This window comes from Leiobunum rupestre, chromosome 2 (genome assembly GCF_980474605.1).
Source record: "Leiobunum rupestre chromosome 2, qqLeiRupe1.1.hap1, whole genome shotgun sequence".
Taxonomy (NCBI): domain Eukaryota; kingdom Metazoa; phylum Arthropoda; class Arachnida; order Opiliones; family Sclerosomatidae; genus Leiobunum; species Leiobunum rupestre.
Genome location: NC_143385.1, coordinates 86,353,091 through 86,497,269, shown reverse-complemented (window position 1 = coordinate 86,497,269; position 144,179 = coordinate 86,353,091). Strand labels below are relative to the sequence as shown.

Genomic DNA, 144,179 nt, shown 5'->3' with positions numbered 1-144,179 from the left:
TTTAAATAATTACAAAATATTTAACATACATAACAACAGATTTTAAATAATTACAAAATATTAAACAAACATAACCGATTTTAAATAATTACAAAATATTAAACAAACATAACAGATTTTAAATAATTACAAAATATTTAACATACATAACCGATTTTATATAATTACAAAATATTTAACATACATAACAGATTTTAAATAATTACAAAATATTAAACAAACATAACAACAGATTTTAAATAATTACACAATATTAAACAAACATAGCAACAGATTTTAAATAATTACAAAATATTAAACAAACATAACAACAGATTTTAAATAATTACACAATTTTAAACAAACATAGCAACAGATTTTAAATAATTACAAAATATTTCACAAAACTTCAAACAAATCAAGTGGTGCGAACTCAAAATTCGTAATTGGTGACGTTTCTCGGATGAATTTTAATTGACTCTATAAAAGCGCTGCCACACAATGTTAACACAAAAGGAGAGCAGAACACTATTTGAATTAAGATGTACCATTGACCCCTTACTTCTTCAAACTACAAACATCTTCAATTGTCTATCTGATCCCTATTTCCAATAACTTAACATTATACTTGTTCTGGGCACCAGTAGTTTGCTCCATAATCTCATTATTTTCTTCTAAAGGTTGGTTTACACGGGCAGTTTTTTTCCGATTTTCTCGTTTTACTGCCGTCCCCCTTTGTTCTTATGCACGGGAAAACGACTGTACACACGGACCAAATTTGCTGGATTTTACCGCCGCCAGCGCTGCCGGTAAACGAGATAACGGAGTAAAAAATGATGAAATGTCTCTTCTTAATTTTCCCGATTTTTTAAGCTCTTTCAGCTTGACCAATCAGCGAGCGATTTTGACTACGCTTACGAATTTTGGCATCTATCACGCGACATAATAACGCTCGCTGAGTGGTCGTCTGTTTTACTCGTTTACCAGCCGCGCTCGCGGCGGTAAAACCCGACTAATTATGTCCGTGTGTACAGTCGCTTTCCTGTGCGCCAGGGCAACGGGAAAAAGCGGTGAAACTAAAAATTAGAGAAAACTGGGAAAGCACTGCCCGTGTGAACCAGCCTTTAGAAATAGGAAATGTAAATTTTAATAACCTCTCCTACGTTTTAAGTTAAATGATTGAGCCTATAGAAGTGCTTTAAGAAATCGTGAATTAATATTTAGTAAAATGAAAAATATGGTATAGTAGCTGTTTTGATCTCCAGCCATTGATGCCCGACACGCCGTTTTTATAACACCTAACCAGCATTCTGATAGAATTTCAAATATTTTGGAAGATATTGATTCGGACGAACCTCGTTCGTGGTAAAAAAATGTGGTACCCTGTTTGCAATATTTTGGGGACTATGTGTAATCTTGAATGGCATTCTACCATTTCATGCCATGACGATAACGAATTCAGGATATTATATTCATTTGGAACATATTTTACACTGACTTAATTTGTAATTAGCTATCGTTTGGTAGATAAAATACGCGAAAAAGTAGATAAGTCCATAATTAAAAGGGATAATATAGCTAAATCCTAAACAAATTTGAAGAAAATTAAAAACTTACTAATAACTCGTACCGATAGGTCTTCGAGCAACGCGAAACTCGGATCAAATAGATCTTCGAGTAATAAACTAAATTAAAAATAAATAAAATAGCCAGAAATTCCAACGGTAGACCGGTTTCGTTCTATTTGGAACTCATCAGTACCGTGCGGGAAATCTGGCTGGCGACTGTTATATCGAAAAGAGAAACTAAGCCTAAACATTAAAAATTTCAAAACGCGTTGCGTATAGCAACGGAAAGCCGAAAAGGGGGGAGTGTGGTGGAGAATAGTATATACGATAAGTTAAGTTAGAAGAAACCACCTATGGACTGTTAGAAGGATGATCGTTTGGTAGGAAGTTATTGATCATTTTATTTATGGTCATTAAATTAACAACTTAAAATTAAAATATTAAAGATTTTATGGAAAACCTTTTTAAAAATGATAATAGTAGGGCGGATAAGTCAAATTTTTCAGCAGAATACTTGACTTTGTGATAAAAGCATAAAACATTCCACATATGTACTATAAATATATATATATATATATACGCGACAGTTGGGCATACAGGCTAAAAATTATCTCCTATATTTATAGTAAGTTTCTTGCTTTTATCACGAAGTGAAGTATTCTGGAAATATCCGCCTTACTATCAAAACTATACCCCACTGTTAGTCTATGACCCTACCCAAAAAGCTCTTATAGCCATAAAGGTCTGAAACTTTATTAATTTCTTCAACGATAATTAGGCTTAACATATCGATAAGATCTTCATCGATAATAAAATCAGATCTTGTTACTCGATAATATCTTACACCATGATGAAACAGAAAGATGATTGCAAACTGAAGGGTTTGTTATTATTGACACGCGTTAAAAACGGATATTTAAGCTAAACATTTTCTCGAAAACACTGGAGAAAATGACTGTATGAAACGATATAACCATTCCTATTCAACATGGAAAACTTTAGATTAAAATGACTGGAAAGTTTGCAGAATGTCTGGGTTATTACGCGTATACGACTCTAATGGTTATTACAATCTACCGACAGAAAAGAATTATTTACGTTGGCAAATTTGAACGGCATCTGTTATGACAGTCACCTTCAAAAGCGAACAAAGATAAACGTAGGCAATTAATTGAACAGTAGGGGTAATTTCCTTATATATGGTGTGATAGGATAAAACTAGGTCGTTGCCTATAGCAACACATACATTAGGTATTTAAACATAAGGATATCTTTAGAGTTTTGGATTTTACATTTTCCGATCTATAATCGCGTACGTGTCACTTAGGAACTCGTGTACAAAGATATATACTTAATGATTTACTTTTCTAAGATAATTAGAGACAAAATCCATTTGCAAAGCTATTATACTAATGCACTCAATGGGAAAAAATATTGAAGTTCCGTATTATTTTAAGTGTATTAAGTTATATTCCATAAGTTTGGCAATTTATACGCTTCACTCGCAAACATTTTCATTTCTTTGTTCTTTCGCTCTAGTGTCTCATACGTTTTAGAGTGTTGTGATAAACGAAAACTTTGTATTCACGATGACCTCATTTCGCAATTACCTTTTAGTAAAACTTTCCTGAAAAACATGTACTTAAATATAACGTCAATAATAGATTTCGAGTTAAATAAATTCAGCTTACTGAAAATAGGAAAAGGAACTTAATGTGTAACCAAGTTCATGAGTCGGAAATTTAATTTGACAAAAAATATTTCTTGTTAACATATTATTATTTTAATTAACTATCCAAGAGAATATTCGATAACAGTTACTTTAGGATCCATCTTTTGATAAACTTTATTAAATGCAAAGGCAAAAAATACCCCAGGAAGTTAAAGAAACCATACAGGGTGGAAGCCTCAACCGTGGTCCAGCCTCGATACTTCTCCTAGTACACCAGTAAAACAAGTTTCGGGTACAACGTTCAAAATGCGATTGCGCATAAAAATGGCTCGAAACGCAATATTCCATTAAACCATTTTTGTAGAAAATAGTTGGCCCTAAATTTCGAACCATACAAACGGAGATTTTAGCCCTATTTCCCGCCATTAAAAATTGTGCTCACAACCAAATGATGGGGACTTTTGACTTTTAAATATTAAGCCTGCCAAAATTCAGCACGGTAGAAATTTTTCTGAAGTTTCTGGACTATTAAGAATAAACATGATTCTATTAAACCCATGAATATTAAACTCTATCATTAGCCTCGGTATACTCCGAGATAATGTGGGCGGAGCCTATTTTGGCGCCATACTAGAAATTTACTTTTTAGTAAATAAGAACGAATTCAGAAATGATGTCATTTCAGCGCACGATGGTTCACGAGAGCAGAATAACCGCGAAATGACTTGTCACGGACGGTTCGCGTTATTTTGTTAAAAATAAGGTTTAAATTTACAAATATTTATAGAAAACAATACAAAATGAATGAATGTAACTTCAACCACTAATGTTAAATATTCAGTAAGACTACTAATTTTAAATATTCAGTAAGACCACTAATTTTAAATATTCAGTAAGACCACTAATTTTAAATATTCAGTAAGACCACTAATTTTAAATATTCAGTAAGACCACTTATTTTAAATATTCAGTAAGACCACTAATTTTAAATATTCAGTAAGACCACTAATTTTAAATATTCAGTAAGACCGCTAAAGTGAGATTTTCAGAAATAACACTAATGTGAGATATTCAGTTAGAGCACTAATATTATCTATTCAGAAAGACCACTAATGTGAGATATTCAGTAAGATCACTAATGTGATATTTGGAGTAAGACCACTATTGTGAGATATTCAAAAGGTCGTAAAATTTTTAAAGAATATTACTCGTAACTCTTTCATATCTTTGTCCAAAGACAAAATGCGCTCAATATTCGTGACCGAAACGAGTCTAGGTTGCGTAACTTCGCTAGCTTCTCCGAAGTAACGCCTATGAACTAGCATCTGCTAAATTAAAATTAAAATGTCATAACAATGTTTTTTAAATAAACTTACCAAAATGTAAGTAAACGATGTAAAAAATTATCGTTATTTATAAAGAAAAATTAACGAATAACGACGAGGAAAACTATTAGCGTCTGCTTTAGCAAATACTTATCTAGGATTCAATGACGAACCAAAGGTGGCGTAGCGATAGTTTTCGGTCTCGAATAGTTTACGAAAACCAATTGAAGTTAAGCCTCGGTTATTAGACGGCCAAGGTGTGAAATGCGAGAAACTGGCACTCGAAAAACTATATAAAGTGACTCTGCAAAACCTGCTTTAAATACAAGCCAATTATTTTGTCCTCATATAAACGTTTTGTAAATCTCAACCAATGGTATCTAATACGCCAGCTGTTTGACTTTGCTGTGGAATACGACATCTATCGTGCCATACAGGTACTACACTAGATCCTCCATGTTATTTAAGTTACATGTACAGGCTTTGATGTTAAGAAATTAAAGTTAATGGTAACTGACATAATATAAGAAATACCAATACCGGTTAACAAGAATAACAAAAATAAATATTTAAACTAGAAGAATATCAGGAGTTAAACAGTGATATGTTTTCTCTACCCTGCTAATAATTTAAATTACAAAATTTCTAAAGGCATCACTATTCAGAAAGATGTACAAATTTCCTAAAAGCAGAAATATTAATCTTTAAATCCAGAAAATAACTAGTGGTGATAATTTAGAACAAGTTGCCAAATTAGCTAGTTAAAACCATCCACATCGCAAATAGGAAAACCTTTTGTAAATATTTCAAGTAGTACTGCACCGTACATTTGTAAATCAAACAAGTTGGTAAGCCAAAATATACCTCTCCTCGGAAGAATTGTCCCTAGTGGTTTTAATTTCGAGATAACCCTTAAAGATATATCTCCGCAATTTAGAGTTTTGTTAAAAAATGTTATCCCAGTTCTATCCCGCCCGGTATAAAATTTTAATTATAATTAAAAAAATTGAGACGAAACGACCAATTTTAATTTATTCAGAATATCATAAGTTAAGTAGTTACAACAGTGAGTTAGACGTACTATAACAATGCACAATTGAATTAAACACTTTTTACAGTACAAGTTTTTCAGTTGAATATAATACGAAACAAATTTTAAAGAAAGAAATATTTACAGAGGGTATTATAACGACCGTTCGCTTTTTGGTTTATAATTTTAACGGAATCAGGCCGATTTAATAAAACGATAGTTTATTTAAATTTTGTTAAAAGAATATTCCCTAAGGCCGCGCGATAAATTTACGAGAATAATTTCCCGTCGCCGTTATATGGAAAATTTATTTGATTCGGGATTGCCAGAACTGTAATGTTGTGGGCGAGTGATTAGAAAATAAAATGGCAACCAGAATTATGCAAAATTATAAATGTTTATTTTTATTCAGAACAGTCTATGGAACGTTCTAGATTTAACTTTCATCAATGACACAACAATATATATCACTTCTACGTAATTGTACAGAACTGGTACTCAAGTGTCTAAGACTAGATTTGTCTTAGTTCATCGTGATTGAAACATAAACCAAAACACACTTACACTTAAGTAAATATCATAAATAATACTGAGTAATTTTAACTAAATTCAAACTACCTACTATAAACTCTGTCTAAATTAACAGCTGAGAGCTGTTCTCTACTAATTACTTCCAATCTACTTAATTACCCTCACAGGTTGAGTTGATAATTTCCAGGGTATAATTAGGTTATTCCAATTCAAAAAATAATAACAATCAATTTTATCTTACAGCTGACTTGAGTAAGTTCACAATTACTTTAACACTTTGAGTCTTAAACACGCACTGTTCATACACTTAAGTCAATTCACTCACGTTCCAAACTCGAAACACAATTTAACTCTTTTCTTGACCGAAGACCGAACATACTAATTAAAACCGCAAAGTTACCTCATAACTTTTGACCGACACCAGGACCCCGTTCTGTAGTAGTTCGTCTGACAGCCCAGAACTAAGAAAGACGATTTCTTCTATATTGACGGCAACGGCTTTATATACCTTTATTTTGTGGTTTTGTTTGACCCGTCAAGATTTGACTAAAGTTCGAAAAATTTAAGAGATTATATTTTTTACCCGGTTTAATTGATAGTTCCCCACACGGTGGCGCTATATTATTACTTTGATATAGTTTCCGCATGAGTTTTGAATAATTATCCTTTTTCTAAGCGTTATTAAAAGGTAACAATGAACTACTTTTTGTGTTTTAACGAAATTTTGTTAAGAATTTAACAAAAATTTAAAACAAAACTAAAACCGTACCAAATAATAAACAAACAAAGTTCAATAAACCATATATACAGATATTGTACTAATTCGTTTAGTAAAAAAACCCGCCTTATCATAATTGTTCCTTTAATTTAATATGAACGCTAAGGAAGTCAATGGCTCGGCGGTGAACTATCCGCATTGTTGCAATGCAACCCGAGTTCAATTCCTGATCATGATCAACTTTTACATTAAAATACTAAAATATTTAATTAAATATAAGATTAATATAATTTATAAATATTTAAAATGATGTAGAATAAATTATAGTACCTAACGTTATAACTTTGTAAAGGACATTCACCAAAGCTGTTTTTTAGAAAACATCGTAAATTTAACCAGCGTTGGTGGCTGAGTGGTTAGAGTACATCTCTTGCACGAGGCAGACCCGGGTTCGATTCCCAAAAAATCGCAATTTCATACTAAGACGAATACCGTGTACAACCTTGGAGAAGGGAAGTATTCTGGAGTGGAAAATCCCATAGCGGTAATAAGAACGTCCTTTACCGCCTATTGCTGTTAGAATTACCCAGACTACCCCGGTTTTTGGTCGGACGTCAGGTTTATCTGCCATCAGTCTGGCTTGATGACGTCCGATCAAAAAGAGCATGATGGGAATTTTACAAAGCCGCAGGTGGCGCCCGACTTTTCCACTCCAGAATACTTCTCTCCTCCAAGGTACAACTGGTGGAAATCCTGCCATTGGACGTTGAGAGGTTGCATAACACCCAGCACTCGGTCCTTCCCAAAGTCATTAAGAAGAAGTTGGAGAGAAAACGCCCATACAAACATAGCAGACTCAACATCCACAACCATCATAACACAAACTCAACACCCACAATCGTCATAACACGAACTCAACATCCACAACAATCATAACACAAACTCAACACCCACAACATTCACAACAAGAACTCAAAATTCACGACCTACACATTAACATAACAATAACAAAATATCCGGTGCGCGTTGACGAAAAAAGACCAACCAAACCAAACCCAACCGCAAATCTATCCGTTAACGCTCACCATCACACGGTGGTTTTGCCAACCCTTCGAGAAACTGCGTACGCAATGATTACCCTTTGCCCCGAAAATGCGAACGCGTTCGTAGGCCTGTCAGACAGACAGACCCACCCACAGAGAGACAGACAGACAGACACGGTGATTGTATAACCCCTCCTAGGGGAGGTAAAAATGTGTTTACTTTAGAACAAGATTTAAATATTTGAAGTAAACTATAATAAGTTAATTTTAATTAGTTTCAATATATTACTAATGAATATTAATTAAACTCCCAAATTTAAAAGAATACGCGAGTAAAATATCTTAAGATGCTACAAATTATTTACGTTAAACAAGTTTGTTCAGGTTCTGAGCCTCTGTCAATCGATTTTCCAACAGATAAAATCCTATTTACGGTAAGAAGCTTTTCCATTTTGAAAGCTTTTCTCACTTCAATAATTATCAAAGCCCATCCCCATCTTTTTAAATGTTGTAATCCATTCGAATAAATGTATAAGAAGTGTGTAACATAATCAATGAAACGGAAGAGCTGCCAATGTTTGTGACGACAAACATTTTTTTTTACATTCTTTACGAATTCAATTTAAAATATGTTCAGGAATGCTTTTAAATATTTAGAACAGAAAATAAGCTGTTGCATAATCGTACATTTAGTTTCGGAAAAACATCCCAAATAAGGATTATAAAAGACCTGGTACTTAGGCCAATTCCCCAGCACCCATTCTTTCATTTTATGTTTTTATTTTAACACCTTTACTCGCAGAGTTGCCTACGTTATTAATTAACTGATTGCATTAAACGTCGCTTGATGACTTAGGGAATTAGCCTAGCTAACTTTTTATCAATTAATTTCTGGCAATTAATTTTGACTATTTTGACCACTAGTTTCTCACGTAACTGAAACTTGGGGTTTCCAGGGTTGCGTAACTGATTAGGAAATGTAGGAAATGGAAAGAATATGAAGGGCCCGGGTTCTAATGGAAGGAAAAATAAATTGTGTTCCATTGGGGCCGGGTTCCAAAGCAAGGAAAAAGAAAGTATGTTCCATTGGGGCCGGGTTCCAAAGGAAGGAAATAGAAAGTATGTTCCATTGGGGCCGGGTTCCAAAGGAAGGAAAAATAAAGTGTGTTCCATTGGGGCCGGGTTCCAAAGGAAGGAAAAATAAAGTGTGTTCCATTGGGGCCGGGTTCCAAAGGAAGGAAAAATAAAGTGTGTTCCATTGGGGCCAGGTTCCAAAGGAAGGAAATAGAAAGTATGTTCCATTGGGGCCGGGTTCCAAAGGAAGGAAAAATAAAGTGTGTTCCATTGGGGCCGGGTTCCAAAGGAAGGAAAAATAAAGTGTGTTCCATTGGGGCCGGGTTCCAAAGGAAGGAAAAATAAAGTGTGTTCCATTGGGGCCGGGTTCCAAAGGAAGGAAAAATAAAGTGTGTTCCATTGGGGCCGGGTTCCAAAGGAAGGAAAAATAAAGTGTGTTCCATTGGGGCCGGGTTCCAAAGGAAGGAAAAATAAAGTGTGTTCCATTGGGGCCGGGTTCCAAAGGAAGGAAAAATAAAGTGTGTTCCATTGGGGCCGGGTTCCAAAGGAATGAAAAATAAAGTATGTTCCATTGGGGCCGGGTTCCAAAGGAAGGAAATAGAAAGTATGTTCCATTGGAGCCGGGTTCCAAAGGAAGGAAAAATAAAGTGTGTTCCATTGGGGCCGGGTTCCAAAGGAAGGAAAAATAAAGTGCGTTCCATTGGGGCCGGGTTCCAAAGGAATGAAAAATAAAGTATGTTCCATTGGGGCCGGGTTCCAAAGGAAGGAAATAGAAAGTATGTTCCATTGGGGCCGGGTTCCAAAGGAAGGAAAAATAAAGTGTGTTACATTGAGGCCGGGTTCCAAAGGAAGGAAAAATAAAGTGTGTTCCATTGGGGCCGGGTTCCAAAGGAAGGAAAATAAAATGTGTTCCATTGGGGATGGGTTCCAAAGGAAGCAAAAATAAAGTATGTGCCATTGGGGATGGGTTCCAAAGGAAGGAAAAATAAAGTAAGTTCCATTGGGGCCGGGTTCCAAAGCAAGGAAAAGGAAAGTATGTTCCATTGGGGCCGGGTTCCAAAGGAAGGAAATAGAAAGTGTGTTACATTGAGGCCGGGTTCCAAAGGAAGGAAAAATAAAGGGTGTCCCATTGGGGTCGGGTTCCAAAGGAAGGAAAAATAAAGTGTGTTCCATTGGGGATGGGTTCCAAAGGAAGGAAAAATAAAGTGTGTTACATTGAGGCCGGGTTCCAAAGGAAGGAAAAATAAAGTGCGTTCCATTGGGGCCGGGTTCCAAAGCAAGGAAAAGGAAAGTATGTTCCATTGGGGCCGGGTTCCAAAGGAAGGAAAAATAAAGTGTGTTACATTGAGGCCGGGTTCCAAAGGAAGGAAAAATAAAGTGTGTTCCATTGGGGCCGGGTTCCAAAGGAAGGAAAATAAAATGTGTTCCATTGGGGATGGGTTCCAAAGGAAGGAAAAATAAAGTAAGTTCCATTGGGGCCGGGTTCCAAAGCAAGGAAAAGGAAAGTATGTTCAATTGGGGCCGGGTTCCAAAGGAAGGAAATAGAAAGTATGTTCCATTGGGGCCGGGTTCCAAGGAAGGAAAAATAAAGTGTGTTACATTGAGGCCGGGTTCCAAAGGAAGGAAAAATAAAGTGTGTCCCATTGGGGTCGGGTTCCAAAGGAAGGAAAAATAAAGTGTGTTCCATTGGGGATGGGTTCCAAAGGAAGGAAAAATAAAGTGTGTTACATTGAGGCCGGGTTCCAAAGGAAGGAAAAATAAAGTGTGTTCCATTGAGGCCGGGTTCCAAAGGAAGGAAAAATAAAGTGTGTTCCATTGGGGCGGGTTCCAAAGGAAGGAAATAGAAAGTATGTTCCATTGGGGCCAGGTTCCAAAGGAAGGAAAAATAAAGTGTGTTGCATTGGGGCCGGGTTCCAAAGGAAGGAAAAATAAAGTGTGTTCCATTGGGGCCGGGTTCCAAAGCAAGGAAAAAGAAAGTATGTTCCATTGGGGCCGGGTTCCAAAGGAATGAAATAGAAAGTATGTTCCATTGGGGCCGGTATACAAAGGAAGGAAAAATAAAGTGTGTCCCATTGTGGCCGGGTTCCAAAGGAAGGAAAAATAAAGTGCGTTCCATTGGGGATGGGTTCCAAAGGAAGGAAAAATAAAGTGTGTTCCATTGGGGCCGGGTTCCAAAGCAAGGAAAAGGAAAGTATGTTCCATTGGGGCCGGGTTCCAAAGGAAGGAAATAGAAAGTATGTCCCATTGGGGTCGGGTTCCAAAGGAAGGAAAAATAAAGTGTGTTCCATTGGGGATGGGTTCCAAAGGAAGGAAAAATAAAGTGTGTTACATTGAGGCCGGGTTCCAAAGGAAGGAAAAATAAAGTGTGTTCCATTGAGGCCGGGTTCCAAAGGAAGGAAAAATAAAGTGTGTTCCATTGGGGCGGGTTCCAAAGGAAGGAAATAGAAAGTATGTTCCATTGGGGCCAGGTTCCAAAGGAAGGAAAAATTAAGTGTGTTCCATTGGGGCCGGGTTCCAAAGGAAGGAAAAATAAAGTGTGTTCCATTGGGGCCGGGTTCCAAAGCAAGGAAAAAGAAAGTATGTTCCATTGGGGCCGGGTTCCAAAGGAAGGAAATAGAAAGTATGTTCCATTGGGGCCGGTATACAAAGGAAGGGAAAATAAAGTGTGTTCCACTGGGGCCGGGTTCCAAAGGAAGGAAAAATAAAATGTGTTCCATTGGGGATGGGTTCCAAACGAAGGAAAAAAAAAGTATGTTCCATTGGGGCCGGGTTCCAAAGGAAGGAAAAATAAAGTGTGTCCCATTGTGGCCGGGTTCCAAAGGAAGGAAAAATAAAGTGTGTTCCATTGGGGATGGGTTCCAAAGGAAGTAAAAATAAAGTGTGTTCCATTGGGGCCTGGTTCCAAAGGAAGGAAAAATAAAGTATGTTCCTTTGGGGCCGGGTTCCAAAGGAAGGAAAAATAAAGTGTGTTCCATTGGGGCCGGGTTCCAAAGGAAGGAAAAATAAAGTGTGTTCCATTGGGGCCGGGTTCCAAAGGAAGGAAAAATAAAATGTGTTCCATTGGGGATGGGTTCCAAACGAAGGAAAAATAAAGTATGTTCCATTGGGGCCGGGTTCCAAAGGAAGGAAAAAAAGTGTGTTCCATTGAGGCCGGGTTCCAAAGGAAGGAAAAATAAAGTATGTTCCATTGGGGATGGGTTCCAAACGAAGGAAAAATAAAGTATGTGCCATTGGGGATGGGTTCCAAAGGAAGGAAAAATAAAGTGTGTTCCATTGGGGCCGGGTTCCAAAGCAAGGAAAAGGAAAGTATGTTCCATTGGGGCCGGGTTCCAAAGGAAGGAAATAGAAAGTATGTCCCATTGGGGTCGGGTTCCAAAGGAAGGAAAAATAAAGTGTGTTCCATTGGGGATGGGTTCCAAAGGAAGGAAAAATAAAGTGTGTTACATTGAGGCCGGGTTCCAAAGGAAGGAAAAATAAAGTGTGTTCCATTGAGGCCGGGTTCCAAAGGAAGGAAAAATAAAGTGTGTTCCATTGGGGCGGGTTCCAAAGGAAGGAAATAGAAAGTATGTTCCATTGGGGCCAGGTTCCAAAGGAAGGAAAAATTAAGTGTGTTCCATTGGGGCCGGGTTCCAAAGGAAGGAAAAATAAAGTGTGTTCCATTGGGGCCGGGTTCCAAAGCAAGGAAAAAGAAAGTATGTTCCATTGGGGCCGGGTTCCAAAGGAAGGAAATAGAAAGTATGTTCCATTGGGGCCGGTATACAAAGGAAGGGAAAATAAAGTGTGTTCCACTGGGGCCGGGTTCCAAAGGAAGGAAAAATAAAATGTGTTCCATTGGGGATGGGTTCCAAACGAAGGAAAAATAAAGTATGTTCCATTGGGGCCGGGTTCCAAAGGAAGGAAAAATAAAGTGTGTCCCATTGTGGCCGGGTTCCAAAGGAAGGAAAAATAAAGTGTGTTCCATTGGGGATGGGTTCCAAAGGAAGTAAAAATAAAGTGTGTTCCATTGGGGCCTGGTTCCAAAGGAAGGAAAAATAAAGTATGTTCCTTTGGGGCCGGGTTCCAAAGGAAGGAAAAATAAAGTGTGTTCCATTGGGGCCGGGTTCCAAAGGAAGGAAAAATAAAGTGTGTTCCATTGGGGCCGGGTTCCAAAGGAAGGAAAAATAAAATGTGTTCCATTGGGGATGGGTTCCAAACGAAGGAAAAATAAAGTATGTTCCATTGGGGCCGGGTTCCAAAGGAAGGAAAAAAAGTGTGTTCCATTGAGGCCGGGTTCCAAAGGAAAGAAAAATAAAGTATGTTCCATTGAGGCCGGGTTCCAAAGGAAGGAAAAATAAAGTGTGTTACATTGAGGCCGGATTCCAAAGGAAGGAAAAAAGTGTTAAATTGGGGCCCGGTTATAAAGGTAGGAAAATAACGTGTTTTCATTGGGGTCTTGGTTCTAAAAATAATAAAAATACTGTTACATTAGGGCCTGTTAGAAGTCTTACCTAAGGCCAGGAAAACTGCTAACGCGAGCATGAAGGTTTCCATTTTCAACAGCCAAGACCCACAAATAATATGGCGTCACTCATTGCAATCTGTTGCATAATAAAAAATTGATGATGTAGTTTCCTTTTTTCTTCTTCAAAAATGTAGGAAGAGAAAGCTCCTTTCCCCGAAGAAAATAAATCAGTTCAGTTTCTGATTGGTTCCTAAACAGACGTCTTGATGCACACAACGTTGACTTTGTGCTTCACCTCTTTTTCGTGCCATGATGCCGGTGTATCGTCTCAACTGAGCCATTCTCCCTAGGAATAAATATATGTATTATTGGCTTCCTCGAGAAGTTTATTTCCAAGAATTTCAGAAAATTCATGAATTTTAATGGTTTTAATATAAATTGTTGTTGGCTTTCATTTTAAAAGCTTAAGTCTAACATTTTTATTAGGTCCAAATCAGAGGGCCATTTTTCGTAAATCAGAAGCAAAGAAACAAGCCTCTGTGTCCTTAAAATTCAATCCTCTTACCGGGAGTTGTGCACGGGCCTTTATAATAAAGAAGTCAACACTCTCAGCCATCCATAGCGAACACATTTGCTAGTAAAATATCTGTTTCCATTATCCAATAATAATTAGCATCATCAGCTAGGCTAATAATACCCAACGCACCACCTTAGGCTTTTAAAGTCATTAATTCAGGTGGCCGGGTCACAATGCGTAGGAGGGTTGTGGCAAGCCCTGCAAGCTACGCGATCCAACAGCTCCCTACACGAACTATTACCGTTAACCTCATTCTCATTTTTCCGTGGTTCAACTGCACAAAGTCTACGCCTTAACGTGGGTGTACTGAGAAGTGGCTGTCCAATAAGTTTAAAGAGTAGCTCAAAGACATCAGCTAAGAATGAAGTTACTTATCGTTTCAATCGCATCAAAAACATAACTAAGCCCATTATTGTTACAACGGAAAAAATATATTAATTTATAATATTGACTCCTTGTCTTTCGCAAGTTTTGGCAGTTTCATTATTTTTGATGGCTTAGCTCTTTTGGTTTGTCTTTTGTCTTTGTAGTTTTCGTGTGTGGTCATCCAGACTTCGTGTTTTTCCCAGCCACGTTCGACATGGCTCAATTTTCTCTTTCGAATGGAGGTGGGTTTTTTGGATGGTAAGGGGCGGCCGGGTTTTTGCCTGATGTCTCTTTCGCTTCCTTTTCCTATTTTTACCTTTCACTCCTCATCAAATTTATTGCGAGCTTCCTCTTCCTATGACACTCTTTTTTAGTGGTTTCGTTCATTTTTGCCCCAACGTTTTCGCGTTTCTGATGTCGAGTTTTCGACGTCTCGCGTCGTTATTAAAATTTTCAATTTATTTTTTTTCTTTAGTCTGAAATATTGTTTTCGTTATTTCCCTACTAAGGCTTGAAAAAGTTGGAATTGCTTACTTAATTACGTTTTATATTGGCTTACGAAAAGGCAACCTTCTGTCATAAAGTTTATATGATTATCATTGAAATTCAAATAGAAAGTATTTTTATTATTATAATTGAATTAGTTAATCGAGCACAATTATTAATCCAAAAAGAGTACGAGCTTTAAATGGGACAAAACTACGCTTGAAAATTATTTAAACATTTCAATAGTTTAAATACAAGAACTCAAAAACTGTAACTTAAATCTATATTGGTAATTTAAATGTAGTTTAATTTACGAGTAGTTTTATATCAGATAGTTGCTTTCTTAAATAGTTGGGCGATATACAATGCCATCGTGAGGTTTCTATTTAACCTGATCAAGCTTAAACCGAAAGTATACTTGGCAAGTGGCTCGCTGAGTTAGTACTGGAGTGTACTATTTTCTTGAATCATTCTGAATGGCTATAACTAGAAGCTAACAGCTAGGAGCAGCAAACACAAGGAGAACACAGCTAGCCTTTAAACACGCTTACACAGTGTTGTGTACAAATTTCATTGGACGAACCTTTAAACTGAAGGTTTTAAGGAAAGGGGGGTAATTTCCGAATTTTCCCCTTCCGACGGCAGCAGGGGCTAAAGCGTCTAGCCAATGAAAAATGTATACAAGAAAATGCATCACTTTTGACGGGTTGCGTTCTCCTTGTGTGGGGTGCTGTGTTTGTCCTAGCACTTCGGGAGCATAACTATGTTGAGGGGATTTTGAGCATTGGTCCCAATCCCACTCACGCTCTAACAGTAAGCTCCTTCACCCCAAAAAAAAATCAGCCCAGTATCTTATTGGTTCCCTAAAAATGACGTCTTCGAATGCGATTGAAGAGCAGGCTGGTGACGTATTTCTATCCACCTCCGGAGTAAAATTCGATCACGATGCCCGCGGATCATCTCAAGTTTTGAAATGCTTTGTTGTATTTGAGAAACATTTGCTGTACAAATGAAAACATTTTCTGTATTTGGTGTATTTTCGAACACATTTGGTATATTTTCGAACACATTTGGTGTATTTTCCAAAACATTTGCTGTATTTGTGAAAACATTTGCTGTAAAACTGAAAACATTTGACGTATTTATGAAAACATTGGCTGTATTTTCAAAACATATGATGTATTTGTTAAAACATTGGCTGTATTTTCGAAAACATTTTCTATATTCGTGAAAACATTTGCTGTAAAAGTGCAAACAGTTGTTGTAAAAGTGAAAACATTTGTTGTAAAAGTGAATTTTTTTCTGCATTTGTGAAAAACATTTGCTGTAAAAGTGATTTTTTTTTGTATTTGTGAAAAACATTTGCTGTAAAAGTGAAAATATTTAACGTAAAAATGAAAACATTTTCTGTATTTGTTTAAACATTTTCTGTATTTGTTTAAACATTTTTTGTATTTGTTTAAACATTTTCTGTATTTGTTTAAACATTTTTTGTATTTGTTTAAACATTTTCTGTATTTGTTTAAACATTTTTTGTATTTGTTTAAACATTTTCTGTATTTGTTTAAACATTTTTTGTATTTGTTTAAACATTTTCTGTATTTGTTTAAACATTTTTTGTATTTGTTTAAACATTTTCTGTATTTGTTTAAACATTTTTTGTATTTGTTTAAACATTTTCTGTAAAATTGAAAACATTTTCTGTATTCGTGAAAACATTTTCTGTAAAATTGAAAACATTTTCTGTATTTGTGAAAACAGTTGCTGTATTTGTGAAAACATTTGCTGTAAAGTGAAAACATTTGCTGTAAAGTGAAAACATTTGCTGTAATTTCGAAAGAATTTGCTGTATTTGTGAAGGCATTTACTACATTTTCGAAAACATTTCTGTAAATGAGAAAACACTTGCTGTAAAAGTGAAAATATTTGTGTTATTTTTTAAAACATTGGCTATATTTTCGAAAACATTAGCTGTAAAAGCATTAATATTTTCTGTATTTTCGAAAACATTAGCTGTAAGAGCGAAAACATTTGCTGTAAAAGTTAAAACATTTGCTGTAAAATTTAAAACAATTTCTGATACCAAATATTATGTGTCATTTTCAAAATAAAATGCTAATCGCCTTCTATTTCATATGTGATATCTGGTGTTTTATGAAAGGATATTACAATTACACTCCTAATTCAGCAAATATAGGTAAGATAAGATAGTTTTCAAAGACTTTAGTTTAATTCAAAATATGCTTTATGGGATTGGAAATTCTGGCTATTTTATTTACCTTTTAATTCATTTTTGACTCGAAGATCTATATGTTCCTAGTTTCGCATCTTTATTTTACGCTCGAAAATCTATTGTTACGAGAAACCCGTTAGATATGCTTCATTGTTTGGTATGTTCTTGATCGCTTGGGAATGTGACCTACGTGAAGATTTCGTATTTTAAAATAAAGCAATATTTCAAATTGAATTTTTAAGCATTCAAATAGACCGAAAAATGAGTAATGTTTCGCATTCATTTCGATAAGTTCGTATATTCTTACTCACTCTTAAGAATCATTTGGAAAGCTTGGACTTATTTGACGATAAAATAAATTGCAACAGCTTCCCAGCCTTGGAAGTTTTTTTTTTAAATTTCGTAACAGCATGGCTGCCAGGTTCAACGCTTCGCGACTTCAACCATCATTGAGGTAATTTTTTTCTTTTTTCAAGTCAATGATGATTCATTGAACTCATAATTTGTTATTAAATTTAACGAGTTTAAAATAAGAGATAAATGTATAACTAAACGTGGATTTTGTCAAGCCACTATTCCCAAAATAAAACGCTCAGCGTATAAAGATGGCACCACGTGCTCCATGGATGTATCTTTATTTTTTTTTCTACAAATAACAATCTAATTCAAAATCGGCTTTATTACATGTGTTTATAGCGACTAGCAGCTGAGCGAGGAAAGCGAGCGAGACAACTAGTCTATATAATAAGCGACGTCATTCTGAAACGACGTTTTCTACGATTTTAAATTCTTCACGTCCACCGTTTAATTGAGTCGTTATGAGTTTCTGTCTTAACGTACGGTATTATTTACCAAAGTCAGTGCTGTCTGTTTACAGATTAACCCATTAGTTATTTTATTGAAAAAATTAATTTGACGAAATCACTTGGGTTGCCATACCATCAAATTTTACACAGTCAATGCTTTTCATACCATCAAACTCTGCAGAGTCAATGGTTGCCATACCATCAAGTTCTACACGGTAAATGGTTGCCATATCATCAAATTCTATAGAGTCAACGGTTGCCTTACCATCAAATTCTATAGAGTCAACGGTTGCCATACCATCAAATTCTTTAGAGTCAACGGTTGCCTTACCTTCAAATTCTATAGAGTCCACGGTTGCCATACCATCAAATTCTATAGAGTCAACGGTTGCCATACCATCAAATTCAATAGAGTCAGCTGTTGCCATACCATCAAGTTCTACAGAGTCAATGGTTGCCATACCATCAAGTCAGGGTAAATGGTTGCCACACCATCAAGTCAGGGTAAATGGTTGCCATACCATCAAATTTTACAGAGTCAATGCTTGCCATACCATTAAGTTCTGCAGTGTCAATGGTTGCCATAACAAAAACGTTCTGCCATACCATTCTGCAGTCAACAGTTGCCATACCATTAAGTTCTACAGGGTAAATGGTTACCATACCATTAAGTTCTGCAGGGTAAATGGTTGCCATACCATCAAGTTCTACAGAGTCAACGGTTACCATCATAGCAACGACTTCTACCATGTAACCAAACACTGAAAGTGAGGAGTGTTGTCCCTTTTTTAAAGGCCCGGAATCTGGAGAAATTATTTACTGCGAAGCTGTAAACTAACAATTAATTGGTTTCACAAAGAAGGTTTGAAATTAAAAAAAAATGAAAGGCATGCTCTATTCGGGTGAAAAAGGCTTTTAAAATAATAACCATTATTGCCTAATTATTAATTGTGATAAGACTTTAAATCGTTCAAACATGTTTTTGTGATACTTTTTGTCTAAATGTCTGTTTAATTACCTAATATTACATAAATAAAACTTTAAATTACAATTTTAATTTTAATCCTATTATTAGCTTTTTCTAGTTGAGAGCCCGGATTTCGATTAATTCTCTAAACACTTTTAAATCTTTGTCAATCGCTGCTAGCTCAAATTTATCACAAACTCTTACATTTTTTCGTGAGTATAATCTCTAATATATGTTTGCATAAAAATTTCTGAGAAATCAGTGAATGCCAGTTCAGTCTGACCTCTTAAGTCTATTAATTCAAAGTCCGTTTTTACAGAAACATAAAACATTTTTAAATTGGTTTGAGTCTTTACGGAAACACCGTTAAAATTTGGATCAGTTTGGGTACACGCGTTAGGTGAGTGTTCATCTAAGGATTGTTTAGTTTTTGTCATAAAATTTCGTTCGAGATATGATGTGAGATCTACTGGTGTATCCTTGAAAAGATGCGCCTTTCACCGAATCATTATCATATCTTTGTTCTATCGGTCCTTAATGGTAGCTAGAGGGCTGTGTACTTCTATGCGCATATGTTTTTTTATGAACTCGTAAGGGGATAAATTTGCGCCCCCTAGCCAGTCCGGATTTTGATTTCGATTACCGCCACTAGATGGCGAACGTCGCGCTAAACGAATGTACGATGACCGCGTAGTATTCCTCCGCGAGTTCACCAGTCGGTTTTAAAATTTCCTGGTTTTAAGAATGTCGAGCAATGAAATTAATGGTAATAATAAATTACATGATAAACGAAAAGAAAATCAATCACTAAGACAATTCTTTGAACAAGAACCACCTTCCATATTAATTCTAATTAAATTCCAATAAAAGCAAACTAGGCCAAGGTGACAAAAACTCCGTCCGTTGCGAACGATATCGAAATCCGAATTTCCGCGAAATAACCACGTGTTTGGTAAAGTTTCGTCTTACCAAAAATTTGTCTCCTTCCGCTTTAAAAAATGGTGCTATTTCAAGCCCCACTCTCATCCCCTTACGAGGCTGATGGAACCCTTTAAGTATCCTTTCGTACCGCTTAACAGCCCAACTATCATTGCAAGCAGATTCATCTAAATTTAAATTAAGTAACCAAACTGGGTTGGTTGAATAAAAAACAATTAATAATTTTCATAATTTGAGCAATTTTCTACATATCTGAGTAAAATGATTTGAACAGACTATTAAATTATCAGGCATATCTTCGCTAAGCATTAGCTTTAAAATCCTTTGATGCCGCCTAAAGATCGATAATTATCTCGTTGATTTTTTATCACGTTTTGAACCCGATAAAACTAATTCTTCATTGGTTTTTTACTAGCTCCGTTACCGATACAACCGTTAATGAAACCATATCGATGTTTGCGACTCATTTTTATCCAAAATTTTCCCCAGAATGACCGTCACTCGGCAATCAAAGATGGTTGCTTCCCTTCCGTTTTTCAACCCCCCTCAATGTGTCGTTTCACTTTTCTCACCCCAAATTACTTTATTCCTTCCCTAGCTAGGGTTCAGTTTTAAAGTAGCAGCAGCACCACCATATAATGCAACGAATATTTTCGTTAACTTTTAAAAAATCTATTTTTATTAGAAAATTATGAATTGTTGTAGTCTTGCTTCTTTCTCACGAAGCGTTATAGTGCGAAAGTTTCTTCATAAGAATTGTATATGATTTGAGTGATGAAAGATATACCTAAAAGGTCTAAAAATGGAATCACTAAAAAATCGTATTCTTATTTTATTCCCTTTTAGTTTTTTGTAACACCTTAATACTTAAGTGATAAATAGGGTATCAAAAAAGAAATATATCGTTTTTACCTCTCCGAGGGGAAATAGTCCCCTAGGAGGGGTATTATAATCTTCGTGCCTGTCGGTGTGTGGGTCTGTGGGTGTGAGGGTCTGTCTGTCTGGGCTGCGAACGCGTTCGCATTTTCGGAGCAAAGTGTAATCGCAGTTTCTTAGAATTAGGGAAAAGGTTTTTCCAAAAGCGCCCTCCTTTCGTCATTGGGTGTATTATAATTTTCTTTTGCGAGTTATGATTGTACGTGAAGAATATTCGACGGACCGAGTGCTGAGGGTTAAGGTAAACGTCTCAGCGTCTATATGCCAGGGTTTCCACCAAATGTTGACGGTATACGTCATAGCATCATTTTGCGATCGCATCGGACGGGTTTCGTACCAGAGCCCTCCTGCATGACAGGCGAGTGTTCTACCACAGAACCACCGCTACATGTTACAGTTTATTGCAAATTATAAGCTTAGCTTAAGCGGAAGAGTATATTAATAGTTTTTAAAGTCTTACATTTTTTTACGTATGAAATTTTAAAGGTCAAATCTTGTTTTAGCGCAGTCAGCAAAGATAAGAGGGTTAAATGGTAGAACCCGTGGGTGGTCCACTTAGTTATTTTTTTGTCTATCGGTACTTTTGAACCGTTAAGGGTCATTTATGAATACAATTTCAAGTGGTATACAACACGCTTTTTTCGTTTTGCTTACTTTACTGGTAGCTTCGTAATATATTTTACGTGCTTTCTTATCGGCTTTAAATGTGTGATACATTTTCATTAATGTGGTTACGTTGGTTTCATATTTTAAGATATGCACTGTTGTTTAGCCTTGACTATTCAGTTAAGGTTTTTTTGTGTGCGTTATAAGCCGGGAATTGTTAATGGTAAGGTGGTTTTGTTTTTTTCTATTACAATTCTCATTACCGTGGGTATATGGATTTTTGGTTTTTCTCTATAAAATAGTTTCTTGCACGTATATTTTACGTTTCGTGAGCGTTCTAATAATTTTAAAATTTTTATTTTCTATTTGGTTCTATTGATATTGGAAATTTGTTTAATGCAATAACATTTGTAATATTTATAATTAAAATCAAAAATAATTTACTGGTTGGGATCGCACCGGGATAACATTTGTTGGAGGCCGCTTTTGATGGCGGAATTTCATTAAGTTCCGTGTTCAGTACTTAATCCACCCTAGGCCAAATTCTTCCAAGGAGAGGTATATTTTGGCCAGCTTGCCAACTTGTTAAACCTTAATTTTCCTTGTGGAAAATCTCATGCCTTTTTGAGCTTTTAAAATTTACAGTTTTAAAGGGTTAAAAATGGCATAACGTTTTGGAAAAATGCGAAGAATTGATTATTTTTGGTAATTAATAAACTAAATTCAGTTTTGTTTTAAAAATTAAGCGAATAATATCGTGATTACTATATATGATTGAGCGAAAATCAATTACGAACAAATAAAAATTACACGAAAATCGGTTTTCAATTAATTTTTTTTTAAATGTTTGATGTTACAAAGGATTTTTTTTCTTTAGTTATATTTTAAGTATAATTTGCGGATAAATTTAAATAGTTTTCTACATCTCTTTAATTTTATGTTGTATTTAGATTATAATTTAATAATTTTATAACTAAAAGATTCTACGGTCACTAACGAGGAGACTACCCGAGATGATAATCACCGTTTTTGGTTGAAACAAGGTGGGTATGTAGACCGTATGGTAACATGAAATTTCACAAATTGAAAAATTGCAATGGGCATTAGTTTTGCCATGGCAACCGAAAATGTTTTTGACAACACAGTATGTAAATTTTCTCATTGAAAATAACATGGGAATCTGAGCACTTCTAAGGATACCCCCTGTGAAAATTTTTAAAAAAATTTCAAACTTCAAAACAAAAAAAAATATAGATCAAAATTGACAAATGAAATTAATTTTATAATATTTTGATGAATTTTGGTCAATTTTATCAAAATATGTAAAAATTGATCAATTGTTATTTTCAATGGGACAATATACATACTGTTTTGTCAAAAACATTTTCGGTTGCCATGGCAACACTAATGCCCATTGCAACTTTTCCCTTGGTGAAATTTGATGTTACCATAAGGTCTACATACCCACCTAGTTTCAACAAAATCGGTTATTATCACCTCGGGAAGTCTCCTCGTAAGTGAAACTTTTAATTTCGTGATTTTCCTACAATTAATTTTTCATTATTATTTATTTTGAGTTTTTGAACAATAGTTGATATATTGGCCAATCCATTTTAAAAATTTGGTTTATAATTGAATCAATATTTGTAGCGATTATACTTTAAAACTATAGAAAAAAAATTGTAACGTAAAAGTGAAAACACATAACAATGGGACCATGTTATCAATGTAGATATTATAATTAATATAACAAAACTTGAAAGATATTTATTAATTTGGTCGTGTTTCGGTATAAGATTGTATTTTTTTTTACTTTTTCATTCAAGCCACGACAATTTCAGTTAGGTGTAAGCCTTTTACCGAGTGCCAACAAAACATCTCTAGTTCTCCTTGGAATCCTGCCCCGAAATTTCACCAGAAAGACGGGTTCCGTACCAAAAAGCGATCATTTCCCCTCTCTTTCTAGTTAGATGCGTTATCAGACGTCTATAATAGAAGTATAAAAGGTTAGCCAAATCGCGAAACAAAGAATTAATTATAACAGTAAAAAATAAACCTATGTATTCGTTCTCATCATTATATATATATATAGAATAATTAGCTGCGTTTTATTTGTAGATTCAATTTTGAAAACGTTACGTCTAACTTGACTATAGACTATATTCCTAGCTAGCTTGAAAGAAAACGATTGATTTTACAAAGAGTATAGATTTTTGTTTTCTCTGATTTTACAGTTTGTGGTAAATTTCGTCGTTCGCACTGTTATGTCGGATATTTGATTGTTTGTACTTCCCAAAAGGGCGGTTATTAAACGCATGACGTTGCCTATACGTACAAAATATAGTTAGATAACCTGACCAAACATGGTATAGGTAGTCACAGAATGAGCGAGATAACTTGGCTAAACTTTGGTTAACGATCTAGAAATATTAATAATTTTGCGATTTAGTTCAAGAAAATTGTAAACATTTCCCTTTATTAGAAATATAAACCTTTATTAAAAAATTATTTCATTGAAATTTAATAGGAAAGTATATTTAAGATTCCCAAACTGCAGAACGCATTGTTATATAATGCTTACCATTTGCAATATACGAATCATGTTTCACAAAATTAATCCCAGATTCGGCATTTACAAAAATCCAGTCAGCTGCTGTCGGTGTTGAAATTTCGTAACAATGCAGTTTTCACAAAATCGCAATGAATCGAAACGTTGGCCAATGGTCACATAAAAAAATTTCTCCATTAGTAGAAAAAATTCCAAATATTTTTAAAAATTGCTGAACATACATGATTTTTATAAACTTAATAAACAAAATAACAATCCACAGCATAATGGACATAGTTATAAAATGCAGATTTTACGTTAAAAATTTGATTCGGAAAATTTTCCGGCAACTTGTCCTGCAAACCAATTGATAATTTTGATTTTTCTATAAACTTTCCTCCCGTGATATTATATAGCTCTGAAAATTGATGAACACGTGCCTTGAGCTATACTCTCGATTACCTTTTTTTATTTTTCATAACAATCTACTGGAGAAAAGGTTATAAGCATAATACCCGCTTGTTGTCGAGAACGCGCACATTTTCGGTTGTATGTGTTTTTAAAATAAATTATTCTACGTTGCACTGCATCTCCACAACTATACAAACGAAAAATGGTAAATCACGTGTAACTCTAGTGGTAAAGGTGGTAAAGTTATGAATTTTTGTATGATGATACGTGTCATAGTACTACCTAAAACCTGATATGATTGTGCTTCCATATCAGGTTTTAAGTTATACTAGGACACGTAACACCATATACAAATTCATAACCTTACCACCTTTACCACCACGCAATTTAACATTTTTCCCTATAGAGAAAAAGGTAAAATCATGAAAACCATCCAGTAAAAAATATATATCGATGTGGTGCCAAAAACAGGTTTTAAGAAGTACTATGACGCGTATCACCATAAAAAATTATAACTCAACAGCCTTTACCACCCGAACTACACGCAATTTACCATTTTTCCCTATAGAGAAAAAGTTTAAATCGTAAAGAAACGTCAATTAAAAAAATATATCGATGGGGTTCCAAAAACAGGTTTTAAGAAGTAGTATGACGCGTATCACCATAAAAACAAATTAACTTTACCAACTTTACCACCCGAGCAACACATGATCAGAGAGTGTAAAGATTATGAGAGGCGTCTCTTCCTATTCCCGTAACGTTAAAATTTCGTACAAGATTTTGAGAGCGCGCGCCCATAGGAGAGGTTACGATACTATCCGACACACGATGTCGCTACTGGAAAATTTTTAAATTTTGTAAACATCCGGAAAGTTTTTCATCAGTCATGGCTGTTAAACATAGTTGAATTATGCTAATTTAAAATTAATAAAATTCAATTCCGTGAAAAATAAAGAAACGTAAGTACAAGAAAGCGGACTATTTATAATATTTTGATACTAAAAGAATTATTTGTTTGATTAACCAAGGAAATTCATTGGAAATTTTATGAAATGGCCGAGGCTTAACGAGAACAGAGCGTTATAAATTAAAAAATACGAGGAAACATTGAAGTTGGTAAAATGAGATTAATGTTGTATTTTTAACAGTTTCCTATCTAATCTTTTCTGGGTTTTCGTGTATTCATGGTTGAGATCTTGTTTTTTAAGGGAACTATGTATGCAGAATTCTATGAAAAAAGATATCATGTTTTGGTATGCAGTTGCACATGGAGAATCTTCATTAGCTTTAAAATATTTCTTGTCAATTCTTTGAATGATGAATCTCTCCAAACGTCCTTTAATATTTGTCATGTGCGATAAAAGCTTAAAACTGGTGTCAAATACTTAATTCATTTGTCTCCGTTACAAATTTGAAGAAACTATCAGTTGGTACGATGAGGCTGCTGAGCAGCTGATAGAAGAATTCTTTGCTGTTTTGAAAGCTTTAAAGTAAAAGAGCAGATTTGTTGGGTCAACAATTGGATTGTCTTTTTTGAGTTGACTTATGCAAGAAGAGCATTGAAGGTTTGAGTAGCAGCGGTGAATTAGATATCCTGAAATGTAACTAAGAACATTTTGTTTTAGCAGGTTTGGACTTCCAATAGAATTACAAAATTCTAAGTCTTCATCGGAACATTGCCCCTGGCTTTGCGAGACTACAAGATTTTCAAAATTAGAATCCGGTGGTTTCAAGAGATTATTCACAGAGGCCGCCCTGTATGCAGCTCGAAATTGTTGTGGATTGGGATGATCACGGACTCGCGGTTGCCTCCTTTCTGTCTTATAGATCCAAGAAAATTATCTACAAAATCTTGGCTAATCCTGTCCGTTAATAAAAACTTAATTTTGGTTTTATCCTTTAGATCTTCCCAGAGGAGTAGCAAGGCTTGAATTGAAATTACCATTTTCTGAAATTTCCAATGGTGTAGAGTCATTAAGACTGAAAATTGTTGGCACAGCGGATGGTGTGAGCCTATTTTTAGTTCTAATATTCATGAAACTGGCATCAATGAAATTATTCGCGCAAATTATATGGTTAAATTGTAAATATTCCGTAGTTTTATTTGTAAGCTCATCATTATTTACATTTTTCAGCCACAAAATAGAACTAAACTTTATATTAAGTTAATATGCCAATAAGCCTATCTAATGAAAATGCGAATTTACCAGTCTTTTTCCTTTGGAAACTTAAAAAAAGATGAACAAGGATTTCTGGTTTTCAATATTTTACAATTTAAAACAAAAGAATATACCCCAGACCCACTAAATTATTTAAAAACCTTGTAAAACTAGCATTAAAAATCTGGAAAGTTTTTGCGTCTCTTTTAAACCTAACATCGAAACGCACGCGCTGTGAGAACGGCGCCACTGGTGGCGCCATCGCTCTTACGGTAGTAGTGGACATTTTTGGAAAAAAAAAGTTAGTACGCTTTTTTGAAAGAGAGACGCCTCTCATAATCTTTACACTCTCTGACATGATTTACCATTTTTTCTTCGTAAAGTTGCGGCGATGTGGTGCAACGTAGATAATTATTTTTTAAAATACGGAATACCACAAGGAACTGTGTTATATTAATGAATTGTGTAATATTGAAATTGATGGGAATCTAATATCTTTCGCTGATGATACCACTATTATATTCGAAGATACTACTTAGCCTGAAGTATTTCATAAAGCACAATTGGCTTTAAATAAAATCTATGATCTCCTAAATTCACATTTTCTTACTCTAAACATAAAAAACTAAATATATCTGCTTTTCATGTAGAACGCCTACTGATTTACTAAATAAAATAATAATCCATAGAAATAGATGTACACAATGTAATAATAATTGTTTAGAAGTGGAACGTGTTTATAATATAAAATATTTGGGCATCATCATCGATGATAATATTAAATGGAAAAATTACATTCATTCTATAGTTAAACGATTACGGTGTTCTATGTACAAATTTTGCATACTCCGTAGATTTCTATCTTTTCGTTGGCTTAGAGTCGTTTATTTTTCTCTAATACAATCAATCTTAACATATGGCATTTTGGGTTGGGGTGGAACGTTTGATACAATTTTACAACCTTTATAAATTATGCAAAGAAAAATAATAAGAATTTGCTTAAGAGCAGACCGGTTAGAATTCCGATATATTTTATACAAACGATTTAAAGTCTTCTCTCTCAAACAATTATACGCGAAAGAAATTCTGCTGTATACTTTTAAAATCAGAGAAACATTAGTTCCACCCAATGTAAATAAGACACGTTATATTAGTAGTGGAAATGTAGAAATTGAAAAAATGTCTAAAGAAATTGGCCAAAAACATGCAACATATTTAGGCCCTAAATTATACAATAAGTTAAATCGAACTATAAAATAATGTGAAATTTTATCTTTATTTAAAACTAAGATTATAGCTTGGTTAATTGATACCGATTTATATAAATTGTATGATATGCTATATAGGTAAAAAAAATATTTTCTGTTTGTAATTCTCTCCCTTCAAAGTTATTTGTTTATTTTGGTTGTTTAGCCGAATTAAATCTATATGTTCTATTATGTAACCCTCGCCACGCTCAAGCAATCTTTGCTTCTGTGGCATTTTTTGGGTGATGTATTTATTACAAAAAATTTCTTGTATTTGAATAAGGCATCAATAAATTATTTATTATTATTATTATATTATTATTAAAACAACCCCAACGAAGATGCACTCGTCCTCGGCAACAAGCAGGGTTTTTTTTATGCTTATAACCTTTTTTCCAGTAGCATTTTTTGAAAAATAAAAATTAAGTAGTCGAGAGTATAGTTCAAGGCACGTGTATATTAATTTTCAAAGCTGCATATTAATTCCGAACAATTCGGGTGTTTTAAGTAACCATGCGCCCTCACTATTATAGGCCTAAAGGATTATAGTCCTATCTGACGATCCCTTCCGTTGTGCCAAGAGGTCCCATCTTCGGTTCGGCGTTTTAAATAGTTTTTCAAATTTAACCATATCTTTCTCTATATCCAAAAATACCTGCCAACTTTCCAAGGGTCGTAAATCTTTAAATTGAGCTTTTGTCGTTTTCCGTTGAACTGTGTTTCGGGGAAAGGGTTTCTTTTTTTCTTGATGGTCAAATTATATTTGTTGTCGCAACTTCCCGACCCCAACCACTTTGATTAGAAGGTGAGGAGAGATGCGGTTTTAAGGAAGATGCCGACCATAGGGATCCTACATTCCATTTACTGTGTGAACTATCTGGGTCACGTCATAGAAACTACCACCGGAAAGTCTTTGTACGTGCTGTACTAAGATGACACGGGCAAAAGGTTATCCCTTCATTTCCGGTTATCTCTGGCCCAATCAAAAAAAAGCTTTGGAAATGACGGCCAATTAGATTCAAGCGGAAATGAACGGAGAACCTTTTGCCCGTACGGGCCGTACCGAGCCCGTAACACTTTTCATAGACTCTTTCTACTCCTCTTGTAGTTTCTATGGTCACGTAGACTACTTCGTTTCTCAACTGCCGATAGTAACCTGGAACATTCTTGAAAATGTCAGTTGCTGTATGTGATATTTGATTGGCCGACACCCATTATAAACAGCCAATACTTTTAAAAAGGGGCAGTGACCAAGATTTTGGGGTCACGTGGTCGTCGTGGTAAAAATCCGGTGTCAGGATGGAGGAAGGGGAGAGAACGATAGAAGACTCGAGAACGCAAGAACTTAACGGAAAGTTCCTAACAACTTCTGGTTCGGTTTCCGCTATGTCGTGTGATATGGAATCTCGTAGTCTCATGTGGTTCTTCTTGTGCGCGCTGAGGACCCAACTAACATGGAGATTGTGCACTTTGTATTTAGTCATGGCGTGGACACTTAATGCGAAAAACCATTTATAGTAGTTGGCATCTGCTCTCATTTAAAATGTAAGGTTGTAGTGTAATGTAGTGGGGGGGGGGGGTTATTGTATTTGTAATTGTTTTGTTTTTGTTCGGTGTTAATTTATTATTATTGGTCGGAGTTAATTGATTTGTTTTATGGGGTTAGTAGGGTTGGTTGATTATTTGCAGTGTCGGAGAATGTTTAGTGTTATTGTTGTTTTTGAATTCACTGCGTAATTATGATTAGTTAATTAATTTGTGGTTGTTATTTTTAGTGTCCGGATATTTGATTGTTGTTTGAATTGATTTTCATTGATACTAATTTAATAGCCCAATATTGACGTTCTACTAAATATGAACCTTGGCCTGGTAGCTCCAAGTGTTTGTTTCTATCCCTTTAACCCTAATTTAAAAAGCAGCGCTTGGCACAGCGAATCCGTTATTTTCAACCTAATAACATTAGTTAACTTTAATTATCCATTAACAGCCTTTCATAACATCTGGTAGAAGTGGTAGGAAAATGTCAACGGTAACTACCTTAGGTTGCCCGAGGCATTAGCTCGTAGAAAAATCGTTACGTTATTTATAAATGCAATGCGAAATACTTTTGACAACAGTAACAAGTTAGGTAAGATTATCAATTTTATAAACACGCCTATTGTTGTAATAAACATTGACTAATTACAGTAAAACAGCGCGCACGTTTAGGTTGCAAATAAGAAAAATTTTGTTCCATCAAGATCCGTAAAGCCATTGCAATTTTTTTACTATTTAAGTTCCATTCCTTTTAAAATGATGAACTACTATTGATGGCATAGAAAAATTTATCAATCTTTTGCAACTGGACCAAGAAATATGATACATATTCTTTGACTACACAAAGTTTTGCGACATGAATAACGTTGCTCACCATTTTAATTATGTTCACAATATCAACGCTATCTCTATCGACGTCCTTTTTTTACTTCATTTGCGTGATATACGAAGCGACAGCGACACAAATCACGTTGCATGCCATTATAATTATGTTCACACTATCAACAATTTCTCCATCGGCGTCCTTAATTTACTTCATTTGCATGATATACGAAGCGACTGCGATAAGAATCATGTTGCTCGCCATTTTAATTATGTTCACACTATCAACGCAATCTCAAAGGCGTCCTTAATTTACTTCATTTGAATGATATACGAAGCGACCGTGAAAAGAATCACGTTGCTCGCCATTATAATTATATTCACTATATAAACGCTTTCTCCATCGGCGTCCTTAATTTACTCCATTTGCATGATATACGAAGCGACCGCAATAAGAATCATGTTGCTCGCCATTTTAATTATGTTAACACTATCAACGCTATCTTCATCGGCGTCCTTAATTTACTTCATTTGAATGATATACGAAGCGACCGTGAAAAGAATCACGTTGCTAGCCATTATAATTCTATTCAAAATATACACGCTTTCTCCATCGGCGTCCTTAATTTACTTCGTTTGCATGATATACGAAGCGACCGCAATAAGAATAACGTTGCTCACCATTTTAATTATGTTCACAATATCAACGCTATCTCTATCGACGTCCTTTTTTTACTTCATTTGCGTGATATACGAAGCGACAGCGACACAAATCACGTTGCTTGCCATTATAATTATGTTCACACTTTCAACGCTTTCTCCATCGGTGTCCTTAATTTACTTCATTTGCATGATATACGAAGCGACTGCGATAAGAATCATGTTGCTCGCCATTTTAATTATGTTCACACTATCAACGCAATCTCAAAGGCGTCTTTAATTTACTTCATTTGCTAGATAAACGAAGCGAAACACGACAAGAATCACTGAATCATCTTGCTCACCATTTTAATTATATTCACACTATCAAGGCTATCTCCATCGGCGTCCTTAATTTACTTCATTTGAATGATATACGAAGCGACCGTGAAAAGAATCACGTTGCTCCCCATTATAATTATATTCACTATATAAACGCTTTCTCCATTGGCGTCCTTAATTTACTCCATTTGCATGATATACGAAGCGACCGCAATAAGAATCATGTTGCTCGCCATTTTAATTATGTTAACACTATCAACGCTATCTTGATCGGTGTACTTAATTTACTTCATTTGAATGATATACGAAGCGACCGCAATAAGAATAACGTTGCTCACCATTTTAATTATGTTCACAATATCAACGCTATCTCTATCGACGTCCTTGTTTTACTTCATTTGCGTGATATACGAAGCGACAGCGACACAAATCACGTTGCGTGCCATTATAAATATGTTCACATTATCAACGCTTTCTCCATCGGTGTCCTTAATTTACTTCATTTGCATGATATACGAAGCGACTGCGATAAGAATCATGTTGCTCACCATTTAAATTATGTTCACACTATCAACGCTATATCCATCGGCGTCCTTAATTTACTTAATTGGCATGATATACGAAGCGATCGTGACAAGAATCATGTTGTTTGCCTTTTAAATTATATTCACACTATCAACGCTATCACCATCGGCGTCCTTAATTTACTTCATTTGCATGATATACGAAGTGACTGCGATAAGAATCATTTTGCTCGCCATTTAAATTATGTTCACACCATCAACGCTTTCTCCATCGGCATCCTTAATTTACTTCATTTGCATGATATACGAAGCGACAGCGACACAAATTACGTTGCTCTTCATTTTAATTATGTTCACACTATCTACGCTATCTTGATCAGCGTCCTTAGTTTACTTCATTTGCATGATATACGAAGTGACTGCGATAAGAATCATTTTGCTCACCATTTCAATTATGTTCACACTATCAGCACTATCTCCATCGGCGACCTTAATTTACTTCATTTGAATGATATACGAAGCGACCGCGAAAAGAATCACGTTGCTAGCCATTATAATTATATTCACATTATTAACGCTTTCTCCATCGGCGTCCTTAATTTACTACATTTGAATGATATAAGAAGCGACCGTGACATTAATCATGTTGCTCGCCATTTTAATTATGTTCACACTATCAACGCTATCTCCATCGGCGTCCTTAATTTACTTCATTTGCATGATATACGAAGCGACAGCGACACAAATTTCGTTGCTCTTCATTTTAATTTTGTTCACACTATCTACGCTATCTCGATCGACTTCCTTAGTTTACTTCATTTGCATGATATACGAAGCGACTGCGATATGAATCATGTTGATCGCCATTATAAATTATGTTCACACTATATATGCTATCTCCATCGGCGTCCTTAATTTACTTCATTTGCATGATATACGAAGCGACTGCGATAAGAATCATGTTCCTCGCCATTTAAATTATGTTCACACTATATATGCTATCTCCATCGGCGTCCTTAATTTACTTCATTTGCATGATATACGAAGCGACTGCGATAAGAATCATATTGCTCACCATTTAAATTATGTTCACACTATCAACGCTATCTCCATCGGCGTCCTTAATTTACTTCATTTACATGATATACGAAGCGACTGCGATAAGAATCATGTTCCTCGCCATTTAAATTATATTCACACTATCAACGCTATCTCCAACGGCGTCCTTAATTTACTTCATTTGCATGATATACAAAGCGACTGCGATAAGAATCATGTTGTTCGCTATATTAGTTATTTTCACATTATTAACGCTATCTCCATCATTGTCGTTAATTAACTGCATTTGCGTGATATACGAAGCGACCGCGACAAAAATCACGTTGCTCTTCTTTTTAATTATGTTCACACTATCTACGCTATCTCGATCGGCGTCCATAATTTACTTCATTTGCATGATATAGGAAGCGACCTTGACAAGAATCATGTTGCTCGCCATTTCAATTATGTTCACACTATCAACGCTTTCTCCATCGGCGTCCTTAATTTACTTCATTTGCGTGATATACGAAGCGACTGCGACAAGAATCACGTTGCTCTTCATTTTAATTATGCTCACACTATCAACGCTATCTCCATCGGCGTCCTTAATTTACTTCATTTGCATGATATACGAAGTAACTGCGATAAGAATCATGTTGCTCGCCATTTAAATTATGTTCACACTATCAACGCAATCTCAAAGGCTTCTTTAATTTACTTCATTTGCTAGATAAACGAAGCGAAACACGACAAGAATCACTGAATCATCTTGCTCACCATTTTAATTATGTTCACACTATCAAGGCTATCTCCATCGGCGTCCTTAATTTACTTCATTTGAATGATATACGAAGCGACCGTGAAAAGAATCACGTTGCTCCCCATTATAATTATATTCACTATATAAACGCTTTCTCCATTGGCGTCCTTAATTTACTCCATTTGCATGATATACGAAGCGACCGCAATAAGAATCATGTTGCTCGCCATTTTAATTATGTTAACACTATCAACGCTATCTTGATCGGTGTACTTAATTTACTTCATTTGAATGATATACGAAGCGACCGCAATAAGAATAACGTTGCTCACCATTTTAATTATGTTCACAATATCAACGCTATCTCTATCGACGTCCTTTTTTTACTTCATTTGCGTGATATACGAAGCGACAGCGACACAAATCACGTTGCGTGCCATTATAATTATGTTCACATTATCAACGCTTTCTCCATCGGCGTCCTTAATTTACTTCATTTGCATGATATACGAAGTGACTGCGATAAGAATCATGTTGCTCACCATTTAAATTATGTTCACACTATCAACGCTATATCCATCGGCGTCCTTAATTTACTTAATTGGCATGATATACGAAGCGATCGTGACAAGAATCATGTTGTTTGCCTTTTAAATTATATTCACACTATCAACGCTATCACCATCGGCGTCCTTAATTTACTTCATTTGCATGATATACGAAGTGACTGCGATAAGAATCATTTTGCTCGCCATTTAAATTATGTTCACACCATCAACGCTTTCTCCATCGGCATCCTTAATTTACTTCATTTGCATGATATACGAAGCGACTGCGACAGGAATCACGTTGCTCGCCATTTAAATTATGTTCACACTATCAACGCTATCTCCAACGGCGTCCTTAATTTACTTCATTTACATGATATACGAAGCGACTGCGATAAGAATCATGTTCCTCGCCATTTAAATTATGTTCACACTATCAACGCTATCTCCAACGGCGTCCTTAATTTACTTCATTTGCATGATATACGAAGCGACTGCGATAAGAATCATATTGCTCACCATTTAAATTATGTTCACACTATCAACGCTATCTCCATCGGCGTCCTTAATTTACTTCATTTACATGATATACGAAGCGACTGCGATAAGAATCATGTTCCTCGCCATTTAAATTATGTTCACACTATATACGCTATCTCCATCGGCGTCCTAAATTTACTTCATTTGCATGATATACGAAGCGACTGCGATAAGAATCATATTGCTCACCATTTAAATTATGTTCACACTATCAACGCTATCTCCATCGGCGTCCTTAATTTACTTCATTTACATGATATACGAAGCGACTGCGATAAGAATCATGTTCCTCGCCATTTAAATTATGTTCACACTATCAACGCTATCTCCAACGGCGTCCTTAATTTACTTCATTTGCATGATATACGAAGCGACTGCGATAAGAATCATATTGCTCACCATTTAAATTATGTTCACACTATCAACGCTATCTCCATCGGCGTCCTTAATTTACTTCATTTACATGATATACGAAGCGACTGCGATAAGAATCATGTTCCTCGCCATTTAAATTATGTTCACACTATCAACGCTATCTCCAACGGCGTCCTTAATTTACTTCATTTGCATGATATACGAAGCGACTGCGATAAGAATCATATTGCTCACCATTTAAATTATGTTCACACTATCAACGCTATCTCCATCGGCGTCCTTAATTTACTTCATTTACATGATATACGAAGCGACTGCGATAAGAATCATGTTCCTCGCCATTTAAATTATGTTCACACTATATATGCTATCTCCATCGGCGTCCTAAATTTACTTCATTTGCATGATATACGAAGCGACTGCGATAAGAATCATATTGCTCACCATTTAAATTATGTTCACACTATCAACGCTATCTCCATCGGCGTCCTTAATTTACTTCATTTACATGATATACGAAGCGACTGCGATAAGAATCATGTTCCTCGCCATTTAAATTATGTTCACACTATCAACGCTATCTCCAACGGCGTCCTTAATTTACTTCATTTGCATGATATACAAAGCGACTGCGATAAGAATCATGTTGTTCGCTATATTAGTTATTTTCACATTATTAACGCTATCTCCATCATTGTCGTTAATTAACTGCATTTGCGTGATATACGAAGCGACCGCGACAAAAATCACGTTGCTCTTCTTTTTAATTATGTTCACACTATCTACGCTATCTCGATCGGCGTCCATAATTTACTTCATTTGCATGATATAGGAAGCGACCTTGACAAGAATCATGTTGCTCGCCATTTCAATTATGTTCACACTATCAACGCTTTCTCCATCGGCGTCCTTAATTTACTTCATTTGCGTGATATACGAAGCGACTGCGACAAGAATCACGTTGCTCTTCATTTTAATTATGCTCACACTATCAACGCTATCTCCATCGGCGTCCTTAATTTACTTCATTTGCATGATATACGAAGTAACTGCGATAAGAATCATGTTGCTCGCCATTTAAATTATGTTCAGACTAGCAACGCTATCTCTATCGGCGTCCTTAATAGACTTCATTTGAATGATATACGTAGTGACCACGAAAAGAATCACGTTGCTCGCCATTATAATTATATACACATTATTAACGCTATCTCCATCAACGTCCTTAATTTACTTCATTTGCATGATATACGAAGCGACTGCGATAAGAATCATGTTGCTCGCCATTTAAATTATGTTCACACTATATACGCTATCTCCATCGGCGTCCTAAATTTACTTCATTTGCATGATATACGAAGCGACAGCGACACAAATTACGTTGCTCTTCATTTTAATTATGTTCACACTATCTACGCTATCTTGATCAGCGTCCTTAGTTTACTTCATTTGCATGATATACGAAGTGACTGCGATAAGAATCATTTTGCTCACCATTTCAATTATGTTCACACTATCAGCACTATCTCCATCGGCGTGCTTAATTTACTTCATTTGAATGATATACGAAGCGACCGCGAAAAGAATCACGTTGCTAGCCATTATAATTATATTCACATTATTAACGCTTTCTCCATCGGCGTCCTTAATTTACTACATTTGAATGATATAAGAAGCGACCGTGACATTAATCATGTTGCTCGCCATTTTAATTATGTTCACAATATCAACGCTATCTCCATCGGCGTCCTTAATTTACTTCATTTGCATGATATACGAAGCGACAGCGACACAAATTTCGTTGCTCTTCATTTTAATTTTGTTCACACTATCTACGCTATCTCGATCGACTTCCTTAGTTTACTTCATTTCCATGATATACGAGCGACCACGACAAGAATCATGTTGCTCGCCATTTTAATAATGTTCACACTATCTCCGCTATCTCGATCTGCGTCCTTAATTTACTTCATTTGCATGATGTACGAGCGACCGCGACAAGAATCATGTTGCTCGCCATATTAAATATGTCACATTTTTAACGCTATATCCATCGTAGTCCTTAATTTACTTCATTTGCATGATATACGAAGCGACAGCGACACAAATTTCGTTGCTCTTCATTTTAATTTTGTTCACACTATCTACGCTATCTCGATCGACTTCCTTAGTTTACTTCATTTCCATGATATACGAGCGACCACGACAAGAATCATGTTGCTCGCCATTTCAATTATGTTCACACTATCAGCGCTATCTCCATCGGCGTCCTTAATTAACTTCATTTGAATGATATACGTAGCGGCCACGAAAAGAATCACGTTGCTCGCCAATATAATTATAGTCATTTTATTAACGCTATCTCCATCATAGTCCTTAATTTACTTCATTTGCATGATATAGGAAGCGACCGTGACAAGAATCACGTTGCTCGCCATTTCAATTATGTACACATTATTAACGTTATCTCCCTCAGCGTCGTTAATTTATTTCATTTGCATAATATAGGAAGCGACCACGTCAAGAATCACGTTGCTCGTTATATTGATTATGTTCACACTTTCAACGCTCTCTCCAACGACGTCCTTAATTTACTGCATTTGCGTGATATACGAAGCGACCGCGACAAAACTCACGTTGCTCTTCATTTTAATTATGTTCACACTATCTACGCTATCTCGATCGGCGTCCTTAATTTACTTCATTTGCATGATATACGAAGCGACTGCGATATGAATCATGTTGATCGCCATTATAAATTATGTTCACACTATCAACGCTATCTCCATCGGCGTCCTTAATTTACTTCATTTACATGATATACGAAGCGACTGCGATAAGAATAATGTTACTCACCATTTAAAGGAAAAGTCCAGGTTGGGTAAAACTTGGGTCTATTTGAAAGATCATGTTTAAATATACTCAAAAAGATCAGTCGGGAAATTGTACCTTTTTTTAATGACGAGAAATTAATTTTTAAACGAGCGAAATTTACCGCCAAGCGAGCTGCCATTTTCTCTCGCCTTCCCTCTGCAGACCGCACGCCGAGCAAGCGCGCGTGGGAAACAGAGCGCTGTTAAAGCCTGTTATAGCGCGAATAGCGCGTGATTTAAGTCCTAAAACGTCACCCCGAACAAAAAATGGCAGATCGCTTGGCGGTAAATTTCGCTCGTTTAAAAATTAATTTCTCGTCATTAAAAAAAGATACAATTTTACGACTGATATTTTTGAGTTTATTTAAACATGATCTTTCAAATAGACCCAAGTTTTACCAAACCTGGACTTTTCCTTTAAATTATGTTCATACTATTAACGCTATCTCCATCGGCGTCCTTAATTTATTTCATTTGCATGATATACGAAGCGACCTTGACAAGAATCATGTTGCTAGCCATTTTAATTATGTTCACACTATCAACGCTATGTACATCGGCGTCCTTAATTTACTTCATTTGCATGATATACGAAGCGACCTTGACAAGAATCATGTTGCTAGCCATTTTAATTATGTTCACATTATCCACGCTATCTCCATCGGCGTCCTTAATTTACTTCATTTGCATGATATACGAAGCGACCTTGACAAGAATCATGTTGCTCGCCATTATAATAATATTCACATTATTAACGCTATCTCCATCGGCGACCTTAATTTACTTCATTTGCATGATATACGAAGTGACTGCGATAAGCATCATGTTGCTCGCCATTATAATAATATTCACATTATTAACGCTATCTCCATCGGAGTCCTTAATTTACTTCATTTGCGTTATATACGATGCGACCGCTACAAGAATGACTTTGCTCGCCATTTAAATTATGTTAACACTATCATTTGTTTTAAATTTCAGGACTAAACACCCTTTGGGAATGAAAACTTCTGTACTTTAATTTTGTAAATATAAATTTTTTTAAGTGTTTTTTGATTAGTATTCCTCTTTTGGCCATTTATTTTGTTTGTTATTTTCTAAGCTCTCTTAATTTTCCCTGTTCAAACTTTTTAAATTCTTCAATTTATTCATCTTTATTTTGTAACCGCCTCGAAGGAATAATTTACCGAAGAACTGCGTTTTTTCTTATCAAAATTAGCAGTCTTATTATCATTGTTTTACTTTTTTCCAAATTCAATGGCCGTTGTTGGCTTGTTCTCATAGAAAAACTACATACTACTCGTAAATTATTTTAGATGGAGATAAATTCCTCTGAAAAGCTAAAAACGGGTTATCCCCCTTTCACAGTTTACTTTAGAGGAACTAATCAATTTAAATTAAATCATTTTTATAAGATGTTTTATGTGATACATAATTGGTTGTTGGATTAAGTTAACCGAGTTACTTATAAGCCCTTAGGCGGAGCCAAGAAAGCTCTTCCCAGTTACAAAATGTAAAGAATATATATAATAGAAAAAGCTTAACAGGAAATACAACACAATTCAAAAATAAATGTTTCATATAAATCGCTTAACGGGAAATCCAAGCAAATAAAAATTAAAGGGTCGGTTAAATTTGAAGGAAATGATGAAAAAGAAAATTAATATAAGTAGTAACAAAATGTCGTGTAGCAAAATGTAACATGGAATGTTTAATCTTATTATTGAAATCGAGCCCATCTGAAAGATTTGTATTTCTTAACGGGGAATACAACACAATGTTGCGACGATTCTTTACGTTGCTCCGAATACCCCAGCCTCATGCATGAAAGGTACGGTCTTTCCCAATAAAATAAATATCTGATTGGTCCCTTTAAACTGATGCGATTGATGTTTTAATCCCCCCCCCCCCCACACACACTTCGTGACAGGGAAAATTTCACCTTAACATAGTAATTTTCCCTAGGCAGAAATAAATACATTTATTCAAAATGAAAAGAAGTAAATAATAGAAATCCCTTCAACCAAGAATTTAATAATAATATGAATAATTATTATAATAATCAGCTAGGCTTATATCTTAGGAATGTAACGTTATCTACTTATTCGCTAATTTTTTCATCCGTTGCAATGCAGTCCATAGCAGGTTCCTTTTAACGTTATATTTCGTATATACTATTCTCCACCACCCTCCCCCTTTTCGGCTTTCCGTTGCTACGCAACTCGTTTTGAATTTTTTTAATTTAAGGCTTAGTTTATCTTTTCGGTTTAATAGTCGCGAGTAAGATTTTCCGCACGGTACTGACGAGTCCCAAATAGAACGAAACCGGTCTACCGTTGGAATTTCTAGCTAATTTATTTAATTTAATTTAGTTTTGCACTCGAAGATCTATTTGGTCCGAGTTTCGCGTCTTTTAGTTTGCTTGAAGACCTATCGGCACGAGCTAATAGTAAGTTTTTAAATTTCTTCAAATTTGTTTAGGGTTTAGCTTTTTATCCCTTTTCTTAATGGTCTTATCTACTTATTCGCTAATTTTTTTTATACCCAAGGAACCACCTTACGCCCAAGTCATCTAGCGACTTATAAAGGGTCAGTATAATTTGAAAGAAATAATGAAATAGAAAATTGAGGTCCGTGTTACAATACACAGTATGGCAGTTTTTAATCTCCTTATGGTAATCGAAACCATCTTAAAGATCTGTTCGGGAAAATAACAAAGTACGGCGGGGCTTTAATCGCTTTATCGATTTGTAATTTAGTTTATGTAGCGTCGAAATAGAGTGCATTAGTACAATTTCCTCTATCGCGCATATCCCACTATTTAGGAAAGCTCGGTAGATGATGAGAGCTTCCATGTTCCAGGTCACTTCGCCCCGGAGGTCCGATCGATTTCTCTCGCTTTTGCTTCAACGAACTCTTCTTAAGACTTAACTCAATTTCTGCTTCTTCCACCGCTGCTCGAGGAATTCAATGCCACGAAAGGTTAACATATTGTCGAGTCAGCCCCGCAGTCGGCTTCCTAATTTCATTCAAATGATATACGGAAGCTACTAAACTCCAAAGATATTGTTTCGTTAAAACGAGATAAAATTTTCAAGAATAAAAATCCAGTATGGTTTATCTCTAACTCTAATTGTATAAAGTGAACGAAAACCTTTCGCTCCGGCTCACACAATCCCGCCACTATTTACCATAACAAATCCTAGTAGTAAATATGAATTCTTTGTCGAACTAATAGATATATTTATTCCAAAGAAAAATAATGCGTTCTTTTCATGCAAACAGATGCCTCCAGGGCTGCAGTAAGGAAATTTAGTCATTTGGCTACACAAATCTCCATGTATTAATATATTGGACAAATGCCTTACACTAGGGTTCGCGAATGCCCAAATTAATATCGCCACAGCGAAAGAGTATCTGTAAAAATAAGTAATGCTATTAGATATTTTGTATGTCACTTGAAGAAGAAACGGATGAAGTGTTTGATTAATGATCTTAATTTAATGTAACAATTTTCTCATTTTCCTTAACATCAGACGTTTTCAATAATTATGAAAAAAAATTGGATTTAATATATTTATTTGGCACTTGTTATTTGCGATATAGACAAATCTTAAGTTCTTAAGACTTAAAATGTTGGCTAAATGTTTCCTCTAAGACCAGTAAAACCAAATTACTGATTTAAATGCTAAATAAATAATAATCAGCTAGGCTAATACCCAAGGCACCACCTTACGCCCAAGTCATCGAGCGACGTTTATAGCCATTAATACAGGTCGGCGGCTAACAACGCGTAGGAGGGTGGTGGCAAGCCAACAGCTCCATGCATTAACTATAAAAGGGGGAGGAGATTACTCTTAGAAACATTAGTAGCAACGCTTAAAGTCATTTCAACATAGTAATTCTCCACTTTCCATTAAAATTTGTTAAGGTTAACGGTATAGTAAGTGTAAGGAGCTGTTGACTCACGTGTGCAGTATAACTAAGCCACCTGAATGAAAGAAAATAATAGTCGCTTGTTGATTGGGCCTAAGGTGATGTCTTGGGGATTAGCCTATTTTATTATTATTATCTCGAGCTTTGTTGGAGAAAGATCGCTTCGCTAAGCAAGTATTACTTTAGCATCAGAATGAAACAAAATTTCCAGTGTCTTGAGGTTATCACTTGCAAAACTGTTGTAGGTCATATTTCCATAATGGAAAATCAGCTTTATTACGGAATCAAAAATGTCTTGAGCCTAGCAAAATCTACATAACATTGTAGGAGTTTTATCAAAGCAGCAACTTCTACCATGTGACAGTTCCATTATAAGTTATCATCGAAGAAAATCCCAGGGCACGCGATCGATTTTTGAGTCGTAAAGCAGATAATAGTGTCAACAAGAGAATTTTCGGTACGAGATGGGATTAAGATTAATTATACATTTTGCCTTCACAAGGTCTAACAATTTTTTTTTCTGGGGAGCGTCGTATTTTAAAAATTCATTATCATTTTCGACCGTAGCAAACAACACTTCTAGACTTTCATTTTCCGAAAGTAGCGTAATCATTCGCAGTGAAATGGTTCCGTGAGTTGTGGATGTTAGTGTTGTCAATAAAAACTTCAGGGTAGGACTCCATGCTTTACGATCAATCGATCCAAGTGTCCCATAATGTACATCGCTTCCTGTGGGTCTGGTATCGAACTTCGGTAATCTCACGAGTCTGGGAGGCGGACAGTTAGCTTTTCACCAACGGGTATTTGTCACACTTCCGCCACGGGTACCCTGTGCTAATGCCTTCGTATCCTCCCGTTGAAAAGGCCCTTAAGCGTGATAAGTAGTGACATGTGGGCAGAATTGTCCAAGCAGCTCTGTATGAAGGGGTGAATGTTACAACTGATTAGACCTGCTACTTGTCACACTTCAAAGTGTTAGAGAGCTGTTCCTTGTCTACGGACCTAAGCCGGTCCTGAGTACTCTTGGACGTTAGTAACAATATTCATGATGTGAACAGTGAAGATAATAATAAATAAATTAGACCTTAATATGTAAATAAACCAAATAAATGATAAGGGAGGCTTAGCTCAAATCTATATACCACTTCTTTGGCCTAATTCAGTAATTCTTATAAATATCACTGTTATCTAGGTTTACTATTATAAAGATAGAACCATTAACGCCATCTAGTGTGGTTTTTTACGAGTATAATTTATGGCGTAGGGAATCTATGACCGTTACACTTGTATACTTTTATTTCCCAAAGTAAAAAAGTAGTAATGATGTGAAACAATGTCAATTTCCTTCCATAAGTTCACAAACACAATTATGATATAGTGACTAAGATTGACTGTTATCAATGATATTTTTATTGTAGAATAGACAGACCCGAATCCCGATAGATATTTTTAGAAACAGTCATTTGAATTTAAAATTTTTTTTTTATATCTCTTTTTACAAGTGGTTGATAAAACTGCAAAAAACTCTTTCCAATCATCAGACCTAATGGCAGAAATAAGTTTTGGCGCATTTACAATCATTGCTGAAAGATCCTTATTGATTTATAATTCTAGTATAAGAAGTAAAATGCCATGTTATAAATAGGGGTATTTAATCAATACCATAAACTTTATAAGGGTTAACTAATTTAAGATTGGTAAACATTTATCTTTCAGATACGGAGAAAACTGATTATTATGTCTTTGAATAAACTATTTGGGTGAAAAAGCTTTTGAATTGTCCCAGTGGGCGCTTTGTTTGTCTTTAACTTCTTAGAATTATTAACAAAATTTTCTTTAAATAAAGTAGCTATTTTATGTATAAAAACTGGTTATCCTTACCCACTAATATAGTGATGGTCTTTTCATTATTTTTTTACAATCACCGTGTCTGTCTGTGGGTCTGTTTGTCTGGGCTGTGAACGCTTACGCATTTTCGGGGCAAAGTTCGCAGTTTATTGGAATTCGGGAAAAGCTTTTTGCAAAAGCGCCCCCGTTTTTTCATTGGGTGTAACAAAGTTTTATCAATTAGTATCGGTTGGGATTCGAACCTGAGCCTACCTGCATGACGGGTGAGCGTTCGACCACAGAACCACGGATACATGTTTAGCTTCTCTGATAATTAGAAACTCTTCCGAGGAGAGGTATTTTTTGACTTGCCAACTTGTTTAAATACAGTTTTATCGTTTTCAAAACCTTTTCTCGAGATTCTTTCCAGAAGTATATATTTTTTAATGAATATAAAACTTCTTTTCAATTCAAATCATTGCGAAGGTTTCTCGAATTGTTTTTTAGGTCTCTGATAGTATTGGTCATTAAAAGTAGACTAATTTTTTTTTGAAGAACCTAACGAACACGCACCTGTTTAATCACAAATGTGAACCTTTTTTAATTTTTTGCTGCGTTTGTTCTGGTGAAGGTAATGTTTATGAATCGTTGTGATACTAGTATCTATGAAGAAAACCAGACCTACAGAACTTTAGCAGTTCAGCAGTGTTCATTGTTATATCTGTAAGTGGTGTTACATTTGCACTAGCCACAAGATGGAAAAATAACGCCCAAACATTGATTGATAGACAAGAACATAACTTTTTATGTCTGTTTTTTATTGAATATATATACTACAGCTTTTAGATATGCAATCATGAAAGTTCCATACTTAAGTTGTTAATGGATTTTTTTCAGATATTGGATATCAATCTCTTCTTGGCCTGCAATTTCGGTAAGATTAATGTTTAGGGTTGGCTTGATCCCAGATTTCTATTAATTTATCCGTGCTGGCCCGATTCATTATTTCTGGTAAGTTTGTTCTTAATAGTGCGATGTGCAGTCACTTGAGTAATCAGGTGTACACGAGAAGTCCTTGTAATAACTAGAAGTCCCTTGTAATCACAAGAAATCCCTTGTAATCACAAGAAATCATTTGTAATTACAAGAAATCCCATGTCATCGCAAGAGCCAAGAAATCCCATGTCATCGCAAGAGCCAAGAAATCCCTTGTAATCGCAAGAAATCACTTGTTATCGCAAGAAATCACTGGTAATCGCAAGAAATTCCTTGTAACCGCAAGAAATTCCTTGTAATCGAAAGAGATTCCTTGTAATCACAAGAAATCCCTTGTAATCGCAAGAAATCCCTAGTAATCACAAGAAATCCCTTGTAATCAAAAGAGATCCCTCGTCATTACAAGAAATCCCTTGTCATCGCAAGAAATGACTTGTTATTGCAAGAAATCACTGGTAATCGCAAGAAATTCCTGGTAATCGAAAGATATCTCTTGTAATTACAAGAAATCACAAGCAATTACAAGAAATCACAAGCAATTACAAGAAATCCCTTGTAATAAATGGAAATTTTAAATAATGACAAGAAATCACTTGATATCTTGAGGAAATCAGAAATGCTCACATGTTATTAATTGGAACTAACTGGTAATCACACATGCCTTAAAATAACCATAGAAAATAATCGGTAATTAGAAAAAAATCGCTACCCGAGAAGTAATCTATAGAATAGAAATAATAACCTTCGAAATTTTAAAATAGTTATTGTATTCACTAAAATAAAAATATTTAATAACAACCTACAAAATTTTTAAATAATAATTGTGTTCACGGAAATAAAACTATTTAATAATAACCTCCAAAATTAGAAAAATTGTGGTATTCACGAAGAAATAACAAAATTTTACTGGCAATCAAGAAAAGCCCTACCCATCAATATTCCGTTTCACGGATAACCTTTAATTAGAAATTCGACGCTTTTGGAAGTAGCGTATCTTCGATATTCCTTTTGTCCAAACGATTTGACTTCGGAATGGTTCCCCTTGAAAATTTGTGCCAAATTCAGTAGCTTGGAGATATGTTCCATCAGGGCCTGTTTTAGAAATTACCATTTTACCTAGAAAAAAATAGTAAAAAGTTAATTCCAACTGATGTTGTACGAACTGGTGGTGCTAATTGTGGGATAAATTTTTTTCTGACTTTCGGTGGGAGCAACATCCCCAAAAATGCCCACCATCTTGATTTTTTTTTCAATTTACGCTTGAACGGTAGTTCGCACTTAAATATCGTCCAAGTCCGAAACAAAGGCCGTACAATTATCTATCTAATGGTATTTGAATCATCTCTGTGCATTGTACCGTTCAAAAAAATACGTGCATTTCTTTTATTAGATGTTTAAAATATTAAAAAGGTCCAATATTTTTAATTTGGCATTTAAGTCATCAAAAGAATCTTCCAAAACATCTGTATAGTTTTTTAAACAAGAAATATCGTAACGTTATCCGCACAAAACGAGGGTAAGTCACTCTCGGATGACCTGTACACCGAGTTCGCGTACTTCGTACGGATTTTTAAGAGTTCACGAACTGTTATTAGCACAGTCAGTGGTACGACAGTGTACACCGAGTTCGCGGAGTGACCAACCCCTTGGCACAAAGCGTACACTTCATTCCATATTTCCGGCACGAGCATGCCTTACCGCAGTTACTCGCCTTATACCCACAAAAAATCAGTTTTAAAATATTTTTGGGAGTGGGTCGAACCCTATTCTTCAGGGATTAATTCGTTACCCAACCATTCTTGGGTTGGTAACTACGGACGTAGTATATGCTGTTGCGTGGCTGATATTGTCGGTGGTAAAGCTGCTAAATCAAACTCGTTTGTTAAAACTTGGTTTGGCACTATTTTATTGTATTGCAAAAACCTTTGTTTGTTTAAAGTTTTATACGGCGCTTCTTGCTTTGTACATTTTTAGAAAAAGTTCCTCGCCAGCTTTAAAGTGCTAGCGTTTTTGAGGATGAACGCCCAGCACTTTTTAACTGTAATATATAATCAGAACCACCTTAGGCCCAAGTTATAAAGCGACTTATAATGCCTTTAAACAGGTCCCTTAAAGGTTTCAGGACTGCAAGTTATCCTTTTTTTATAAATGAATGAAGTCGTATCGCAACCTATTTTCCTAGTGGAATTGTTAGTTTTTATATGTCCGTAACGTTTTAGGATTTAGATGGCTTCTATGAGAAATACCATTACATCGGTATCATCTGCCAATACCATGACACAGTTGCTCTCAGTCTTGCAGTCCAGGGTGTTTGATATAATCACCGTGTCCGCGTCAGCCTTGGCCTGAACTATACTGAAATCTTGGCAAGTTTAAGTTTCTCTGATAACCTCCGAAAAAATTATCTTTTGTTGGCAACATTAGTAAAAAAATCAGCTTGGTTGATTGAGCTCACGATGTCATCGTGAAGAATTTTCTCTGGTACATATTTTGAAACTTTAACACTTCTTCTAGTTTGCTCTTGGTACTTAGTCAAAAGCGCGTTTTCATCGTAGCCGACAAAAACTACAACGTAATTTTCCCCCAGTAGCCCCGCCAGGGATTTTATGCACGTAGGCCCAGCCTGAATTAGAGGCCCCATCTATAATGTTTATTTTAAAAATTCCCGAGTTTCAAGGATTTTTTTTATTTAAATGTTTTAAATTTTGACATGATTTCTATTTTCCCATTGAATTTTTTAAAGGCATTTTAATCAAGGAATGACACTCTTCGATTAGTTTTTTTTCCAAATTCGTCGACTACTAACTTTGGGTTTTCTTTTAAACAATTCGACAAATCACGATTTATCGACAGTGTAGCCAGATTTGAAAGCCTAAATTATCCCATAGTTGTCCGTAGACGTGTTTCAATTCTTTTGAGTGAACTGAAACTTCTTTCTGAGATTGTATTTGCCACAGGAGTGCAAGAAACAATTTTGTAGTATTTCACTAGGTCGGGGAACCCATCTGCCATTTTAATTAAATAGTGGAAGCAGTCGATTACGCTGGTAAATTTCTTGGGGATAATTAAATTTCTGGCTATTTTAATTTGGCTTTTTAACGAATTCAGGTCGAATTGAAACCGATTATAAGTGTTACAATGGGTTACGATATCGTTTTCGTTAAGAAAGTTTTCCGAGTTAGGGTCAGACGCCATTATACCTTTGAATAAGCCAGAGTTTTCCAATAGTCGAATTTTCATTTCTGAAATAAATTTATCAACTAATTCGAAATAGGTGGACCTCAACTGGTCAATCAGGGTTTTTGCTTCCGTTTCCCTGCTACCCGTTGTACTCGTTACCACACTATGTTTTAATGTCTTGTTAGGGATTATTTTACGTTTCCGTAAAGCTATCGGTTCGCTGTTACGATCAGGTATTGCAATAAAAGCAGATTCTACGATTTTAGTAGCTTCTACCCAAATTAAATCAAAACGTTCAGAGTTCCTACATTCTTCTAAGGTCTTAACGGTAGCTTGGCAAATGGCAACGGCTTCCGTTAAAATAACTTTCGAACTTTGCAAGTATTCCGACAGGGAATTCGTTACGTCTAATACTTCGTCTAGTGCGACAATTAATATTAAGTTGTTAAAGTTATGTAATTGAGATATATACCCACAACACTCAGCAGCTTCCTCTGGTTTTCCGTTTTCAATTAGATTCTCTAACGTTAAAACTACGGAATCGAGTCTATTTCTAAAATAACTAACACCTTTTTTTTTACTCCACCACCGAGTGTCGCAGCTTTGTGGCATTTTAAGTATCTCATAGCCCAGATCTTTTTGGGAGTTTTCAAAATATTCGCTTCTAATAACCGAATTGCTTTGAAAATTGTATATGGCCTGAACCAAACCAAGTAGTTCCTTAACTGCCAATATTTTGGAGCAACAGTCAACTAAAACTAAATTTAAGCGGTGCGCGTACCAATGCACGTACGGACAATGTCCGCCTACTGCCTCTTCTACTTTCACCCTCACTCCTTTTACGTGTCCGCTCATTACACTTGCCCCGTCATATGTCTGTCCAACGCAATTCTCCAGTTTTAAACCACCCTCTGTCAAAAGATTTATAATTGCCAAGCTGATATTCTCAGAATCGAACTTATGTAAATCAGTGAAACCTAGAAATCTTTCTACGACAACTATTTCTATTCTAGTATATCGAATACAAACGCTTAGCTACTCCACACCTGCATTGTCTCGGGTTTCATCGGCAATTACAGAGTAAAACCCACCGGATTCGATGACCTCTTCGACAATCATTTTCCTTACTAAACTTGCACAAATGTCAATTATTTCATTTTGTACAGTGCTGTGAATATATTTTGCATTATTGGGCATACTCTCGCATTTGGCTTTCAAATCAGGACATTTTCTTTTCAGAAGTTCTAAAATTTCAATAAAATTTCCTCTGTTTCCAATTTTATCGGCAGATGCATTCCCCTGAAGTGCTAAATCTTGTTGAGAACATAAAATTATGACTTCCACGTGTGCAGATAATACCTCTCTATTTCTAATTACGTCAAGTCTATGGTGCATTTTTTGCAACTGAATACTCAAGCATTCGATATTTGTCGTACCAAGAAGAAATGAAACCACGATTTTTACCACCCATTAAAGTTTTAGGAAAAGGATTAAGTTTAGGCTGAACTGGAAGGCAATCTTTATCTAAACTAATATCCAATTCGTGTAAGCGCACTTCTGTTAAATTAGTTAAATCTTGCACATCGGCAGATATAGTAGGGTTTCTAATAATTTCGGCTTCATTACTTAGTGCAATGTCTAAAGCAGAACTGACGTTTGGAAGAACCTCAGATATATTACCACCTTCGAATTCTAAACCCTCTTTATTTCCCAAGCTTTCCCCGGGACTATCATTATGACTCTTGCCTGACGATTTCAAAAAACGTTCCATTGCGCTTTTCTGACTACTAACAACACCATCTTCTCTTGCGCTTCTGGCGTTTTTGGGCCCCAGATAAAAACTTTCGGGTGCTCATATTTTAAAACTTAATTTAAAACCTATTCTAAACGAAGCTTGTAATAGCTTAGTAGTCTCGAAAAGACTGTTTGGATAAAGCAGAGCTATAGTATATGTAAATATAATATCTAATTAGGTTTCAAAAAGGCAGTGGGAAAATCAGCTATAAATAGCAAATTAGCCTTGAAAAAGGCTGTTTGGAAAATTAAGCTACAATAGCTTATTAGCCTTGAAAAAGGCTGTTTGGAAAATTAAGCTACAATAGCTTATTAGCCTTGAAAAAGGCTGTTTGGAAAATTAAGCTACAATAGCTTATTAGCCTTGAAAAAGGCTGTTTGGAAAATTAAGCTACAATAGCTTATTAGCCTTGAAAAAGGCTGTTTGGAAAATTAAGCTACAATAGCTTATTAGCCTTGAAAAGGGCTGTTTGGAAAATTAAGCTACAAATAGCTTATTAGCCTTAAAAAATGCTGTTGAAAAATCAACTATTAAATCTAGTTAAATTCTGGCCAAAAGAGACTCGAAATTGAGAACTATCTTGCTCAGGAGACGAAAACGAAATGACGATTGACGAAACGCGAGGCCCTAATCACTGACGGACCCCGTTCGATGGTCACTGAAATCACGTGACCTCGCAAAAGAGGGAAAAAGGGGAAACCCAAATTCCTCAATATTTGAAAGAATAACCCCTTCCTATCAAAGCAATAGGCTTGGGCTTTACCTCTGCTGGGACGAGAAAGAGAGAAATCCAGTTTTGGCAATCCCCCCCTCCGGTCCTCTACACTGACGTCGTCAAATTCCAAGAAACTAAATGTCTTTGTTGTGTGTATTGTAGCTTCTCACTGACACCGAGGCAAAAAGACAGGTGCCCCTGCACTTTGCGGCCTAGCATGACGTATTTCCCCCTCCCGGCGTCACCATCTCTTATCAGTCAATTCAAAGAAAAAGTTTTTTCAAGGGGAAAATCTATAATCACGGACAACGTTGCCAACAGTACTCTAATTATAGTACATTTCGATAAAATTAAATTTCGATTTTCTTCGTTTCCAATCTCTTATATTACTCTCAATAGGCTAAAAATGGAAATATCAAATCTTATTTTACAAACTAGTAAATAAAAATATTGAGGGTTATAATAGGCACCGTTTCAAAAATTTAGAGGCCCCCAAAGTAGGCCTACACTTTTTCAACGTAGGCACGTGCCTACTTGTGCCTATTGCTGGCGGGGAGCCTGTTTTCCCCGTACTGAAACTTGACATAGTTAACGTATTGCTTGTAGATTTCATCGTTCACGGAAGTTAGCTACCTTACTACTCTGTGTAATTCGATGACGAATACTTCTACCCCTTCTGGTAGTGCACTTCTTTTCCGGTCTATTTTGTCAAGCTCTGCTAAGAGATTGGCTTTTACGCCTTTCCGTAACGAACCATCCACGAATAGAAATGTTGAATACGATGATAGTTCGAACTGAAAGCAGTTTTCGGGAGACTCTGGCTATTTATTAGTGCAAACTATTCTGTTGAAGAGTTGTACAAGGTTTATTGAAACAATGTCGTTCTTGATCTTTATGGATTTGTTGTTCGTTAAGTTCAGGATTTTAACGCGATCCAGCCAACCAATTTTATGTCCTTATTTTTATCCCTGTACATTTTTCCATCAAAACGTCACCTACTTATTTTGCTTTATCACAATCTATTGCTACTACAGCTACTCTCCCACTTGATAGTGACACCCGATTTGCATCAAGATCATGGCTGAAGAGGGATCGGGTTTCAAACCAGTTTACGAACACGTCCAGAACTTGTTGGTCAAGAAAGTAGGGATCGTACGGGGACCCCGACCCCGACCCTGACAGTCGGGGATCCCCGGGTTTTCATCCCCGTCCCCGATCGGGTCGGGGTGGGAAATCTTTGAGTCGGGGTTTTTAAAAAAAAGTCGGGGTTTATTTTTTCGAAAAAACAAATATTATCGTTTTCTAAACGTCTAGACTAATAAAAAAAACTGACGCAGACAGCCAGTGTTCGTTGCACCTGCTCGAAAATGAGTCTGTATCTATATAACAAATAACAATAACTGTTGTATAAATTGATCATTTCCGATTTTCAGTGTATGTAGTATGTACTACTATCTTCATTCTAATAAACGTTTTTTGTATTAAAATACGTACATATTCAATTATTTACAATTTTACATTATTACATATTAATATTTACATTCAAAATTTAATTATTGTTAATACTTACAAATGCAAACTATCCCCGACCCCAACCCCGTCCCCGACCCCGTCCCCGACTAAAATCTCTCCCCGTACGATCCCTACAAGAAAGACGGAGCTAGTGTCTAAAATGTGCTGTTCGGATGTAGATACCAAAACGCCTGTGAATTTTTCTAATGCATGGCAAACATCGGAACAGTGAGGCATGGTAGATGCCCATTTTGCAAGTGAACTGTTACTTAAAAATCTTCCTTGGATCAGCCTTCCTAGGGTTAGCCCTCCACAAGAATGTATTTATTTATACTCAGGGAGAATGAATATGTCGAGACTATCGACGGACACGTTGAGCCCCTAACCCCGTCACGCTAAGGGGGGGGGAGGAAAAAGGAGGCGGTCTTATTTTTTGCGTCCTCGCAGCAGCGTTAATCGCGTCGAAAAACGTAATTTTTAAGAACCAATGAGATTGCAGTATTATTTGATTTTATTAAAGCGGAGGAGCATACCGGGGGGCACAACGGGTGGAATTAGAGAAACGCTAAAAATAATCTCGACATAATCATTCTCCCTGAGTGTAAATAAATACATTCTTGCCCTCCATTGGCTTTCATTGCAAGCATGAGCTTTTGCTCAATTATCATATCTGTCCAGATTCCGGACCAGAAGGATTCTGTTCGACGTTTACAGCTCGGGCCATTGTTATTGTTTTTTACAATCTTCGACCCTAAGTCAGTACTGTCTTTTCAGCTTGTTGAAAGGGTGCCCCTAAATTTCGAAAAAGTTTATACTCCCTTTAATTGCCGAACTTTCATTTATTACGTATTATAGTGAGAAGAAATAAAAAATAATCTAATTGTTAACCGGAAACGGGCTTTAGAGATGTACTTGATTTAACTTAGAAATCTGATAAAATCTCATTATACCGAGTACTTTTAAACGATACATCATACAGAGATTTTTCAAATTCCCTTAGATAGATAATTGTACGGCCTTTATTTCAGACACGGACAATATTTAAAAGCAACCTACCATTCGATCGTAAATTAAAAACCAATTTTAAGATGGCGGCCATTTTTGGGAGTGTTGCCTCCACCGGAAGTTAGGACAAACTATTTCCCATAATAAGCACCACCAATACTTTCAATAATTTCCCTGTCAATAATTAGATCTAGATTTGGTCGACTAATTTCCCACGAATAGGTTAGAAAATTGATAGTTCCATTTGGTGTTTGATACTCTAGTTGCCCATGGTATTTCCCTGTTAGATGCGACTTCGAAGCCTTAAAATATCTCATTAGGTTCAGGAGCTATTCACAAATTACGTAACGCAAAATTTTGGGTGTTACGACCCCCGTCGTTACAAAGAGTAACCAACTAAAAAAACCCCACCCCTTAAATAACATCACAATTCCTTCACCCCCCTCCCCCGCATTATTATACTAGGGCCATAAAATGTATCAATTATTATAAAAAAAGTGTAATAAATAATATTTTTTAAGCAAAATAAAAAACAATAATTACATATTATTGTTTTTTAAATTTTACATAGCCAAACTTTTTCCTAAGAAATACTTTCTTCCCATCAGTTTGTTATGTGAGTAACAAAAGCTACAACGGGAGAAAATATCCGAAATTGTACGTGAAGGTAAAATGAAATTCTCTAAAACGTGTGAAAGTCAACGAAATTACGTTTTGTTCTTATATTTGCGACTGCTTAAGTAATCCAGATATTTTTTTCTGACTTTAAAAAATATTTTTTACGTTTCATTTTATTTAGCACGTTTGCCTCGCAGCGAGAGGAGACGGGTTTATATCAAAGCTTGTGACACCGCAAGGAGGTATCCCGATGTGTTTATCCCCAATTGGATTCAAACTCGTGAATTAAGTAGACCTTCAAGTACATTGAAAGCTCCTAAAGGGAAAAGTTTCAATGGCCATTCGTTTTGCCATAGCAACCAAAAGTGTTCTTCACAACTCAAGTTTAAACTTTATCTACATAATAGCATGGCAAAATCACGGATTGTAAACCCTGACTATTTGACCAATATTTTATTGATTTTACCCTTTTTTAATGATTTTACCCAATATGTTTTTGCCATGGCAAAACGAATGGCCAATGAAACTTTTCCTATTAGGAGCTTTCAAGGTACATGAAGGTCTACTTAATTCCCGAGTTTGAACGAAATCGGGGAGAAACACCTCGGGATGCCTCCTTGTGAGTTAAAAACTTTGAGCTACTCCTTCTGCTCTTAGTTTGCAAGTTCTCTCCTTACTACTTAGACGGGTTTCCCGTTTCCATAAAAACTTGTTGAGGTTAAAGGTAATAGTTAGAGTATGGAGCTGTTGGCTCTCGAGGCACGAAGGGCTTGCCACCACCCTCCTACGCATTGTAACCCGGCCGCCTGACATTTAAAGGTATTATAAGTCGCTAGTTGACTTGGGTATTATTAAAAATAAAAACATTTGCAAAGCACATTCTCTCCCAGCCGCATTTCATAATTTGTGAACAGCCTCCTAGCACCCGAATCATTATGTATTAGACGAAAGCGGATTGAGTTATGAATAATAGGTTTCAGGTTATCACGCAAATGCGTTTGAACTTCGTGAACAAGCGTGTACTTTGTGAAAGCTATGATCACTATTAGGATTTTCCTTCTCGCACGTGATTTTCGCTAATTTTTTAATTTATTGAATGATCACGCGTTAAATTGCTGAATACTTCTTAACTGCATGATTACGCGTGATATTTGTCAGTACTAGTTAATCGCGTTATCACAAGTAAGCTTCGTAATTATTCATTAATTACGCAATAGCGTTTTAAATTCTCGAACACTTGATAATTGTGTGACCACTTGGGAGCTTCTAAGTACTTTTGATTTCCATTTTATTACGGGACTTCGTGAATACTACTTACTTGCGTGATGAGCGTGAAAGGTGATAATACAATTTAGATCCGTGATCACGCAGGAATTTCGTTACAGTGTTGCTAACGTAACTTTTGTTAATTTGCAATTTTATCATTATGTTAGAAGATTTAATATGTAAGTTATAAGTAATTTTCGTGGTCTAGTTTCATAAGATTATGTTTAAACCCTGGTCGGACCCAGATGCTGATGCCACCTAAGAGGGTACCAAGAATTGTGATCGCTCATGGTGTCTAGTGACCTTCTGGTGCGTGGTACGAAGCTGGATTTTAACAGCATTGGGTTGTTCAGCTGTACAACGTGCAATCTCGTCTACGATTTTAGTTGTAAAGTCTGATCTATGCTCTACATTGGCGAGACTCAGAGGCGGCTCGCGGACAGATTCACGGAGCATCTTAACCCTTACGAAAATGACTTGATCCAATTTTGGACATTGGATCCAATTTGTATCAAGCTATATCCTGAAGGGATCAAATAAGGATCAACTATTTCTTGATCAAACAATCTTTATCAAATTTGGATCAAAACAAACCTTTTAACTAAGAACTTGATCCAAGTTTGATCAAAATTGGTTTGATCCAATAGCATTGGATCCAAATTTAGATCCAAATTAATTTGATCAAATAAAATTGTATCAATTTTAGATCCAAAAAATATTAACTAAGAATTTGATCCAAATAGGATCCAAGTTAATTTGATGAAATAAAATTGTATAAAATTTGGATCCAAAAAATCTTTTAACTAAAAATTTAATCCACGTTTGATCCAAATTAATTTGATCAAATAAAATTGTATCAAATTTGGATCCAAAAATCTTTTAACTAAGAATTGAATCCACGTTTCATCCAAATTAATTTGATCAAATAAAATTGTATCAAATTTGGATCCAAAAAATCTTTTAACTAAGAATTGTATCCAAGTTTTATACAAATAGGTTTGATCAAATAAAGTTGTGTCAAATTTAGATCCAAAAAATCTTTACCCAAGAATTGGATCCAAGTTTCATACAAATTATTTTGATCAAATAAAATTGTATCAAATTTAGATCCAAAAAAATCTTTAACTAAGAATTGGATCCAAGTTTCATAGAAATTAATTTGATCAAATAAAATTGTATCAAATTTGGAACCAATTGATATTTCGCCGGGACACTTTCTTGGAATCGTATATGGAATCTTGTACGGTGTCGTCATCTATCGCCAGCGGTTAGTAACACTGAGAATATCTTAAGCCGGTGGCTTAAATATATGTAAGTGTTTCTAGAAAGTGGTCCCAGCCGAGACACCATAGCTGATTTCAATTGAGTGTTCAAGAATCTAGAGTATATATTCCTAACTCAATGGTATAAACATAATTATAGAAGACGATAGGAGATTAGATGACTACTTTTTATGTCTGGCGAGACCGCCAGAACAATATCGATCTCAGTAAATATATTTTTATTTCAATGGTTAAATTTATCGAACTGGCAACATTTTGATAAAACTCTACAGCATAGAAATCAGAATGTAACAAGAACGATTTTTGCAATGGACCACGCGCCGATTTGAAACTGCCGGATTAGTCAGTAACGCCCAAGGTTAGTAATAATGCTATTAAGGTAGCCTCGTTTGGGTGGTTTTGGTTTACGCGTCGTCTTATTTTAAGTCTGTTCCCTGCCTTCTACACTCTAGTCGGTTCTCTAATAGTTAGCCTTCACAAAGTTACAGTGACGTCACACGTTCTGGCCAATTACATTTGTTTGTTTTATTTAATCTACCATCTAAGCGGAACCAGGGGTAAAAACAAGGGATTTGGGTGGGGATATAATTCATTGTTTTTGTGAATTTTTGTTATATTTACCACAATTATTTTCGTTTACCGCGTTCTGAGCATTTGGAGCACGTAATGCACGTGCCGTTTTTGATCAATTTCTTTATTTTAGGCCAAAGTAGACTACTTTTGGCAGATATCGTAGGTTTCCTAGGTTTTTGGCCTAAAAATTAGCTTTTCATTATAGTACCTTATCGTTTCTTTGCATGATTTGTTATGTATGTCTCTTTGGATCCCAACTGGATTCAATTCTCATTGGATTATAAGCTGATCCAATTCTAATTGGATCTAGAGTGGATCCAAATATAATTGGATCCCGGCCGGATAAAAGTATATTTGGATCAAAAGCTGTTCCAAAACTAGTTGTATCCAGACCGGATACAAATCTCTTTGAATGCCAACTGGATCCAAATCTCATTGGATCAAGACCGGATCCAAATCTCATTGGATCCCAACAGGATCCAATTCTCATTGGATTAAGAGCTGATCCAAATCTCATTGAATGGCGACTGGATCCAATTGTCATTGGATCCCGAATGGATACAAATCTCATTGGATGGCGACTGGATCCCAATCTCATGGGATCAAGAACGGATCCAATTCTCATTGGATCAAGACCCTTGGATCCCAAATAGATAACAGTTGGATCCAAAATTTAATCCAGAGAAGTGTGTAATTGGATCCCCGTTTGATCTGTCCAATTTTTGATGAAATTTGGTTAAAATTTGATCCACCATTTTCGTAAGGGAATGACATCAGAAAGACTCCAACTTAAAACCACTCACGTTCACACCATCAATTAGTCTAGACCAAGGTTATTCTGCAGGAAATGGAAGACATGAATTCTTGGTAATTATTAATTTATTAAATTTTTTTACAAACCAAATTACATTATATAAAAACTTATTTTTATATATTTAGTTGTTATTATTCATAAAATGGAAGACTAGTTGAGTTTAATAACCACTTAATTATTTATTTTTAAATTAATTAATTAGTTCAAAACCAAATTTCATTAAAATTAATACTATATGTTTATATGTAACTGACAACTGTTTTAGGCAGAAAATTGAAAGATTATAGAATTTAATAAACTAACTTGGTTATTTTTAATTTATGTATTTAAATCAAAACCGAATTACATTAATTATAAAACATTATAACATGATTTCTTACAACATCTTGAGAAGACCTATAGTCCTTCAAATATTTGTCTACATTAAAATACATGAGAGTGGTATATGAATATTACAAAACCAAATTTTAGGATAATAAAATAATCACAAAAATCTTGTAGCAAAATCAATATTCAAATATATATTTTCGTAAGCATATTTCTAACTAATAAAATCACCCTATTTAATTTAACAACTTCTAATTGAACACTTTTTATTAAATTTCTTTGGTAATAACTTTGGTCATCTGATTTAAAATAAATTGTTTTTACTAAATGAAACATTTTACTTGAGTAGATTCTAATTACAATCATTTTTTTCTTGTTTATTATAGAAATCCTTGCGTAATCTTCTTTAATAATTTTTAAAATGGTATTTACATTTTTTTAATCCTTATTCTTATTTCTAATTGTAGAAATGTTTAGAAAATTAGCTATTTATCGATATTATTCATAATGTATTAAGCAAATGTACTTTAATACCACATTTAAAATCATAATTATCATTTTATACATTTCAAAACTAACACTATGGTTCTAGAATATGAAATCTGCTTTGTTTAAAATATATTTCAGAAGAAATTATATATTTACAAAGAAAAGGTCCGCAAACATTTAGTTAATTCCTTACTAAAAGTTCATGGACCTTTTTTCAAAATACGTAAACTTCTTCGATTTAATTTTACAAATTCTTTAATTAAATCTTTTGGACGTAAAGTTTTAACAAAGCAAAAATTAAAATTTTTGTGAGCAAAGTACTCTTAATGAATTCATTAAACAAATCGTTTAATTTCTCGCGTTTATTTGAATGTGAAAACAACTGTTCTAAATAAATCGTAGAAAAACAGAACAAAGTAGAACAGTTAACCAACTCTAAAAGGTCAATTTATCTTTATAATGAAAACCAACATCATCTAATTACCATAAAACTTATGGTGACCCTAAAAACTTAAGAACCACCTAAATTATCACAAAAAGTAAAATTATATTGAAAACAATATTAGATTTTCCTTTCCTAATTGTATTATCAATCTAAAATATCGGTCCTGAGTCATTGACTCAGGAACACTAGCACATAATGAAAAATCATTCAGAAAAATGTGCCAGTAGAACATGGGTTGTAACAGATTTTGTGATTTTTTCAAAACATATATGGGTCTGATAGATCAACGCATAGCACTAACAGGCCGTAGTGTCTTTAATAGGGCGATAAAAGTCTTGTCTATAACCGTTACCGACCGAACTGGTAAACCTACAATATCGAAAGAGTAAATACAAGACTATTTTCAAAAAGATAAGTCTTAACTTGGCCGTTAATTTAAAATATGACGTGAGAGGGTGAACTAATTGCATTGACGAATAGTTCGTAAAAAATTACTTGGTCCATTGTTATTAAGTCAAATATAACACTTTGGATTGATTTGAATGAACCCAAATTAGGAATCAAATTTGATCGACCATTTTCGTAAAGGTAAATGAAAAAATCTTACAGATTATAAAGAGGGATACAATTTGAAATATTGTGGTAAGTCTGAAAATGACCGAAGCCTTTTTTCCGAAAAAAAAAAACAGTTTTCATTCCATGATTAGTCTAATATAATTGTTTGCAAATTTAAATAAAGCCGCATTTTTTCGAATCTAAAAATTAAACTAAACCTCAAGCCTAGTTTTAACTAATTTTGTATCGATAAAAAGTTAAAAACATTAAAATCCCTCAAAAAGTAATTTATGTTTCACATTTTCGGCAATACGGAAAATTTTCTAGAAATGTTTCCGCATTTTAATTTTCCGGAAAATTACCAACACTAATTTGAAACAAGTATAAGCGTTTCTTACATTCATTGCTCCTATTTTAATACAGGAGCAAAAACTGTAAGACCGAGTAACTCTATACAACGATTTCTACCAATATTTAACGGTGTAGTAAAGCAGTAAAACCTGTAATAATTTGAAAATCGTAAACCGGAGTGATATTAAATTGGTAATCTGTTACAACCCGACTCGAACGTTCGTTTCACTAGTACACTTTTGTGTAGTGTTCTAATTAAGTGAATGACGTAATCTAAGTAGAAACGCGACAATGGAAAAGAATACATCGAAGTATTGTAATAAACGCGTCAGTTTGAGTCGTTCGAATTAAAACATCGTCCGCGTCAACGGTGGGCTATTGAAAAGATATGGCCAACGGGAGGCGCAGACGAAACCTTGTAAGTGAACGAAACTAACAACGCGTCGAAAGAAACGACGGACTTCAAAACGAGTTTAGGACAAACGTCACGACAAAATGGTGAGAAAAAAAACAAAGCGCGGTTGCTCGTCGCAACTGCCTCGTTACGTGTTCAATGGCGCCGCCTGGTGTGTAAACGCACCGGCGCCCACTGCGCCTTCTATGGGCGCTTCTTCGTACTCCCGAGTCCTTTTATCACAGCCGGCTATATTCTTTCGCTTCAGCTCCACGCGGACGCCAATCAACACCTTCAAATGCGACAGTTAAACACGTCGATTTTAACTTTAACTAGTTAGAGATTCAGCTATAATGTACTGCACAATCAGTTTCCAGCCGGAATTCATACCTCTACTAGGAATGCTTATCCTGCCGTATCGCGTATGGTAAGATCACTCTGACGGCTTTGGCCCCGCCTACGATAAAAAATACACTATCACGTTGTTGTTTGTTAAGTTAACATAGCGACGTCAATAAAACCGTCAGCGACATCGAGACGAAAATCTGCCGCGATAAGCATTCCAAGTAGACGCATGGATTTCTGGTTTCCAGAAATATCTTTGTAAGGATATTATGTCGCTTACTGGAAACTGTTCAATTTGAAATGTTTTAATCTTTAAACTGAATTTTATTTTTATTTGTGATAAAAAGTGTTGATATCTTTCCTCTAAAATTATCTAAAACTTTATCATTAAATTTCAAATAAAATAATTGTGGATTTTGATGATAAAAATTTATCATTTAATTTCTAAACTTTTCTATAAAAAATTTGTATTTAAAATACCTGAAATGTGACTAAAGTATAGCATTTGTTTTAAATTCTAGCGCCAGTATTTCAATATTTAAGAAAAACCAATGTTTAAAGTGTTTGCGTGATTTTAATTACGAAATAAGAAATTTTAAATTTTAAAACCTGCTGATGGGAAATTAGGTAATACGATTGATTTAAAATTTACCTAACGTTTCGTGTAATAATTTGAGTTTATCCAACTCAAATTTCTCGAAAGAATATGAACCGAAAATAATTCGAACTCTTGAGCATTTCTCGCAGTGAATGATGGGGAAGGCCTATATCCTCGTCAAGGGCGAATTGACGCCAATGAACACGAACAATAACATATATAACATTAATATATAGTGTATAAGTAAATTAAATATACTTGTATGCAATCATCGCCTTCTCACAATATATATCTTAAGTGTAAACATTATTTGCTGCTCGGACGCGCGTTTGTAGATAACGCGTATAAACCATCCGTTTCCTTGATAAATCCTACACTGCTCATCTCTGGTTCATATAAAATAAAAACATTTTTTAAACGTAAAAGTAATATTTCCTCTTCTTTTTCACGAATGTCCCACTCGTCAACTATTTCGATCAACTGCGCGGCGAACTAGACGAAGATTCCCACTTCTACTAGTATGGAGGTGATCAGGAAGACCAGGTACAAGGCGATCAAGTAGAGCCCCAGCGGCCTCTTGGCGTGGAAACTGGTGATCAACATCGTCACCAAAGTCGACAGAAGACTGATGGCCAAGGTGACGAATAGAACCAAAACAATTGGAGCAAAAGTCAGCTGCAAAAAGAAAATTATTGGACGTTAACAATGGTGTGGTTATAAATAAGATTTATTTCTTGTTTAAAGTTTAGCTTATTTTGCCTCTTTTCAACGCATAAATTAAAAAGAATGTAAACATAATATTATTTTAATTAAAGTTTTTCGTACTTAAAATTAGAGCTCGGGGAAACGGATAAATTTAACCGCTTTAATTTCAATTAATCATAAAAAAACGATTAAATGTTTATTTATGGATATTATTCACGACTATTATAAGATTTAATATGCAATAAATAAGTTTTTATTCGGATAATTTTAGGATATGGATATACAAGAAATGAACGGAAAATTTCCTATCCGAACGCCGAGCCCTATTCATTTTGGACTTTTCTACATTTCCCTGTGTTTTATCATTTTATCGAGGGCAGACCACATTGTTTAGGGTAATTAAAAATTTAATCATGATTTTATCATTTTTAATCTTTGTACATCCAAAGCTACAGATTTTAATTTTAATCTAATCTAATCATGATTTGATTACACGAGGGTGTCCTAATAAATAAATAAATAAATAAATAATAATCAGCTAGGCTAATACCCAAGGCACCACCTTAGGCCTAAGTCATCATGCGACTTTTGAAGCCCTTAATTCAGGTGGCCGGGTTACAATGCGTAGGAGGGTGGTGGCAAGCCCTGCATGCCACGAGATCGAGCCAACAGCTCCCTACACTAACTATTATTGGGGTGATCTGTCCCTCGCATTTTATTCATTGCAGTCCATAACCAGTTCTAAATAAACTTACGTTTTTGTATATTTTATTCTACACCACTATCCCCCGCGACGAGTTTTGACATTTTTCAATATTAGGCTTAGTTTATCTTTTCGGTTAAGTTAGTCGAATGGCAGATTCCCTAAGCGTACGGTACTAATGAGCACGAATAGGGCGAAACCGGTCTACCGTGACAAAGTCTTTTTAATTAGTTTTTGACTCGAAGATCTATTAGGTCCGAGATTAGCGTCTTTATTGATTTCTCTAAGACCTTTTGACAAGAGTAACTTTTAAGTTATGTAATTACTTCAAATTTGTTTAGGGTTTAGCTTTTTTGGCTCCTTATCTAACGTTTCGCGTGTGTTGTCATTCTTTCAATTGCGCGCTTGCCCCTAGCGTCGTAAACATACGTCATAAAGAAGCCCCGCCTTGAAACGGCCACCATGACATTAGTTTCACGTCACAGATCACGAGACAAAACGACACACGATTCTGCGAAATAATCACGTGACCACCATGGGCGTCTTAATGTCATGGTCGACGCATACGCGTTACCATGGCAACGAACACAAGCCAAACCCACGAGCAAGCTACGAATAGGCTAATTGGTTGGTTAATATAAATGGCGAATAAAGAGTTTTTTTAATTTGGGAAGTAAATTGTGGCGCAATAAGTTATTTTCAAATCCCAATTTCAGGCATCCAAATCTATGATCTGAGTTTTCCCCACGATTAGTAGAATCAAAATATTATTTATTTCAACTTAGGGAAAATGACACAGTGTTGAGACAATCAGGCGAAATCGTGGAATCCCCCCCGCAAGAAAGGGGGGAGGGAGAAAAAGGTCACCGGCGGGCCATTCAATAGGGTAAAAGACTTAAGTTTTCGGGGACCAATGAGAAACCAGGCTGATTGGAGCCAAATAATCTCCGAAGTCTAAATAGATACATTCCTGGAATACTATTTCAATAAGTTCTTAAAAATGTCGTTCGATACGGCCAAGATTTTGTTATTTAAGAGGATTTGAATAAATTTCATTTCGGACGCATTTTTGTTTGGCCGAAATAGTTTAGTTGCCATGGAGACCACCATTGAATCCAGACACTAGCGGATTTCGAAAGATTGAAACGCGATTCCCCCTTCCATAAACAGGTAATGTCGGCATATCGAGGGTTTCGGGCTCTCAAATTCCCCCCAAATAAGGCCGCTTAATACTGGCTTTCATTAAAATACTCGTAAAGAGAGAAAACTTTCAGCTTTTATCGTGACAAAGTTGAGTTCTGAGAACGCGACACGAGACGAAAATCGACCTCCGTCCAGGGGAGCGGCGCCCACGCTTGTCCAATTTCTAAGAAAGTATTTTGTAAACATGGATTCTATTAATCAGCGCCAATCCGGGTTAAAAAGTTTAACTTTCACTTCACGGAAAATACGCAACCAAGAAATTGAGGGGAAAAACACTGCAATCATGATTACTACTCCATCAAATGATCAACTCGTTTAAAATAAAATACTTTAGTGATTAAAATATGACTGAATTTGATTAAATGTTTAATCATTATTAAAAGTCATTAAATGTTTAATCATGATTAAAAGGGATTAAAAGTGGTTAAATGTTTAATCATGATTAAATGCGATTAAAAGTTGTTAAATGTTTAATCATAATTAAAAGGGATTAAAAGTGGTTAAATGTTTAATCATGATTAAAAGGGATTAAAGTGGTTAAATGTGTAATCATAATTAAAAGGGATTAAAAGTGGTTAAATGTTTAATCATAATTAAAAGGGATTAAAAGTGGTTTAATCATGATTAAAAGAGATAAAAAGTGGTTTAATCATGATTAAAAGTCATTAAATGTTTAATCAAGATGAAATGGGATAAAAAGTGGTTAAATCATGATTAAAAGGAATAAAAAGTGATTTAATCACGATGGATAGGGATAAAGAGTGGATTAATCATGATTAAAGGGGATAAAACGTGGTGTAATTATGATGGATAGATATAAAAAGTGATTAAATCTGATTAAATGGGATTAAAAGCGGTTTAATCATGATTAAATGTGATTATATAATACTTATAAGCATTCCTCGAAGGTACATAAGTTCCCGGTTAAATTTAATTTAGAAAGTGGCTTACCACACACTGTACCGACACGACTTTCATCCATAATAAATAATAAATAAATAAAATTTAGAAACTTTTAATGTACGGTTTTAAGTATTTGACTAAGTACCACTCTAGGGTAAATATTAAAGCCGCTTTCACCGCGAGATTAGTCAAAAAGGTAAGCAAGAATTTGTAGTTTCCATTAAAAACAGAATCCTATTAAGTACCCTCGAGTTATTCCGTTATAAAGTGGTTGGCGCATGTCTGATTAGAATTTTGTCGGCTGCAACACAAAGGCGATGCATCGAGGCGCACCCAGCCTCGATTGTGGATAAAAATAAATGTCAAGGAAATAAAGAGGCACTTACGGGAACTGCTGGCAGGCTCAGGTCTCCGAGAAGCTTGATCACACAAGGTACTCCCACTCCGATCAATAAAGCTGATTTCGTTCGTTAAGGAATTATATTATTATAGCTTAGCCCTTCATCTCTCGCGAGACTCCCTTCAGCTTCGAAGTTTTGGGTTTCAAGACTTGACTTATGTTTTTAAGAACAAGTTTCACTTAACGAAATAGATAGGCCATTTACTCTAAGACTAAATTCCAGGAAAGAGATCGAAAAGCATCAAATGTTGCGTAGCAAATTAGTTTTGGAAAAATATACAGGCTCAGAAAAATCGATTACAAAAATCATCAAAAACAGAGATTAGTTTCGATTTGTAATGTTTGCTCTATTCTACAAGCTTTATCATTATCAATGTGGATTGACGGTTTACTCTGGAAGGGCGTGGTGTTCTTCCCGGGAATCACTAAGCAGCCTAAATAATATCTGTTCACCTGAATACTAAACCAATGGATAACCTAGCATCAGCACTGTGCATATTCAATGGTAGTGCTGCCTTTATAGCTTCACTGAACAAAATGGGGATCCAAAAGCTGTTCGCTAAAGGACCCCGCACATTTCCCATGGAAATTGTCTTTCGGCTGAATTTTCTGACATTCGGGTATGTTATACTTTCGGACATGCTGATCAAGTGTCAATAGGCCCGAATTTCTATAACAAATATTCTGGCAGCTAGAGACGTCCAAAAATCGAACAATCCATGCCAATTATCTATTGTTTTCCAAAGCACATTTTTAATTAAGAAGTGTTTGAACTGAAGTACGTGGGCTAACCACTACACCACCCCACCATGAACAAGACAAAACCGAATGGCAACCAAATGAACAAGAGAAACGCGAATGGCAGCCTAAGGAACAAGGGGACCGCCAATTGCAACATCAACATAAGATATACAAAGAAGATCGTAATATACGAACAGGTGATAAAGAATTCTGCACTCTAAAATATTAAATAAGCCCACGTACTTCAGTTCATACACTTCTTAATCAAAAATGTGCGTTGGAAAACAATAGATAATTAGCATGTATTTTTCGATTTTTGGACGTCTCTAACTGCCAGAATATTTCTTATAGAAATTCGGGCCTATGACACTTTTGATCAGCATGTCCGAAAGTATAACATACCCGAATGTCAGAAAATTTATCCGAAAGACAATTTCCGTAGGAAATGTGCGGGGTCCTTTCGCCCAACGAACAAAACAGGGACCACCAAAAACTGTTTGGCGATGTTTTGACCAACGAACAAAATGGGGAAGAATTTAGACCCTGGCGTTAAACACACTCAGTACACTGTTTGGTCCTTTTAGATTCTTGGTATAAATACAAATTCACTAGAGCATACACCGCTTGAATCGATAAATTAAATATTTCTTGGCCATCTTAGGCTGCGTTCAACAACCTTGTGATTCATTCCCGATTATGCATCAGAAAAATCGTAACAGTTGTTGAACGATTTTTACTTTTTCTGCTTGTGACGTCAAGATAGGTATCAGAAGCGTATCAAATTATCCTGTTCCACGAGCAGGTTTCCACGAGCAGGTTTTATCCGATACCTTTGATAAACGTGTAATTGATGAACGCGCATGTAGAAGATTTCTACTCGCCGCCATTTTGATCGAATCATTTTAAATGGGTTTTGAGCGTTTTGGCGTTCAACAACCATTTACATCATGATAAATAATCGGACCAAACGTTAACGCAATCAGAAGTATCGCCTTATTTTACGATTCTAGTTGTTGAGCGCAACCTTAATCTCCGCCTTGGGAAATTAACATTCAACAATTCATCGCGAAATTATAATTATTAAAAAGCGTAAATGGCGTTTGGAATATTGAAATTTTTTAGTTTATTTCGGAATAGTATTAAAGGGGAACGGTCAAGCTTTAACCAGTTAGATAGCCCTATAACCCATTAAAAACTAAAATTTATGGCGAAAACCGCATCAAAAAATATTGAGTGGTTAGTTTTTAATAAAATAAAGAAATTTCGGGAAATCGAAAAGCGCGCGTCCGCCGCGACACCTGGTGAGAAGTCGGTGAGACAGAAAAACAACGTAAAAGCGCGCGTTGCTGAAGACGCGAAAAATTTGTTTTGCACGCGCGGCGCGTTCCAGTTATAAGAGACCTAAGCCTAAATTGCGCGATTTTAAAATATTAGGATAGTTCGCAAATCGCTCGTACGGGGTTAGGGGCGTTGGCGACAGCCCCTAAGATGGCGGCGAAAATTCAAACCCAAATACCAGCCGTTAATTTTCGTTTCAACGTTTTGGGCCAAAAGCTATTTTTTCAAGACAAAAAAAGGTAAGTATTAGTATATTGAACGTCTTGTTAATCTTTTGATACGGAAATAAGGCCATATTTGGAAAAGCTTGGCCGTTCCCCTTTAAGGCCATCCAAGAATGATTTTGTCAAAAGGTGTTCGGGGATCGTCGCAAAAAGCCACGCCTAGATTTCAAAAGGTGAATAATCTCTCCGAATACGTCTCGAGAAGATTAGATAAAATATGGACGACGAGTAGCGTGAATGAAATGCGAGAGTGGCCAGTCTGGCCTTTGTGAAAAGCGGGACCAGTTCGTCCGAGTGTTTTGAGGTACCGTGCGAGAGCAGCTGCTGCGCCTATGTCTCGAGTGCCGCCGCGGAGAAACGGTATTGATTTTTGAAAGAATGAAAACGCTCGTTTCGATGTCGAGGGCAATTACCCGCGGATGGACGGGTTTTTGTTCAGCCATAAAAGTCATGTTCCTGACACGTAACAAACCGGGATCATTTCCGTTTTAAATTTAATCATTCGCTCGAAACAAAACCAAAGTCAAATTTCGGTGAAAATTGATAGAGGGAGTTGTAGAGACAATGTGCTCTTGGAACGTTTTCGTATCTCGTCCTAACAGATTTCCTATAACCTTTCGCCGTGTCTAACCAGGGGAGTACCCGAGGTGTTTATTGCTGATTTTGTTCAAAGTCGGCCGTAATGAGATATGAAATTTCCCAAAAGGAGACGTTGTACTATCCATTCGATTTGCCATGGCAACTGAAAATGTTTTTGATCACTTAAAACAAAAATATCTTCATTTAAAAAAGCATGGGATTTTCTCGGTTTCACAAGGTACTTCCTACGAAATTTTTTTATTAAACTTGAAAATAACGAAATGGGTAGTTTTGGCAACATTTAGGTAAATTTCATCAAGTTTGGGTAAATTGGAACATTTTGGGCATGAAATTGTAACACTTGCTGGGTAAAATAAGGAAAAATCGTTTTAAGTGGTCAAAAACAATTTCGGTTGCCTTGACAAATCGAATGGATAGTGCAGCGTCTCCTTTTGGGAAATTTCATATCTCATATAGGTCTACATTATGGCCGACATTGAACAAAATCGGCCATGAACACCTCGGGTACTCTCCTTATAAGGGGGAAACCGTTCGGTCGAACAGTATTGAGGGCGTTTTCTCTACTTACTAATTAAACTATTGGCATTACCATCACTACTTAAGTGACTATAAATCAGTACTAGTATTTAAAAGGATACTCAAAAATGGTGATCCGAAACAAGCGGCCACTCCCATTCTCGGAAATCCTTTGCGAGCGACGCTCACATTCGACATGAAATCTGAATAAATGTTTCAAAATATTTTAGTAGAAAATTGAATTTGCTAAGTTAACACTTTTAGAATTTTTTAAATTAAATTTCACCTAGGAGCAACAAACACAAGGAGAACGCCGTGCTATGCACAAATTTCACTGGACGAGCCTATACGCTGAACGTTTTACGGGCGGGGGGGAAGACAATTTCCATAATTTTCCCCTTCCAATGAAAAATGTACACAAGAAAATGCACGACTTTTGTCGGGTTGCGTTCTCCTTGGTTAGGGTGCTGTGTTTGTAGCTCCTAGATTTCACCAACTCTTAAGTAATATAACCATTTTTGAAGTGCTTATGTACATAAGCACGCTTAGTGCACATAAATGCGCGTATCAGTAACCTTATACTAACTAAAGATATCCCTCAGCAACTGCTAAGCCGATTTCTAAGAAATGATATGAACGACTAGCCGTCTATGGCATATGCGTCTCACGAAGCTCAAATTTTAAAGAGAATATATGAAGTAATCAAAGAATTGGTTTGCTAACACGTGCTTCTACGTGTTTGAAACGCAACTGACACCAATCATCCATAGCTTCTGTTAAACCTAGTGGTAAAAATGTGAAATTCGTTGATCCAACATAAACACGGAAGTGTATACTCCCTTAAAGATGCTTCCTCTGACGTAAGCATTTCAGGTGACGACTAAATCAATGTTAAGTCAATGGGAAAATCTTTAACAATCCGAATAATATTTCGTATACATAATACTAATCGAGTAGGTTAAATTATAATTTTGGTATTTGAGGTCACAGGCAGTAGCGGGGTTTCATATTTTCGTGGTGGGTACAACATTATGTGTTTGTACCCCCACATATATTCCATCCCCAAAATGTCATAAATCAGCTTACCAAACACATTCGAATTATAGATAAAAATTGGGAAAAGTTGGAAATGCGAAATACACGTCAAAGAATAAATGTTTGAACAAAGTTATTTAATCGATTTTAGTTTGTATGTGGTAACGCAGGAAATAATTTCCTTACACCCCCACTAAACTATCGAACTTATCGTTGGCGCGTTTTTTTTCTGATAATGATAATAAAAACAGTAATAATAATAATCAGCTAAGCTAATACCCAAGAAACCACACAGGCCTAAGTCAACTAGAGAAGCCAATTGCGTAGGTTGGTGATGACCTGCAGCCCTTCAAGCCACGCGAGCCAGCAGTTTCCTACACTTACTATTACCGTTATGATTTGCGCGATTTCCGTTATACGCTAGGAAACACTATTTCAACACGTGGCGCTAGATGGCACTCGGTTTTCGTAGGAAATGTCAAACGAATTGAAATATTTACCTAATAAGCAATTTCCCCACGCCAGGATGGTGAGACCAATTAGAGTGTCACTGAGATTAAAGACAACGCCAATAGCCTAAAGTGGAAAAAAACCCCTCAAGATGCGTCCTTTAAATGAATTATTAGTTTCTAAAGAATCATACCTGAAGAAGAACAACAATTTCGATCGATATCAGGTAAATCCAAACGACAGAAGAAACAAATCCTAAATAGGCGAAGACGCTGTGGTACACGGGACATTTCGTCGTCTCCGTGGTGTAAAAGACGATGGCGGCGAAAACTATCGAGACGATCAAAACGACGACAGCCAAAGGAACGACTCCTCCCAGCATAATGAACGCGTCTACAATGTCAGAATATAATTAGTTATTGGTTTTACAAAATACTCATTGTTAAAAAATTCCACACGCTCCTTAATGTTTCAGCGTTGAGGCTCGTGCATTTTTTTTATTTTAGGGAGCTCGCGCGCAATTACTCGAGCCCGTTTAGACTAAAATATCACGACACGCGTGGATTTTTTTTCAAGTTGACTAATAGCGTTTTCCATTTAGTTGATGGAGATTGGCTTCGAATCTGACTCTGACGTCATAGATCTCGCCCCAATCGACTAGAGTAAAACCGCAAATGGAACATTGCATTAACATATTCCCGCGCTTTGTTGTTTTTCGTCTACTAGTAATTTGAATTTTCGCGTCTTAGTCTGCCATTTTGCCAAAAATATCTAAAAGGAACACGCAAAAATTTTCTCCGATCTCGACCTCGATCCGTTAATCTGTCGAAATCGGTAGATCGGATTTGGGCTATCTCGGAGCACCCGAGAGCGCGAAATGGACCACGCGAAACCTGGTCGGAGCAGATCTGAGCACCAAATGGAACATAAAATGTTGATCAGAGCGATCTAGAGCGCTCCAGAGCAGTCAAATGGAAAACGCTATTTGAATCTATCGAATTTCTTACTTCCGGTTCCAAGAAGAACAAAAAATGGTCCGGTGATAATGTGAGCGATGTTGAGAGATTTACACCAGTGGTTCAGTTTGGAGCGGTAGTCGACAACTGGAACTGTCAGTGTGATCATAAATAGAACTGGCGACTGAAATGAATTGTTTCAATCAGCATATTTTTACATTATTATATGTATATAAATAAAATTTTATCAATAATCAGTTTAATCTGTGTTTTAACATTTTAAAATGTATTCGCAACCGAAAACTATCGCAACGCCACCTTTGGTTCGCCATTAAAACCAAGATAGGTAGTGGCTAAAGCAGACGCTATTAGTTTTTCCTCGTCGTCATTCGTAAATTTGACTTTATAAATAATGATACTTTCATATTAATATAATTTTTACATCGTTTGCTTATATTTTGATAAGATTATTTAGGAAAAAACGTTCTTATGACTTTTTAATTTGTCTATAGCAGACGTCATATCTTACGCGCAACCTCAGAGATGCTAGCACTGTTACGCCCCCTAGACTCGTTTCGGTCACATATAAATGAAAAATTTTAATCGGCTCTTAATTCTATGTTTATATGTACGTATTTAAAGTGGAACGGTCAAGCTTTAACCAGTTAGATAGCCCTATAGCCAGTTAAAAACTAAAATTTATGGCGAAATCCGCATAAAAAATATTAGGTGGTTAATTTTTAATAAAATAAAGAAATTTCGGGAAATTGAAAAGCGCGCGTCTGCCGCGACACCTGGTGAGAAATCGGTGAGACAGAAAAACAACACAAAACGCGCGCTGCTGAAGACGCGAAAGATTTGTTTTGCACGCGCGGCGCGTTCCAGTTATAAGAGGCGTAAGCCTAAATTACGCTAGCGCTGGCGATACACCATAAGATGGCGCCGAAAATACAAACCCAAATACTTGGCGTTATTTTGCGTTTCAACCTTTTAGTCCAAAAACTATTTTTTCAAGACAAAATAAGGTACGTGTAAGTATTTTTAGCGCTTTTGTTGATCTTTTGATCCTAAACTAATACATACATAATTAAGAGATTAAAATAATTAAAAACCACTGTTGTACAATTAAAAGGTTTTATTACAAAAACACAGCTAATGTAACCTTTTAATTGTACAACAGTGATTTTTAATTATTTTAATCTCTGATCTTTTGATATGCAAATGAGGCGATATTTGGAAAAGCTTGGCCGTTCCCCTTTAAAGAAAGGTGTGGTTCAAGTCTAGTGCCCGAATTGTACAATAAATATCGTTTTCGACAGTTCGTTTAACCTAGTGTATTAAGTCCGATTGGTTGAGATTTAAGTATTTCTAAAGAGTTATGAGTAGTTTTATTCGGTGGCAAATCTGAAAAATCGCAGCAGCTTCTCATCGGTGACAACATTGAAATATTTAGTTCTGAAGCTACGATAGGGGCCAATATTTTAAGGGGTCTTTTGAGTGTAATAAGGAAAAAAAATCCAACGGTTTTTCTGTAGAGCTGCAACTGGCTCCAAATTAATTTATTATCTATAAACAATTTAACTTGTTTTTGAACATGGGTGAAAGGATGGAGGTCTATCATTCGTGGAAAATCGTGGCTCCAAGCGCTCGTTCGATAAAAGATTGATAATAGAATTTGAATTATAAATTGAAACTGAAATGTCATCCGAGATTTCTTGGAGAGTCATAAATATTTCATAAAAGACTATAGGAAAACATCCTAACGAAATAAAACTCATTGTAAACGTTCCATTTCACGTCCTTAAAGGGAGTAGAACCCTCCTAGTTTGGGAGGGTGCGCCATAGCTTCACTCTTTTCTCGCTCATGGCGCTAGTCTAGAACGAGAGTAGAAACACCCAATTCTTATATCAGATGCCCGCCCCGGAGGTTTTCTCACTTGAAGCCTTTATTGTTTCAAATTTAGTGTCTATTTTTTAAATACACCCTTAATTAACATATCAACAACAATACCCGAGCTATAAATTAATTATTTTCATTATAGTTTGGATATTTATTCAAATATAATTTCTTAATAATGAGGTACGTGGTTTTAGATTCACGAAAGCCGTTCCAGTAGATATGACAAATTAAAGCACTACCAAAGCGGGGATACTTTTAGTGGGATAATTCCTCAAAAACCACTATATTTCACACTACGTATAACACGTGGTTAGAAAAATGAGGGGAGGGAATTATGTATTGCCCTACATTCCTGAAAAGGTTATACTCCCTTTAATAAAACAAAAATAATACTGCGGAGATGGTAGCTCTAGAGTAAATAGAAATAACTTACTTTGACAATTTCGACGACTCGACTAAAGACTGACTTTTCGTTCCAAGCCTCCAAATCGATGGGACAAACTTTTTCCAGAAATCTCCTAAATTCGGTGCAATCTTCTTCATCTTCCAGTTGGCCTTTTTCACTCGAAACGGAAGTTTTCCTCGCGATGTCCATACTCCCGATTGAGGAGCTCTTGCTGCATATTGAAGCTTTTTTCTCGTTACCTTCGGAAAGTAACAAAACGGAGGATTAATCATTGACCAACACTAGTAATAATTACTCTTCAAAATTAACAACGCCAATTGACCTATCAATTCACCGTTCAAATATGGCTGCTGGAATAAATAACATAATAAAAATAAGGATGACACTTCCTATTGCTTTTATGCTAATTTTCTTACTGAACCTTTTTTCGGCACTGATACTCTCTTTAAGCTGTGACTTGGACTCGCGACTTACCGTTTTGGATGCCTACTTTTTGATAAAAATTTAAGCTTAATATCGGAGAGCACGTTCTGGAGTCGCGAGGCTCTTTGGCTTTGTTTTGAAGCCCGCGTGATAAAAAAAAAACATGAGCTCGTCGCGCCGAGATAATATATTTTAATTTTTATCATTTTAGCCTAATATTCCGCCTATTTATCGGAAACCAGATATTTCGGCTTAGCGGAAGTCTCGAATATTTTAGACACTAGAGGGCTCTGTGCTGAGAAAACATCTTGTTTACGAAATAACTATGGAAATCAGTTTGGTTGTAAATCTCATTAATTGTCATACTTGTTATTATGTTACTTATGCTATTATTCTAGTTATTATAGTGTCTTACGCTGTACTAAAAGGAAGGTAATTTTCCAAACAACAACTAGATTTCTTAAACAAATTTCCCTCTTTGTCCAAAGCTAACTTTTTTTCAAAGTCTAAATCTTTGGTGAAAATTCAAGTGGACAAGTGTGTTAAAAATCAAGCGACAAACCGTATCAGCAAATTATGAGTTCTCAATCCAGCAAACAAATGAAATAAAATTATGTGAGCTTACCGACTGGCTCTCCATCGGGGTAGGTTACAACGAAAATGCCACTCGGAGGTTCGAACTGGTTCACATTTTGCGTGTTCGGTTGATCATCATCCCAAAGAAAACCGTTGTTGTAAAAATAGAAACCTGAAAATGAAATAAACTTCTAATTATCATTTTTCGATACTAGGCTGTCTCTAGCGTAACAAGATGTTAAGTAACCTGTCTTTCATCTTATCAGAAATTATTAATTTTCTTTTTATAATATTTATATATGTTTACAATAATTCATTTGTATATTTTTTATAATAATTCATTTGTATATATTTTATAATAATTCATTTGTATATATTTTATAATAATTCATTTGTATATATTTTATAATAATTCATTTGTATATATTTTATAATAATTCATTTGTATATATTTTATAATAATTCATTTGTATATATTTTATAATAATTCATTTGTATATTTTTTATAATAATTCATTTGTATATTTTTTATAATAATTCATTTGTATATTTTTAAATAATTCATTTGTTTAATTTTTATTATAACTCATTCGTATATCGTTCATTATTTATTCGTATATTTTTCATTATTTATTCGTATATCTTTCATTATTTATTCGTATATCTTTCATTATTTATTCGTATATCTTTCATTATTTATTCGTATATCTTTCATTATTTATTCGTATATCTTTCATTATTTATTCGTATATCTTTCATTATTTATTCGTATATCTTTCATTATTTATTCGTATATCTTTCATTATTTATTCGTATATCTTTCATTATTTATTCGTATATCTTTCATTATTTATTCGTATATCTTTCATTATTTATTCGTATATCTTTCATTATTTATTCGTATATCTTTCATTATTTATTCGTATATCTTTCATTATTTATTCGTATATCTTTCATTATTTATTCGTATATCTTTCATTATTTATTCGTATATCTCATTATTTATTCGTATATCTTTCATTATTTATTCGTATATCTTTCATTATTTATTCGTATATCTTTCATTATTTATTCGTATATCTTTCATTATTTATTCGTATATCTTTCATTATTTATTCGTATATCTTTCATTATTTATTCGTATATCTTTCATTATTTATTCGTATATCTTTCATTATTTATTCGTATATCTTTCATTATTTATTCGTATATCTTTCATTATTTATTCGTATATCTTTCATTATTTATTCGTATATCTTTCATTATTTATTCGTATATCTTTCATTATTTATTCGTATATCTTTCATTATTTATTCGTATATCTTTCATTATTTATTCGTATATCTTTCATTATTTATTCGTATATCTTTCATTATTTATTCGTATATCTTTTATTATTTATTCGTATATCTTTCATTATTTATTCGTATATCTTTCATTATTTATTCGTATATCTTTCATTATTTATTCGTATATCTTTCATTATTTATTCGTATATCTTTCATTATTTATTCGTATATCTTTCATTATTTATTCGTATATCTTTCATTATTTATTCGTATATCTTTCATTATTTATTCGTATATCTTTCATTATTTATTCGTATATCTTTCATTATTTATTCGTATATCTTTCATTATTTATTCGTATATCTTTCATTATTTATTCGTATATCTTTCATTATTTATTCGTATATCTTTCATTATTTATTCGTATATCTTTCATTATTTATTCGTATATCTTTCATTATTTATTCGTATATCTTTCATTATTTATTCGTATATCTTTCATTATTTATTCGTATATCTTTCATTATTTATTCGTATATTTTTTACTCGTATATTTTTCATTATTTACTCGTATATTTTTCATTATTTATTCGTATATCTTTCATTATTTATTCGTATATCTTTCATTATTTATTCGTATATCTTTCATTATTTATTCGTATATCTTTCATTATTTATTCGTATATCTTTCATTATTTATTCGTATATCTTTCATTATTTATTCGTATATCTTTCATTATTTATTCGTATATCTTTCATTATTTATTCGTATATCTTTCATTATTTATTCGTATATCTTTCATTATTTATTCGTATATCTTTCATTATTTATTCGTATATCTTTCATTATTTATTCGTATATCTTTCATTATTTATTCGTATATCTTTCATTATTTATTCGTATATCTTTCATTATTTATTCGTATATTTTTTACTCGTATATTTTTCATTATTTACTCGTATATTTTTCATTATTTATTCGTATATGTTTTACTTTATATATTTTTATAATTTATTAATTATTATTAACGATATTTAATTTAGTTATAAAATAATAATTTTAATTTTCCTAAGCCTACGCGAACAACGAACATTTCGTCATTGAAGTCGATATCAAGAAAGCATTGCTTCAACAATTGGAAATTACTTTTGAGAACAATTCCTACTGCTTCGGGGTTGTCTTCGGGTTGCGATCCTTTGAAACTGAGGCTCCTGGCAACGGGCTTCGCTGTTTCACCCTTTTCCATTTTCTCCGCATTGGCTTCTAATTAGAAATCGTCATTTTATTCCCTATTACTTCACATTTTCTCACAATAAGCGCTTAAATAACCCCCCGCCCCCTACGAAGCGGACAGGGAATCCCAGAATGAGATATATAGGAAGAAGCCAACTACAATTCAAACTCAAGTCAAACTAAAGCGACTTAGTTTGGATAATTCATTTTATAAACGCATTTTGCCCTAAATGCTGGTTTAATTTTTAAAACGGAAAAAATCTGTCAGGCCTAACACGCTTTTTTCAAATCGACACAAAAGATCTCCGTTAGACCCAACACCATTTTTTCGGATGGTCACAAAAAAACCGTTAGGCCTAACACAATTTTTTTCACGGCGACACAAAAATTTGTTAGACCCAACACCAAATCTGTTAGACCCAACATAATTTTTTCGAATCGACACCAAAAATCTCCGTTAGGCCTAACCAACATTTTTCGCGTCGACACAAAATCTTCGTTAGGCCTAACACAATTGACGGCTTTTATAATTCATTTTGCGCGTGTAAATACCTCTATATGTTATGGTCAAAAAAGCATGCAAAGAAGGCTGTGTGCCCAAGACACCTGTACTGTCGCGCGCGAAAACGTCATTTCAAAACCCGTCAAAAAAAATCTGTTAGGCCTAACACAATTTTTTTATGTCAACACAAAAATCTCCGTTGGGCCTAACACAATTTTTTCGCGTCGACAGAAAAAAAAATCCGTTAGTCCCAACACAATTTTTTCACGTCAACACAAAATCTCCGTTAGGCCTTTTTGCCCTTTTGATGACCAGCATTTTACAAGGACCATAAAAAGAGTTGCTTGCGCGTCCAGCCTCCACGTATTAATCTCGAATGGGTTTTATTGCAGGGAATTTGCAGCATCTATAGCCTAAAATTGTACCTGCACATTTCGCTTGAGCCGCCACATCAGGATTTCCTTTCATCCGTTGATGGATAATTCCACTGAGAACCACAACGACGATGTACAATAAATACAATCCGATGAATCCTGAGAATGAAATTAAAACATTGTAAAACGCTAAATTTATTCGTAACAACAATGCTTATTTAATTAATGAAGATGGGAAAATTTTAGTTAAGAAAAGTCTTGTTATCTATAGTCTGTAGACTTTCTTCGGCTATGGTGAGCTTAAAACGAAAATATGTTGACCAGTTGGTTGGTTCTATTTCTAAAATTTTTGTTGTCTTCAAGATTAACCGTCAAAATCTATCTTCCAAACTTTTCAATATGTGTAATTTTACAAAAATAATAAATAATTAATTTTTCTTAATATATGAAAACTTAACCATTAATATACATTCCCGCATACTTTGACCTTCATTTCTTGGCAGTTAATAATATTCAGATATATTAACTACCACTTTTAAATACTAGGCAGTTGACTATATTTAATAATCATATTAAGGTTAAGCTTGCTGGCACTTTTAAATTTCCAACGCAAACAGACAAATTAGGAATTATAATAATCAGCTAGGCTAATACCCAAGGCACCACCTTAGGCCTAAGTCATCGAGCGACTTTTGAAGCCATTAATTCAGGTGGCCAGGTTACAATGCGTAAAGGATAGTGGAAAGCCCTTCATGCCACGAGAGCCAACAGCACCCTACACCTAGGCAACAAACACAAGGAGAACGCAGCTAGCCTTTAAACACGCTAACGTAGGGTTGTGTACGAATTTCATTGGACGAGCATAACGAGCCTTTACGCTGAACGTTTTACGGGGGGGAAGACAATTTCCGAATTTTCCCTTTCCGACGGCAGCAGGCGCTAAAGCGTCTAGCCAATGAAAAACGTACACAAGAAAATCCACGACTTTTGAATGGGTTGCGTTCTCCTTGTGTGGGGTGTTGTGTTTGTTGATCCTAGCTATTACCATAAGCCTATCATAAGATCCCCATAAGTTAAGGTCTACCATAGCGGCCCATGGTAATGGCGTTGCCCTGGAGAGAAGAAAATTAACGTACGACGATAGGGCAGTACTTAGCGACATCTTCTTTTTCAAATTTCTGTTACTTGGTAGAGCAGCCACGCTCGGGTTGATAAATGCCGCACAAAACGCGTCTAAATCTCAAATTTGAAAAATAAATACCTTCAGGAACACAACTCTTATTTCTAACAGCAAATTTTAGGTTCTGATGAATCATTTTGCAAAGATAAGTGTTAGTTTTAAGTTTTTAAGCGATAAAATTGTGAATTAGCCTTAGCTACGGTGCTCAGGGCTCGCGGCGGAGATTTCTCCCGCGTATAGGTTAATATTCTTCTTCCATTGTGTGTCATTTTTATACTCGGATATTTAATATCATAGTAAATAAACTATAGTTTAAAACAAACGCAACTCAATATCGTTCTATGAAAGTACGACAAGTTAACTATTGTATTTGATGCGGCATAAAATAATAAAGTTTTATAAACATCATGAATAGAAATTAAAAAGACAATAGGAATGGTTCAAAACTGAATCTGCATAATTTAAAGTTTCGAATTATTTATGTAAAATATGATTGTAGACTTTCCTAATCCGTATACGCCGTCAAGAATGCTTTATTATGGATTACTTCGGACGACTCGTGGTTGGTCTAATATTGCCTGTCACGAGAGGCAGATAGCGTCCCCCTCGGGTGTTTCAAAACATTGGCAATGCGATATGAAGGAAATAGCCTAATGGCTAGTGGCCAACATTGAGGTGGATTAAGAGAAACGCTTAAAACCGTCTCAACATATAAATCTTCATAAATATTTGGGTAAAAATAGAATATATGAGCAGCACTTTGTACGTCTCGTGATTTCCTGAAGAAAAACCACACCCCTTTCCTTCAACAGCGCATTATTCGCGACCGAAAACTATCGCTACGCCCCCTTTGGTTCGCCATTGGAACCTAGATAGGCCTTAGCTCAAGCCGACACTATTAGTTTTTCCTCATCGTTATTCGTAAATTTGACTTTATATTGTTGTCAGTTTATTATTGTTGCATCGTTTGCTTATAATTTGATAAGTTTATTTTAGAAAAAAGTTCTTATGATTTTTTAATTTGTGTGTAGCAGACGCTAGATCTTTAGCTTGGTTTCCACTAGGGTGCGTCATAATGTATTTTTCTTTACGCGCGTGAAATCAATGGTGCATCCCCAAGTTCAATGACGCGCTGTTAGGCACGCTATAGTGGAAACCAAGGCTTAGGCCTACCTCGGAGAAGCTAGCCACCTTGACACGTTTCGGTGGAGAATTACCTCGTATCTACTGGTAAGGGGGATTGGTCTCTCACCGTGTAGGCGGGAAAAAATTCCGGGAATTAGAGTCACCACTAGATATTCTCTGTTAATGTGAATGCATTCTTCGCATAAATAAAGTATTTGGTGACGCATTAAGACGAAATGAATGTCCACCTTTTGGTTCAGTTACTTACCGAAAGCGTGAAAGAGCTGAATGGAGCCGGTGAAGAAGAGGTAGAAGACCCAGGCCGCGGCGATCAGATAGAAAGAAACGTCGCGCAGAAAGGGCCTCTTGACCATCCGGAATGGCTGCACCAAGAAGATGGACCCCGCCACCACCGTCGTCACGAATATTCCAGCGCCTGAAAATTCACAAATTCATATTAACTCAGCTGGAATGGATCATGTTTGGCACACTGACGGATAAAATCACGAATTAAGTTCTGGAATTGAAGGCGTTACGTTATGACGTCACTCTTTACACAAATTTAATTACCATAGAGTTATTAAAGTACGGATGAGGAACTATTTTTATTGAAAAAATTAACTGAATATGTACATAACACGGGTTGTTTTAGAACACAATGTACCATTTAGTGGGAAAAGTAACACAACCTAGAGCACATCAAATTTATCGATTTTAAATTTAACTTGATATTTAGTTTATTAAAGAGCCACTAGAGCTCGGGGAAACGGATAAATTAACCGCCAAAATAGAAATGAATCATAAAAAATTCTATGAACTGTTTATTTATGGATATTATTCACGGCTATTATACGATTTAATAGGCAACAAATAAGTTTTTATTCGGATAATTTTTGGATGTGGATATAAAGGAAATGAACGGAAAATGACTTATCCCAACGCCGAGCCCTAAGGGCCACATAATTTCAATTATGTGGGTGGGGCTATAGAATCACGTATTTCGCGACGCGGGAAGGTATGATAGTCTCATGCGTCCACTTCATCCCTTTTATTTCATTCGATCATTTCACTAATTGACTGTAGAGTTTCAAAATAAAATAGGCAATATCTATTAATTGTTTAGACCCTGAAAACGTGAATACCGAGCTTAAAAAGAGATCACATTAATTTTATTGTTTTAACTGAATCAGGGTGGAGTTCTACAAACATTTGTTTGTGGCGAAGACGAAATTTTTTCACTTTCGTTGTTATTATCATTAGTTTATGTACAGTCGAAGACCTTGTCATCGTTAAATTATTCTTACACAGGCTGAGGTTTCAAATTTGCAAGCGTGACATAAAATATGCCTTCCTTTACTTTCGAATCGTAAACCTAATTAAGCGAGCTTCTAAGGCGTAGCAGTACCCGTATCATCAGCGGAAAATTAATCGATAAAGTTGATAAAGCAGATTTGCAAATAAAAACCGCACGTGTCACGTCCGAAAATGGATAAACAAAAAACGGTGAACGAAAAGACGCGGGTGGTCCACCTACAGACTGATCACCGAAGCTTAAATGAAATTTGTAAGCCTCGAAAAATAAGGCATTCTTAAGCGCTTTTCATTGTCTCAAAACGCGTCGTTTGGAGGAGGAGGAGGAGAGACGTCAAAAAAACACGACAGTCATTGTTTCCTCTGTTTATTTCGCATTAGTCGCACACAACAATAATTTCGCGCCAAGTAATTAGATACTTGGATGTCATTAACAAGGATTGTGGCCTTTACCGAGAGATGCTAATGAAACAAACTTTGGCCGATTTCCCCCAAGACAAGAATGAAGACCCCCATTCACGTCGGGGTTTGGTCCGCCTCGTTTATTTAAGTAAGTGTCGCTGCCAGGAATAATGAGTCGCCGAAAGGGAAGGGGTCTTATAGACTGCTAGAAGCTTGACACTCCAGCACACGCCACCGACAGAACCAACAGCAATATGTTGATTCGAACGCCTAAGTACACTCCGACCACTTAAGAAGGAAACGTTTCGAGGTTGCGGCGGTAGGCTAGCCTAACAAATGACTGGACTGAATATTGATCAACGTTAGAGTGTGTGCGCGTTTCCATAAGCCAGAGAGTAAAGCTGCCCGGCGCGTCTCAAATTTGAGACCAAACACGAGTTTGAGACAGAGTCCTTAAAAAATTTTGCTAATCGAGACGAGACCATGGTTTTGCAATTTACGAACTTAAGCTGAATTGACGCAAATATATTATCACTTTTTGGGACGAAATCAAATCGTATATTTGGCCTATTTGAAAACCAGAGTAAGAATTTCTCGAGGCGAGACTGAGTTGAGGTGGGCACTATTGCCAAAAAAATTATTATTTTTATGTTTTGTGTTGCTCATACTTGGAAAACTACTTTTTGTATATTTTCCGTAAGGGAAATGGCCTAACGTCAAATTCTCTAATTTCAGATAGGTCGAAAACGAGGTCTTCTATATCATTTTGAATACAGTTAGAACATTTCTTAGCTATGAGCTCTCTTAAAAATAGGACACGATTTTAATTTCACTTTCTGAACGGAGTATGATTCCAGCCCTCAAAATTTTGTTTGATACCAAGAATGTTGAGACTATGGGACGAAAGGGGGGGAGGGGAAAACGTCACCGACATGCACTTCAATGGCGTCGGACCACGTCAGTTTTAGGAAACCAATGAGGTGCCTTCCAATTTTGATGGACGTAACGGGAACAGCATACTGGTAGACCTTGGGGTGGATCGGGAGCAAAGCTAAGTCGCTAAGTATAAACAAATACGATTCAAGGCAAAACCTTTTTCAGGGGCGCGCAGTCGACGGGTGTTCCCGGCTTCTCTCCAAGATAGAGTGCGCCTCCAGAGTATCAGCCGCGACGACAGTAAGGCATTTAAACCCTGTTTTTCTTCAATCGCGGTTTGGCAGTGACAAAGCGCTTCTCTCATTATTTCGCTTCGTTTTCAGATTGGGCTGTCTCGCGCACGTCATCTCCGAGAAAACGCGCTTCGACAACGGCTTTGGACCCTTTCCGCGACTGGCGTGCGCTTTCGCCTTCCACTGTTTACCATTAATCATATGGAAATTTATCTTATTATTATGGAAATGTTCATCGACTGATGACCGTAACGGGGCGAGCCGCTGCAACGAGAATGGAGAGGTCAACGAAATAAACTTTATAACTAGAAGCAAACTACTCGATCTATCGCGGACAATTGATTCTCGAAATATTTGGTCAACACGCGACGTAAATGTCTTGATGGTATTAATTTTGTAAGTGCGTCTTTCGTTCATTGATTTTTCCATTTTAATACGCGTAGAAAATAAATAAATGCCGCTGTAATATTGTTTCGACGAATGAACCCGAAGAAGAGATCAATAGATTTACGTGCGCTGGCCACATTTACGAATATAATGAAACATTTAACTGTTTGAACAAAAATACGTCTTTTTCCGCCATTTACAGTATTGACGCGAGCGAAGCACGTACTGGTCGAATCACTGTAGGTGCTTATTGGGCAATATGAAAACTCATTTTGGACTATAAATATATTTCGCTAATTGGATAAATTGAATAAAATCAAGGTCTTCTATATCGAAGTTAAAGGGCAAGGGTTAAGGTTATTTCAAATTAAAAACGGTCTATCTTAACCATTGTCCATTTACATGTAAAATTTTGACCGTTATGTGTTAAATTAGTGTTTCAGATAGTTTTTTTTTTCTGAAATGGGAAGAAGCGTACATTCACAACACTTTCTACAGGGTGTTTCAAAAGGTTTTGCAAAAATTTTAAGGAGTTGTAGGGGTGAGTTGAGAAGTATGCCTGTTTATTTCCCATTTTCCTACGATGAGTTAGAAGAGCGCCAGAGAGCTTCAAAGTGTGGCCTACCAGCCCCTGGAAGTAGGCTGCAACAAGCGCAAAACCAAGCAGCAAGGAAATGCGAACATTAAGGTTTGGGTTCGCGTGATAGGTAATAAAGGACTTTGCGAACTAATCGAGGTAACCAGCGTAAAAAAAAGTAATCTAAAACGGTATTTAAAGTCCCTGCTGCTGGTTTTGCGCTTTTGGAAGCCTACTTCCAGGGGCTAGTAGGCCACACTTTGAAGCTCTCTGGCGCTCTTTTAACTCATCGTAGGAAAATGAGGAAAAAACAGGCATACTTCTCAACTCACCCCCTACAACAGTACTCCTTAAAATGTTTGCTTTACCTTTTGAAACACCATGTATATAAAATGTTTAGAATTAATTGATTTACAATTGTTAGAAAGACCAAAGATAATATAGAACTCCGTACCCTGGATTCTAATTCAAGATCTTTCAGATTGACGGTTTTGTAACGAAAGCGATTACCCACTTCCGTCACGTGACCTTCGAAAAATCGGCCTCCGTCGGTTTTTGTAGGGCGCTATCTATAGTTGGTTACCGTGGTAACTACTGACCTAATTTTTTCGGAGTTCTGTCAGGAAGTGAGTAAATGTTATTGACTACGTGCGAAGCAGTCATTTAGCGTGTAGGGTACGAGATTTATATTAGCTTTGGAAAGACTATTTTGAAAAGATTTTCAGCCTCTTTAATTTAATGAAATCAAATTGGCGCGATATCTCACTGGTTCCTAGGCAAGTTAAGTTTTTCCACGCCTCTTAGGCCATAATGCCACTGGATTGTCTAAACAGCCCTTTCCCCAAGTATAAATAAATATGTTCTTGATAGGATCATTACTTTTACAGTTCCACTTCGGGGAATATTTATAAAAGATATAAATTTATAAAAGACTTCAACTTCATGGAGATTTAAAAAATTCTTTTTCTACTAGTAAATAAATGATTTAAATCTCCACGAAGTTTCAAGCTTTAATAAATGTATACCATTTACAATATTAATATTAATATAAATATATGGCTCTTGGAACCGGCGAAATAACATGTTTCAAGCGAACAACACTATCAGAGGATATGGAGACTAACACAATTATCGTAAAAAATTACTTCTGATAATATATATTAATATATATATGAAAAGCAGTAGCCATAAACCACCTTCTAGCATGAGACATATGGTTGAATCAATTCCCAGTAGTAAGTACGAATTCCCGAAATCAATGATATATTTACCAACTAGTCCACCAATGACGAGATCCGTTTTTCCTTGCTGGATACCCGCTAGTGCGGCGAAAATATCAGGAGCACCATTTCCAAACGCCAGTAACGTTACACCCTTTTTTTAGGAAAAATATCGTTAAGGAAAAGGTTTCGAATTCAGACATTCGATCATAAATATTAAAATATAATTTGAGATGGAAAACGTGATTGAAATACCTTTCACAGAATAAATCACAGTAAACAATTAACGCGTAATTCGTTTGTGCTAATATAATTAACAACTTTACCTAATATTATGATTACGCAGTTTATTAGCGATAATGTACCAAAGCTCTTAATTTAACTTACAAGGAGACGACCCGAGGTGTAACGCACCGATTTTGTTCAAACTCGGGGGTTTGGTAGACCTTCATGTTACTTGAAACACCCTAAAGGGAAATGTCTCCATACAGGCAACCGTTTTGCCATGGCAACCAAAAATGTTTTTGACAACACAAATAGGAAATTTTCCCATTGAATATAACATGGGAATTTGACCAATTTTGAGGGTACCCTCTGTAAAAATTTTAATCAAATTCGAACTTTTTCATTATTTTTTTATTTATATTTTCTATTTTTAGCATTTTAAAAAATTTAAATTTGGTCAGATTTCCATGTTATTTTCAATGGGAAAATTTCCATTTTGTGAACGTTGTCAAAAATATTTTTGGTTACCATGGCAAAACGGTTGCCTATGGAGACATTTCCCTTTAGGGATTTTCAAGTTACATGAAGGTCTACCAAACCCCCGAGTTTGAACCAAATCGGTGTGTTACACCTCCGGTTGCCTCCTTGTTAGTAACATTTTCAGCAAATCATTTTCACTGTACTAATTAACAACTTTACCTAATATTTCAACGTGCAATTAAATTAGCTTAATAGCCGATTCTACGGAAATTGCATTCCTTAACCATAAATATTTTGGCAATCCGCAAATTAATAGAAAAGAAATCTAATAATAAGATAATTTGTTCTGTGGAACCCGGAAATAACGTGGAAAAGAGGTTTGGCAGGGGCCAAGGAGGATGGAGAAGAACGCCACAAGAGCGCGCTCCGATCGATTCGGGATAAAATGCGAGTCAAATAAAGGATACGGCAACATTCTGGGAAAGCTTCAAATTCTTGGAGATAACAAACAGAGCCGGGCACAAGCTGCGAAAGAGAGAGAAACGAATTTATATTTTTCAGATAGGAACGCTGATATCAGCTAATTTCAGTCGTGTGCTCAGAAGGGGAGACCGAAGCGGGAATGATTTATCGCTTTAAAACTTACAATTCATTTGCCGTCACGCCCAGACCCACGAAGAGAACTAACAGCCAGGCGATCTGAAATTCACGAAAAAAATCGTCAATAAAACGAAGCTTGTTCGCTACTAGTTAAGCGGCTTGATTGGACCTACAATTTGTACCTCTGCTGCTCTTATTAATATTATTGATTGGATCTAATAAACGAAATTAAACCTTTTTGGAAAGGTGGTCTGCGATGGACGTTTCAAACGGAGGGTATCCGAAAACAATTTGATATAATTTCCAATTGAACAAGATTATAATTTGGTCATAAGTTTTAATAAAACAACGCTACGTAACCAATAAGTAACTAAACTTTCGAATTAAGAGTTCTCAGCTTTTCATTGGGTTTGCAGTTCTATTTTTATTTATAAATCAGGGGGTTTAAATCGATTTGCAATAGGTTTTCTAGGTTGTTGTTAATACTAACACTAGGTTTCTAGGTTGTGGTTAATACTAACACTAGTTTTTCTAGGTTGTCGTTAATACTAGCACTATATTTCCTAGGTTGTCGTTAATACTAACACTAGATTTCTTAGGTTGTGGTTAATACTAACACTAAATATCCTAGGTTGTTGTTAATACTAACACTAGATTTCCTAGGTTGTGGTTAATACTAACACTAAATATCCTAGGTTGTGGTTAATACTAACACTAGATTTCCTAGGTTGTGGTTAATACTAACACTAAATATCCTAGGTTGTGGTTAATACTAACACTAGATTTCCTAGGTTGTGGTTAATACTAACACTAAATATCCTAGGTTGTTGTTAATACTAACACTAAATATCCTAGGTTGTTGTTAATACTAACACTAAATATCCTAGGTTGTTGTTAATACTAACACTAAATATCCTAGGTTGTTGTTAATACTAACACTAAATATCCTAGGTTGTTGTTAATACTAACACTAAATATCCTAGGTTGTTGTTAATACTAACACTAAATATCCTAGGTTGTTGTTAATACTAACACTAAATATCCTAGGTTGTTGTTAATACTAACACTATATTTCCTAGGTTGTTGTTAATACTAACACTAGATTTCCTAGGTTGTTGTTAATACTAACACTAGATTTCCTAGGTTGTTGTTAATACTAACACTAAATATCCTAGGTTGTTGTTAATACTAACACTAGATTTCCTAGGTTGTTGTTAATTCTAACACGGTTTCTAGGTTGTGGTTAATACTAACACTAGGTTTCCAGGTTGTGGTTAATACTAACACTAGGTTTCCTAGGTTGTTGTTAATACTAACACTAGATTTCCTAGGTTGTTGTTAATACTAACACTAGATTTCCTAGGTTGTTGTTAATACTAACACTAGATTTCCTAGGATGTTGTTAATACTAACACTAGATTTCCTAGGATGTTGTTAATACTAACACTAGATTTCCTAGGATGTTGTTAATACTAACACTAGATTTCCTAGGATGTTGTTAATACTAACACTAGATTTCCTAGGATGTTGTTAATACTAACACTAGATTTCCTAGGATGTTGTTAATACTAACACTAGATTTCCTAGGTTGTTGTTAATACTAACACTAGATTTCCTAGGTTGTTGTTAATACGACCACTAGGTTTTATAGGTTGTTGTTAATACTACCACTAGGTTTTATAGGTTGTTAATACTACCACTAGGTTTCTAGATTGTTGTTAATACTAAAACTAGATTTCCTAGGTTATTGTTAATACTAATACTAGGTTTCTAGGTTGTTGTTAATACTAACACCAGGTTTCTAGATTGTTGTTAATACTAACACTAGATTTCCTAGGTTGTTGTTACTACGACCACTAGGTTTTATAGGTTGTTGTTAATACTACCACTAGGTTTTATAGGTTGTTGTTAATACTACCACTAGGTTTCTAGATTGTTGTTAATACTAACACTAGATTTCCTAGGTTGTTGTTAATACTACCACTAGGTTTTCTAGGCTGTTGTTGATACTAACACTAGATTTTCTAGGTTGTCGTTAGTAATAATAATAATCAATAATCAGCTAGGCTAATACCCAAGACACCACCCTAGGCCCAAGTCATCTAGCGACTTTTAATGCCATTAGTTCCGGTGACCGAGTTAGCACTATGTTAAAGAAAGCTATATATGCTGAAATGAAAATTTAGTCGAAACCATAGTCGACTTACTCCAAGGCCTACTGCTTTCATACTTCCTCCTGGTCCAAAAGAGCAGTACATATAGCCGACATAGTCCACGTAGCCGATATCACTTTGGCAGTCAGCCTGAGTGCGAATAAATTCGCATTGATCGGAATAGTTGACAGAGTTGACATCTCGACACTACGGAAAATGAGAAAGAAAATGACTTTAAAAACAATCGTAATGAAATACATCAATAATATTTAAAAGGTTATTGAAATTTCCCAATATCGAGCTTCGGACAAAGGCTTTTAACCTAAATTTAAAGGAAATCAAAGTTATTTAACGGGTTGAGGCAGCAACAGAAAAAGGCAAGAAAACGTGAACGAGGAACTTGTACACACAAAGGTACATCTACATGTTTTGTTTAAATTTCTCTAATTTTTAAAATCAATGTTAGTGTTTTAAGCGCTGAAAATTAACGATTTTCGACCATTATATATTTAAAAACTGCAAGTTGAGCTAATAATATAATCGTCCGAAAAAAGTATTTTGAACTTCTCACTGATATTAAGCAGCTAAAGAAACGGGGTTTTTACAAAATAATTCATTAATTATAAAATAACCACCAACCAATATTATTTTCGGAATACTAATGTTCATTTACAAGATTTCGTTCGAGGAAAACATTATAGGAAGTATTTCAAAGACGTCTCCATTTAGCCGAATTAAATGACTGTTCGTTAAATCTCACTGATTCAAGATTCAAAGGAGCTTCAACGGGTCGAAGTACCGATCTGATCAGCGTTTCATTCGCTTCATTTCAAATGAAGAATGTACAAATTAAATGACGCCTTTTAATCGGCATTCAAATGAAACTTCGATACGAAATGACAAAAAAGTGTCGAGTTTCTGTTATTACATTTACTTTTTTAAATAAAGTACAGTTTTAACATTGTAGGAAGCTATTTAATCAAATTCCAATAGTTCCAGTTAATTTCCTTTCGAGTAGACTAGCGACTAACATTGACTGTCTGAGTGAACTCCAATTTAACACGGTGTAGTAGCTTCCACTACGGTTGACAAGCTTTAATCTTTGTTTCGCCTCAAACCACATAACTTTTTATCGCTCACCTACAAGTAACTGAAGTGGCGTTTTTGGATAATTCATCCTATGTTCCTCTAGACACAATATCAGAATGTTCTATTAGTATTCCATTTATAATAAGTCGTACATTTTGAAAAATATTATATTTATGTTGTTCACCTTAGCTTTATACTAAAATGATAGTACCCGAATTTAATCGCTTGTTCAAAATGGTGACCTTCACATCTTGGCTCGAAATTAAGTCTATTAATTGAGCTTTAGATGAAGTGACCCAAGGAGGGACTTTTTAAAAGCGGTCACCGATTAGATGGCGGCACTAAGTACTAGGGCGGTTAAGTTATTTCCACCAATGGGAAAACAAGTCCAGTGAAAAACGTAACCTTTCACCCGATTTCTCATTGGTGAAAAAAGGTTAAATCCCCTAGTACTTGGTGGCACCTAGGAGCAACAAACACAAGGAGAACGCAGCTAGCCTATAAACACGCTAAAGCCGGGTTGTGTACGAATATCATTGGACGAGCGTCACGAGCCTTTACGATGAACGTTTTACGGGCGGGGGGAAGACAATTTCCGAATTTTCCCCTTTCGACGGCAGCAGGCGCTAAAGCGTCTAACCAATGAAAAATGTACACAAGAAAATCCACGACTTTTGACGGGTTGCGTTCTCCTTGTGTGGGGTGTTGTGTTTGTTGCTCCTAGGTGGCACCATCTAATTGGTGGCTGCTATTGAAAATGTGCCTAATTGCCGCCCACTATATCTTACGTAGAGGCTTCTTGGAAATAATTTCCAACCTACTGCCAAATAAGTAATTACTGCACTTTTATTAAAATTAAACATTGTAGAATGTAATTTGGTAAACACCAACGAGATTAGCTTACGCAAAGATGAAATAATATAATTTTGATAATATGAACATATAACGAACGAAAGTTTTATTTTTATATAAAAAAAGTCTGGTTTCGATTTACTTGTCATTAATTCCGGTATAATTAAAGTCAAAAATAATAGTATTAAATGAATTATAACAACACATTCACAGCAAATGATAAGTTGTATTCGCAATATTTTTGCACCGGAAACTAATTTTCTTGGATTAGTTCCCGGTGCAAAAATATTGCGAATACAACAACTTATCATTTGCTGTGAATGTGTTGTTATAATTCATTTAATACTATTATTTTTGACTTTAATTATACCGGAATTAATGACAAGTAAATCGAAACCAGCAAGCTACGAGAATAACAAAGAATTTCCAAACATTCGAGTACCGTTCTTCAATCTGTAAATGGATCTAAATACAATTCCTTGCAGTAAACAACAGAGTGAAAATAAATAAAAATGTGTGTTAAATATTTGCCGAGCTATTTCCGTGTTTTCGAACCATTTAACATGTTGTTATCGATCTAAAATTTGTTTTTACTTCACAGTGTCAAAGACATGCCCGTGAATATTAATTTTCTTTGTTTCTCTTGGTAGGCCTAATATAATTGTAGAAATATTTTCCAAATCAGATGTTCAATTAATTTGAACCGAGGATGCCCAAATGGGCAACCTTTAGCAAATTGGTACATCGGAAAAAATATAATAAAAACTAAACTTTAATAAACAGGGTGATCTCGACCTTTGAAATGTCGATCTTTCGGATTTTAAATTTGTGCACATCTGATTTAAACTATAAATTATATTTATTTAATAGAAATAAACGGAAAATAATTAAAAACTAACAATATTTATCAAAAAATTGTTTAGTTTCGGGTTTTAGATTAAAAGACGATTTAAATACATAAATGCTGGTGAAAGCCTTAATATTTGAGTTCAGGTTTTCTTAAAAGTTAGGTTGAAGGTCAAGGATAGCTTTGCGTCGTGGCAAAATACGTTCCACGCCGTTTCCGTCAGCTCTTTCTCGGACCACAATAACCGAGACAATAACGTTGTTTCCTTATCTCCCGTATTGTTAAAAACGTTATTTTCTCATCTCTATTTATAAGAATAAAGTTATTTTCTCATCCCTATTTATAAGAATAAAGTTATTTTCTCATCCCTTTTTATAATAATCAAGATTTTTTTCTAATTCCTATTAATAACGTTATTCCTTAATCCATATTCTTATTAATCACCTTATGTCCATATCCCTCTTACTATTAATTATGATATTTACTGATCCCTCCCATTAATAATGTTATTTCCTTGTAGCTCACATTAATAATGTTATTTTCTGATCCCTCCCATTAATAATGTTATTTCCTTGTAGCTCACATTAATAATGTTATTTTCTGATCCCTTCCCTTAATAAAGTTATTTCCTGATCCATCCCATTAATGACGTTATTTCCTGATCCATCCCATTAATAATGCTATTTCCTGGTCACTTCCATTAATAACGATATTTCCTGATCCCTACAATTAATAATGTTATTTCCTGATCCCTCCAATTAATAATGTTATTTCCTGATCTCAACAATTAATAATGTTATTTCCTGATCCCTCCAATTAATAATAATATTTCTTGATCCCTCCAATTAATAATGTTATTTCTTGATCCCTCCAATTAATGTTATTTCTTTATAGTTCTTACTATTAATAATGTTATTTCCTTAAAGTTCTTACTATTAATAATGTTATTTCCTTAAAGTTCTTACTATTAATAATGCTATTTCCTGATCCTTCCAATTAATGTTATTTCATTATAGTTCTTACTATTACTAATGTTATTCACTTATAGTTCTTACTATTACTAATGTTATTCACTTATAGTTCTTACTATTGATAATGTTATTTCCTTAAAGTTCTCACTATTAATAATGTTATTCACTTATAGTTCTTACTATTACTAATGTTATTCACTTATAGTTCTTACTATTGATAATGTTATTTCCTTAAAGTTATCAGTATTAATAATGTTATTTCCTGATCACTCCCGTTAATAATGTTATTTCCTGATCACTCCCGTTAATAATGTTATTTCCTGATCACTCACGTTAATAATGTTATTTCCTGATCACTCACGTTAATAATGTTATTTCCTTGTAGCTTACATTAATAATTTTATTTCTTTAAAGTTCTTACTATTAATAATGTTATTTCTTTAAAGTTCGTACTATTAATAATGTTATTTCTTTAAAGTTCGTACTATTAATAATGTTATTTCTTTAAAGTTCGTACTATTAATAATGTTATTTCTTTAAAGTTCTTACTATTAATAATGTTATTTCCTTAAAGTTCTTACTATTAATAATGTTATTTCCTTCAAGTTCTTACTATTAATAATGTTATTTCCTGGTCACTCCCTTTAAAAAATGCTATTTCCTGGTCACTACCGTTAATAATGTTATTTCCTGGTCACTCCCGTTAATACTGTTATTTCCTGGTCACTCCCGTTAATAATGTTATTTCCTTGTAGCTTACATTAATAATGTTATTTCTTTAAAGTTCTTACTATTAATAATGTTATTTCTTTAAAGTTCGTACTATTAATAATGTTATTTCTTTAAAGTTCGTACTATTAATAATGTTATTTCTTTAAAGTTCTTACTATTAATAATGTTATTTCTTTAAAGTTCTTACTATTAATAATGTTATTTCTTTAAAGTTCTTACTATTAATAATGTTATTTCTTTAAAGTTCGTACTATTAATAATGTTATTTCTTTAAAGTTCGTACTATTAATAATGTTATTTCTTTAAAGTTCTTACTATTAATAATGTTATTTCTTTAAAGTTCTTACTATTAATAATGTTATTTCTTTAAAGTTCTTACTATTAATAATGTTATTTCCTTCAAGTTCTTACTATTAATAATGTTATTTCCTTAAAGTTCTTACTATTAATAATGTTATTTCCTTCAAGTTCTTACTATTAATAATGTTATTTCCTGGTCACTCCTTTTAAAAATGCTATTTCCTGGTCACTCCCGTTAATAATGTTATTTCCTTGTAGCTTACATTAATAATGTTATTTCTTTAAAGTTCTTACTATTAATAATGTTATTTCTTTAAAGTTCGTACTATTAATAATGTTATTTCTTTAAAGTTCGTACTATTAATAATGTTATTTCTTTAAAGTTCGTACTATTAATAATGTTATTTCTTTAAAGTTCTTACTATTAATAATGTTATTTCTTTAAAGTTCTTACTATTAATAATGTTATTTCTTTAAAGTTCTTACTATTAATAATGTTATTTCCTTCAAGTTCTTACTATTAATAATGTTATTTCCTTCAAGTTCTTACTATTAATAATGTTATTTCCTTCAAGTTCTTACTATTAATAATGCTATTTCCTGGTCACTCCCGTTAATAATGTTATTTCCTGATCACTCCCGTTAATAATGTTATTTCCTTGTAGCTTACATTAATAATGTTATTTCCTGATCCCTCCTCCCTTGAATTATGTTATTTCCTGATCCCTCCCTTTAATAATGTTATTTCCTGATCCCTCCCTTTAATAATGTTATTTCCTGATCCCTCCCTTTAATAATGTTATTTCCTGATCCCTCCCTTTAATAATGTTATTTCCTTAGTATAAATGCATAAACTGTTAGCGTCTTTTATTGGAACAGAATAAAATTGACGACAACAGCGAGATTATGCGCGGCTAGTTTAATTTGCTGAAGGCGAGTCTTTCGCTTTGATTTCGCGTAACGATTTCGTTTATACGAATCAATGGCAGGTATTTGAAGCTAAATATTACGAAATCGATCTTTGTGTAGCAGCGTCTTTCTGTGAATCTCGGATTATTTAGTATAGAGAGAACTCGAATCGATTACGTGAAATGAACCGATAAAATAATTTTTGTCCCCTTCCCCACCCTCCGCTATTCAATACGTAACCCAAAAACGAAAGCCACCTGTACCGTATCGCGGCTTTTGCCTTGAATTCGTCCGGTCTCCGCCAGGGCTCGCGACAGTCTGCTCGTCGCATCCTCCCCCCCCCCTCTCCCCTCTTTTATCGACTTGCCAAGTCAAATAAAGATTAAAGATACCTTCGCTCTTCACGTTTCATTTCGTTCGGCCGTCGCGCGGTGTTACCGCCATCTAGCGTGTACGGAGCTACTTAAGATTAATAGCCTGACGTTACATTATCCTGCCGGAAATATATAAGAGCCCACGAAGAAAAAAGAAAAGCGTATTAGAGCTAAAATGTACGAACATTAGCCGTGTTAATGAAAAGAAGTTAGGCCTATCTCTAAAAAGACGTGAGGCCTCGGCCAATAACTTCGAATCCCGGGTCGACGGAGAACTGATCTCGGCAGATTGCGCGAAGGGGGGGGGGGCAAACCTCAAAGGACCTGAGCCATCCGATTCCTTTAACACAAAGGGTATTAAATAAAAGATTTCGGGCCTTGTACTACGTACCTAGTAATATTTCAAATGGGTTTTCGTCTACGACGGTGTGTAATCACGAAATGCCCGAAGGTTTTATATATTAACGGTGTTTACCTTCGTTGTTTTTCCGATCGCGTATCAGCGTTTACTTATCGAACTAGGTCACCGTGATATTTCTAAGTACCTGATTGAAAGAGAACCCTTTTAATGTCCGAAAAAAAGGCCAAGGGTATTAGCCAATATTAAATATTAATTTGATCTAAATTTAACCGAACATTTATCAGGGATAAAAAACTCATTTATTTGATTAGGATTTTCAAAGACTTCATTAAAGCGCTGACGTTTCTTAGCACGACGTTGAAAGACTAATAAATATATAACTTAACGCGATCTCTTTGATGACGGTTCTTGTTACACCATCTGGACAGAGGATGGCGCCACTAAATATCTGTAGGATTGACGTTTTTAATTTAATAAAGCTGAGTGACGTATGCGCATAGAATCCTTATACGTCAAAGGCAGTGTACAAATCAATAATGTAGTGTGACGCTATCGTAGTGGAATCCATCAAGGGCCATTAAAATTAAGCATTTACCTTCGCGGGTTCGGCGCGGATTCCGTTGGGATGTGTACTCTTCATCACAGCGCAAAAGCTACTAGGGTTATTCAAAATTCTTTCTTCATAACTCAAAATGCAAAATACTCTCTCCATAACTCAAAATGCCAAATGTAAAATGCAAAATTCTTTCTACATAACTTAAAATACAAAATACAAAATACATTTTGAAATGTGGTTTTTCTAAATGTAAAATGTAAAATTGTTTTTGCAGCTCAAAATAAAAATACAAAATGCAAAATGTTTTTACAAATGCACAATTAGTTTGTAATTATTAATAAATAATTAATTACTAATTAATTATTTTCATTAATTAGTAATTAATAACAATTACGTAGATTTTTCAAAAGCATCCTCGCAGCCAGCGTGGGAAATAAAGCGGTGGCACTGTACGAATGTTCGTCTGCTTCTGAATAAGTGAGTAACTGAGTATCGCCATCTAGGATTACTTGGGAGTAAATAGCAGACGAACTTTCTCTACAAGAGCTGTGATGATGGTACCAGAGTAAAAGTTTTTTTTTAAATAGAGCTAATACCCAAGGCACCACCTTCGACCACATAAGCAATGTTGCTTGTGCGTGATCAAGTAACAGGTGGCCGGGTTACAATGCGTAGGAGGGTGGTGGCAAAAAGCAATTTGAAAATGTTTTTCCACATATCAAACCCACAAAATGCAAAATGTAAAAAAGTTTCCTACAAACCCAAAATGCAAAATTTAACTGCAAAATACTCTTTCCATCTCAAAATGCATTTTGAACAACCCTGAAAGCTACCACTTTAAATATCTTTGCATAAAGATGTAAATCTTTAAAATACACTGCGTAGGAATTGACCTATTGTTAATCATATTTTGCCGATAGTATTAGAAAATCAATATATGACGATTTGCACCTAGCACGTGTTTCGAAAAATCAACGGGAGTCTGCGTATAGGTACATGTTTCAAGTAAGTAACATTAGCAAGATAGCTATATGAATACTTCTAGAAGATTTAATTACACTAACAGCCAATGTATTTCTGAAGTTTTCTGTTGCAATAGCTACCAAATGCCGTTCTACACAATTAAAAATGCAATTTTTATCAAACTTTGCACTACATGGTACTATAAACTAATGGTTCTACCCAGAAATTAAATTATTTTCTATTAACATTTCAAACGCATGATATTGAACGTGATAGTAACTAATTGCATCATTGAAAACTATTTATCGATATCAATTGCTCGATTTCCTGCAATTCTATTTAACGTCCGTGATATCTTGCGAATGGGGTTGTATCTCATCATAAACTTACATGACTTTAACTTTGACCCTAACTTGGACCTTAAATTATTCGAAACTGCCTTAAGGTGTCATATTCATAACCTAGATGTTTCATAATTAATTTTTTCAAATTTTCCGTGCTCTTAAAACGTTATTTTTACTATAGATCCCACGATATATTTATTAATCAACAAAAATTTAAATTTAAAGAAATACATTTTTTTTAAATAAATCATTTGTCTTGAAAGTACACAACTTTAGTAACTGAATGATTATAGTATCTCATACGTGGTATTTAAAAATTTAGAGACGCTTGGTAAATATCTAATATTTTTTGTTGGGCATAAAACTGCTAATCGAAGATAAGAACAATAAATGTTAATAAAAAATAATAACACTTTATTATTCGTCAGTACACTTAGGCTACACTTTGACGTCATCTTCGATAATATCTTTACTCTTTGCTCTAACACAAATAATTTCCGTCGAATTGATTTATCGAAAAACGCGCTAAGCTCGGATTTAAGATAATATTCAATAACCATCGATAACATCACAGAACCTGTGTTGTCTCGTAGCAAAACCTAGTAAACGCCAATTTTGAAAATTGCGAGTTAGTGTTAAATTCAAGTATAAATGCGAATTTACTAAAAAAATGAACACTAAAAATACACTCCACGATACCAGTAAGTTCTACTTACAATTCTATAAGAAGTAATGTAATTTTATGTGGGATGGGGGAGTAGTTAGCACTTTTACCGCGTCGCAGCAAGTCTGAGCAAGATCCCAGCTTGTGGCGCTGCGAAAAACTCGGAAAAACTCCATCCGCGTAGGGGTTAAGGGGGAAGTACAGTGGCCATTGTCTACTTTCGCGCTATTTCAAGCTGAACTCTTTTAATTTTGTATTTTAACTTATAAAATTAATATTTAAGTGTATAACAACTTCTTTTTTAGTGTTGACAATTTTAAATTTTAAAGTAATTAAGTTATTACGTTTTAATTCGGATCCCCGGAGCTAAACAAGTTGGGCAAGCGCCCAAGCTACCTTTAGTTAGGACCTTATATCTCGTTAACTATTAATATTATTATTATTATTATTATTATTTTAAGCACTAGAGAAAGGTTCAGCCTAATAAGAAAAATTTAATTAAAGTATGTAATTGTTAAAACAGAAACGTTCAGCTTGAACGAAAAAGAGGCTTTTACTGTATTCTTCCCCCTTAACGGTAATAGTGAGTGTAGGGCAGCGGTTCCCAAAAGGTGTTCCGCGGAACCCTGGGGTTCCGTAAAAGGGTCACAGAGGTTCCGCCAGAATTCGCAGCGCGGCCATCTTTGTTTGTGTCAAGAGTTTAAGATGAGTAAAAAAAATGAGTTGGGGTTCCGCCCGAATTAGGTGGATAATTTAGGGTTCCATAGCAAAATAAAATTGGGAACCGCTGGTGTAGGGAGCTGTTGGCTCGCGTTGTATGAAGGGCTTGCTAACACCCTCCTACGCAATTTAACCCGGCCACCTGGGAAAAAGGCATTAAACGTCGCCAGATGACTTGGGCCTAAAATTAAAAACCTAACTATTTCGAAATTAAGAAATGGCGTTTACTAGAGCCACGTTCACACTAGAGCCTAAAACCCAGTTTAGGTCGGTTTGAATGCCAGTTTTGTCCGCCGACGATAATTCTTGGTTCACACGTGCGAAATCTATTCAGCCCGGTTCGCTTATAGCCAAGGCTTAACGCCATTTCAAATTATGACTAGAATTTTGAAAATACTAAAATGTATCCCAAAACAATTAGTTAATCATGTTTACTATACATACAGTAATATTATTGGACATTATTTAGAATTTTATTCCCATTATTTTGGAAAATACAAGCAATTTGACTTCCCCGCCTTGTCGTTTTGAAAGCGATTTTAAGCGAGCGGACTTGGACGAGTTGCTTCCCGAACCAACACGAAGCGATTTCTCACGCTGGTTTCGAAAACTAGTTATCTAAACGAAGCGATTTAAGGGGTAAGTGTGAACGCGGCTTAGGTTTGGTCATGGGACAGCCTCCAGTGGTGTACCATCATGATCGGGAAATAGGAACCTTCATTTTCATATTACCTTACCACTTCTGCCCTAAACATTTACGACGTATATTCTGAGAGGATGAATTAGAGCGTTATAAATAGCGTTTATGGGCAACTTTCGAGACGGTGAAGGTGGAGTTCGCGCAGTTGCAAATGTCTTCTTAATATTCTGTTATATTTATGTTAGATATAATAGTAAACCCAGTGCTTTAACGGGAGTGTATAGTGCTTTGAAAATTGGACATAGATATTGTGGCAACGGTTATAGGGTACTTTCAAATCTTCAATCTGTTATACTATTTAAGTAGTATAGTTTACACCAAGTTCACACCTCCGAATGGCTTAACAGAATATTCTTGGCCACTACGCTCAACCGATATTTGCGTAAAACGGCAGGAATAGAAGCTCTTAAAGACTTTTCACTCTAAAGGTCAAACAATAGCGCTCCTAGCGGTAGAAAAACTTGAAGATTGTGAACTGCGTTAAAGGAAGTATGAACTACATCGGAAAATCGTCCGCTAACAAGTGCTACGAGTTGTTTCTAACGTAAGTAGCTTCTGTTAACCCTGGTGGCAGAAATTGCGTAATTCGTTGATCCACCACAGTGTTTCCACTCTGCGGTAGAGATTTTCGCCTATTTTAGGGGCAATTTTACCAGTTTTCGCCGGTTCTATAGTCGATTTTCGCCGCCGTTTTCGCCGCAATTTCCCCCCATAGATTTACCTTAATTTTTTTTAGTGAGTGTCACTGCATATTTTACTTCTCTTTATTTCCAATCTTATTTCTTTAAATGTTACACATTTTTTATTGGTATATATAAAAATTGAATGGGCGGTCATAGGGGTCAGAGTAGAGGGACTACAGAGACGACGATTTTTTAGTTTTTCTGACTGAAAATATCGAAAAATATTTTCGCCGCAATTTGCGCCGTTTTCAATGGTTTTCGCCGCTTATTCGCCTTTTCGCCGGTTTTAAAATTTATTGTGCCCACCGAGACAGTTTTCGCCGAAAACGCCCTTTTTCGCCGCAAAGTGGAAACACTGATCCACCATAATTATGCAAGCTCATGCTCTCTTAAGAATGAGAAACAGTTTCAGTGATAGACGAAACTAATTGTAAGCAGTGACTTTCAAACTGGATTTAAAACCATCCCCAATGTAATCGTTTCTTGGTAAAAAGTCAAATGGAAAACCTAAGTAACCAACGAGCGATGACAAAGCGTGAGGGTTATCTCAGATGCTATAATATAAAGTCTTCTAGCGATTGCTGTCATCTATATAAGACGCTACGTCAGCGATGACGAAATCGCGGCTTTCCCGAAAGGGCTTCTTGTTCATCGCGACAGGGGAGACAATCTTCCAATGAAGTGCAAATCCTTTGCCTGATCGACAGCGGATGATAGGGCACTTAAATATTTATTGCACTTCAATAATGTGGGAAAAGGTCTCGAGTGCTTAAAAACGCTATCTGGTGAAATGACCCGCCACACCGAGAGAGTCAAGAGCATGACATCCAATAATAATGCATGGATTTTTAACCAATAGCTGGCAATCTACGGCCTCAAAACCGGTTTAGACTGGAATGATGCGGAATTGGAAATTAATTTGTTATATAGAAAGAAACTATGATAAGGGAAGGATTCGTTAGGTGAAGTTTCGGACAAAATCTAATTATTTAATTAGTGGAATTAACTAAATTCACCTTGAAATGTGAAGTTTTTAAAATTTATAACTTGTATAGCAATACTAACGTCCACCAAACCTCATAGTATTTAATTTGAGTTTCGTTTTCCTTAAGCTCAAAACCACATCGAATAGCGTTTCATTTTCGATTTCCATAACACAAACACCACGTTTTTTTTTACAAAAAGCCCAACCCCGTGGGTTTATAGTGGGTTTTTTCATTTGTGTGGGTTTTGTACTTTAGTATACTATTTCCATATTTGTATTAGACGATATGGCGAAAAACTTTAAACTATGAGAAATTAGAAATGCCTTATGTCTAGCCCTGCTAAATAAAGAAGAAAACTAAAAAACCGACTTGGATCACAAAAAGCAGAAAAGCTTATAAAAGTATACAGATACTGCAAAGCTGAACCAAAGGATTGGTAGAAGTACCAAGCTATAAGTTTCAAGTTAACAAGCCAGTTGATTTTGTAAAGTTTGTATCGTATTACAATTCAGTCTCCGATATATTAAAGTGGACATTGCACACTGAACTATAGTTGTTTTTTCATTTAGAATATGAGATTTCAAAGTGAGGTTTGAAGTGGGGTTTTGATTCAGTTTTGCTTCCCATGGTATAACGCCACGTAGTATTTCTTTGCAGTTTTGCTTCCCTTAGCCCCAAAACGTCCTAGTATTTAATTTTGAGTTTCGCTTCTTATAGTATAACGCCACGTAGTACTTCTTTTCAGTTTTGCTTCCCTTAGCCCCAAACTTCCTAGTATTTAATTTTGTGTTTCGCTTCCTATAGTATAAACGCTACGTAGTACTTCTTTTCAGTTTTGCTTCAACCCTTAGCTAATCTTTGGGAATATTTTTTTCTACAAATTTAACCGGAAAACTACGAATTTGTTCAGAAAGGGCATCTCATTTCGATTTTTGAGTCAAATAAATGGATCAATACACCATTTTTGTCGAAAAATCGAACCTACGATATTTAAATTCGTATAACGTTATACGGACAATTTTCATCAAAATCCAATTTGCAAATCGGACCATTTGCTTCAAAAGCACGGTGAAAGAAGGAATCAATAAACTTGTGATCTCGTAATAGCCTTCATTGATCAAGTTGAATCAATTTGGCTCAACGCTTTGGACCCAACGAGGGAATTTGATAATTACTTTTTTTTACAAAACTGTATAATTTATCTCTTACGGGAGGAAGTATTCACGAACTTACATTGGCATTTTATTCGTTTGAAACGTGTACGTACGCAGGCTCCAAATTGATTTTTCCAAAAAATGTTTGAGAAGAGAAAATAGTGTGCGACGAACACCTTCATATATTGATTTCCTAATACTATAGAATCGAATAAATATAGTTTATCAATAGGTAAATGTCCCTACGCAGGGTTATTTTTTACTTTTACACCTTTAAGCGAAGTAATTTACAGTGGTGTAGTCCTAAAAAAAAGAACCGAGCCGCTACCTGGGTACAGCCAACTTCGATTTCACACGTAATCGAAGTCGGCTGTACCAGCCGCTATAAACAAACGTCCTAATTCGATTTCGCGCGTAATCGAAGTTGGTTGTACCGGCCGCTATAATTGTACCGCCAACTTCGTACCAAGATAACACAATTTATAATAAATTCACACACCCTTTATTCGAGAAAAATGATTTACGAAATAGAAGCAAGGTGCGCCCTGGCAAGTGAAAAAAAAAGATGCAAGGCGCGCCCTGGCAAAATGGAAAAACCAAGACGGGGCGGCGCCATGCCTTTGAAAAAAGCACCGGGGCGACGCCCTGGCTCGACTACACCACTGAATTTACTCTGTAAATTATCAGCCGTGTGTATACATCCGCTGTTTGTGGTGGGAAATCCGCGAATAATATGTTTCATTTTACTTCTCTCGTAAGAAATATTTTATAAGATTCTGATTGTACGAATTAAATTTAAATTTACTAAATCAAATTTAAATATACTTTTTTGTTATTAGAAAACTTTTAGGAGGAGTAACCCTAGTTAAGTCTGTTTGAACTTAAAAATCTTTCTTTCATACCCACTAAAATTAATATGCAAAAGTACTATTTTAACCCACGGAATTTTCCCCAAAATTATAAAACATCAATAAATGTAAACTATTGTGCGCTGGTGATACTTAATATTTTGCCTTAAAATACAAAAAACTATCAAAATGTCGAGGGAAATTTTCAAATTTCGTAACTTAAAAAATTCCTAAACTTCCATGTAATTTTAGTAATTTATTTTAGTAATATAAAAGAGGTGCCATAATCCTAAAAAGGGCACCCCTATAACATAAAAAATAGAAGCCTACTTCCCTAAAATGTCCTAGGAACGTATAACGAAATTAAGATAAAATGTTACATAATTGTTAGCAAACATTTCCCCTAGTGCCTACGAACACAAAACTCCAACGATATTTGCAAAACCACCGTGAAGATAATCGAGAAAGATACAAAGAGCTACTCACGGGCACGAAGGCAAAAACGGGACCTTCGGTAACGTTCATTTCGTCCAAAACATTGAGAACTGTTTCCATTTCGATTAAATAATTTTCAAGCGATTATGAACGAGATTTAACTTGGTTTAATTCGTAAAAAAGAGAAGAAAACGAAGATGAGATTTTCAGTGTAAAATGCTTTAAATATATAAATAATAAATAAGTTTACGATAATAAAAAATCGTAAAATACTCTACATAAATATATCATTCGCGAAGACTACTGTGTAATGCAATGGAACCGTTTTCGAAGTGGGTGCCCTATTTATGGGAAAAGACAATGTTGTTGATAGCACGTGACCGTCGCGTAATACGAACGTCTTAAACTTATACGAGCAGATAACGCACCAGTCCCCTTGGTGAGGTTGCACTATTGCGCTTTGACGTAAAGGTGACGCGGTGTAGCGGTAATTCACCACTGACAAAGACATTGCTTCTTCATATACGAGGATAATGAGTTACTCGAAATTTTCCAAACTGATCAACAAGTCTAAACTCTTTTTGATCTAAAAGCGCTAGTGACTAACTTCAAGTTCCGTTGCCTACGTTATTATAAAGGCCAGCGCATATCTCTTGGCAACGGCGGTACATTTTCACGACGCGATAGGACTTGTTTCTTTGCTTCTGATTCACGAAAGATGGCGCTCTGATCTGGACCTAAGTCACCTAACAAGGGGTTTCCAAAAAGCTACTCTTAACTTAAATTGCATCCCAAGTTTGTTAATATGAAAGAGTTTTCATTTTGCAACTCCATATTTTTTTTGGGTTTTGACTCTTGGAATGTAAAAGCTTGCCGTAGCCAAGGCAACGGGGTCAAGATACAAAAGAACCTAGTGGACAAAATTGTCGAAATAAACGGCCAGAAATAAAATTTCATGTACACGGGCCTTATAGTAACGTAGGATACGTCTAGTGGATAAAAGTTCTTGGAAGTATAACAAAAATAAATATGTTATGAGCGTCTCACGTTGGCCGTTACTTGAATTTGTAAACTGAAATTGCTATTTGACTTTTTTCAAACCAGAAATAAGAAATATTTGTTTTACTGTTCTTGCAGGACTTATTACAGTTAATTTTAATTTTAGATTTTCTACCGCGATTTATTAAACGCATTCCCAATTGGCAATTGTCCATAACTCTTCAACCTTTTAGATTTAAATGGTAAATGATACCTTAATCATGGACACTGTATCTCTAACCGGACGGGAAAAGCTGTAGCTTCCACCATACAAAATCACCTGCCGCCGCCACCGTCTCTCTGTAAAGGGGGAGGTTCAAGAATTTTGAAAGTTTCGGGCTGTCAAGGCCATATAATTCGTCACGTGGTCGACAAAACGTTCCGTTTGAAATGGGGGTTTACATTCTTTCGAATGACCTTGACGGCCCTGCGAATCGAGTACGGCCGACTATTTCAGCCAATACGAAGTAGGACGCAAACGGACAGTGAGGGGGTACCTCTTTCAGGCTGCTTTTCCCGTCCGGTTAGAGATACATTGTCCATGCCTTAATCCATAGGATTTCTAAAAAGACGTAGTGACTTTCACAAGCAGCCCTCTTCCAAAAAAAATTTCAATTTTATCGACCTAATCATATCTATCATTGAAGGTGGGAAAACTCAACAATGTACAGAGGGGAAATGAATGGGGAATGCAGCCTTTCGCTCCAACGAATATTTCCCCGCCAGCCTGCGCTTGGCCTATTGCGTTGTCCTTTCATGTACAGGGTGATTGAAAAATTGTTCGTAATAAACAAAATAAAGTTGTTAATTTTCCAGAAAAATTAAATGCCGAAAAATAAAAAATTTAAACATATATTACTTTTAGGGTTTTTATTCTAGATTAGTCTAGAGGTTTAGTTTCCCTTTTGGATTCGTCAGAATATAGCAAAAATGCCGTTAAATTTCAATTTGCGAATAATATAAGGATAATCATGAAATAAAAACCTTTTTTGTTTTTCGGAAAATTACGGAAAAGTTTCCAGAAAAATGGCCTCAGTAATTTTCCGAGCGGAAAATTTTCCAACTTACAACTCTATAACAGAGTGATCGAGAAAGAATTCTATGGAATTTTTCAGTAGCTTCTAGGTTGTTAATGATAGCGCGTTAAGTATGTTGAAGGACCGGGTAATCAAAAAATTTCTCAAAAAATTTCTCTTCATGAAGCCTTCTATGCTAAACACTCAGGTTGTTAAAGTGTCCTAGCTAATGTGCATGGTATATTGACAATTGTTCAAAAGGTAACTTAAATTAGCAATAGCAGTTTAGACGTACCTATGTGTGTCAATGGTGTTGGAACGTTTGAGAAATGGGGGTGAGCAAAGCAGTTTAAACCCAAAAACGAAACCAGATTCACATTTCGAAATTTTATAGATTAATTTAAATTGATAATTACAAAAAAAATATATTTTTCTGTTAAGTTAAGTTTCAAGTTTATTTGGATAAAAATCAATATTTCTTAAGAAAATTAAGGATCGTAGTTTTAATCTTCAACCGACTGTAAAATTTATGGGGGATTTCCCCCCGGTTGCAACGCCCCTGGTGTATACACCCTGTACTTACCAAATTTTAGGTAGTTGAATAATCGTTTAAAAAATTAAAAGGTTTTAAGGAACTGATTACACTAGTTCGCAAAGTATATGTTAAATTGACATAAGATTGTGTCTCCTACAAGATTTGTTATAAGACCTTGTTCCCAAAAAAAGATAATATTCTGACGCATCGAAATGCCGGCGTAAAGAGGTGATATACGTCAAAGATAAAACCGACGTAATTTTAATACAGGTAACAAACTGATATAACACGAAAAGCTAGTACCCGGCAACTCTCGATTGGGGATAAAAAAAACAGCCCACTCCAAACGATTCGTTGTAGGCTCTTCAATAAAATCATCACCTCGCTCCCTCTCACGATCGACCACGCTGCCAGAACTTTGAAGAGAAAAACTCCCAGCATATAAGGTGTATACAGTTTGCAGCCGGTTGTACGTCCAACCGTGGCAGTACAAACTCTATACTGCACTTTGACGGGGATTTTATTTAAGCACCTACTGCGATAATAGACTGGTTAAATAACTCCCTGAAAACGTTGATACGACAATTTATATTTTAATTTTCGGTGCGCTGCCACCGAAATGTTCATTATGTGGCGCACCACTATTTTTTTGATAAATTAACTAATTTTTAATGCTCACGACGGCAAACGCCGCCGCCGCTGATTATATTATCCTTAACAATTGTCAACGCGCTGCCGCCAAGAGCTCTAAATGGGTTACACCACTTTTAGTCATTTTTTCTTCGGCGTCGGACTCTAGTCTGTACAAAGTACACTGATACAATTTCCCCTACAGGTTTACGAGGGCCTATAACTATTATGATTAAATATATACCCACAATTTAACCTTCATAGTGGCAAAACGAGTTCATGCGCAGTTTAAATTTTGATCACATGGATCGCCACCTGCCGGGCAAATTTTTAATTGAATGACCGAAAGTTGTCTGCTCATTCACTATTCTCTCTGGGCAAACAGCCGAAAGTTTCAGCCTAGAAACATGTATCCCCCCCCCCCCCACAATTAATTGCCAATTATTAAACCAGATGGCGCTATTTTTAATAAAATTAGCCGATTGGGGCTCGCGCGGTCTCAATTAATAAATAAATTATCGTCTATAACTCTTTATCTTTCCTTTATGGTGCTCTACAATAAACATATTATCTTTAGCCTTTCTAAATTGTGTTAAGGAGAAACCCATGAATTGAAACCAGTTAACAACAGAAGGTCAATCTAACAGCGCTCAAGCTGTAACCACAACGGTGTCTGGCAGGACAACTACTCATGTTTTATGTCAGCAACTCAGCAACTATTTGAAAGACATTTCAAGGGGTTTATGAAAATCCTGCAGCTCACCAAATTACAATAGTCCATCCGAGCTGGTCCGGTTAAATATTTCACAAAGACTATTCGACCAAGTTTGTGGGACTACCAACTTTCACTATTCTTTGGTTTAAAAACGACCTTTTTCGGTGCTTGTGTGGGCCAGACATTTTTAAAGGTATTTCTTGGCATTTTTTCTAGAAACAGAGCACAGGTTTGCCATATAAATAATTTTATCTCAGTCAAAATTGTGCCCAATTTTTCACACACCTCGTACTTCAAACGGGGATAGCACCCGTAAATGATTTTATATATTATATGGTCAAATTTTCAATGGTGGAGAAACCATTAAAGCCACGATTACACTATATTAGTGATTCCAACGATCAACTCAGGTTAGTCAGGTCTGAAGTTAATCAGTTAGTCCGATCAGGTCGAGGGGTCGGACATTTACCAAAATCCCGAACACTTTGTCTAAAATCGCAAATTCTTTTAACTCTCTATGGTAAATTAACATTGAAATCCCAAAATCTCTACTAAATCCCGAAATCCCGTACAAAATAATTACAAGTGTCCGACCCAAGTAACCGATCTGAACCAAACCGCTATAGTTAGTCTCACCAGATTCATTTATTAATTATACGTTTAGATATAATATAGTGAAAAGCCAATTGAATTAAACGGGATTAAAATCGATAACTGTGAGGTATATGAAATCCACTGACGTTCTGTCTGAATCCATATTAGTACCGGGTTTAATCTATCTGCTTTGCAATTTTCCCATAGAAGGTGATCTGATAATATCCGAACGTAAACGCGGATAATCTGATATTGGATTTATCACATTTATTTTATTGGCTCAGCAACTTATCTGAGAATCGATTGGAAACACAACACTATACCTTAAAACTCCGCTTAAGTCTGTTTGGATAATAGTTTTGACCTATAACACTTGAGATAATCTCGCTATAAAATTCCATCTCCTCTTTCGAAAAGGACACCAATACTCGATAAATAACATTATAGTGTATACTTAACAAGTATAATAACCAAATATAATGCATTGTAATACTTTATGGTTTGAGGATCGTGTCTCCCTGCTATGGGATTTGTGTAATTTTAAAATCTTGAAATCCTAATAATTTTATATAACCATCCTTTACTCAGACAATTTGGATCATAAAGACCGAATTGTTTCTTGAAAATGTTTTAAAGAACCGAACTCCAATTTAAATTAGTTATAGCATCAATAATTCCACTTATCTTTAGGCTTAAATTAATATATAAAGCAGTGAAATAGTAAATGATACACAATTTACATATTTAAACTTTTTCGTTGTTAAATTGTAGTGGTTTAATAAAAGCAGTTTTCAAATAGCAATTTTAAAAATTAATCACTGGATCTATGAAATATCGTTAATTTGGCTGGTAACATAAGAGTACTAGCTAATATTAAAATATTGGCATCGTTCATTTAATTCAATCAAGTACAAATCGATATTCGACTTATTTTTCCTAAAAGAAATTCTACTGCGCATACTAAGTTAATAACTAACTACTTGCGCAAAAAATAATGCGCATACTAACTCCACTAAGGTGCCCCACCTAAAATCGTAAATTTAGAATGTTCACTTGGTACTCTTTTCAAGTAAAAATTTAAATATACATTTTAATTTTATTTAATGGTAAAATATATATAAAGATTTTTGCTGATTCATCAATAGATAATCTATTATAACGAAGGCATTGTACTTACACTCAGGTAGTTCACGTCAGTGATGTTGAGCAGTGCTTCCATATTGTAAATATTTGGAGCATTTGTAAAAGAACGTTTTCACGTTCTCAGGTTTCTTTATCTAGTGAACCAGCGCGCAAAAACAGCAATAGTTTTATACGTACGACAATCCTTTTAACAGCAATAAAATTTTAACAGATATGGAAAATGTAATATACCTTCGCAAAGACTGGTACTTATGATCTTGTATCCAAGTTAACTACGCACTATACCGAACACAACAGGCTTCACTATATCTCATGTTTCGAGATATATCGAGTAAAAATTTCCTTTGCACTTAGATTTTCAACACTTTAGAAAAATTTCTATTCGTAACTGATAATTTTCCACGGTCTACATACTTTAAACAGTAAATATATATTTTTTAATATCAAGATTAAACTGAAACCACTCTGCTTTATAGTGCAGGGCTGCCCGAATTTTCCAATTTTAAGAATAGCTATTTCGAAAGTCGAGACCACCATTTTAAAGATCTGTTTATAAAAGTTATAAAGAACCGTAAAATATTGATCAATTTTACATAATTTTTAATCAGTAAATATGACGCGCTTATATATAAACAAATATTTTAACTTTAAATTTTTTTGGCGAACAGAAAAGAAACAGGCATTTGTAGCATTAAGACGTTTTGACCTCGTGGTAAATTTATTATCTAAAAGCACTTTGAAACCTCGGAGCAACAAACACAACACCCCACACAAGGAGAACGCAACCCGTCAAAAATCGTGGATTTTCTTGTGTACATTTTTCATTGGCTAGACGCTTTAGCGCCTGCTGCCTTCGGAAGGGGAAAATTCAGAAATTGTCTTCCCCCCGCCCGTAAAACGTTCAGTGTAAAGGCTCGTGACGCTCGTCCAATTAAATTCGTACACAACCCTTCGTTAGCGTGCTAAAAGGCTAGCTGCGTTCTCCATGTGTTTGTTGCTCCTAGTTGAAACTGACATTGCCACCAATAATAATTTTAGCCCGACAAATATTTTAGTTTACAATTCGCTAACGCATTGTGGGTCTTATGAACCTTTGTCCTTTTGGGATAATTGGCATTAGAAGTTAGGGCCGGATTTCCGGGTCGGGTATTAATTATTATTTCGAGTAAAAATTAATTTTTCTTTTATCTCACGTCGGGTAAAATATATATTTTTTTCCGGTCAGGTCGGGAAACAATTATTTAATTTTTTACTGACAAGCGTTTTTTCCGGGTCGTGTAAGGCCGATAAAAAAACTTTATAGTTTTTAGGGTCGGGCTTAAAAGGTAGTCGGACTGAGATAAATAAATATTTTTATTTTAAATAATTTTATATAAAAAATGTAAAATATAAAATTCTTAATTAAGATAAAGAATTCCAAAAAAAATTAAAGTGTTGTTTGCACGAAAAATCGATAGTAATATAAACGAATGAATGCGGGCTTGTTTTGAAGCCCTGGACGTCCTCTTTCTAAAAATGTCATTGTCGAAACCAATTTCCATGTTTAAGTGTACTAATTTTGAGTCCGAAACTGACCCTTTTCGAAATCCTGAAATTTTCCGCGAATTTTTCTCCTCCGTAGCACGAGCAATTTGGGACAAATCGAATCTGTAGTTTTATTCCTAAAATAGAAGGAACTGAGGAGAAGGGATTCGGTTTACTTGTAGAAGTTTTCAAACCAGAGATTTTTTATCATAATATTAGGCTTATTATTATATAAAAAATATATATTTAATCGCTCGCTACGCGGCGCGCGCGACACGACGTTTTTATTTTTCTACTACGTCGCCTTGTGTATGCCTATTTCAATTATTACTGCGTAGGACTTTTTCCTGGGTGTTAAATCCCAGATGTAAAGAAATGTATTACAGACAATAAGCCAATGATACGCTTCGCATATTCTGACGTCATGGATGCGGAGAAGAATTTCAGAAGTCTGGAAATTCGCCGAAAAACTCGATTTCCACCATTTTGACTTCTTTTGATAGTAATTCAAAGACCGCTTTACCGATTTTGATGAAATTTTCTGTACTTGCTATAAAATGTTTGCTCTTTCTAATGAATCATTAATTAGCCATAGCTAAAATTTCGTGCAACCAACACTTTAAGGAAAAGCAATTAAAATTAAATTAACAATTTCATAAAAGTATAAAAATACCATGAAAATATTTCAAATTAAGTATAAAATTCCATAAAAATATTTTAAATGAAATACAAAATTCCATAAAAATATTTTAAATGAAATACAAAATTCCGTCAAAATATTTTAAATAAAATACAAAATTTTATAAAAATATTTTAAACAATGTACACCAATTTTATAAAAGAAATTTAAATGAATTACAAATTTCCATAAAAATATTTTAAATGAAATACAAAATTCCGTCAAAATATTTTAAATAAAATACAAAATTTTATAAAAATATTTTAAACAATGTACACCAATTTTATAAAAGAAATTTAAATGAATTACAAATTTCCATAGAAATATTTCAAATAAAGTGCAAAATTCCATAATATAATTCAAATGAAGAAGAAAATTCCATAAAAATATTTAAATGTAGTACAAAATTTCCTTAATAAATTTTAAATGAAGTAAAATATTTGTTAAAAACCATTTAAATTAAGTACAATATTTGTTAAAAGCCATTTAAATGAAGTACAAAACTCCATAGAAATATTTCAATTAAAGTACAAGATTCCATAGAAATATTTCAAATAAAATACAAATTCCATAAAAATATTTAAATGTAGTACAAAATTTCCTAAATAAATTTTAAATGAAGTACAATATTTGATAAAAACCATTTAAATGAAGTACAAAATTCCATAGATATATTTCAAATAAAGTACAAAATTCCATAGAAATATTTCAAATAAAGTACAAAATTCCATAGAAATATTTCAAATAAAGTACAAAATTCCATAGAAATATTTCAAATAAAGTACAAAATACCATAGAAATATTTCAAATAAAGTACAAAATTCCATAGAAATATTTCAAATAAAGTACAAAATTCCATAGAAATATTTCAAATAAAGTACAAAATTCCATAGAAATATTTCAAATAAAGTACAAAATTCCATAGAAATATTTCCAATAAAGTACAAAATTCCATCGTAAAATACGTATTTTGGTTACTATCCAACAAAACTGCACCTAAAAAGGATGGCACTAAAAATTTTAAGATAATCTTTACGAATAGCTCTGCAATAAATGTCAATTCTTCGACGTTGTCTGGAAACAACAGTGAAGAGTGTACGGCCCATTGAGTCACCCTTCACGCGTCATTAGCCATAAATATTAGCTAATAATTCCACAGACTCACGAAGACGGAGGTTTTCTTTTCAAACGTGACACCTCGACGGTATACGCCAATGTCGTACTGAAATTCGAACGGATACGGGTTAATAGGCGATAACACGCCGCTTAGTTCCAGAGTGACTTGGGTCTCGAAGAACCGCGAGCGCGGAGTATAATCAATCTTACTGTTAACTGTAGCTCGTAGTCGCTTTAAAGGCCTAGGATTTCTTCTGCCAGTTTTCCTTTAAGTTTTCTTCCCGCCACGCAAATATCCTGGTGGTAGGCCAACCGCGGAACACGTTGGCGGGAAGAAAACTTAAAGGATAACTGGCAGAAGAATAAATCCTAGGCCTTTAAGCTAGGAGCAACAAACACCAAGAGAACGCGGCTATAGCCTTTAAACACTCTAACGCGGTGTTGTGTACAAATTTCATTGGACGAACCTTTACGCTGAACGTTTTACGGGCGGGGGGAAAACAATTTTCCAATTTCCCCTTCCGATGGCAGCAGGCGCTAAAGCGTTTAACCAATGAAAATTGTACACTTAGGACGGGTTTCACTCTCCTTGTGTGGGGTGCTGTGTTTGTTGCTCCTAGCTTTAAGGATGTAAATCTCTTGATGAAAATTATTCTAAGATAAGGAGTAATAGCATCTTCAAACTCGTAATATAAATTAATATATCTCGAAATTTATTCAGATTTAATTAATAGTCTAATAATTAACGCGAATTACTTTGACAATGACCATGCACTTTCAATAAAATATTACTAGTTAGTTTAACTTTTCCATTATTTTTTAGATAATGTGCGAAAAAAGGCTTATCGTACTCTTTATTTTATGGAAAACTTCTCTTGATTTACGACTTAGCAAGCCTATAAACGCGATTATAGTTAGATAAAGATATCGGCAAAGTGTGAGAACCCGTTCAAAAAACACGAGACACGGACGTCACAGACAGACAATAAATCATATTTCGTCATTGGGAACTGATGTCGTACTATTCCATTTTAATTGCCCACTGAAGACCAACTAAGAATGTTTATTTTTTTTAAATAAAGGTAGTAATATAAATATTTTGGAATTGCTCTCTGACTAGTTTAAAAAGGACTGTCTAGTTCCAATGTCATTCTTTGGTTTTATAATTCACATGAGACTTTCGCTTCGATTCAGGGATAATATTTACTTGTACTGGCGGGTGAATGACTATGTCGATTGTCCCCCGTCAGGGTGGAGGAAAAACGTCATCGGCTTGCTATTCGTCAGTTTTAGGGAACCATTAAGATGCCAGGCTTGGTTTCTTTTTTTCGACCATGGGTGGGATGGCGAGCAACGCTAAATATCGTATAGATAATGATAAATAAACTTTTAGCTTTCTCTGAGACTTCATTTTGTTATAAATGCTATGGCCCTAAATGGGTCAGAGTGTGCAATAACTGGTGGCTTTACCGCGGAGTCGGGGTCCGGCTCTTGTAACCCATAAAGGTGATCAAATGGTCCTACGACTTTGATCAGGTATGGGCTGGAAACTGAGTTTCGGCTCACGCTAACGGAGAGGGTCCAGGCAAACTGGCCGCCTCGGAGGATAATAATAATAATAATACTCAGCTAGGCTAATACCACGCCTAAGTCATCGAGCGACTTTGGGATTGGGTAGCCTGCTGTGGGGTGGTGGGTCTCCGTATGAGGCGCAGTGGTCTTGTTTCCCGGTCTTTTGGAGCACACCGGGATCTCCGGTGCCAGCTGTGCCGGGTTACGCGGACCGCTGTGTGCTCGTCGTTCCCCTTCAGACACTCTTTCTGAAGGGTATGACTCTCTACCTATGTAGGTAGGGTGTCGGATGGAATTGCTATAGCATCCACTCTCTATCCCGCAGCTGTGCGCGAAGTGGTAGATGTTCACCCCATTGCTGCGCCTTTTGTCGGGATGAGTGGCTTGTTTTATTTCGATGGCACACGCGCATTGTCAATTTTGACGGATCATGATTTTTTTGTCATTTTTTACTTTTACAGAATAGCCTTCCTGGAACTAGGGATATTTCACTTTAAAATTTCATTTAAAATAAATTCAATTGTAAAAATACAATCCTTTTATAGCGCAATAAAGTCCAGAGGAAACCCTTCTAGCCAGTATAACAAACTAGCAGACATTCATGACAAAAGAAAAGCTTCCACAAAGACCAAGCCCTCCTCTTTAAAGTAGGTCAAATACTGAATTCCATCCGAGCCTTCGAAATTGGCGGGCGTCAAGATGTATTTCTTAAAAACGAAATATTCCGAATAATCTGGTATAAAACGTGAATTCCCTTCAAGAAAAGGGAATTTTTATGACGGCATTATCTGCCCGGGGCGGCGGATTCTTATTTTCGGAGCCACGCTGCTATTATATATTGCGCGGACAAGCGAGAGAGTTATTTATCGAGTCGATGTCTTCGTGTTGTTTGCCAGATGAAGTTTATTTTTGACGCGAGCATTACCAAGAATGTATTTATTACAACTTAGGGATAATAACTATGTTGAGACGTTTTTAAACTTGGGTTCAAATCCTCCTCACGCTCTAACAGTACGTTCCTACACCATAAAAAACCAAATCATTCATTAGAAAGAGCAAACATTTTATAGCAAGTACAGAAAATGTCATCAAAATCGGCTAAGCGGTCTTTGAATTATTATAAAAAGAATTCAAAATTGTGGAAATCGAGTTTTTCGGCGAATTTCCAGACTTCTAAAATTCTTCTCAGCACCCGTGACGTCAGAAAATGCGAAGAGTAACATTGGCTAATTGTCTGTAATACATTTCTTTACATCTGGGATTAAAAGCAGGTTGATTTAACACCCAGGAAAAAGTCCTACGCGGTAGTAATTGAAATAGGATGATAAAATTAGCGAATAAGTTGATTATTCCATAATAAAAAGGGATAATAAAGCTAAACCCTAAACAAATTTGAAGAAACTTAAAAACTTACTAATAGCTCGTACCGATAGGTCTTCGAGCGAACAAAAAGACGCGAAACTCGGACCAAATAGATCTTCGAGTGAAAAATTAAATGAAATAGCCAGAAATTCCAACGGTAGACCGGTTTCGTCCTATTCGGGACTCGTCAGTACCGTGCGGGAAATCTGGCTGATGGCGACTATAACACCGAATAGAGAAACTAAGCCTAAACATTAAAAATTTCAAAACGAGTTGCATAGCACTCTCCCCTATTCGGCTTTCCGGTGCTAAGCTATAAAGAGAGCTTCCAGGGCTTCAAAACAAGCCCTCATTCGTTCGATTTTATGACTATCGACTTTTCGTGCAACCAACACTTTAAATAGAAACCAATTCATTCTTGGAATTACTTTTGGTTTAAATAACAATCGATGGTACTTGTTTTTGGCACTCGGAAAAGACAACGTCAGACATGTGCCGAGGCTCAAGAACTAGAAGCAAGCGTCGATAAAAGGCCGAGCAACCCTTTCTCAGCGCCCTGCAGCTCCCATCTCAGATTTTAGGTGTCGGAATCTCTGACTGTTTCTGGGGATTTCTATTTCTGTTGCCTTCGGGGCTCAATAGCGCGTTGAGGATCGATTCCCAGGAACTGACGCGATGTTGCCCCAGAAATAAGGAATAGTAAAGCTTAAGATTCCCATCACGGGCTACAACACGTATATTAGCCCAAGTGGATCCCTGCTCTTTGCTCCATAAGAGTACCGGGATTTTATGGGTATTGAAATAAACTGTCTCGATTTCTCCATTTTATTGATACAATAAAATATATTTTGCATTATTTTTTGATATCTCATCCTCAAATATATCATCACTATTTGCTATAATGGAGATATTTTTCTTCAAGTTCATGATTCACGCTCACATAACGATCGATGTTCATAAATAATTTTTACAAGGTTAGATTTGGCCACTAAAGATAAAATCAGCTATCCCCTATTGCAATGAAAATTAGAATATGGATTATACAAGATAATACTACAACTATTTTTATAGTTATAAGTACTACGCATTGTAGCCCGGACACCTGTTTAAAGGCGTTAAAAGCTGCTAGAATAGCTAGATGACTTAGGCCTAATGTGATGCCTTGGGTATTAGCCTACCTGATTATTAGCTTTTTATTTATCTTTTTACAGAATACTACATTTTTTTTTAGTTTTTACAGTTGAATACTGCAATATGTAGAGTTCTGCACTTTTTTTAACAGTAGATATAGTTCAAAATAGTACTACAATAATTTTGACAGTAGAGTACTGTTTTTTTTAATATTAGAGATAGTACACAATAGTACTACATATCTTTATACAGTGTTAAGTACCCTAATTCGTTTTCAAAAATAGTACCCCAATTCGATTCCAAAAATAGTACCCCAATTCGATTTCAAAAATAGTACCCCAATTCGATTTCAAAAATAGAGCCCCAATTCGATTTCAAAAATAGTACTACAATTCGTTTTTCGAAATAGAGCTACATTTCGTTTTCCAAAATATTACTACAATTCAATATACAGTGTAGAGTACCCAATTCGTTTTACAGAATAGTACTATAATTCATTATACAATATAGAGTACCACAATTCGTTTTACAGAATAGTACTATAATTCTGTATACAGTATAGAGTACCACAATTATTTTTACAATGTAGAGTACTACAATTCATTTTACAGAATAGTACTATAATTTTTTATGCAGAATAGAGTACCAGAATTATTTTTACAGTGTAGAGAACTAAAAGTTTTTAAAATATAGTATTAGAATTATAACTTAAGGTGTTGGTTGCTCGAATTTTAGCTATGGCTAATTAATGATTCATTAGAAAGAGCAAACATTTTATAGCAAGTACAGAAAATTTCATCAAAATCGATTAAGTGGTGGAAATCGAAATTTTCGGCAAATTGCCAAACTTCTAAAATTCTTCTCGGCACCCATGACGTCAGAAAATGCGAAACGTATCATTGGCTAATTGTCTGTAATATATTTCTACGAAGTAGTAATTGAAATAGGCATACACAAGCCTACGTAGTAAAAAAATGATATGAAACGGAAGGCTCCTTGTAAATTCTTCTTAAAACGTCGGGTCGCGCGCGTGTAAAAAAAAATATTTTTTATTTCGATAATAGGCTTTGTCGGTTTCAAACGAAAATTACACACAGCGCCTCTCGTGGCGAGCTCGCGCGTAACTAAGTTAAAAGATTTTTCCCTGCCCCATTGAAATTAATGTAAAGTTGGCGATAATTAAACGTTAATTAACCTACCAAATGATCAAAGAAATATTACACTGACAATTTTTTCCGTTTATATGAACTTAAATGTAATATAAAACCGTCTAAAAAAATCGTTTATCGCTTTATAACATTCAAAAATAATATTTTTAACGCGTCATGTAGATAATCGAACAGCTGCTCATCTAGGTAAAGTTTGCGTTGTCAACGCGCGTTTTAGAAAGCAAAATGAGATTTTAAACAGTAGGTTGTAATTCGGAACAGATATTAATACTTTTCGCGAATTTGAAATTTTGCAAGATAATAAAAACCATGTTTCGGAATAACCGCATGAGAATTTTCATCAGAAGCGTCCGGCTCATCAGCTGACATATGGTTCTACCATAAACATTCTTTTACAGCGAGTCAAAGACGATTGGAACTGGATTCTGTGTACATATATAGTTTCGCAAAATAAATTCAACTAATTTCTAAATTTCACTAGATAACACTGTGCTAATCTTTTAAATTATATTTTATACAAAATATTTACAAGTAGGATGTTAACTGGGTTAAGATAAAGTTTCATCGATTAACATTTTAAGTTAACCGAGAGTCACTTATAATTGTTAGAGGCTAAGAAACAACTGTATTTTCGGCTGCAGACGATTTATTGTAATAAAACACAAAGCGACTGCTAAGCAGACGGAAATTAAGCAGTTTACGTTCTTTTCGCGTTGGCTGCTAGGTGGCTCTACGTAAACTCAAAACGCTAAATACAGAAGAGATAAAAGTATACGGACTTGGCCATCTTGTTCCCTAATAGTCGGCGTCGTAAAAATACCCGCATTTCCAAAGTGCATTTTTTGTGGAAGTCATTTATCTAGCTTCCTATCACGAAAATGCTTAACATCCAATAGTTTCGTTTTATTAGCTTCTGACAATAATGTATTAAACGACTACAAGGAGCTATTTTGAGGCTGAAACACCAAACTTTCACGTTTACGACGAGCTTATAAACTTTAGAATGCCAAGAATGATCGAAGCTTTGCAAAGAAACAACGAAAGGGTAGCGGAAGACTGTTTTTTTATTGCTAATAAAATATCTCTTCTTTTACCCTTTCGTGGTTTATATATAAACTGAAGATTGTTTGCTAACATTAGTAAAGAGCTTTCAAACAAAAATATTAATGACTCTGCTGCGTGTTTGTTCAATTATCTATTAATGTACGTTTCTGATAAAATGTTTCGCAGTGCGCAACTAACTCAAAATAAACTAACTTATAAAATCGGTGATTGTCCCTGTTCATATCGGTTAATTTATCTTCCTAATGGTTAATTTATCTTTCTATCAGTTAATTTATCTTTCTATCAGTTAATTTATCTTCCTATCGGTTCATTTATCTTCCTATTGGTAAATTTATCTTCCTAACGGTAAATTTATATTACTATCGGCTAAAATATCTTCCTAAAAATAATTTATCTTTCTATGGGTTAACATTTAGTCCTATGAGTTAATGTGCCGTCTTATGAGTTATTTTTTTCCTATCGGTTAATTTATCGACCTATGAGTTAATATCTCGTCCTATGGGTTAATATCCCGTCTTATGGGTTAATATTTAGTTCTATAAGTTAATGTCCTGTCTTAAGAGTTAGTTTTTCTTCCTATCGGTTAATTTATCGTTCTATAGGCTAATTTATGTTCCTATCGGTTAATTTATATTTTTATCATTTAATTTATCTTCTTATTGGTTAATTTTTCTGCCTAGCGGTTAATTTATCGTTTTATAGGCTAATTTATCTTCCCATCGGTTAATTTATATTTTTATCATTTAATTTATCTTCTTATTGGTTAAGGTTTCTTCCTATCGGTTAAGGTTTTTTCCTATCGGTTAATTTATCGTTTTATGGGCTAATTTATCTTCCTATCGGTTAATTTATATTTTTATCAGTTAATTCATCTTCCTATCGGTTAATTTATGTTCCTATCGCTTAACTTATCTTCCTATCGGTTAATTTATCTTCCTATCGGTTAATTTATCTTCCTATCGGTTAATTTATCTTCCTATCGGTTAATTTATCTTTCAATCGGTCAATTTATCTTTCAATCGGTTAATTTATCTTTCAATCGGTTACTTCCATTTGGTTATTTTATCTTTCCTGGTTTTCATCGTCTAATTTATCTTCCTACTGGTGAATATATCTTCCTATCGGTTAATTTATCTTCTTACTGTTTAATTTATATTTTATCGGTTACTTCCTCTTGGTTATTTTAGCTTTCCTGGTTTTCATCGTCTAATTTATCTTCCTACTGGTGAATATATCTTCCTATCGGTTAATTTATCTTCCTATCGTTTAATTTATGTTCCCATAGGTTAATTTATATTTTTATCATTTAATTTATCTTCTTATTGGTTAACGTTTCTTCCTATCGGTTAAGGTTTCTTCCTATCGGTTAATTTATTGTTTTATGGGCTAATTTATCTTCCTATCGGTTAATTTATATTTTTATCAGTTAATTCATCTTCCTATCAGTTAATTTATGTTCCTATCGCTTAACTTATCTTCCTATCGGTTAATTTATCTTCCTATCGGTTAATGTATCTTCCTATCGGTTAATTTATCTTTCAATCGGTTAATTTATCTTTCAATCGGTTACTTCCTTTTGGTTATTTTATCTTTCCTGGTTTTCATCGTCTAATTTATCTTCCTACTGGTGAATATATCTTCCTATCGGTTAATTTATCTTCTTACTGGTTAATATATTTTCCTATCGGTTAATTTATCTTTCAGTCGGTTAATTTATATTTTATCGGTTACTTCCTTTTGGTTATTTTATCTTTCCTGGTTTTCATCGTCTAATTTATCTTCCTACTGGTGAATATATCTTCCTATCGGTTAATTTATCTTCCTATCGTTTAATTTATGTTCCTATCGGTTAATTTATATTTTTATCATTTAATTTATCTTCCCATCGGTTAATTTACAGTGGCGGCGCTAGGGGGTAGGCCAGGTAGGCCACTGCCTACCTTAAAATTTCGAAAGGGCCCCAAAATCACCCTATAAGGGGCCCCAAATTGATCTAGAAATGGTCTCAAAATTGTCCCAAGAGATAAAATTATTTATAAATAACAATGAAACAAATGTCGATAATGTATTTAGACATTTTTGAGGTATCTCCTAGTAAATAAAACCAGTTCTGTTATATTTGGACTCGTTTTACTGTTGTTAGAACTTTTTTGTTCGTCATGTACATCACTTCTTTATTTTATTGAAGGATTTCGTTGATAAAAGGGGGGTTCCGGGTCGGGGGCCCATTTATTTGGTTTGCCTACCCTCGCGAAAATTCCTGGCGCCGCCACTGTTAATTTATATTTTTATCATTTAATTTATCTTCTTATTGGTTAAGGTTTCTTCCTATCGGTTAAGGTTTCTTCCTATCGGTTAAGGTTTCTTCCTATCGGTTAATTTATCGTTTTATGGGCTAATTTATCTTCCTATCGGTTAATTTATATTTTTATCAGTTAATTCATCTTCCTATCGGTTAATTTATGTTCCTATCGCTTAACTTATCTTCCTATCGGTTAATTTATCTTCCTATCGGTTAATTTATCTTCCTATCGGTTAATTTATCTTTCAATCGGTTAATTTATCTTTCAATCGGTTACTTCCTTTTGGTTATTTTATCTTTCCTGGTTTTCATCGTCTAATTTATCTTCCTACTGGTGAATATATCTTCCTATCGGTTAATTTATCTTCTTACTGGTTAATATATTTTCCTATCGGTTAATTTATCTTTCAATCGGTTAATTTATATTTTATCGGTTACTTCCTCTTGGTTATTTTATCTTTCCTGGTTTTCATCGTCTAATTTATCTTCCTACTGGTGAATATATCTTCCTATCGGTTAATTTATCTTCCTATCGTTTAATTTATGTTCCTATCGGTTAATTTATATTTTTATCATTTAATTTATCTTCTTATTGGTTAAGGTTTCTTCCTATCGGTTAAGGTTTCTTCCTATCGGTTAAGGTTTCTTCCTATCGGTTAAGGTTTCTTCCTATCGGTTAAGGTTTCTTCCTATCGGTAAGGTTTCTTCCTATCGGTTAATTTATCGTTTTATGGGCTAATTTATCTTCCTATCGGTTAATTTACATTTTTATCAGTTAATTCATCTTCCTATCGGTTAATTTATGTTCCTATCGCTTAACTTATCTTCCTATCGGTTAATTTATCTTCCTATCGGTTAATTTATCTTCCTATCGGTTAATTTATCTTCCTATCGGTTAATTGATCTTCCTATCGGTTAATTTATCTTTCAATCGGTTAATTTATCTTTCAATCGGTTAATTTATCTTTCAATCGGTTACTTCCTTTTGGATATTTTATCTTTCCTGGTTTTCATCGTCTAATTTATCTTCCTACTGGTGAATATATCTTCCTATCGGTTAATTTATCTTCTTACTGGTTAATATATTTTCCTATCGGTTAATTTATCTTTCAATCGGTTAATTTATATTTTATCGGTTACTTCCTCTTGGTTATTTTATCTTTCCTGGTTTTCATCGTCTAATTTATCTTCCTACTGGTGAATATATCTTCCTATCGGTTAATTTATCTTCCTATCGTTTAATTTATGTTCCTATCGGTTAATTTATATTTTTATCATTTAATTTATCTTCCCATCGGTTAATTTATATTTTTATCATTTAATTTATCTTCTTATTGGTTAAGGTTTCTTCCTATCGGTTAAGGTTTCTTCCTATCGGTTAAGGTTTCTTCCTATCGGTTAAGGTTTCTTCCTATCGGTTAATTTATCGTTTTATGGGCTAATTTATCTTCCTATCGGTTAATTTATATTTTTATCAGTTAATTTATCTTCCTATCGGTTAATTTATGTTCCTATCGCTTAACTTATCTTCCTATCGGTTAATTTATCTTCCTATCGGTTAATTGATCTTCCTATCGGTTAATTTATCTTTCAATCGGTTAATTTATCTTTCAATCGGTTAATTTATCTTTCAATCGGTTACTTCCTTTTGGTTATTTTATCTTTCCTGGTTTTCATCGTCTAATTTATCTTCCTACTGGTGAATATATCTTCCTATCGGTTAATTTATCTTCTTACTGGTTAATATATTTTCCTATCGGTTAATTTATCTTTCAATCGGTTAATTTATATTTTATCGGTTACTTCCTCTTGGTTATTTTATCTTTCCTTGTTTTCATCGGTTAATTTATCTTTCTATCGGTTAATTTATCTTTCAATCAGTTAATGTTTTTTTCAAACGTAGTTTCAACGCAATGTTTTCCGTAATATTCCCGCATTGTATTTCTTGAAAAATAAGAAACATAAATATTTGAATGAAGTCAGCGTATATTAATTGAGTTTCCGAAATGGAGTAGGCGTACGTCTCGAGGAGCTGATCAAGCACGAGTTGTCGGATGCGGAACGCAAAAAGCTACTGTCATCGTATCTAAATTCCCCGTGTCATCAATAGCCGTTTCGATATACGGAATCATCGGGCCTCGGTTACTTCAAATCGAACATCAAATTTTATACGCTCTTGAAACGTTCGTAAGCCTTTAACCTTGTTATTGAAATCTCGCCTTTAGTGATTGGTCATTCGAAAGTACGGCTGCAGATTGTCTCGTTATTCAACATTCGAGAGATTGAGCGTTCGAAGTTCCAAAGCAACCTCTACGCTTCAACAATCGAGATAACATCGCGAAGCTTTCGAATCAGACTGAATTAAACCTTCGATCGGGCTTTACCAAGAATCCATTTATTTAGCTCTGCTTTGGGAGGATGACATTGGATTGATAATAGTTTTACCTGGATAATTCATTCTATAGTAAACGCGTGCATTTGCAAGGGGGGTTAAATGAGAACACGACGATGTATTTTCGACGGAAGTCGTTTGAATTCCGTTTCCGTTTGTTACGGATTTTGCCCTCGCGATTGAGATTTTGAAAAAAACGGCGGCTAGGCTTAACCAATTGGATCTTCCCACATTATCACTATAAATAAATATACTTGATTCAACAGAAGAAGTTTAATGTTATAAGATTAATTACCTGTATGTAAAAGAAACCAATTCAAGATCAATGTTTCAAATCGCGCTTGTATCAAAACGCGTTTTTAGGCCTAGGATTAAAAGACTTGTTACGGGAGTTTCAAGAATTTCCCACTACGCGGGGCGGGGGTCGGAAAAGCCAATTGTGGTCAGAAAAGTGTCGAAGTGATAATAATAATCAGCTAGGCTAATACCCAAGGCATCATCAAGCGACTTTAAAGCCATTAAATCGGGGGGCTGGGTTACAATGCGTAGGAGGGTGGTGGCCAGCCCTTCAAGCCACGCGAGCCAACAGCTCCCTACAGCTGTAGGGAACCAATGAGATACCCGGTTCATTTGCTTTTGTCTAGGGGGGAGGAGTTTACTGTTAGAGCTTGAAGGGGATTGCAGGAGCAAGGATAAAAATGGTCTCATCATAGTCATTCTCCGTAAGTATAAATAAATATTCTTGGTTCTACTTAACCTCTTCATTTTTACGCAATAGCTCCTTAATACTTGAAACTTATCTTTTTTTACCAATAAACTACAATCTTCCGATGTCAGAGCTCTATCTCTTGTTAAATTTTGATAAAAATATGTTTTAGAACTTTTTAGTCGTAAATAAAGAAAGATAATTTTTGTCGTTTTCAACGTGTTTACTAAAACGTTTTGCTGGTAAATTACGAGTTTTACGAAAATCCAAAATATTTTGGTGTGTCATAAAAAAATCCATACTCCATTGTCCTCAGAAAAAAAAATATATATATATATATGGTTTTTGAGAAAATAATCATTTTAAAAAAAATATGATATAATATTATCTAATTTTTTCAGAGAAAATATTTGATTAACCTCATGTTTTGTTTCAAAAAATCTCAAACTTGACGAGTCAACTCAAAACCTTAAATTTTTACAATTTATTAACCATTTTTATGACAACATCGGAAGATCAAAGGGTAGGGTATGTTTTATTTAATTAAATAAATATGTAACAAAAATTGATTTAAATTTATGTTACATTTCAAATTTAGATCCTTAATTATTATATAAAAAATATAAAACTATTCTAAAATTGGGGTTTTAAGCCCCACTTGAGCTATCGTTCTATATAGTATTGGGGCCTTATAGAATATGTTTTATGCTATTTATCGTAGTTTCAACACTTCTAAACACGTAACATGTGTTATTTTCTCATTTGCTTCTTTTGGGGCCGAGATATAAATAAATCAAAAGACGATGTTTCGAAGCGTTCTGTTTAGAGACAATTTTTTGGCCCTTTACTCTAACAATAATAATAATAATAATCAGATAGGCTAATACCCAAGGCACCACCTTAGGCCTGAGTCATCAAAGCGACTTTTAAAGCCATTAATTCAGGTGGCCGGGTTACATTGCGTAGGAGGGTGGTGGCAAGCCCTTCATGCCGCACGAGCCAACAGCTCCCTACCAGTGTTTCTTTCAGGCATCTCTCCGGGGGTTGGTTTTGGGACAGTTACCAACATAGTGCTCTGATTCTGCTTCCAGAGCACCGCATATGCATTTGGGACCGGAGATTCGAGACCAAAAGTGTCCGACCCAGTGTTTCTTTCAGGCATCCCCCCGGAGAAAGTCACCCCCCCCCCCCCCCCGGAGCTTCCCCTTTTTCCGACGCCACTGCCAGGCGTGTAGGGAGCGCTACGCTCGCCACTGGATACCGGCACCCCCGAATATCTGGGAAACCCCCCCGAAGATAATTTTCTGAAAGAAACACTGCTCCCTACACTAACGATTACCGTTAACCTGGACAAGTTAACAACAGTGCAATCCTGAGAGATCCCTTACTCCATCTAGTGGCAGAATACTAAACATTTACAGTTTCCCCTTAAGCCATCATTATGTTACTAAAGACAGGTGACGCAGCAAAACTTCATTCAAACTTTTATTCCATATAAAAAACAATATTTTTTTAATATTGAAATTAAAATTAACCACCCTGTTAAATACCTTCTCCTTCTTGAGTGCAATGAAATGACACACATTTAGCTATTTATCAGCTTAGCTGATTTTTCCGTAGCTCCGAGCATGGACAGTAAATTAAGAGGACAGGTTTTCGATACCCTTCCACAGTGCATTTTATTTCTCCCCGCGTATCAATCAGCTCGAGAGACTCCGAGGGAGTATTGCAAGGTCGTTTGTACCACGTGATCTTACAATTTCAAAATGGCAATCTAATGCGGTTGATATTGTTACGTAATGTTTTGCGCTTTATATTTTAGTAATTTTTAATTATTGTTTTTTAATTCAAAAAAAACTATCAACTGATATTTAGTATATCATATTTAATCAATAAAAACGTGAAAAAATACCTTTTGGCGTAAAAATGTACTTCGTGTTTATCTTTTCTCTTTTTTCGAACAGTATCGTCCACTCTTAGCGATACTTGTTTTTTTTTTTGAAATAACCTTGGCCGACTCCCTTAGCGTGATTTGTTTACGGGGTCTAAAAACCAGCCTTTTTACCGATCCTCTAAAATCTATTATCTATGCTCCGAGGGTTGTTGCGATGCTTATATATTCTTAATGAGGCATCTTGTTTAATTTAATTTCGGCCACGCTCGGGAAAATTTTTTAGCCCCAGTGTCAGTCGATTCAATTAAACATCAAGTAACTCTCTTTCAACAGATGTCGCCATCGTCGAAATTAAAACAACATATTTTTAAGCTACATTTTGAAAAGTACCCCTTGGCTCGTTTGTAAATTTGACGATAACCATACATTTATAATATACTAGCTCCCTAGCTAGAGATCTAAACGTTAAAAGTGAATTATCCCATATCAGAATATACGTGACTCCTTGCGGCGTTTTTTTGCCCTATCTTTTTAGTTATCTCCATGGATACGAGACGAACAGACGCGCGCGAAGTTAGCACGTAGAGCGGAGCTAGCCCTAACGACGCTTGTTATAAATTTCACTCGGACGGCGAAGGGTTTGTTGCCTGGGGAAATCCTTCATTTCGGGGAATTTAAACGAAACAACTAATGTGTAAAAATTTTGGAAGAATATTTTATTCGTTTCAATAGGAACAGGTATTGTCGTAAAATATTCGTAGTTTAAAGCTTATCTCTTCGCGACCACTCGCGTTAGGCTTAACGAGCTTTGATCCCGTCGTTGAAACGAAACCGGATTTCACAGCAAAGCTCATATTTAGAAATTATTCGCCATCAGATGGAGACACTTTGCGACTTCGACGTCTTGGGATAAATCACTGTTAACATACAGCCTATTACAAGAAACTTCCGTTGGGGGGACAATAGATAAAACTAGTTTCATTATACTAATCAGACCTGACGAAGCCCCCGAACGGGTATGGCGAAACTAGTCGTCTCCTTTTAATAAAAGTAATTATTATACAATATGTGGACTTATTATTTTACTCTATTTACATGTATAAGTGTTGTCAATATTTATATTGTTATGAATCCGCACACGGGAAACCGAGCTAACAAATTCTGGCGCTTACGCTCTAAGCTTTTAAAGCTGGTTTCACACTCGACGGAAAATTAGCAGCGTAAAGTTGAACGTTAGCGGTATATCGAATGGGAATCAATTTTCAGCTCGGCGATTATTATCGTCTTTCCGGCATATTTTCCGTCGAGTGTGAAACCAGCTTAAAGGAACTTTCGCAACTCCGTTTTCTTGTTAAATGTAAAAAATTTAGGTTTTAAATTTTTGTAATACAGCCTATGTACGATACTAACTTTTTGGGAAATAGTATATTATTAACTTACGCGATAACTTAAATGATAGTAATTTCATATGTGTTATATTTTTTAGGTTAAAGTTCACTAAGAAGAGTATAAAATGTCAAATACTCTACATTGGTTCTCTGACGACGTTATCGAATTTAAGCTTCCATGGCCATTAATGAACGCTCTCCAGTAAAGTAGTTTTATTGTAGAATTGGATAGATTCATTCCAATTTCTAATAACAAGGGCCTTATCATAATACAGTTGGCAATGACAGAGCCGATAGTTGCTTTAAAATCTAATAAGTGCAGTTCATTTTTCTAATCCTCAATCTAAAGGGAATATGTTTTTTTATGTTTATGGTGGATCAATGAATTTTACATTTTAACCAGAAATATAAAATGTTTCTTTTACGTCACATGACAGAGCTTTATTAGTATAATTTTAGCCCGCGAGCTAGAAAACCGAACTTCCTCGCGACTCTATCGGGCGCACTAGAAAAACCGAATATCCTCACGACTCTATCGGGCGCACTAGGAAAAAAAACGAATTTCCTCGCGACTCTATCGGGCGCACTAGGAAAAAACCGAATTTCCACGCGACTCTATCGGGCGCACTAGGAGAAAAACGAATTTCCTCGCGACTCTAACGGGCGCACTAGGAGAAAACCGAATTTCCTTACGACCCCATCGGGTGCACTGCGAGAAAACCGAATTTCCTTACGACCCCATCGGGTGCACTGCGAGAAAACCGAATTTCCTCGCGACTCTATCGGGCGCACTAGGAGAAAACCGAATTTCCTTACGACCCCATCGGGTGCACTAGGAGAAAACCGAATTTCCTTACGACCCCATCGGGTGCACTGCGAGAAAACTGAATTTCCTCGCGACTCTATCGGGCGCATTAGGAGAAAACCGAATTTCCTTACGACCCCATCGGGTGCACTGCGAGAAAACCGAATTTCCTCGCGACTCTATCGGGCGCACTAGGAGAAAACCGAATTTCCTTACGACCCCATCGGGTGCACTAGGAGAAAACCGAATTTCCTTATGACCCCATCGGGTGCACTGCGAGAAAACTGAATTTCCTCGCGACTCTATCGGGCGCATTAGGAGAAAACCGAATTTCCTTACGACCCCATCGGGTGCACTGCGAGAAAACCGAATTTCCTTACGACCCCATCGGGTGCACTAGGAGAAAACCGAATTTCCTTACGACCCCATCGGGTGCACTGCGAGAAAACTGAATTTCCTCGCGACTCTATCGGGCGCATTAGGAGAAAGCCGAATTTCCACGCGACTCTATCGGGCGCACTAGGAGAAAAACGAATTTCCTCGCGACTCTAACGGGCGCACTACGAGAAAGCCGAATTTCCTCGCGACTCTATCGGCGCACTAGGATAAAACCGAATTTCCTCATGCCTCTATCGGGCGCACTAGGAAAAACCAAAATTTCCTCGCGACTCTATCGGGCGCACTAGAAAAACCGAATATCCTCACGACTCTATCGGGCGCACTAGGAGAAAAAAACGAATTTCCTCGCGACTCTATCAGGCGCACTAGGAAAAAACCGAATTTCCACGCGACTCTATCGGGAGCACTAGGAGAAAAACGAATTTCCTCGCGACTCTATCGGGCGCACTAGGAGAAAGCCGAATTTCCTCGCGACTCTATCGGGTGCACTAGGAGAAAACCGAATTTCCTTACGACCCCATCGGGTGCACTGCGAGAAAACTGAATTTCCTCGCGACTCTATCGGGCGCATTAGGAGAAAGCCGAATTTCCACGCGACTCTATCGGGCGCACTAGGAGAAAAACGAATTTCCTCGCGACTCTAACGGGCGCACTAGGAGAAAGCCGAATTTCCTCGCGACTCTATCGGCGCACTAGGATAAAACCGAATTTCCTCATGCCTCTATCGGGCGCACTAGGAAAAACCAAAATTTCCTCGCGACTCTATCGGGCGCACTAGAAAAACCGAATATCCTCACGACTCTATCGGGCGCACTAGGAGAAAAAAACGAATTTCCTCGCGACTCTATCAGGCGCACTAGGAAAAAACCGAATTTCCACGCGACTCTATCGGGAGCACTAGGAGAAAAACGAATTTCCTCGCGACTCTATCGGGCGCACTAGGAGAAAAACGAATTTCCTCGCGACTCTATCGGGCGCACTTGGATAAAACCGAATTTCCTCGCGACTCTATCGGGCGCCCTAGAAAAAACCGAATATCCTCGCTACTCAATCGGAGGCACTACCCTATTTTCGCACGACACGAGTGATTTACTTTTTTAAGCCAATGAGAACGAATTCGGAAATGATGTTATTTAAAAAATTAAACATAAAAACCTCAGTTAGTGTTGGCCATATTATTATTATTATTAAATAATGAATGCTATGTAATAATTTTATTATAAAAATAACTTAATAATATTAAATAAATTCATGATAAATACTACAAAAAGAAACCCTAACCATAACGTGCTATTTTAGGAACTAACACTTCAACTGTTTATAAATAACAGTTCTACTTCCACTACGTCACTATAAATTGGCTCCATCCCATTCGTCGCCGGAGGTGACCTTGGGTAAACTATTCCAGTTTACTATTCATGGGTTAAATATATTCATGGTAATAGTTAGTGAATGAAGCTGTTGGTTCGCGTGGCATGAACGGAATTTTAACCCGACACCTGATTTAAAGTCGCTAGAAGACTTAGGCCAAAGGCAATGCCTTGGGTATTAGTATAGCTGATTACACCATCACATCGATTATGAGGATATTTTTATGGATTTTGTATGGTCGAAAGTATATAAATACATAGTTGGAATCTTAACTTAAAGTCTCCGCGTGTATCGCAACACTCAAAAATGAAATTCTTGTGTTCATGGCATTGGGCGCCATCGAAATTGAATCGCGCTCTTAGTTTAGACTATACTCAAGTCAGAAGGCATTAACCCTTTCCCCTTCACTGGGTTCAAGTTATTCAACATAATGATGAAATAATATTACTACGCTCAACAATATAATATAATAAAATATAATAATTGCTTTTCCATAATTGCTTATTACTAATTGCTTATTAATAATTTCTTATAATTGATTGCTTATAATTAATTGATTATCAATAATTGCTTATTATTAATTGCTTATTACTAATTGCTTATTAATAATTTCTTATAATTGATTGCTTATAATTAATTGATTATCAATAATTGCTTATTATTAATTGCTTATTACTAATTGCTTATTAATAATTTCTTATAATTGATTGCTTATAATTAATTGATTATCAATAATTGCTTATTATTAATTGCTTATTAATAATTGCTTATTATTATTGCTTATTAATAATAACTTATTATTAATAACTTATTAATAACTGCTTATTCATAATAGCTTATTAATAATTGCTTATAAATAATTACTTATTCTTAATAGCTTATTAATAATTGCTTATTCATAATAGCTTATTAATAATTACTTATTCTTAATAGCTTATTAATAATTGATTATTCATAATAGCTTATTAATAATTGCTTATTAATAATTGCTTATTAATAATTGCTTATTATTAATAGCTTACTAATAATTGCTTATTCATAATTGCTTATTAATAATTGCTTATTATTAATAGCTTACTAATAATTTCTTATTAATAATTGCTTATTAATAATTGGTTATTAATAATTGCTTATAATTATTTGCTTATAATTGCTTATAATTATTTGCTTATAATTGCTTATTAATAATTGCTTATAATTAGTTCCTTATTAATAATTGCTTATAATTAGTTCCTTATTAATAATTGCTTATAATTAGTTCCTTATTAATAATTGCTTATTATTAATTGCTTATTTATAATTGCTTATTATTAATTGCTATTTAATAATTGCTTATTAATAATTGCTTATTAATAATTGCTTATTAATAATTGCTTATTAATAATTGCTTATTAAAAATTGCTTATTAATAATAGCTTATTAATAATAGCTTATTAATAATTGCTTATTAATAATTGCTTATTAATAATTACTTATTAATAATTGCTTATTAATAATTGCTTATTAATAATAGCTTATTAATAATAGCTTATTAATAATAGCTTATTAATAATAGCTTATTAATAATTGCTTATTAATAATTGCTTATTAATAATTGCATATTATTAATTGCTAATTAATAATGAATTAAGTAACTGAGATGTTCATTTACTTATGTGCTTACAATTCGTAAGATGTTCTGTATTGTTTGCTTACCAAAAATTGCTTGCGCTGAACAAGAGGTCTTACAACGTGCTTCAATAAAGAGATAACGCTTGTTTTTATTAGACGGATTAAAAATGTTTCCTTGTTTCACAAAATTGTTATTTTCGTTCCAATAGAGAATTTGTTTACCAATTTCACATTTGTAGCGTGTAATATTTAAGGTCAACTTTTTATCAAGGATATTTCTGCGATAACATATGCCTAAGCAAATTATTTTATCGCACTTCTTCAAAAGATGTTCTGTATTGTTTCTTTACCAAAAATTGCTTGCTCTGAACAAGTGGTCTTACAACGTGCTTCAATAAAAGAGATAGCGCTTGTTTTTATTGAAGGGATTAAACTGTCCAAAAAACGAGTAGGGAGTTCCCTACAAGGTTTTTAGTACTAACTGAAATTTGTTGATGAATGGACTTTTCGACTCTGCTTCGCGTATACGTTTTTCGTTCAGGAGCTCCACAAATGTTTTTTGTATTTCGCGCTAAATTACTAGTAATTCATAAAAAAATTGCTCTTCTACTACAAAATATGTCAATTTTTATTAATAAAAGTATCTATTATAAATATTATCATTGAGTTTTGCGAAAATAAAGCGATGTGTACGAAAATTATTTTAATTAAATATTTGGAGCTAAGCCTTGGTCGGAAAAACCGGTCATTCTTCAAGTTTTAACAAAAGGGTTTGTGTGGCCACGGCCAACTTTGACACTCGCGTAATAGTGGCCAACCCATTCGCCGAAATTCCACGAACAAGGATTTTCCCGCTATATACCATGTTTTATAAACTATCGGCGTTCAGCGCCACGCTCGTTTTCATATTGGCTTCAATGCAAAAACTAGTCTAAACATAATTTTCCGCTAGGGGCGCCCAACGCCGATAGATATTTTTGTTCGTAGGTTAACTTAGAAACTTCAACGAATGGGCTCGCCGCTATTGCGGGAGTGTCAAAGTTGGCCGTGGTGTGGCCTACAAGCTGTGGAATAGGCTTCGAGCTTAGGAAATATAGCGCCATCTGCCTTAATATCCATCAACTAAATATGTGAAGAACTAGCAGACGACTTTTGAGTTTCGATATGTATCGGTTGAAACTTTCTGCTGTTGTGCAGGGATAATTTTGAACGAGCAGACAGCTTTCATATAATCAGGAAACTATAGAGGTATACACTTGGAATGTCTAAGGTTCCATTCGGACGGTGATCCGAAAGCGCGTAAAAGTGTAAGACTTAACACGACATTTCAAATTCATTGGCTCGAAGTTTGACGCGAAAAGAATGCGTCGTCATGGTAAGAAATAGGTGATCTTCCTGCGCAAAATAGGCTTATAAAACAATGGATTGAAAAACCTCAATTTGTTATCGTACTTAATATTTTAAAGTAATAATTATAATGTTCTTCGCGAAAGAAGTGTAGTGATACCTAATTTCAGGTATTTGTATGGTCAGGGGCGTAGGAACGTTCTAGAAGTTGGAGGTGGCAAAGAGAAACGAAAAAGGGTCTGGAGAATGGTTTTGAATTTTTAATGGAGTGTAGCTTCTCCGAATGCATGTGTACTTTTTACTAATATGCAAATTGGCGGGAAAAGGCTGAAATTTAAACACAGTTGAGGTTCTATAAGATTTAAATGCTTTTAAAATGAGAATTTGAGCCTTTTGAAGATTTCAACTGACCAAAAGGTTGGAGGGGGCAATAACATTAGTTGCCCCTCCCAGCAAAATTCTAGGGAGGGGCAATGCCCCCCCTGCCCCTCCCGGTTCCTACGCCCCTGTGTATGGTTATAAAAGAGATAATCAGGTAAGCTAATAATATAATAACCATGACTAGGCTTAATGACGAGGTTCCGTCGAATGAGGGTAGCGAGGCGCGTGAGTTTTTCTCGTGAGTTTTCCCGCTTTAAGACACGCCGTTTCTACGAGCTTCATCGCGGCCGTAAAAATCTTCCTTGGACATTCCAAGTGTATACCTATATAGTTTCCTGATATAATAAATTTAAAACTCAGTCGGTAGGCCGCGATACTTGTGACTTAAATTTAAACTATACGCACGAAGCTTATTATTTTCTTAATTGAATGAAGTAGCTGAGTTTACGACTCGTGTTGGCCAAAGATGTTTAGCAAAAATACTGGCTCGTGTGAATTATCGTTTAGTCTCTCTAAATAAATGATTTTTAATAGTGCTATTCGACTCTACGCCACAAAATAATATTTTCCGACCAGCACATTTGGCGGGAAAACGAAAGTAATTAGTTTTCAGTGTATTCGAGACCGAAACAAGTCTAGGTGACCAATTTTCGTCTCGGTGTGGCTGACGGTTTTTTCGACGTCACTATGTTAATTTAACAAACAACAACGTGAGAGGGGAGTGCGCGCAAAGGGGATTTCTTATCTCGTAGGCAGGGCCAAAGCTGTCAGAGTGATCTCACCATACGCTATACGGCAGGATAAGCATTCCAAGTAGAGGTATGTATTCCTGTCAAATTAGATAAAAATGTCTCAATCTGTGCGCTGCACTTACTCTGTGTTATCATGGAGGAAACACAAAGTATAAAATTTCAATAAAATGCAAAAATGAACTTTTTCTATCTCCTATTTCAACCATCATAACAATTTAGTTCGCGTAATTGCATTCCTTAAAATGTCCTTACGTTACTGGCCGAGAAACGCTAATAGCCTACCTATCTAGATGGCTTCCGGTCACGAAATTAAAAAAATAATCTATATCTGACAACACTGCTGTATTTTTTGGACATCTGTTTGTAACATATTTTAAAAACCATTAATATCTATAATAATTGCAGCGGATTTCACATGGCACTAAATCTTACGCAACATAGGAAGTAGTCACGTGACGTCATCGTCACTATAGTGTCATCTTCTTTCCTATTCGTGAATATCATCTATTGATTTCGAAAAAAATGTAGACTGCATTCCAGCTAGGAGCAACAAACACAAGGAGAACGCAGCTAGCCTTTAAACACGCTAACGCAGTGTTGTGTTCAAATTTCATTGGACGAGCCTTTACGCTGAACGTTTTACGGAAAGGGGGAAGACAATTTTCGAATTTTCACTCGCTAAAGACTCTAACCAATGAAAATTGTACACAAGAAAATACACGACTTTGGACGGGTTGCGATCTCATTGTGTGGGGTGTTGTGTTTGTTGCTCCTAGATGCCTGCAATAATAAACGTAGCTATATCGATCAAATTACAGAGAACCCAACGCAGATTTGAATAGTGATAATTCCATTCAATAGGAAGGATCTCCCGTAGTAGATTGAGGTAGTAAAATTTCAAAGACTATCTAAATAACAATGACAATCTTCGAAGAATGCAGGGCCTAATCGAAAGACTTTTAGACCGGACCGTCTTGGATTTCGCAGCACGTGGGTTACATTTCACTAGAGCTATCTTTGGAGTCCTGTAGAATCTGATATCAGAAGGTCTACAAGATTAAACCTTAAGACAACCAAGGCCCTCGTAAGTTTAAATTGGGCATGTATCCAGCACTATACTAAATATTAGGATCTACGCTACCTGGCGGAGAAAAAGAGCCAATCCCAATCCCCCACACGCCTACCACCTATACTACCTCTTACCAACCATGAAGCAGTTTCCGGTAGTATCCATAAGTTTCATTTTATCACCAGTGGGTGGGTTTATTTAGCTACTTTCGCCAGTCATTAGCCTAACGTTAAAATCCCATTCTTTTGAAATATTGACAGTAAAAATACGATCCAATTATCTTTTTACACAGTAATTTTTGATAGCCAAATTAAATTGCTATAGTTTTGCCAAATGTTGAAATGTATATGTAATTATTCTAAAATTTAAATGTAATTCTTTCCCTTTAATATATATCTAAAATTTTAATGCACTACTTTCAAATTTGATTTGTTTTTTTCACAGTTATTAAAGGGGAACGGTCAAGCTTTAACCAGTTAGATAGTCCTATAGCCCATTAAAAACTAAAATTTATGGCGAAAACCACATCAAAAAATATTGAGTGGTTAATTTTTAATAAAAAAAAAGAAATTTCGGGAAATCGAAAAGAGCGCGTCCGCCGCGAAACCTGGTGCGATGTCGGTGAGACAGAAAAACAACGTAAAAGCGCGTGCTGCTGAAGACGCAAAAAAAATTCTTTACACGCGCGGCGTGTTCCAGTTATAAGAGACCTAAGCCTAAATTGCGCGATTTAAAAAGTTAGGATAGTTCGCAAATCGCTCATACGGGGTTAGGGGCGCTGACGGCAGCCCCTAAGATGGCGGCGAAAATTCAAACCCAAACACTTGGCGTTATTTTCCGTTTCAACTTTTTGGGCCAAAAGCTATTTTTTCAAGACAAAAAAAGGTACGTGTTAGTGTATATTGAACGTCTTGTTAATCTTTTGATACGGAAATAAGGCCATATTTAGAGAAGCTTGGCCGTTCCCCTTTAAATAAATTTATCATACTTATATCACCATTGTTCCTCGAAATGTGACCATGCGAATGCTTATTGGTCCATATGGCTGAACCCTAAATAGACGGAAATTCACAGTTTGCTTTGGAAATCAAATTAACCAGTCTAAGGAACCCAATGATAATGAAAATTATCGTAACTCTTTAGCGGCTGTAGGAAGAAACAAAATTTCAATAAATCTTTCTATAATGTAGTGGCTCTTCCACCCACGTCGAAGAACTAAACTTAATCTTGGGTTTTTGACGCCTAGTAGCAACAAACACAAAGAGAACGCTGCTAGCCTTTAAACACGCTAACGCAGTGGTGTGTACAAATTTCATTGGATGAACCTTTACGCTGAACGTTTTACGGAAAGGGGTAAGACAATTTCCGAATTTTCCCCTTCCGACGGCAGCAGGTGCTAAAGCGTCTAGCCAATGAAAACTGTACAAAAGACAAAGCACGACTTTTGCGTTCTCCTTGTGTGGGTGCTGTGTTTGTTGCTCCTAGATGACACCGAGAATAGGGCTCGGCGTTCGGATAAGTAATTTTCCGTTCATTTCTTTTAAATCCATATCAGAAAATTATCCGAATATTAACTTATTGGTTGCATATTAAACCTTATCATTGTCGTGAATAATATCCATAAATAAACAGGTTATCGAATTATTTATGATTAATTGAAATTTTACCGGTTAATTCATCCGTTTCCCCGAGCTCTAACCGAGAAAAACCTTTATATACTTCGATATTTTTTTTATTTTACAGAAACACTTATGGCATTTAATATTTAATTTTCAACGCTTAAATGTTTTTGACATTAAGTCCTTCGAGTTCCGTTTTTAGACTTACAAATAAATTGCTAAATTACGCGAAACGGTATTTGCAACACAAAATTTCAGTAGCGCCACCAAGCGGAATCTATATGAACTAAGTTTGATGGGGAAAACGAACCGAATTCAGGTAACCAAAGCGGTTATCAATTGATTTTCCGAAGCCGTTTCACGTCTTGGGGGAAGAGTACTGACAATTTGTGAGAGCAATTGAAAAATTACACTTTTAGTAGGGTGGATAAGTAGAAATTTTCATCAGAACACTTCACTTTCTGATAAAAGCATGAAACTTTCCACATTTGTACTATAAATATAGGAGATCATTTTTAGCCTGTATGCTGAACTGTCCGCCATCTTGAATCCAAGATGCATTGCATATTTTTTCCGTTAACGTCCGGAATATTGAATCCAAGATGGCGGATTTTAAATTTAACCCCCACAGGAAAAATCTGTTCAAAATTGCATTACCTTACTTTTAACAGCGGAAGAATTGGTTTAATTTTCTAGTTGCTTTCACAACCCGTAAGAAAAAACTCTTCACTCGATTATCCACCATCTTGAATCCAAGATGGCTGCCATTTCATTATGTTATAAGTTAATTTTTTTAAGAGAATCCAACTGAGCTAAGGTTAAAATTTCAAATAAATTTAAAGGTCTTATCGTCTAGAAGCATTTCAGTATTTGTTGCATATTAATACGCCATCTTGAATTAAATATGGCGGCCATTTTACCATAGAAACCTATTTTATATTAATTTTTTAGAAATAAAATCGGGATAACCACAAACTCTAATAGGGTATTTATATTCTTAGGGTCCGGTACGCTTTACATATTTGTTTGGTTATCATTCGTCTTATTAACACGAAGGGGAATCTATTTTTAAGTAAGCCCCACACCACAAAATCAGAGGTAATATAATATAAAGAAAGTACAACAAAATAAAATTTATTCATCAGTAGGTGGTTTTTTTTCGCCTGTCCGAGGACAAAAAGTGAAAACTTTTTACCCTGAAACGTTTTATTCGCCTGTTTTCGGGGTAAGATTTACCCTGCCCCGAATTTTGTTCGCTTGTTCCAGTGCTCTGGTACGCTTTTTACTTCTCCTCGAAAGGAGGTGTAGAGGGAGTAATCAAGCTTTGCCGTTTGCTTATTTAGAAAATTCGTCTGCTTCAATTTCGTTTCACGAAAACATGACCGGTTTTGAACCTATTCACATGTGGCAAGCTTTTATTAACGTAAATCTAATTAAAGTTGCTTGATTACTTAGACCTAAGATGGTGCCTTGGGTATAAGCTTAGCTGGTTATTATTATTATTAAATAAATGAAAAAAATGAGCCAAATATTGATGACCTCATCACCGTCCACCATCTTAAAACCAAACTACGGCTGCTACGGCCAATAAATAACCTTTAACCTTTAACTACTCCCTTCTTACTCCAACTCATTTTTTCCACAAGACAGAATTGGAGTAAAATGACGTCATGGGGCTACACTTTATAGCCTGCTCAAAAACCCAGAACAGGTGAAAAAAAAAAACCTAGTGTTTTCGCCATCAATACACTGACATAAAAGTGTACATGTAGATTGAAAATATGCTTTCTTACACTTACATTACCTAGTGCTACAAGTCTTACAACTTATACTATATCGCAGCAGATTCTGGCTATTTCAATTACGTTTTAATTCATTTTCGACTCGAAAATCTATTTGGTCCGAGTTTCGCGCTTTTATTTTATTATCGTAAGTTTTTATTATTACTTTAAATTTATTGTAATTGTATCACTCTGACTAGTGTAAATATAATTAACTTGAAATAAAGTAATTTTCAACCAGTAGCGGCGCTAAGGGTGGGCTGAAGTGGGCTTTAGCCCCCGTGAATTTCTGAGAGGGGCCACATATTTATATTAAAAGGGCCACATATTCATAATTAAGAAGCCTCATATTTTAATTTATGAATTTTCATTATCTCTAGAAATTTGTTTTATTGCGAAGAAACGTTTATCTGGAAAAAATCTTTCAAAATCAATTTGTTTACTCAAAAAGGTAGTAGACCATAAACATATAGATTCGGGAGGAAGGTAGCGGAAATTGAGAGAAAGCTGAAAAGAAAGGGGCTTATGGGAATTTACGGAAATATCCCAGGCATGCACATGTCCCCTCCAGGTCAGATACAAGGTCAGTAGGGGGTCCAAAAAACGCGACGAGAGCCGCAACAAATTTTGGGTTTTTTCGATTTCACCACTTTTGCGAAATATGGTCAATCCAAGGTTCCCACTAAGGGCCACAAAATTCTTAGGGGCCCAGCGTTGCCAACCGTACTATAATTATAGTACATTTCGATAATTATACCTTTCGAATTTTTCCGTACTACAATTTCAATCGCGTACTATATAGTACGCTTTTTGCGATAATTGTATTATAGTTTTACTATATTTCCGATATTTGTGCGATAATTTAAGAAATATTAGAAAGTTCCTTTTTGTTTACATAAGAACGGCGTTTCCAGTTTCTTAAGTAGGCTAAGAATTGAAATATTATACTCGGAGTGTTTGGTTTGTTCTCGAAAATACGGCTGACTTGACTAATCAAGCGTGTTGTAGCCTAACGAAAACGAAATATGTTAGTAACGGCCAACTATGATAAAGTGCTACCATGGTATAGCGAGTAATCAAAGCTGGCCGTACTTGTGTACTATAATTTTCTAGAAAATTCGATAATTTTTGGGCTTCGATACTATAATTTCAGTTTTGGGACCTGGCATCACTGTAGGGGCCATAAAATAATTAGCCCACCTGTGAAAAAACCTTAGCGCCGCTACTGTTTTCAACGATTGACTGTACACTATAGAACACTTTATTTTTAAAAACAAAATTATAAAGTTTACGTTACATGTTTCGGCATATTTGGCGAGTACGTCGCCGTTCTCAAACGTTTCGTTCTACAGTCAATCGTTGAAAATTACTTTATTTCAAGTTAACTTTTTTGTTTAGGATTTAGCGGTTTTCACCCCTCTTTTATTATGGACCTTTACAGTTTTTGCGTGATTTCGCAGTTTTGGCATTACAGTCCGTAGGTGGTCCTTACTAACTTACAAAATAATTGTCGATACCAGAGTGTAAATATATTTTTTAATAGATAACTAATATATATGTAAAAATAATGATGTATTCTAAACGTTTCAAGCACTCCGTTTGAATATTTCCTCATACCTTAAAGCTATCGAAGAAATACAAACGCGTTCGGTTCTTAAATTATCAATTATTTTAAGAAAGCTCAACAGCGTATGTTAGGCGAGATCAAATAACATCGAGTGTTTTTAAGCTGCTTTTGAAGAGTCAATCTTTAATAGGCGTTAAGATAAGTAGTGTAACAAATGTAAATTGTGAAGTGGCTTGGTCTGACATGAAACGAAAGTTACGATAAGCTTGTTTAGGTTCCAGGTATAGTGAGTTTCCAGTCAAAATCCGCTATCGAAATCTTATTAATACAGATAGAATCGGTTTGAGACGATAAAGATTTGGATCTGGATTTTTCCAGACTGATTGCCGCCTACTCCCGCGTGAGGACTTTAGAACTACAAAGCCCTCCGCTGTTCGCTAGTTGGAAAGTCACCCGATAAGCCTAGTGTTAGCTCAAAATCATTAATCTCAATACTAAAACTATATCACCCGGTAATTTCTTTAAGGTTTTCACGTGATAAAGTTAAGAAGTCAAAAAATAAACCGCGAGTTCAGGGTGGGAGCTAACGGTATCACCTTTTCCTGTTAACATTTTCATGAATTGTTGAAATGAAAGATTTTATTTATTGCCGCCACTTACCACTGATTGTAGCCAATGATTTTCCAAAATTCCTACATGTTCCTATAGTTCTACTGCAGGCTCCTGCTACATTCGGAATTGAATTTGAACAGATTAACTTTATGATATCTAATATCTAATCTGTTAATATACCATAAACGCTAAGTGAGATAACCAAATACGGCTATAATTTATACCAAGAATGTATTGAAGTAACTAAGAATATTTCAGCATAGCATTAAACCCTGGTACCATCCTCACAGCTTTTGTGGTGAAAGTTCGTCTGCATTTAAGGCGCATTCAAGGTCATAGCATTTAGCAAACTTGAATGGGAAAGCAGACGAATTTAAGCTACAAAGGCTGCGAGGATGGGAATTAGAATCCTGTAGTCCAATATTCTTAGTAACTTCAATACATTCTTTTTTATACCATTACGCAACCCTAAATTGTGTAAAACAGCTACTAATTGGGTGTAGAGTTACACCGTAAACGGTTTAAAATACAGTGTCGATTTAAACCAGTAATCCCACTATGGTGTCTAATCAAACCGTTTCCCCTTTGCATAGAAACTTGTAAGGGTTAACGGTTATAGTAAGTGTAGGGAGCTGTTGGCTCGCGTGGCATGAAGGGCTTGCCACCACCATCCTACGCAATTTTACTCTTCCACTCGTATAAAAGGCAATAAAAGTCGCTAGATGACTTAAGCTTATGTTTTACTGTGTAAAATATTTGCTACTTGTTTAATACGTAGGGATGAAGCTTAATGGTCAAATGATAATCAGTTCTCATTTATGGATAAATTTTTGGTCAGATTGCAAATATAAGTGCGAATATCTTGTCATTTATGGCTTAAATTTTTAAAGAAACTTTAGCATTCAATGTAATACCAATATCTCAATTTTGCGTTATATTCTATTTAAAATATTGTAACATTTTTAAAAAATACTAAGTTCACGTAGGTCACCGTAGCTATATTTAAAATAATCTGCCTTCTGGCAGGCTATTTAGTAGATAATAAATTGAATGGTTTTCTAGCTGAAACTCGAAGCAAAGAAAATACCGCCTTCTTATAAACATCCATTAGAAGTCTGGGCTTGTGCAAAATGGCTGCGTACTCATTTTGACCCAAAACAAAGGCTATACACTCTTTTTCGCGCCTTTATTTGACCCCTCTTACTTGCCTCCCGCTCGTCGGTCATTGCCTCTGCGCTCAACGGGGAGTCTAGCATCCATTCTTGGGGTTCCCGTAATGGCGGATGGGTATGAAAGGGGGAAAACCAAACATGGACGCGCCCAGGAAAATACCGCAAAAAAGAGTGTATAGAAATTGATTTAGAGGGGCCGTCCCCAAATTACCTGGGCAGTAATATAAGGGGGTTGTAAAAAGCGTTACTAAATGTTACGTTGCAAATTGGGAATTGTTTTAAATTATTACAGTAGCAAATTAGTATTTGTTTGTCTCATTTATAATGGTGTGATTAATAGTTTTATATTACAATTAAATATAAATAAAATTAGTGTATAATAGTTTTAATTATAGCAGTTTTGTAGACGTAAAATAATAAATAGTTTTAAAAGATTTTAATAATTTTAACGTTTATGGTGAAATAACAACTGTGGGGTTAGTATTTGTGACGTTAATTACGGGATTTGGCAATCCAATTGTTAGTCTTTTCCTGTTACGTAATTTATTTATGGCCCCTTATGAAAAAATTACGTTATCAAATTCTGAAACTCTAGAGTCAGATAATCACCCCCCACCACCAAAAACAATTACGTTTCTACGACCCTTGATGCGTCACTTGAGTATGTTAGTATTTATTGTGGTGTCATCTATAGTCGTTTTTTGAAAGCAGAGCCTCGAAAGTTTTGTAGAAATACATGCAAAGCACTTATCTTTTCTGATAGTAGATGAAGCGTCAGTCATTGTGATTGCCCAGACCGTCTTGTATTGAAGCCGTGTATTGGGAGTTTCAATCTTATCACGCATCACAGACGAAAGAAACTGTGAAAGGAACTCCCAAGTGCCCAAAATTGAGGCATTGACAGTGAGGTCACAATGTATCTATTCCATTGACGTACCATTTTCTTTTCGGTTCGAAACGGTACGATGGACAGCCAATGCCCATGGTTTGGGACCCAAGTGCCCAAAATTATGACAGCCGCCGCGAGGGTGCGATATCAACTATCGATAAGTTTATCATTTTTCTTTCGATCGTCACCTTGCTGTCAGACGATTTTATGGATATCGAATATTTGGAGATAGGTGGCGCGATTATCTTAATCTTCAATTCATACTAATTTAAAGTGTGGTTGCACGAAAAATCAATAGTAATAAAAACGAATGAATGTGGGGTTGTTTTGAAGCCCTGGACGTTATCTTTCTAAAAATGTCATTGTCAAAACAAATTTCCATGTTTAAGTGTACTAATTTCGTGCAACCAACACAAGAAATCTATGTAGATTTTAAGTCGATAATCGCCGAAAATCACTAAAATGGCTAAATGACCAGCTTCTTGAGCTACAATTTCCAAATTTTGAATTGAGTCACCAAGTGTTTGATACAGGCTGTAGACCGATGTATCATTTACCATTTTACCACAAACGTTTCGAAAGTTATCGTAATAACGGAGGCGGCTGCCTGGCCTACTCAATACGTTAAACTAATACGTACAACTCCTTAGGGATTCTGTGTAAAAAGGTTAAAACTGTTAATCAACTTAGTATATTTTACAAGGTGCTTCAAAAAGTTGTGCAAAAGGTTTAAGGAGTTGTAGGGGGTGAGTTGAGAAGTATGCCTGTTTTTTCCCATTTTCCTACGATGAGTAAAAAGAGCGCCAGAGAGCTTCAAAGTGTGACCTACTAGCCCTTGGAAGTAGGCTGCAACAAGTTCAAAACTAAGCAGCAGGAACTTTAAATACTGTTTAAGTTTACTTTGTTACGCTGGTTACCTCGATTTGTTTACAAAGTCCAAGGGCTAGTAGGCCACACTTTGAAGCTCCCTGGCGTTTCTTTTAACTCATCGTAGGAAAATGGGAAAAAAAACAGAACACCCCCTACAACTTCAAATTTTTCCATAACCTTTTGAAACACCCTGTATATGAGAAAGACTAAAAGAAATATGAAAACATTTTTAGAAAGGTTGAAAGTTTTCATATGAATGAAGCAGATTTGCAAGACTTATCTAAAGATCCCAATGATTGGCTAAAAATTCAGTACCCACACCAACTCTGCGACATTAGTTGAAACGATAAATTGGAGTAACACTTTAACATCATGAAAGTTAATGGATACAAAAATTTGATTTTTGGGCAGGATTCTCTGATGAAAATGGTTGATTAAATTTGTTTCCAAAACTATATACAAAATTTGGCATACAAATTCGACTTACATATTTCATCCTGCTACGAGGTATGAAACTCAATTTTATTTGATCCAAACTGTACGGGGTTCAAACTGGACTTGTCCAATTATATCCAATTTTGGACATTGGATCACGTAATTTTTGTAAGGGTCAGCTTTGTTTTTATATAGTTTTTGGCAAACCATGATGAACATATTAGTAAATGTGTATATTTCTCATGGGTAATTTTAAATTTTAAATTAATTAGTTCCTTTGGGAGATATCTTTTAAATTTCTTAATATTCTACTGAAAATTGCTACTTGGAGCATAGAAATTGATATTTGAAACACAATATTTTCAATATTTTTATAAATTAATAGGACCATAAAATCCTTATAAGGGGGCCAAAAATATCCCTGCACCCAAGATACTTGGCCTACTAGAACAAAATATCCACTGAATCTCTTGGGTTGAGAGTCAAACCAACCCATAACTGGATAATACCTAAAATCGACAAACTGATCATTGTTCCTGAATATGGGAGAAGGTAAAATAGGTTACCAACAAGAAATGGAAAACGTATCTTTAAAAACACCCGAAATTGTTCTGACTCCAACGAGTTCGAACAAAGACCTACTTGGAAAAACCTTGAACAGACCTGTCGCCTGTTCAAACCTTCTGAGTTTGATCTACCTTACAATGAAATTATGGATTTTCTTGTGAAAAGGCAAAATGTGTGATTTCTTTGTCATTGGAACGCTTTGAAGTTGAGACAAGAAAGCAAATGATACCAGCAAAGTGACAATTTGACTAAATAACATTAATACAATTTTTTGACGACTCTTGACTTTTAATCAGTTATCTTGTTGATTTATAAATGTCATCGGCGAAGTGTCGACTAATTTGTAACCTTAGCCTAGTTTCATTCTTTAACAAAGTTACTGTCTGAATATTTAAGCTCCCAGTCGGCTTATGTAGGTCCTTAGCAATTTCGCAACGTAATGATATCTTGTCAAAGATGGGAGGAAACTACATTTTTCAG

General features: G+C 35.3%; 1 protein-coding gene across 3 annotated transcripts; it reads right to left on the bottom strand.

Moving 5' to 3' along the window:
- Nucleotides 1-57,300: 57,300 nt before the first annotated feature.
- LOC149960224 (mitochondrial sodium/calcium exchanger protein-like) lies at nt 57,301-108,622 on the bottom strand. Of its 3 annotated transcripts, XM_090166603.1 has the most exons (17): nt 108,384-108,622; nt 108,187-108,286; nt 88,048-88,200; nt 85,887-85,939; nt 85,708-85,765; nt 84,587-84,689; nt 79,738-79,905; nt 77,216-77,323; nt 76,202-76,318; nt 73,815-73,937; nt 72,794-73,005; nt 70,512-70,644; nt 69,698-69,897; nt 69,555-69,630; nt 68,142-68,222; nt 64,587-64,657; nt 57,301-61,361 (listed from the first exon to the last, which is right to left on the bottom strand). In XM_090166603.1, the coding sequence occupies exons 2-17, from the start codon at nt 108,226-108,228 to the stop codon at nt 61,179-61,181; spliced, it is 1,881 nt and encodes a 626-aa protein (XP_090022729.1). In that variant the 5' UTR covers nt 108,229-108,286; nt 108,384-108,622; the 3' UTR covers nt 57,301-61,178. The 3 variants fall into 3 exon arrangements, with proteins under 3 accessions (XP_090022729.1, XP_090022728.1, XP_090022727.1); XM_090166602.1 differs by having other exon boundaries at nt 108,187-108,622; XM_090166601.1 differs by lacking the exons at nt 108,187-108,286; nt 108,384-108,622 and adding an exon at nt 102,533-102,699.
- Nucleotides 108,623-144,179: the final 35,557 nt, after the last annotated feature.

Coding starts and splice junctions, on each gene's coding strand:
- LOC149960224 (XM_090166601.1), bottom strand. CDS start 102,601: ATGGAAACAGTTCTCAATGTTTTGGACGAAATGAACGTTACCGAAGGT. Junction 88,201..102,532: donor CCGTTTTTGCCTTCGTGCCC/GTGAGTAGCTCT, acceptor CATTTTCCGTAG/TGTCGAGATGTCAACTCTGT. Junction 79,906..84,586: donor CGTCATTGGTGGACTAGTTG/GTAAATATATCA, acceptor GTGAATTTTCAG/GCGCTGGAATATTCGTGACG.